This window comes from Tenrec ecaudatus, unplaced genomic scaffold (assembly GCF_050624435.1).
Source record: "Tenrec ecaudatus isolate mTenEca1 unplaced genomic scaffold, mTenEca1.hap1 Scaffold_170, whole genome shotgun sequence".
Classification (NCBI taxonomy): Eukaryota; Metazoa; Chordata; class Mammalia; order Afrosoricida; family Tenrecidae; genus Tenrec; species Tenrec ecaudatus.
Window position 1 is genome coordinate 122,316 of NW_027458068.1, and position 144,179 is coordinate 266,494.

Consider the following 144,179-nt stretch of genomic DNA (forward strand, 5'->3'; position numbering starts at 1 on the left):
ACATAGATTTTTTATAAAAATGCTTAATAAAATGGGAATAAAAGGGAAATCCCTCAACATAATGAAGTTCATATATATAATACCAATGGCTAGCACTTTATTCAACAGAGATAAACTGAAAGCATTTCCTCTCTGAACAGGAACCAGATAAGGGATTTACATTATTACGACCCTTATTTAATATAGTTCAGGAAGTCTTAGCCAGAGTTATTAGACATCAAGTACTATAAATACAATGCAATTCTGGTTCAAATCTCAATACTATCCTTCAAAGAAAAGGGAAAAACTAACCAGTAACTTTATATGGAAAGGAAAGAAAATCAGGATAAGCAAAACAATGTTTTTTTCTTTTCTTAAAAATTTAAACCATTTTATTGAGGGCTTGTAAAGGTCTTATCACAATGCATGTACACATCCATGGTGTCAAGCACATTTGTACATATGTTGCTGTCATCATTTTCAAAACATTTTCTTTCTACTTGAGTCTTTGCTATCAACTCATTTCCCCCCTCCATCCCCAACCTTCCTCATGAATCTTTGATAATTTATATATTTTTTTCATGTTTTACAGTGACCACTGTCTCCCATCACCCACTTTTATGTTGTCCATCCCCTTGAGAGGGGGTTATATGTCGATCATTGTGATTGGTTCCTCCTTTCTCCTCCCACCTTTCCCTCTCACTACACTCATTATTGGCCCTGAAGGGTTTATCTGTCCTGGATACCCTGTGTTTCCAGCTCTTATCTGTACCAGTGTACATGCTCTGATGTAGCTAGATTTGTATGGTAGAATTGGGGTCATGATAGTGGGCAGGGGGGTGGGGGGAGCATTAAAATACTAGAGGAAAGTTGTATGTTTCATCGTTGCTAAACTGCACCCTGACTGGCTCTCCTCTTCCCTGTGACCCTTCTGTAAGGGGATATCCAATGGTTTACAGGCATAAAAGACTCATTCACATTGATATGATTTTTTGTTCTGCGTCTTTGATGCCTGCTACTAATCCCATCAACACCTCATGATCACACAGGCTGATGTACTTCTTCCACGTAAGCTTTGTTGCTTCTCAGCTAGATGGTTGCTTGTTTATATTCAAGCTTTTAAGACCCCAGACGCTATCTCTTTTGATAGCTGGAAGCTATCAGCTTTCTTCACCACATTTGCTTATGCACCTGCTTTGTCTTCAGGGATCTTGTCAGGGAAGGTGAGCATCATAGAGTGGCAGGTTATTAGAACAAAGTGTTTTTGCATTGAGGGAGCACCCGAGTAGAGGCTCAATGTTCATCTGCTACCTACTTAACATATTAAATATGTACATAGATCTATTTCCCTAATGTTATATAAAATATATTTACATACATACATGTCTGTATTTAGACCTCTACAAATGTAATTTGCCTCCTAGTTCTTTCCTCTATTTCCATCTAGTTTCCTTTTGTCCCACTGTCATTTTCGGCCTTCATTCAGGTTTCAGTAATTCCTCTCAGCTACATTACCCATGCCCCACCAGGCATTCTATGCCCTCCTCATCGTTGATTGTAGGTCACTTGTTGTTCTCTTGTCCCAGGGTTTGTTGAAACCTCCTTCCTTTCCCCTTCCTCCCCGTCTCACGTGTCCCTCCGGAATCATTGCTTCTGTTGTTTTCTCCTCCGGATTATTTATCCCATTTATCTTATTTAGATAAAATGCAGAGCCAATAATAAGCACAAAAACAAGACAGAGAAAAACAAAACAAAAACAACCAAAAAACCAACTACAAGAAAAGAAGAGCCTATAAATTGTTTGTTGATCTGTTTGTGGATCCTGATGGGGTGCCACATCCTGGCCCCAAAGTCTATTTTTGACATTCTCTGGGGACTTCATTGCTTTTCTCCCCTTGATGTTCTGTTGCACACTCTTAGTGTTTTTGCCCTGGTGTGGTGGGGTAAGATGGGGTACAATTCTTGTACTATGTTTCCAGTGTTGTCCTCTGTAGTACTATGGGACAATGAGGGATATCAGGTCTCGTGATGGGGCCGGCCCTATGGTCTTCTCTATGCATTGGCTACTCTGAACAGGAATATTTTCCTCAGGGCTTGGGCCAGGATGTGTTTTACTCTCTCCTTCCATCTTTGTTTGCTCCTGTGTGCTCTCATCAGATGCCCCTCTCCCTGAGCTGTAGCTTCAGTGCTGTCTTGTGACGTGTATTTTCTTGCAGATGGGGTATCCACATAGTTGGGATTGGGGCCGGCCCTGCAGACCTCTTTATTGGTTCCTTTCTTCATGCTAGTATGTTTAAGGAAAACACTATTAAAAAACAAAATAGGAGACCCCTCACTTCCTGATTCTAAAACCTATTACATAGCCACGGATTTCAGAAGAGTAAAAAGAGAACCTATAGATTTGGGAGGCGGGGAAATTCAGATAAAGATATATCAAATAAGTACCCAATTTCTAAAATATGTAGAAAACTGCAGCATCTAAGAAAAACATGAACATTCCAATTCAAAAATAGGCAGAAGACATAAACAAACATTTCACCAAAGATAACATACAGACAGCCAACATGCTCAAGATCACTAGCTAGAAGGAAAATGCAAATGAAAACAAAACAATGAGATACCACCTCAATCTAGCATTAATAGGAATATTTTAAAACAAAAAAAACATAATAAATACTGGAGGGGATATGGAGAGATTGGAACTGTCATACATCGCTGGTGGCGTTGCAGAATTGTACAGTCACTATTTATAACAGTATGGCACTTCCTTAAACAAATGTGAATAGAAATACCATATGACCTAGCAATCTCTTACTTGGCATGTATCCTAGAAAATTAAAGAATCAAACACGAGCATCTATATGCACACCTATGTTTATTGCACACTATCCACAATAGCAAAAAATGATGGAAATAACCCAAATCCCTGTCTGTTGAAGAATGTATAAATAAACTCTAGTACATATATACTGATCAGAACCTGCCAGTGTCTTGGGAAACATTTGCCAGAGTAAATTATTTGAAATTGTTAACTACCATATGATGAGAACTGATGAACTAATATTAATACGAGGATTTACTGGTCAAATTTTAAAAATCGTTTATATCTTTCATTAAACAAAAACAAAACCCAAACCATAGTTACCCTATAGGACAGAATAGAACTGCCTCGCAGGGTTTCAAAGGCTAGAACCTTTATGGAAACTGACTGCCACATCCTCTTCTCTAGAAGCAAAGTAAGTAAAGTAGCTGGCGGGTGCAATCTGCCCATCCTTTGGTTAGCAGCTCAGCGCTTAACTACTGTGCTACTAGGATTCCTAATTCCTTGTATGACCTAAATCCTGTCTGTCCCTCTCCCCTCTCCCTCCTCCCCACCGCCCCCACTTTGTCATTGGAAGACACGGCTGATAGAAATAGGTTATGGTAAACTCATGAATAGCTACATCTTTAAGTATTTAAAAGTATGTATTTGCAAGGACTTTATAAAGAGCCGAGGTTATGTGTTTTAGCCCTAAAAATCAAATTGGCGGCAAGCCGCGACTCTTCCTTGCCTCAAACTACTGGAAACTACATCTCCCAGCATGCTCTGCAGGTGGTTTGACCTAATCACAAATAGCCCCGTTGGGCAACAAGGATGGTTGGCTTTGACTGGACTTATTTTTGCTGTAAATTTCTATCCCTTTGGACAACTATTTAGAATTTAAAAAATTTATAGCTACCAAACCTTCTTTTGAACTGGATGGTTTCCACGGAGGCAGGCGCATTGTTTTCTCTCAGTCGATGTGGGGCGGGGAAAGCGTTTCCGGAGAGCTCGGGAATAGGAGGGAATGTTGACCAGAGAGCACCTGCGACTGTTCACAGGAGCAGGAACTCGACTCGAACTGAGTCTGCGAGGAGCCGGATCTTAACGGAAGGATTGCCAGTGGAAGATGGAGGAGTCTGAGGATGGTGGGCAGTCGCTGGCCCCGGTTTACATCTACAGTCCTGAGTATGTCAGGATGTGCGACTCCTTGTCGAAAGTCCCCAAACGGGTGAGAAAGTTGGGGACGAAAAATCGTGGGCTTTTTGGTGGAGGCGGGCGGCAATGGAGGCAGTCGACCGGGCAGAGGGGGTGGGGGTGGGGCGGCTTTTGGAAGCGCCGAGGATTTTAGAGTTTGGGAAGATCTTCGTGACAAATTTGTGAAGTAATATTGGGTGGAGGAAGTGTTCTCCGAGAGCAGCGTTTATCGGCGGGGTGCCAAAGGACAGGTGGGGTGGGGGGCACAAGGGAGAGGTTGGCACAGAGAGGATGGTGTGGCTTTACTTGAGAATCTCCGAAGTCGTATGGAAGAAGTTGGAGGAGAAAAATTAATTAAGGTCTGGTGTTTTCGCTTTAGCCATTTAGGTAATACCTATATTGTCTAAAGTGTAGGTTCAAGAGGATGAGAACATAGGATTGTGCTCAATTACACTTTCAAGAGAAATTAAGCACAGATTATTTTCTGCCTTTTTTTTTGCATGCTGCTTTTTTTTTTAGGCCAGTATGGTACATTCTCTGATTGAAGCATACGCGCTGCATAAGCAAATGAGGTAAGTTATTTTCTTGAGCATAGTCTTTTTTCTCATATGTTTGAAATGAACTTGCTTATCACTAAAGACTCCTAAATGCAATTTTACTTTCCCTCCTTTTTTTAAGCCACTCAGACCAATAGTTAGATCTGAGGGGTAAGGAATCTGGAGTGTTTTTTTGTTTTGTTTTAAGGCTGTGACCCTTTGCTCTTGCTTTTATTTATTTACGTATATATTTATTTTGGCTTATAAGAAGCATGTTATATATAGTTGCTAATAAATGAAATCAATAATAAATATCCCGTTAAACCTTCCATGAATGTGACTTTCTCTTTTTCCCTTCTGTCTGTCCTCCCTTTATAATTTCCTTTCCCTCCTCTCTCCCTGCCCCTGCCCCCACCCCTATTCCTGGGGGAGGCACCGTCTTCGGAGTCTTATCTTTTAGGGTAAAGCTCACTCTTCCTGTAATAATGGTGTCATTAATTTTTTATCTGTTTTAAGAGTGGCTAACTTTGCTAAGCACAATGTTCTCTAGCGTTGCCCTTGGGTGTTCACAGGAGTCGTCTTTTTAAATTGTATGCGTGAAACAGTTTGTTTATTCACACCTCTGTAATTAGTGTTTTGGATTGTTTCCATGCTCTTTGCTATTGTGGAAATTGCTGCAGTAGACATAGTGCGTAGATGTCTGTTTGTGCTTTATTCTTTATTTTTTTACGGTGCATGCCCAGTAGAGAGATTGCAAGATCATCAGGTAATTGCATTTGCATTTGTTTCAGGAAGAACAATGCTCGTTTCCCTGGTGGTTGCATAATTCTACAGTCCCATCAGCAATGTATGAGGGTTCCAATCTCTCTGCATCCCTTCTTTATTATTTTGTGTTTTATTGATTGATAGAAGTGTCGGTGTGAGGTGTTTTCTCATTGTTTTAATCTGTATTTCTCTTATTGCTAATAAACATGAACATTTTTCAGAGGGTTGCTGTCTGCCTCTATGTCATCTTTGGTAAATTGTCAGGGTGGTCAATTTTTGTTTGGGTTATTTGTATTTTTCTTCTTAAGATGTTGTAGTTTTCTGTAAATTTTGGAGATTAGCCCTTTATTTGATGTGTCATTAGTAATTTTTCCCCCCAATACGTGGCTTCTTTTTTTTAACTCTTTCGATGTGCATAAATGTCATTGTTTTAGGAGGCCCCAGCCCTTTATTTTGTCTTCTGTAGTGTGGCTATTTTTCATTACGTTTGGTAGTGTGTTTATGCCTGGCATTAGGGCCCTTAAGCATGTCCCTATTTTTCATTGATGGTTTTTATGGTTGTGTGTTTTATATTTAGGTCTTTGATTCATCTTGAGTTTGTTTTTGTATATAATGTGAGGTGTGAGACCTGTTTCATTTTTTTCCCAAACCATTCTATTAGGAGCTAAGCCAGACATCACACCATTCTGTAGTTCAATCATATCACGCAGTGTTGTAAAATCGCTACCACAATCAGTTTCAAAACATTTTCTTCCTTGAACTCTTTGATATCAGCTCTGCTTTTGGAAGCGGCCATCTAGCTCAGAAGCAACAAAGCACACATGGAAGAATCACACCAGCCTGTGCGATCATGAGGTGTTGAAGGGATCAGGTATAAGGCATCATCAGAACAAAAAAGTGTTACCATAGTGAATGAGGGGAGAGTGCAGAGTGGAGACCCAAACCTCATTTGTCGGCCACTGGAGATCCCTTTGCAGCGGGGTCTAGGGGAGAAGACGAGCCAGTCAAGTTGCAATGTAGCACCGATGAAAAATACAACTTTTCTCTAGTTCCTAAATGCTTCTCCCCTCCCCACCACCCCGCACTATCATGATCCGAATTCTGGCTAGACCAGAGGATGTACACTAGTACAGGTAGGAACTGAAAACACAGGGAATCCAGGGCGGATGATCCCTTCAGGACCAATAGTGTGAGTGGCGATACCGGGAGGGTGGAGGGAGGGTGGGTTGGAAAGGGGGAACCAATTACAAGGGTCTACTTGTGACCTCCTCCCTGGGCAACGAACAACAGAAAAGTGGGTGAAGGGAGACGTTGAACAGGGCAAGATATGACAAAATAATAATTTATAAATTATCAAGGGTTCATGAGGGAAGGGGGAGAATAAAATGAGGAGCTGATGCCAGGGACTTAAGTGGCGAGCAAATGTTTTGAGAATGATGAGGGCAATGAATGTACAAATGTGCTTTACACAATTGATGTTTGTATGGATTGTGATAAAAGTTGTATGAGCCCCTAACAAAACAATTAAAAAAATATGTGCAGTGTGCATAGGAATTTGTTCATAGTTTTTTTTTTTAAAACTATAATCCAGCCCTTCAATGGGTCTGAGGGACAGTGAACTGGCCTCCTGTTTAGAAAGTTTGAGGACCTCTGCCCTAGACACTTATCTTTTAATAGCTGAGCACCATCCGCCTTCTTCACCACATTTGCTTATGCACCCATTTTGTCTTCAGGGATTGTACCAGGAGGGTGGGCATCACAGAATGACAGAACAAAGTGTTCTTGTATTGAGGAAGGGTATGAGCTGAGGCCTGAAGTCCATCCACTACTTCAGTGTATTATTTATAAAAATATGTACATAGGCCAATACTTCTATTTTTATAGATTAATGTATTTACATATGGACACATCTATGCTTATGCCTCTGTCCATAGCTTTTGCTTCCTAGATAATTCTTCTGTTTCTTTTTACCTTCCTTCTACCTCATCATGCTTGTCCTACTTCTGCCTCATAGTACTTCCTCTTAGCTAGATTGCTGCTGCTCTAACACCCCCAGGATCTCTATATCCTCCTGTTGTTGGTTTTAATTCCCTAGTTGTTCCTCTGTCTATGGCGTTGTTTGCTCACACTATCCTTCCCCCGCCCCCTTCCCCTGCCCCCTTCTCCCCCCAGGTCCCTCCGGGACTGTTGGTCCCATTGCTTTCTCCTCAAGCTTTCTCCTCAAGACAGGTCCCATGCCTGTCTTATGTAAGTGGGCATACCAACAATGGCATCGACCAAACAAAAAGATAACAAAAGATTGAAAAAAGAAAAGAAGAAAAACAGGAAAAACATACATACTTCCAGGTCTTTCCACTGACCTTTATGACTCCCCATTGGTCCTGGGGGAATTCCAGGATTTGCCACTCCTAGCCTGAAGTCTATTTTGGTAGCTCATTAGGGGCTTTGCTTCAGTTGCTGATCTGTTGTGTTCCTTTCTTGATTTGCCCCACTGTGGGGGGTTCAGACCGCACTACCTCCTTGCCACATGTCCCCAGTATTGTCCTCTATTGCAGTATGCTCCAGTAAGGGACAACATGTTATGAGCTGTTGTCGGCCCTACAGACATCTCTGTGTTTTAGCAGCTCCATGCAGGAACGTCATCCTCGGGGCTTGGTGTGCCGATAATGGGGTCTAGACCGACTATCCCTTTATCTTTTTCTTTTTCAGTTTGCTTCCATGTGGACGTGATGTGCCGGCCCCTCACCTCACCTGTAGGTTTAGTGTGGTCTGTTGCACATACATTTAGGGAGGGGGTCAGTTTGGCTCTGGTTGGGGCTGGCCCTGTAGCCCAATCTTTTCATGTATTCCTGCTTGCGGTTACATTGCTCTCATGGTTTGGTGTGTTCAGGCATTGTTTGAAGCCATCTATGTATTTGGCAAACATAAAAATTATATGCTTTCCATTAAAGTTATTTACCATTTCCCAAAACCTTTATGACAAACCAGAAAGCATAGCAAAGATGTCCTATTTCTTTACTGTTAAGTTGGGAGATATTTATTAATAGTGACTTTGATTTTTGATATTTATTAAATAAATAGAAAAGTAGTAGAAATTGGAGCTATTGGATCTGGGAACATGGTCCAAGAAACTAAAAAAAAAATCACCTCTGATGATATAGACATTTTTTTCTTGAAGTATGGATCTTATTTTTTTCAATAGTTTTATTGACATATAATTCACATACATTAATATTTATAGTTCACTAATATTAAAGAGTTGTATAATTATTGCTACAATCAGTTCTAGAACTTTGTTTCCTTTTTACACTCATTATTCTCCCCATTTCCCTCCAAACTCCTTTCCTATATCCTCAGTAAGCTATTAATCCCTTAACTCAGTTACTGTTCCCATAGATTTACCTACCCGGGGTTTCATAAACTGGAAATCATGCAAAATAAAAAAGGAGCTACAATAATAACAAAGTAAACTAGTGAAAAACTCCAGTAAAAAAGAAAGGAAGTATTAAAAACTATGACAACTTTCAAATGGGTCAAACAGTAGATCAAATGATGAGGTCTTACATCTTAAGTTTCCAGTGCTCTCTAAGAGCAAGGCTATTCACATCCCTGGACTCTGGTCAGAAGGGCTCACTGGAGACTCACTCCATGTGGGGGCCTTGCAGATGAATTTTGGGATCTCATTGTCATCCATAGCCTTCTGCAAATTGTGTATTCACAATTTAAGCCCTGATAACTTTCACTCCTTTAGATTTGGATTTTCTTGCTTAGTCTTTGAATCACACAGACTGCTGTGCTTCTTCCATGTAGACTTAGTTGATGCCTCACTTAGATGGCTGCTTGATTGAAGACTCCAGATGCTATTCTTTTTTTAAAGCTGGACACCATCTAGTTTCTTCACCACACTTTGCTATAGCAACTATACCTTCTGTGAGGGTGAGCATTCAGCAGGACCTCATTATAAGAACTAATTATCCTTAGATTGGGGGTAGAATTAAGTGTGAGACCAAATGGATTTTATTTTTGAGATTGAACTACAGTAATATACATTTGAGGTTGAATTACAGGATTTCTTCTGGCCTTCTTGATGCTAGTAGTAGGCTATAAACAACAGTATATCCCATGGCTGTCATGTATATTTTAAATTTTAGCTAGCCTGACCTTGTGGGTTTCTCAGAGTGTAAATCTTTTTTTTTCTTTTAAAAAATCATTGTATTGGGGGCTCGTACAACTCATCACAATACATACATGCATCCATTGTGTCAAGCATATATGTACATCTGTTGCCATCCACATTCTCAAAACAGTTGCTTTCTACTTGAGCCCTTGGTATCAGTTCCTCATTTTTCCCCTCTCCTCGCTCCCTCATGAACCCTTGATAAGTTATAAATCATTATTATTTTGTCACATCTTACACCATCTAAAGTCTCCCTTCACCCCTTCTCTACTGGGAGGAGGTTATATGTAGATCCTTGTAATCTGTTCCCCCTTTCTCCCTCACCTTTCCTGTACCCTCTGGGTATCACCACTCTCACCACTGGTCCTGAGGGGTCCATCTGTCCTGGATTCCCTGCATTTCTAGTTCCTATCTGTACCAGTGTACATCCTCCAGTCCAGCTGGATTTGTAAGGTAAAATGGGCATCATGATAATGGGGGGAGGGGGAAAGGAAGCGTACAAGAACTAGAGGAGTATTGAATGTTTCATCATTGCTGCACTGTGCCGTGACTGGCTCATCTCCTCCCCATGGCCCTTCTGCAAGGGGATGTCCAATTTCCCACAAATGGGTTCTGGGTCCCCACTCCGCACTCCCCCTCATTCACAATGCTACGATTATTATTATTATTTTTTTGGTCTTTGATGCCTGATACCTGATCCTTCGATGCCTTGTGATCTCACAAGCTGGTGTGCTTCTTCCATGTGGGCTTCTTTGTTTCTCAGTTAGATGCCCCTTGTTTATCTTCCAGCCTTAGGACCCCAGATTCTATATCTTTTGACAGCCGGGAACTATCAGCTTTCTTCACCACATTTGCTTATGCACCTGCTTTGTCCTCAGCGATCTAGTCGGGACAGGCTGGTGTGCTTCTTCCATGTGAGTTTTGTTGTTTCTCAGCTAGATGGCTGCCTTATTATCGTCAGGCCTTTAAGACCTCAGATGCTATATCTTTTGGTAGCCGGGAACCATCAGTTTTCTTCACCACATTTGCTTGTGCACCTGTTGTCTTCAGTGATTGTGCCAGGAAGGTGAGCATCTCATACTACTGAATTGTTAGAACAAAGTGTTCTTGTGTTGAGGGAGTACATAGGGGCCCACTGTCTATCTTTTTCCTTAATACTAAACCTATAAATTTATGTACATAGATTTATTCCCCCCTCATCGTATATAATTATATTTACATCTGCATATGCCTGTATTTAGATCTCTATAACTACCCTTTGCCTCCTAGTTCTTTCCTCTATTTCTTTGTATGTTCCTAGTGTCCCACTATCATGTTCAGCCTTCATTTGGGTTTCAGGAATTCCTTTTGGTTACATTGTCCGTTATCCAGCCCTGCCAGGCCTCCTACACCCTCCTTGCCACTGATTTTGGATCACTTGTTCCCTTGTCCCTGGGTTTGTTCACACCCACTTCCTTTCCCCCTCCTCCCCCTCTCCCACATCCCCCTGGAACTATCATCCCCTTGTTCTCTCCTCCGGCTTGTATATCCCGCCTATCCCTTTCAGGTAAACATGCAGCGACAATAATATGCACCATCACAAGACCGAGTACAATGAAGCAACAATAGAAAATAAAACAATAGCTACAACAACAACAACAATAACACAAAAACCCCTATAAACAGTTGAGGGTTTATTTGTTGTCCTTCATGAGTGCTTTCCAGTCGAGTCTGGTGCGGTGCCATGCCCTGGCCCCACATCTATCCCTGGGGACTTCATTGCTTTGCTCCCCCTGCTGCTCTGCTGCATGCCACCAGAGGCTGGCTTTGCTGTAGTGACTCAGGGCGGGCACAATTCCCGCCGTGTATCTCTAGTGTCCTCCCCATTGGTGCTATGGGTCAATGAAGATGCTGTGTCCTGTGATGAGGCTGGCCTGGTGGTCGTCTTTTTGCATTGCTGCTCTGAGCAGAAACATTGTCCTCAGGACTTGGTCAGCCAGGATGCGCTTCACTATTTTTTCCCCTGCCCCCCTCATTGGCTCCTGTGTGCTCTAATTAGACAGTTCCCTCTCCTTGAGCTTTAGCTTCAGTGCTGTCCTCTGAAGTTAATTCTTATGAGGGGGAAGGTGCTGTATACTCAGTTGGTAATGGGGCCGGCCCCTCAGGCCTCTCTATCGGTTCCCTGCTTCATGTCAGTGTGTTGTGTTCTTGTTTTGGAGCTCCGGGTTGAAGTCTGGTCCCTCTTTCCCTGTGGAGACACAATCAGCACCCTCCCCCTGTGTGGGTTAGTGCCCTGTTCCCCAGGCTACCCATGTCTTCCCCCCCCCTCCTTTTTAGTGGGTTACCATATGCTATCCATAGCATTACTAATACTACATTTCTGGAAGGCACGTTGTACCATGTCTTCTGGAATGTCTTTCCATGCATCTCAAACCCACTTTGCTATTAACTCTATGGCAGGCTTCATGAGATTTCCTCCTTTTGTTAGTCAGGCTTGACCAGATGACATCCATTCGTACCACTGACCCGTGTATAAGCCGAACATCAGTTTTTCAGCACATTTTTGTGCTGAAAACTTGGCTTACACACGAGTATATACGGTATGTAATCCCTGAGCCAAGATTCTCAAGTTTGTCCCAATGCCCTCATTAATGGCCCTAATAGTTGTACCTCAAGGTCTGTGATCCATCTTGAGTTTATTCTCGTGTATGGAGTGAGGTAAGGGTCTTGCTTCATTTTTCTGGAACTATGTATCAATTTTTCCAGCACCATGGAATGAAGAAGGCATCCACTTTCCATTTGATCTTTTGGGGGCCCCTTAATAAAGATTAGTTGTCCTTATGCTGATGATTTTATTTCTGGGTTTTCAATCCTTTTACATTGGTCTGAATATCTATCATTACACCAATACTATGGTGTTTTGACCACTGTGGCTGTATAGTCTATATTAATGTCGGTTAAAGCAAGCCCTCCCACTTTGTCCTTCTTGAACAGTTCTCTGCTAATTCGAGGTTTCTTCCTTCTCCATATGAAGTTGGTAATCTGTTTTTCCAACTCTTTGAAGAAACATGCTGCAATTTGGATTGGGATAACATTTAACTTATATAGTGCTTTAGGTAGAATTTACATCTTTACAATATTGAGTCTACTGATCCACGAGCATAGGATCTCCTTCCATTTGTTGAGGTCACGCTTATTGTTGAGGTTGGTTTGTTTTAATAGTGTTTTGTAGTTTTTGTCGAACACATCTTTTGTTTTTTGAGTTAGGTATATCCCTAGATATTTCAATGTGTGTTTGGCTATTGTGAAGGGTACCCCTTTTTTTGATCCCCTCTTCTGTGGCCTTGTCCGATGTGGACAGTATTGCAATAAACTTCTGTTTGTTGATCTTGTAACCTGATAGGCATATTCCTCTATTGCTTCCAGTACTCCTCTTGTGGAACTTTTAGGATTTTCCATATATAAAATCATATTATCTGTGAATAACGATGATTTCACTTCTTCCTTCCTCAGACAAATAACTTTGATGTCCTTTCTTTTCCTCCAGTACGATGTTAATGGGGACAAGGAACATCCTTGCCTAGTTCCCTTTTTCAGAAGAATTGATCTTGTCTTTTCTCCATTGACTACCACAGTGGCTGTTGGTTTTTATATATATATAGCTTCTATTATATTGAGGAATTTTCCTTCCATTCCTAGCTTATTGAGTGTCTTAAACATGATTTGGTGTTGGATGTTGGCGAATGCTATTTCTGCATCTATCGATATTATGTGGTTCTTATACTTTTTCATTTCAGTGTGGCTTATAATACTACTAATGGTCTTTCGTATACTGAACCATCCCTGCATCCCTGGTATGAATCCTGCTTGGTCATGGTGAATTATTTGTTGTATATATTTTTGTATTCTCTTGGCGAGTATTTTGTTGAGGATTTTGCATCAATATTCATTAGGGAAATTGGTCTGTAGTTCTCAGTTCTTGTGGGATCCTTGCCCAGTTTAGGTATCAGAGTTATACTAGCTTCATAGAAGAAATTTGGGAGTTTGCCATCTTTTTTTATGTTCTGGAAGAGTTTGTGTAGGATTGGTGTCAGTTCTTCCCTGTATGCTTGATAGAAGTCTCCTGTAAACCCATCTGGTCCAGGTGATTTTTGTTTGGTAATCCCTTGATAACCTTGTCTGTTTCTTCTATTGATAAGGGTCTGTTGAGGTTCTTGACGGCCAGTAGTGATAATCTAGGGAAGAATTGTTTTTCCAAGAATTTGTCCATGTTTTTGAATTCATTGGAGTACAGTCCTTCATAGTACTGTGTAAATATCCTTTGATTTCACTGTGTTCCATTGTAATATCTACTCTTTCACCCCTCATCCTTGCTGTTAAAATGTGTTCCTTTCTTTCTTTGGTCAAATTCGTGAGAGGTTTGTCTATTTGGTATATCCTTTCGAAGAACCAACTTTTAACAGCATTGATTCCCCCCCCCCCATAGTTTTCTTATTTTCTCTCTCCTGAATCTCAGATCTACTTTTTATGATTTATTTTCTTTTGCTATTAGTTGTATTATCTTGTTGACTCTGCTCTATTTGCTGTAAATGTTGTGCCAGTGTATCTGTCATAAGCCTCTCCTCCTTATGTGAGCATGTAACTATGAGACTTTCTCTGATGACTGCCTTTGCTGTGTCCCATAAGTTTTAGTATGTCATGTTTTCATTCTCATTGGTTTCTAGAAATTTCCTAATTTCATCTCTGATCTGAACCAGTGTATACTCCTTTTGCAATAGAGTTATTCATTCTTCAATTTTTTCCCTTGATTTCTTTATCTTCCTTTTGTTGATTTCCAATATTATCACACAGTGGTCAGAGAGAGAGGTCTGTGTGGTATCCATGTGCTTAAATTTATGTAGATTCGACTTACGCCCTAGCATGTGGTCCCTCTTGAATATATGCCATGTGGGCTTGAAAAGAATGTGATTGTTTTTGTATTTGGGTGGAGAGCTCTGTAAATATCTATCAGGTCAAATTGTCTTATTTTAGTGTTTAGATCTTTAGCCTCCTTGTTGAGCTTCTTTCCCAGTGATCTTTCTCAGAGAGCAGTGTATTGAAGTCACCTACCATAATTGTTGAGGCTGTAATTTCTTTTTTCATCTTTTGGAGCGTTTGATTGAAATATTCTGCTGAACACTTGTTTGGTGAGTAAATGTTTAGAATGCATAGTAGTTCTTTGTGTACTGTTACCTTGAGCATTATATAGTGTCCCTTGTCCTTTGAGGTCAATTTTATGTGAGATTAGAATCGCAACCCCTGCTTTTTTGAATTGTTGTTTGCGTGGTATGTTTTTCTCTAGCCTTTGATTCCCAGCCTATTTTTGTCTGTAATCTTGAGATGTGACTCCTGTAGGCAGCAGATGGAGGGATTGTGTTTTCTAAGCCAGTCTGTTAGTCTCTATCTCTTAAAGCCCGAGTTCAATCCATTGATATTCAGGGTTATTACATCTATTTGTGGACTCTGTAATATCATTTTATCCCTCTTATGTTGGGTGTTTTCTTACCTCCATTTCTTTTCCATGGGTTGTGCATATGTGTGTTAGTGGTTCATTTTTGCCTTCTTTCCATTGTTGAACCTGTGTTATCTAGGGAGCTGTTTTCCGTTTGGTGGTCTCTGGTTGGAGTTCTTCTGTGGGATGGTCTCTTGCATGTGCTTGGTGAGCGTTGTTCTTCTGCCCATACTGGGTTGGCGAGGATCTTTTGTAGTGCTGGGTTCCTTTTAGCATATTCTTTGAGACTTTCCTTGTCCAGGAAGACTCTCACTTCTCCATCAATTTTGATAGCTAATTTGGCAAGATAGAGTATTCTTGGGTTTGCGGTATTTTCCTGCAATTTTCTGAATATGCTGCTCCATTGTCTGCTCTTTTTATAGTGTCTGCTGATAGATCTGAGCATATTCTTATCTGCTTGCCTTTATATATGGTTGCCAGTTTTTCCCTAGCTGCTCTTAAAATTTTCCCCTTTTCCTCATAGTTAGTTTAACAACTTTATGTCGTGGTGCCTTCTTATTGGGATTCTGTCTAGCTGGTATTCTTTCGGCCACCTGGATAGTTGCCTGGTTTTCATTCTTTAAGCTAGGGAAAATTTCCTCCAAGCATTCCATCACTATTTTGGATGTTGGCTTCATTGATGTGCATTCCTCCGGCAAGCCAATAGTTCTGATGTTGTTCCTTCTCATAGCGTCAGACATAGCTCTGAGGTTTTCTTCAGCTTCTCTGATGGGCTTGTGAGACTTTTTCTCATGTTTATTAAATTCTTCTTGAGAATCCTCTAGGTCACTGGTGAGGTTCTCTGCCTCCTCCATATCTGGGCGAAGTCCGTGAGTTTGCTGTTAGTTTTTGTTATCTCGCCCTTTAACTCCTGTATTTCCCTTTGGTGCATGGCCTTTATTTTCTCTATCATTTTCTCCTTTTTCTATAATGCTTCCCTCATGTCCTGTATAGCTCCAAGCAGCATCCTGAAGATTTCTTTCTGTGGTAGGTCCAGGTGGTCTTCTGGCATTGGATTTTGTTTCTCTTTTCTTGTTGAAACTGTTGTAGCAGCTTGCTGGTGTTTGGTCGATTTATTGGAACTAGGTACCATTTTCCCAGGTGTCTCAGAGCCCTGGGCTCTCTCTTTGGGAGGTTGGTACTGGTGTTTCAGCAGGCTGCTTTTAGCCAACTTCCTTGTAAGGTTGTGTTTCACCTTTGTCCTGCTGGGGTTTCCCTCTCCCCTTGAACTACGGTTTGTGCTCCAGCCACCTTCAGGTCTCCTTAGGGGCTGTTGTTTGCAGCTATGCACACTGCGGTCTGATAAAAAGTGTTGACTCAAGTGAAGGGGAACATATTTTGGGGATGGGTTGGGGATTGGGTGATCTACTTCTGGCTAGGAGTACTTCCCACAGGTAGGCGGGTGGGAGGGGGGGCCGCTACTGGTGTGCTGATCCATTGCTTGGAGCACAGAGGGTGGGGTGGATTGAGCAGGGAGAAGGGAGAATGCAGTAGGCAAGTCCCAAAGGCCTGGGTCCCTATGCTACAACTGCAGAAAATGCTGCCAGACTTGTGTCCGCTCCCTGGCATGCCTGAAACGGTGTGGTAGGATGGGAACCTCTGTGTGTGCGTGTGCATTGCATGTATGTATGGTGGGGGGAAGAAAGCCAGGGAGGGAGCTGGATGGCCGATTTGTGAGGAGCGCAGAGATGGGGTGGGCACCTTTGGGTTGAGACCTCTGGGAGTGGAGGCAGTTTGATTGGCGGTTTGTGGGAGCACAAAGGCATGGCAGCATCATCTGCCATCTACCTGATTATGCTGTGGCGCCAGGGCACGAGCCTCCCAGGAGGAGGCGGGGATCGTCTGGCTGGCTGGTCAGCAAGGGGTGCCCAGATGGGGCATGAATCTCTGCAGGGGGGCGATATACCGGCTGGAGCACCCACATGGGACCCCGGGCATCATGGGCAGAGTAGGGGGTACTAGCTGGTGATTCTGCACAGAGCGCCGAGGCAGGGCAGCTGCCTCCGCAATGCTCCTGGCTGCCCTGTGGTGCCAGCAGAGTGGGCACTCTGAGCATCACGCAAGAGACCACGGGTGTCCGCTTCTGCTTCAGAGAAGTACTCTGAGTTGTCTTGGGAATCGACAGACAGACTTGATACCCCTACTAGGCCCCTAAATTTCGCCACTCACTGAGTTCTGGATGTGAGCTACCTGTATGGCAGCCGTCTTCCCCCGACTCTCTGTGAGTGTAAATCTTGAAGGGAGTAGAAAGCCTCATCTTTCTCCTGGTGGTTTTTCATTGCCAACCTTTCACTTAGCAACTTAGTATGTAACCCACTATGCCACCATGACTCTGGACCTAAATGGCAAGGGCTAGAGAACGTAATGACAGTAGTGAGGCCAGGAAGAGGAAATGTGGGACAGACAGGGGTAAAAAAATCCAAACTGCTGTAATAGAATTGATTCAGACTCTTAGTGATCCTGTAGGACAGAGTAGAACATCTATTTGGGATTTCTGAGATTTGGGGTATGAACTTGTTATCAGTTCAGTGCATAACCCACTATACAACCAGGGCTCCTAGTGGTAGGGAGTGGTAAATTTTGTTGTTAGGTGAACTCCCTTTATTCTCTCACTTAATCCTGTTTATTACTGCTTGTGAGTTTAACGGATTCTGAGTGAAGCCTGGTTATAATCTTTCTGTTCCTTCTCTTGGAAACAGACGTGAGAGAACAAGTAAAGGGACTTTTACATTTTATTTTGCCTATCTTTTATCCCTTAATATTAATAATGATAGGGATACATAAAGCATATTCATATGTTGTTGTATAATCTCCATATGCATCTCATAATGTATCCCCATTTTACAGATGAGTTAATTTGAGCTGCAGAGTGGTCAAATAGCTCACCTAAGGTTATTGAGCTAGTAAATATAGAGCTGGAACAAGAACCGAAGTGAAAAAATTATCAGAAAGCATTATAATGGCCACTTAGGAATGAAAGTATTTCAAATGAAAATGAAAGCATTTCCGCCTATGGGTTTGCCATTAAAGCTGTAACTTTCAGGATAGGGCAAGATATGACAAAATAAGGAGGTATAAATTACCAAGGGCATATGAGGGAGGGGGGAATAGGGAGGGAGGGGGGAAAAAAAGAGGACCTGATGCAAGGGGCTTAAGTGGAGAGCAAATGCCTTGAGAATGATTGGGGCAGGGAATGTATGGATGTGCTTTATACAATTGATGTATGTATATGTATGGATTGTGGTAAGAGTTGTTTGAGTCCCTAATAAAATGTAAAAGAAGAAAAGAGAAAAAAATGATTAGGGCAAAGACTGTACAGATGTGCTTTATACAATTGATGTATGTATATGTATGAACTGTGAAAAGAATTGTATCAGCCCCAATAAATTGTTAAAATAAATAAATAAATTAATTAATTAAAAAAAGCTGTAACTTGTGGAGCACAAGTTTTCTGATGCATATTTAAAATTTTTATTTTAAGTATGAATATTCTTTCGTTTTTACCTACCTATGAACTCAAAAGGAAAACCAATCCCCTTATTGTTCACATTGTGAGTACATTAACATGATGTGAGGAAGTATAGATTATATAGTGCGATAGAAAAACACATTGTGCGTATCACTTCAGCTTACTGAAATCAGAATCTGAGAGTTGTATTTTCTGCTCAGATTGCTGACTCCTTTACAACTTTTAACATAATCTGGGTCTGCCTCATTCACATTCCTTTGTTTTCTCTGTTGTTGTTAGGATTGTTAAGCCCAAAGTGGTGTCCATGGAGGAGATGGCCTCCTTTCATACAGATGCCTATCTGCAGCATCTCCAGATGGTCAGCCAAGATGGTGATGATGACCACCCCGACTCCATAGAATATGGGCTAGGTAAGGTTCTAATGAGACAATGACTAACAAGACAATGATGAGAGGTAGAACACTTTCATCTATAGATTGTAACTAGTTAATTATTTATAATTTGTATTGTGATTTTTAATAAATCTCCAGTTAAATAATGTGTTAATCATTAATCTCTTGGTTTAGCTACGTAACATCATTTGAGAAAACGGTATGGGTTTTGTGAAACTGAGTGATGGATTAGATGGGGGAAAGTCTTTCAATGGTTTAGGCCCTGATAAACCATAAAAAAAAAAATGAAACCCAAACTATACTGCCATTGAGTTCATTCTGATTCATAGCAACCCTATAGGACATAATAGAACTTCCCCTTTACGTTTCTGAAACTAAATCTCCATGGGAGTAGAAAGCCTCATCTTTTTCTTGTGGAGCCTCTGGTGGTTTCAAACTGCTGACCTTACTATTATGTTAGCAGCTCCAAACATAACCACCAGGACCCCTGTTAGGCTCTAATTGTGGTGTCTATATCTAGTCTGATTGTGTATGTGCTGACTTGGATGTCCTTGAATACAGGTTTATGGCCTAGCTAAATTTTCTACTGTATCCTTTATTAAACAACTACATTTTAAAAACTAAATGGCTATCACCATGGTTTAGTAGAAAGCACACTGGACTGAGAATCAAGAAACCTCAGTTGCAGACCTGACTCTCTGCTATGTAAGCAAGAGATACCATTTCTCAGGCCTCAATTTCTTCACCTATTGGTTATGACTAGTTAACGTGTAAGGTTTTTTTTCTCTCAAGCTCTAATATTTTAAAAATCCTTTTCCTATTATTAGAATGTTTCTGTCTCAGTTGCAGCTCATGCCAGCGCAGTCACTTTTCGGTAAATTGTCTCATCTCAAACACATTTTCCTTGTTGTAAAATTCATTTCTTACAAAGTAATCTGATTCTTGCCCTAAGGTTATGACTGCCCAGCCACTGAAGGGATATTTGACTGTGCAGCAGCTGTAGGAGGAGCTACAATCACAGCTGCCCAATGCCTGATTGATGGAAAGAGCAAAATAGCAATTAACTGGTCTGGAGGGTGGCATCATGCAAAGAAGTAAGAAAATTGCTTTCCTACTTTCTGACTGTACCTGAATCAATTTTCCTGTTATGTACAAGGGGGTACTCTCCCCCCAAAATGAAAACTTTTTACAAGCTATGTATTTAAATTTTTTACAAAACAACCTTATCACCTTCAAACTACCCTCCATTATACTTAATACATTTGTCAAATCTGCAATTCCATTCTTGGAAATATTTTTCAAACTCGTGTTTGGATGGCTGACTGTACCTCCCTTGTTTTTTTCTTCACTTTTTCTAACTTCATCAAATTGCTGTCCTTTCATGTCCCTCTTTATTCTTGGAAACAAAAAGAAGTCACATGGAGCAAGGCCACGTGAGAGTAAGGTGCGTGGGGCAAGAGAGGCATGCTAGTTTTTTTTTTTTTTTGACAAAAACTGGCCTATTGAGATGGCTGCATGAGCAGGTGCATTGTCGTGGTGGCAAAACCAGTCCCCTGTCTGCCACAAATCAGGCCTTTTTTTGGTCGCACACTGTTCTGCAATGTGAAAACTTGATTAACCTGGTGGAACAAACTCCCAAGTGCACTATGAGTTGACAGACACCCAGAACAAAGTTTGTCATCAATCAACATTGCACCTTTTTTTAAACGAGAAAACTACTCATCTTGAGTTTTTCCCACAGCACTCCTTTTGTTAGCTGTGTTCAACATCACAACAGTTTTTGCAGCAATTTTCCTGAGCAGAAAGCAAAATTTCACAGCTGTACACTGTTCTCTTAAATCGGCCATCCCCCCAAAATGAAAGATTCAAGCAAAACTGCTTTCACACACAAAAAATTCACTGTGACTAGAGAACGTTCCCAGGCAATGCCACTGGGTGTATTAAGTGCGAGTTGCTCCATGCTCACCTGGCGGGGGGTGGAGGGATGAGCACTATGAAAAAATGAGTACTACAAAAGCTCTTGGTTTTGGGGGGTACCTCCTCGTAAAAGCTTATGCTTATTTTATTGACATCTGCTGAGAGATTTGTATGTATTAGGCATCCTGAAGAGATACAAATGGAAATAGAAGGTGACTAATAACAGCATAGTAGAAAGAATACTATACTATTGAAAGTCAAGATAACCGGGTTCTAAGCCTAGTTTTACTCATAACAAGGTAACTTACTTTGTAGGCCTCAATTTTTCATCAGTGAAATGGGCAGTGTGAAGGATAACTGCACAATCTCTAAACTCCTCTTCACCTTTCTGAAAATTTCCTGGGGATATTTCACTTGAGGAACATTAGCAAGATAAGAATAAGTAGGGAACAACATCAATAATGGTATCAGTTGAATACCTGTGTGAACTGAAGAGATTTAGCAGTAGAAAAAAGTCTTATAAGTACTAGTTTTGAGATCGTTCATGAAAGAAGTTGCAAACATTTTCAAATAGAGAATTGATGAGAATAGTTCGAAATTGGAAGACTGAAGAATCAAGAAGCAAACGTACGCTTCCATCTCTAAAGAAAGTAGTAACCTAGAAATGAGCAATTCTCTAAGGAGAAAGCTATTCTTAGGTATTGCTTGGGATTAGAGGAAAAAGTCTTCATAGAGGTTTATATTAACATTTCAAGCAGTAATACTCTTGAGAAGGCCTTTTTAGTACTCAGCATCTTTTCTGATATGTCTGTAGTATTTAACGAATGTTGGAAGAAAAGGATTTTAAAAACAATTTATCAGTGTGCTGTCTGAATGAAATGATTCCAGACAAACTGAAACCCTTGATAATGTTCTTTTCTCCTTTTATCCTACTGTTGTTTATATGTCCAGTTCTGAGGATTTTGGTTTTCTTAAAATTGAATTGTAATCCGTACTTAAGTTCTTCTTTTTTAAAAAAATCATTTTATTGGGGGCTCATACAATTCTTTTTTTAAAAAACAATTTATTAGGGACTCATACAACTCTTATCACATCAATTGTATAAAGCACATCTGTACATTCTTTGCCCTAATCATTTTGATCTTAATCAGCAAGTGCTTTAAGTCCTCCTCATTTTCAGCAAGCCAGATTGTGTCATCTGCATACTGCAGGTTGTTGATAAATCTTCCTCGACTCCTGCTGCTGTGTACTTCTTCATATAGACCAGCTTCTCAAATTATTTGATCAGCTTACAGATTGAATAAGAATTGTGAAAGTATACTACCCTGACAGACCTCTTCTGATTTTAAACCTCTCAGTTCTTTTCAAACGACTTACCTTTTGGGATTCACATTCTTCTGAATATTAACCATAGTTTGTTAGGGTTCACATAGGTGAATGCCTTTGCATATTCAATAAAACACAAGAAACACTTTTCTTGTGGTCTCTGCTTTTAGCCTTGATCCATCTGACATCAGCAGTGATACTTCTTATGCCATGTCCTTCTGAATTTGGCTTGAATTTCTGGCAGTGTCCTATCGATGTACTATCAATGCAGCTGTTTTTGAATTATCAACATTTTACTTGCATGTGACATTAATATTGTTTGAAATTTTCTGTATGATTTCAAAAAGCAGCTCGAGAACCCAGGCATCAATGCAAAGAAGTAAGGAAACTGTGACTCTGTGGGGTCGCTGTTCTTCAAAATGGGCACAACACAAATACTGTAGTCAGTTGGCCAGGTAGCTATCTTTGAGTTTTCTTCAGTGCTTCATCACCTTGTTGAGACATTTCAATTTTTATTTTGTCAGTTACTATTCTGTCAAATACTGGAGCCTTGCTTTTTGGTAACACCCTCAGTACAGCTTGGACCATCAGTACCGTAGGTTCTTGATCATAGGTTACTACCTGATATGATTGAATGTCAACCAAATCTTTTTGGTACAGTGACTGTGTAATCCCTCCATCGTCTTTTGTTGTTTCCTGCATTATTCAATATTTTGTTCATGGAATCCTTCAATATTATAACTTGAGGCTTAAATGTTGTTTTCAGTTCTTTCAACTTCATATATGTTGAGTGTATTCTTTTTTGGTTTTCTAAATTCAAGTCTTTGCACATTTTTTCATAGTAATTTGTCTTCTCGGGCTGCCTTTTGAAATTTTCTGTTCATCTCTTTTACTTCATCTTTTCTTCCATGGGCTGTAGCTATTCTGTGTTCAAGAGAAAGTTTGAGTCTCTTTTGACATTCATTTTGACTTTTTCTTTCTTGTGTTTTTAATGACCTTTTGTGGTCTTCATAAATGATGTTCTTGATGTCCTACCACAGCTCATCAGACCTTCTGTCACTAGTGTTCAGTGCAGCAAATCTATTCTTCAGATGTTGAAATTCAGCTGAGATATATTCAAGGTTGTATTTTGACTCTCATGGACTTGTTTTAATTTTCTTCACCTTCAACCTGAATTTACAAATGAGCAATTTGTTTCAATTGGTTCCACAACTGGCCTCCTTTTGATAGCTGATAATGAGCTTTCTTCATACTTTTTTCCCACAGATGTAGTCAGTTTGATTCCTTTGTATTCTGTTGCTGAACTGTATACATACAGTTGCTGTTTAAGTTGTTGAAAAAGGGTATTTGCAATGAAGAAGCCATTGGCCTTATAAAATTCTATCATATGATTTCCAGCGTTATTTCTATCCTATGGCCATGTTTTATAACTACTGTTCCTTCTTCATTGTTTAAACTTCTGCATTCCAATCACCTATCATTTGCAATCTATTTTCATTGCATGGTTGATCAATTTCAGGCTGAAGAATTTAGTAGAATCCCCCAGTTTCATCAACACTATCTGTAGTTGTTGGTGTGTAAATTTTAATATTATTTGTATTGACTAGATTTCCTTGTAGGCATATAGATATTATCCTATGACATCAGCATTATGCTTTAAGATAGATCCTGCAATTTCCTCTTTGATGAAGATTATGATACTATTCTTTTTGCCCTTATTATTCCTGGTACAGTAAATTATGTGATTGTCAATCTCAAAATGGCCAATACCAGTACATTTCAGCTCACTAATGCTTAGGATATCAATTTTTTAGGATATCAATCTTTATGCATTCCATTTTCACTTTTGACATCTTATAGCTTTCCTAGATTCATACTTCATATATTCCAAGTTCTGATTATTAATAGCTATTTTCAGCTGTTTCTTTTGATTTTGAGCCATGCCTCAGCACATAAAGGTCCTGAAAGCTTTACTTCATCATCCACATCATTATGGTGGATTCTGTTTTGAGGAGGCAATACTTCAGTTGCATTTTAAGTGCCTTCCAACTAGAGGGGGTCATTTTCCATCACTATAAGCCACTGCTGTTCATAAGGTTTTCTGTAGCTAGCCCTCAGAATTGAACAGCCTCTTCCATTTTTGTGGTCTGTTCTTAGTCTGGAAGCTCTGCTGAAACATATTCATCTTGAGTGACCCTGTTGATATTTGAAATACCAGTGATGTGGTGCGTTTCAATTTGTGTTGTAAGAGTTTCAATTTCCACATATCCTTGCCAACATTTCATATTTTCTGTTTGATTTTGTTTTTATCTCACCATAGTTATCCCAATGGGAGTGAAAACACATCTCATGTAGTTTATATTTGCACCTCTCTGGTGGCTAATAATATTAAACATCTTTTCATGTGTGTGTTGGTCATTGGAATATCCTTTTTGGTAAAGTGTTTATTCAAGTCATTTACCTATTTTATTTGTTTTCCTGTTAAGTTGTTTAAGTTTTACATATATATATGTTATTAGATTCTTAGTGGATATATAGTTCCCCCAAATATTCTACCAGTTAGTAGCTTGTCTTTTCATATTTTTGGTAACAGTTTTTTGGTGGATAAAATTTTGAAATTTTTATGATATCACATTCATTTATTTTTTGCCTTTTGCTATTTGTACATTTGTTATTTTATTAGTGAGTCTACTTTAAAAAAATAAGCCTGATGTGGTTGTTTCTGAATTTTTCTAAGAATTTATGGTTTTAGAATGCACAGTTAGGTCCTTACTGCATTGTAAATTTATTTTTGTGTTTGGCTTGAGGCATATTAAGTATTAAAGTTATATAGCATCAGTCTTCTGATGTGTTCTTCTTTTTAGATACTGTGTTGGTTTTTCTAACTCTTTTGCTTTCCAGGACCTCTGGTGGCACTGTCAAGTAAGTGTCGCACTGCCACACTCAGGGAAAAGTTAAGGCTGGTCTGCTCTCATAAAAATTTAGAGCCCTGGAAATTCTATAAAGGGTTGTTGTGAGTTGGAATCAACTCAATGACAGCGGGTTTTGGTTCCCTCTCTATATAACTTTAGAATTAGTTTGTTGATACCCACAAAATAATTTACTGGGGATTTGTGATTGCTTTGAATCTATGATCATTCTGGGAAGAACTTCCATGTTAAAAATATTGTCTTATCCATGAACATGGAATGTTGTTATATGCCATCAAGCCAATTTCTGACATATAGCAACCCAATATGCCAAAGTAGAACTGCCTCCATAGTTTTCTAGGCTGTAACCTTTGGAGGAGCAGATCTTTGTGTTAGCAGCCCAGTGTTCAACTACTGAGCCACCAGGGCTCTTTACCAAGAATAGTGCATGAGAAGTGATGTCAGTTGCAATCAGCTTGAGGGCACCCGTTATTGCTCTTGTTGCATGTGGGAGGAGGTGAAAGAAGAGGAAGATGACCAGGTTTCTGTTTAGCTTGTTTGGGTATGGCCCATACAAGCAAGCAATTCTTAACAATAGCTAATATATTTTAAGCTAAGTGCTAGTGACTTGCATTTTGCTCTTCTGTCCTCACAAGAACATTAGGAGGTTTGGTATTGTTACCCATTTTTCCATGATACAGAAATACTGAAAAACAATTTGTTCAGGATTTTTAGGTGGCAAAGTTGAGACTCAACACACAAGCAATCTGATTATTAATTCTGTGTGATTAGCCATTGCATATTCTACTACAATAAAAAGGAGTGGATGATGGTATGCAATGGAAGTAATACTCAGGTGAATTGGATATTCGGAGTTGTATATGGAGGTAGAAGCGGAAATAGAAATAAAAGTGTTATGGATATAACAAATGGTGGTATAAATTCTGAAAGTGGATGAGATTACTGAGGTGAAATAAAAAGAGTGAGGAGAAAGACAAATAAGAGAGTACAAAAAGAAAGATAAGAGAACACAGAACCCAAGGAAGCATTGATTTCTAATGGGCAAGCAGATGAAAAGACTAGGGAATTCAACTGAAAAGCAACAATTAAGAGTAGCTAGAGAGGTCTTGGAATGTCAAGATATCAAAAGCTTTTTAAAATACAGAGTTCTCAGAGATCCCATGTACTATCTGGTCAGTCCAGCTAGTTACTAAAGGATCAGTCATATTTGGCAATTAAGGTTAATGGTCTTTATAAGAGAACTTTGGAGAAAGTAATGAGTAGAAAGTAAAGAAATACCTAGGAAAGGATGACTGTTTTCCAGAGGTTTGAATGAGAAAGGAAAGAAGAGAGGTGTGGCCAAGAGAAATTAAAGGCTAAAGCATAGTTGACCCAGACCTTCATTCCTGAGAGACAAACCAGAGAACCCTTTCTAACACAATAGTGTTTGTATTATCCATTTGAAAATATTTAAGTACATTTAAAGGTTGAAAGGAAAATATTGGAAATGCATATGAGATGGATGAACAGTGCAGAGAAGACGACAGGAAAGAAGCAAGTAAAATGGCTTTGGGAGGATGGGACCCACCTCTTCGGAAGCCAGAGAAAAAGAAAGATGTGACAGAGGAGATTGAGTTGTCTGCTGTTCAGTTTCTGCCATATGTCCTCTTGTTTCTCTGTGGACAACTCCTGTTCTCCTATATGAAAGTAAGCCAAAAATGACGGCTAAAACCATCATAGAAGCTTTATTAATAAAAAACATAGAAATGCAAAGTTGTTGTTTCTGGACACATCTTCCATCTATGTCTGTATGTATGGAGGCATTGTTTCTGCTTCCTTAAACTTTCCCCAAAGAATTCTATACTGTTTGATTTACATTGTGAAGGAACTGCAGCTTTGGCATCCTTGAGAGACTCAAATTGTGTTCCTTTTCAATGTTATTTGAGTGTGGGAAACAAAAACAAATCTGAAAGGGCAAGATTAGAACTGTCTGGTGATCTCTTTCAGAGGAGTTGGCAGTGGTAGCCAAGCAACAATGTAGCCAAGCAACAATCTTCTGGTCTCAGGGTTGTCGAGGCTCTTTAGTCCCTTGGATTAATTGTTCCCATGCATTTGGATTTTCTTCACTCTTCTTTGTTCCATAGAGGAGAAGCCAAAGTTGCACCTTAGATGTGTGTCAGTGTGCCTCCTATAGGATATTCCTTTTTTCTACTGACTCTCTACGAAGCATGATAGGGACTGGTCTCTCCAGATAACTTGTCCAGATTACAAGAGATAAAATCTTGCCATTCTTGATTCTCAAGAGTATTTGTTCTTGCTGTTCATGATATATATTTAGTATTCTTTGCCAATGCCATATTTCAAAGTTATCAATTATTCATCAGGATTCCTTATGTATTGCCCAGGTTTCACATGCATATGAATGTCCTGAAAATACCATGGCTTGAGTCAGACCCACCTTAGCTTTCAAGACATTTTTGAATTTTAACATTTTAAAGAGGTCTTTTGCAGCAGATTGGTCCAATGCAGTATGCTGTTTGCTTTCTTGACTACTGCTTCCATGAGAATTGATTGTGGATCTAAGAAAAATGAAACCCTTTACAATATCAGTATTTCCCCCATTTATGTTGATGTTGCATATTGGTTGAATTGTGCTCATTGGTCCAGAGTCACTGTACTAAAAAGAATTAGATGACATCCAATCATTTAAGGAGGTGTACATGATCAAGAACGAATGGTATTGAAGGAAGAAGTCCAAACTACATTGAACTCTTTGGTGAAAAGCAAGGTTTCAGGAGTTGACAGAATTCTAATTGAGATATTGTAGCAAATGGATATAGTACTGGAAGCATTCACTAATCTAAGCTAATTAGAAGAGAACCATACGCATCATACATTCTTAGTACCCCCCAAAAGATGATACAATGGAATGTAGAAATTATTGAACAATATCATTGACATTGCACACAAGTAAAATTAGGCTCAAGATGATATAGAAACATTTGCAGCAATACATTGGCAGAGAACTGCCAAAAGTTCAAGTTAGATTCAGAAGAGGATATTTTATAATAGATATCATAGCTGATATTAGATGGATCTTGGCTGAAAATAGAACATACAAAGAAAAGATTTTGTCTATGTTTTATTATGTAAAAGCATTAAACACTGTGGATCATAAGTGATTTGGATAATATCAATACAATGGCCTTTTCCCAGGGGGATGATTAACACTGTTTTTCTTGGTTTTTATTTGGAGGGAGCAGTTGTTTGGGTGATTTGTTTTTTGTATTTGTTATAATGTAACCGCCAAAGTAAAGCAGAGCCGTTTGTAACCCATGGACAAGCAGATGGATTCTGGCTTCCCCTGTGATTCTAGCCCCAATCTGGGAACAGTTCTTATAACATGGCCCTGTTCGATACTTGCCGTCATGAAAAGATCACTGAAGATAAGGGTGTTACAGCAAAGTGTGGTTAAAAAAAAGCAGATGGTGCTCAGCTATCAATTGGAATAGTGTCTGGGTTCTTAAAGGCTTGTATTCAAACAGCCCTTTAATTGAGACATCAATTAAGTCCACTGGTCTGTGTGATTCAAAGATGATGATAACAGCATCCAAATATGATGAAGAGAAAAGTATCCGAGCTTAAATTGTGAACACCCAATTTATAGAAGGCTGTGGAGGAAATGAGAGCCCAGAGTCCATCTGCAGAGTATCTGGTCAGATTAAGCCTCTGGCAGATCCCTTCTAGCCAAAGGTGAGGAACTCAAACTGCTTTGCTAGCAGGCAGTGACAGTTTCTAATTTAAGGCAGTGGATTGAACCATGGTGTGATATGATACTTGATCAGTTGACCTCCCTCTTGAACCATTCTGAATTTGCTGTAGGCTCAAGTATTTCTTGCTTGTTCCATGATAGAATTTTTTTTCTCTGGCTTTTAAAATATTGTCAGTAGTCTTTTCTTCCTTACTCTTTATTTTTGTTTTTATATTCTTATGATTTTCTTTCTGTTTCATTTTGTTTTATTGTTCTTGTTAGGTTCAGCACAGAAGGAGTGGATGCATAGAGACAATAACTGATAGAATGACTAATTGGGGATGGGGTGGGGTGGGGTGGACGAGGGTATTGAGGGAGCAAACAATGAATACAAGAGAGGGAAGGGAGCATTAGAACTGATTGTGATGATGTACATGTATATACAACTCTTTTAAAAAGTGATTTAATTATGGTGGTGTATGATTTGTGAATATTATATGAGGAAGACTTGAAAAATAAGAAAACAAACTTGAACAATGATTAGCAGAGATGAAGGAGGAAGAGTATTTTCTTAGCGGGCATTGAGTTTATGTTAATGGTGGTGGAATAATTTGGAAAAAAATCAGTATTGGTTGTACAACACAAAAAGTATAATTGATGACACTGAATTATACACATAGAAGTTGTTGAATTGGAGAATATTTAGTTGTGTATATTTTTACCACAATTAAAACAAATTAAACCATGAATAACAATGATTATAAGGAAGAAGAAAGTGCACTAAAATTGATTGTGGTACAACCAGAGGAAAGCTGAAGCAAAGGAAGGAGGAAGAACGGTACGGAGCACACCTGGGTCCACCAAGCTCAGAGGACGATAGCCCGGCTCGAAGGGCCCAATGTACAGAGAGGACCATATAGCTGGCCCCATGGCGAGATGCAACATCCTGCACTGACCCATGGCCCTACATGGGACAGCACCTGAGACACAGTGGGGGATGTGCGACTGAGCTGACCCCACCACACTGAGGCAAAACACTGGGGGCGTGCAATGGAGTGGCGGGGGAAGCAGAGCAAGGATGTCCCGAGGGAGTATAAAGAATGGACTTTGGGGCCAGGATGTGGCACCCCATCAGACTCATACAGAAAACACTCCTGAAGGTCAATAAACATACCTCGAACTACTAACAGGTGTTTTGGTTTTTTTGGCTTTTTTTTCTTTCTCTTCTTTTAAATTTTGTATGTTAGTGGCTTTTTTGTTTATCAGCGTGTTGGTGTTGCTGCTGTCGACGCCATGTTCTTATGTGCCACTTTGGTGCTTTCGAATGCCATCTGCATTTGTATGCACATATTACTATATCAGCAGGTCCACCTAGATAAGATAGGCTGGACAAACAATGTGAGAAGAAAATAGCGGGACCAACGGTCCCGGAAGAGGCACATGAAAGTGTGGGAGGTAGGGGAAGGGAGGAGGTGTTGGCCAACACAGGGACAGGGAACAACGAGTGGTTTAAAACTAGTGGACGGAGGGGATGGGAGGACTGGTAGGGAGTGACCAAGGGCAAGGTAACTGAAAGGAATTATTGAAACCAGAATGAAGGCTGAACATGGTAGTGGGACAGGAGGAAAGCGTAAGGAAATAGAGGAAAGGAGTAGGAGGCAAAGGACATACATAGAAGCCTAAATACAGACATGTACATATGTAAATATTTTTATAATTATGGGGAAAATAGACCTAGGTACATTATTTATAGGTTCAGTAGTAGGGTAGCAGATGGACATTGGGCCTCCTTGCGCATACTCCCTCAATACAATAGCACCTTGCTCAGGTCATTCCATGACACCCACCTTCCCGACATGATCGCTGAAGACAGATGTGTGCATTAGCAAATGTGGTGAAAAAAGCTGATGGTGCCCGGCTATCAAAAAGATATAGCATCTGGGGTCTTAAAGGTTTGAAGGCAAACAAGCGGCCATCTAACTGAGAAGCAAAAAAGCCCACAGAGAAGAAGCACAAAAGCCTGTGTGATCACGAGATGTTGAAGGGATCAGATAACAGACACCAAAGAACAAAACCATCATTGTGTGATCACCTTCTCCACATAAACGCTGAAGACGAATGTGTGCATAAGTAAGTGGTGAAGAAGGCTCATGGTGCCTGGCTATCGAGAGATATAGTGTCTGGGGTCTTAAAGGCTTGAAAGTAAACAAGCGGCCATCTATCCCAGAAGCAACAAAGCCCACATGGAAGCAGCATACCAACGGATCATGAAGGGCTGAGGGGACCAGGTTTCCAGCAACAAAGGCGGGGGAAAAATTTGAGGGGAGTGCGTGATGGGAACCCAATGCCCATCTGTAGACCACTGGACATCCCTTGCAGAGGAGTAGTGGGGAGGAGATGAGTCACCCAGGGTTCAATGTAGCAATAATGAAACTCACAACCTTCCTCTAGTTCTTAAATGCTTCCTCCCAACTATCATGATCCCAATTCTACCTTGCAAACCTGGTTAATCCAAAGGATACACAGCGGTACAGATGGGAACTAGAAACACAGGGAATCTAGGACAGATGAACCTCTCAGGACCAGTGGTGAGAGTGGCGATACCGGGAGGGAAGGAGCGGTAGAAAGGGGGAACCAATCACAAGGCTCTACATAAAACCTCCTCTCTGGGGGATGGGCAACAGAGAAGTGGGTGAAGGGAGATGCCGGGCAGTGTAGGATAAGATAAAATAATAATTAATAAATTATTAAGGGTTCATGCGGGAGGGGAGAGTGGGAAGGGAGCGGGAGGACAAAAAGGTAAATGAGCTGATTCCAGGAACACAAGTGGAAGGCAAATTTTGAGAATGATGAGGGCAACGAATGTATAAGAGTGCTTTACTCAACTGATGTATGTATGGATTGTGATAAGAGTTGTGAGCCCCAATAAAATGATTTAAAATAAATAAGTAAAATGGATTGTGGTAATGATTGTACAACTCTTCTTGATATGATTGAACTATTGAATCACATGGTATATGGATGTAGTGCCAATAAAACTGTTAGAACAAAAGTGGATAGCATTGTGAATGATTGAAATCCCAGAACACCTATTTGAGTTCTCCCAGAAACTACTCATAGACCAATAGACAATTCTTCAAACAAAACTAGGGGATACTGCATGATTTAAAATCAGGAATGGTGGTGTAGCCTGTCATCGTACTTAAACAATGTGTGTGCTGTGCAGATGATTAGAGAAACTGGACTATGTGAAGAATATGATATCAGGATTGGAGGAAGACTAACTATCTCTAATATGCAGATGATACAACCTTGCTTGCCGAAAGCAAAGAGAAACACAGCTGTTGAAGATCAATGGCTACAGTCTTCAGTGTAATTGCACCTTAAAATATAAAATGTAAAAGCACTGGTTTGACACAGTGATGTTGGTACATGGGATCTTGGGAAATCTTCAACTTATTAAAAATCTTTTATTCATTTTTATTTTTTTTAAAGATCATTTTACTGAGGGCTCATAACAAGCCATACATCAATTGTATCAAGCACATTTGTACATGTTATCATCATTATTTTCTAAACATTTACTTTCTATTTGAGCCCTTGATATCAGCTCTTTCCCCATACCCCCGTCCTCCCCTCCCACCATCATTACTCCTTGATAAATTATTATTATTTTCATATCTTACACGCACTGCTGTCTCCCTTCCCTGATGGTTTCTTTTTTGTTTGTGTTTATTTTTTAAACGTTTTATTAGGGGCTCATACAACTCTTATCACAATCCATACATACATCAATTGTGTAAAGCACATCTGTACATTCATTGCCCTCATCATTCTTTTTTAAACATTTTATTAGGGGTTCATACAACTCATCACAATCCATACATATACATACATCAATTGTATAAAGGACATCTGTACATTCTTTGCCATGATCATTTTCAAAGCATTTGCTCTCTACTTAAGCCCTTTACATCAGGTCCTCTTTTTTCCCCTCCCTTCCCGCTCTCCCCTCCCTCATGAGCCCTTGATAATTTATAGATTATTATTTTGTCATATCTTGCCCTATCCGGCATCTCCCTTCACCCCCTTTCCTGTTGTCCGTCCCCCAGGGAGGAGGTCACATGTAGATACTTGTAATCGGTTCCCCTTTCCAACCCACTCACCCTCTACTCTCCAAGTATCACCCCTCAAACCCCTGGTCCTCAAGGCATTATCCACCCTGGATTCCCTGTGCCTCCAGGTCCTATATGCACCAGTGTACAACCTCTGCTCTATCCAATTTTGCAAGGTAGAATTTGGATCATGGTAGTTGGTGGGGAGGAAGCATCCAGGATCTGGGGGAAAGCTATATTCTTCATCGGTGCTACATTGCACCCTGACTGACTCATCTCCTCCCCTAGACCCCTCTGTAAGGGGATCTCCAGTGGCCGACAAATGGGCTTTGGGTCTCCACTCTGCACTTCCCCCTTCATTCACTATGGTAATTTTTTTTTTGTGGATATTGCCTTATACCTGATCCCTTTGGCACGTCGTGATCGCACAGGCTGGTGTGCTTCTTCCATGTGGGCTTTGTTGCTTCTGAGCTAGATGGCCGCTTGTTCACCTTCAAGCCTTTAAGATCCCAGACAGTATCTCTTTTGATAGCCGGGCACCATCAGCTTTCCTCGCCACATTTCTTTGTGCACCCGTTTGTCCTCGGTGATTGTATCATGGATTGTATCATGCAGCCAATGATATGATATTTTGTTTTTTGATGCCTGATAACTGATCCCTTCGGGACCACGTGATCACACAGATTGGCGTGTTCTTCCATGTGGGCTTTGTTACTTCTGAGCTAGATGGCCACTTGTTTATCTTCAAGCCTTTAAGACCCCAGACACTATCTCTTTTGATAGCCGGGCACCATCAGCTTTCTTCACCACATTTACTTGTTCACCCACTTTGGCTTCAGCAGTTGTGTGGGGAGGGTGAGCATCATAGAGTGCCAATTTAATAGAAGAAAGTATTCATGCATTGAGGGAGTGGTTGAGTAGAGGCCCAAGGTCCTTTTGCCACCTTAATACTTAACCTATAAATATAGACACATAGATCTATTTCCCCATCCTCATATATGTATTTGCATGTACATGTCTTTGTCTAGACCTCTATAAATGCCCTTTGCCTCCCAGCTCTTTCCTCTATTTCCCTTGACTTTCCTCCTGTCCCACTATCATGCTCCGTCCCCACCTGGGTTTCAGCAATTCCTCTTGTTTACATTACCCCTTGATCATACCCTACCAGGCCTCCCACACCAAGCTCACCACCAATTTGGTTCACTTGTTTCCCTTGTCCCTGGGTTTGTTAACACCACTTCCATTCCCCCCACGTGCCCCTATCCCATGTCCTCCCGGAACTGTTGGTCCCGTTGTTCTTTCTAGATTGTTCATCCAGCCTATCTACCCAGTAGTTTTTAAGCAGTTTACTATTCATTTGCTTATGTTTTATTTATTTTTCTTGAGTTTCCTGTTGATTTCTAATAGTACAGCATTGTGATCTGAGATTGTGTTGTAGAAATATTCTGCATCTTTGTTGAGTATTTTTCTAGTTATTTTGTTCTTCATTGAAAGTTTATCAAATCCACCCAGTATTATTGTGGAGTTATCTATTTCTCTTTTCAGTTTTGTTAGAATTTGATTTATGTCTTTGGACTCTTTCATTGGGTGTGTAGATCCTTATCATGGTTATGTCTTATTGTTGGATTAACCATTTAATCATTAGATAATGCCCTTCCGTATTTTTTATGGTGTTTTCCTTGAAATCTATTTTACCAGAAATTAGCATTGTCACTTTGCTCCTATTTTGCTGCCATTTGCTCAGTATTTTTTTGTTCTTTCATCCCCCCAGCAATTTTATTAGTATATAATTCAAAAATCATGCAATTCAGTAGTTTTATCACATCAAGAAGAGTGTTACAATTATCGGCATAGTGTGTTTGGCATATTTTCTTCATTCTTGTACTAATCGCTATTAGCTCCCCAATTTTCCCCAACCTCTCCTGTCATATCATCAAGGAAGCAGTAATCTAGTTACTGTATCTATACATTTACCGATTCTGGGTATCATATATAGAAATGCACTATAAAACAAACCATCCTTTCATTTTTAGCTTATTTTCATTTTAAGATATGTCTTTTACAGATATCCTATTAATGGATCATGGTTGCTTATCCTTTGATTCTGTGTTTCTTGCCTGGGGCGTTTACTCCAGTTACAGTCAATGTAATTATTGATAGATATGTAGTTACAGCTTTCCTATTACTTATTTTAAAATGTTATATTTGAGATATAAAGAACATATCATAGAATTCAATAGTTTAATCATATTAAGAAGGGTAATATATTCTTCACCACAGTCAACATTGGAACATTTTCTTTCTTTTTGTACCCATTGCTGTTGACTGCCCATTTCCCCCACCTCCCCTTTTGTACCTCTCAATAATTATTAATAGTATTATTATCTTCATAGAGCCACCCTTCTTGACTTTCCTTTATTGAAAAACATAAAGCGTGGACAAAGAACAAAAAAATTGGCCAAATAAAACAGAGACAACCTCAATAGAACAGATAGCAGAAAATATTTTAAAACCAGAATAAATTCAGGTGGGAGATATAATGAAACGTTGTTACATTCTAGCCTAATGACAGCTGCCAATATCAGACAATACTCTTTTCCTGATAGTATGGCTATTGACATTCCTACATTATGGTCAGTGGGGTCTCACCAGATACTCAATCCATGTGTGGATCCTGCAAATGGATTTAGGGCTTCCACTATTATTCGTAACATTTTAGGATCTGGTCCAGTTCCTTCCTCTGGGTTTTATTCTTTATGATCTTTGGATCACTCAAGCTGTCGTGCTTCTTTGTGGAGTAGCTGATTGCTCACTTAAGTGGCTGCATGTTTGGAGACAAGCCTTTAAGACCTTAGATGCTATTTTTCTAATACCCGGGCACTGTCTAATTTCTTCACAACACTTTGCTGTAGTACGCTTATCTTCGGTGATCTCAGAGCAAGTACTGAGCATGGCCATCTCACAAGAACTAATTGTTCTTAAGGTCACAATTAAGTGGGAGCTCAAAATCCATTCATATATGTAATATATTTATATATCTCCCTGGTTTGCTTTGTAGATACCATTATCACTTTATTAGAGTGCATCATAAATCATCCCCTGAGGTATATAGTAATTCTATTGATAGTTACATTATTTTAGTCAGTGGTATAGAAAACACTGTTAAAAAAGGAGACTACATGTTTAGGACATCTTTTTAGACCCTATACTGTACAGCTTTGAAAATTAGGTGATTGGACACTAGTTACACAAACCATGAGGGTTAGAGATATGGCAATATTTTCAGTAACACTCATTTGCAAAGGAAGGACCATGCCTGGTTGGCTAACATGTCCCAAATAAGTAGAGAGAGCATTAAAAAGGCAAGTACATGTTGATCCTAGGTTGCCTTTTGTTGGACAACCTCTAAGCAATTGGTGTGAACCAATTTCCTAATCTTGGGATAGAAATCATCTGCTTCTTTCCCCATTAGATCATTTCACTTTTAAGTTCAAGAGAGTATTTCAGTCCTTTAGATCAGCTACAAGTGAGTTTAAGGTAAATCCAGTTCCCTTAGTGGAATTTCCCATTCAAATTCTGCTGTGGTGTGGTCTGTGAATGGGTATTGTGTATCTTGAAAGGACAGTCTAGTGTTACAGTTGTCTATAATATGTTGTGCGGGTCACGAGAGGTTGGATAGAAACTAGGTCAAAAGTGCCCACTTAGGAACATAATACTGGGTGTATTTGTGTCAGTGGTGGGTTGCCTCACCAGATTGACCCAACATCAGAAATGTAATCTTCTCTAATACAGACATGTCCCACCCTTCCTCTTGATCTGAGTTCCCAGTAAGGTTCACTAAATACTCTTTAAAAAAAACATTTTATTAGGGGCTCATACAACTCATCACAATCCATACATGCATCAATTGTATAAAGCACATCTGTACATTCATTGCCCTCATCCTTTTCAAAGCACTTGCTCTCCACTTAAGTCCTTTGCATCAGCTCCACTTTTTCCCCCTCCCTCCCCGCTCCCTCCTCCCTCATGAGCTCTTGGTAATTTACAAATTATTATTTTGTCATATCTTGCCCTATCCAATGTCTCCCTTCACCCTCTTTTCCATTGTCCGTCCCCCAGGGAGGAGGTCACATGTAGATCCTTGTAATCGGTTCCCTCTTTCCAACCCACTCTCCCACTACCCTCACAGTATCGCCACTCACATCACTAGTCCTGAAGGGATCATCTGCCCTGGATTCCCTGTGCTTCCAGCTCCTATCTGCACCAGTGTACATCCTCTGGGCTATCCAGACTTCCAGACTTGCAAGGTAGAATTCGGATCATAATAGTGGGGGTGGGGGTGGGTGAGAAGGAAGCATTTAGGAACAAGAGGAAAGCTGTATTCTTCATTGGTGCTATATCACACCCTGATAGACTCATGTCCTCCCCTAGACCCCTCTGTAAGCGGATCTCCAGTGGCAGACAGATGGGCTTTAGGTCTCCACTCTGCACTTCCCCCCCTTCATTCATTATGGTAAAAAATTTTTTTGTTCTGATGATGCCTTATACCTGATCCCTTCGATACCTCGTGATCATACAGGCTGGTATGCTTCTTCCATGTGGGCTTTATTGCTTCTGAGCTAGATGGCCGCTTGTTTACCTTCAAGCCTTTAAGACCCCAGATACTCTCTCTTTTGATAGCCGGGCACCATCAACTTTCTTCGCCACATTTACTTATGTACCCGTTTGTCCTCAGCGATCATATCATGGAGGTGTGCACCCAGTGATATGATTTTTTGTTTTTTGATGCCTGATAACTGATCCCTTTGGAACCTCGTGACCACACAGGCTGGTGTGTTCTTCCATGTGGGCTTTGCTGTTTCTCAGCTATATGGCCACTTGTTTATCCTCAAGCTTTTAAGACCCCAAACACTATATCTTTTGATAGCCAGGCACCATCAGCTTTCTTCACCACATTTGCTTGTTCACCCACTTTGTCTTCAGTGGTTGCATCGGGAAGGTGAGCATCACAGAATGCCAATTTAATAGAAGAAAATATTCTTTCATTGAGGAAGTACTTGAGTAGAGGCCCAATGTCCATCTGCCACCTTAATACTAAACCTATAAATATAGGCACATAGATCTATTTCCCCATTCTCATATATATATTTGCATATGTACACGTCTTTGTCTAGACCTCTATAAATGCCCTTTGCCTCCCAGCTCTTTCCTCTATTTCCCTTGACTTTCCTCCTGTCCCACTATCATGCTCCATCCCCACCTGGGTTTCAGCAATACCTCTTCGTTACATTACCCTTGATCATGCCCTACCAGGCCTGCCACACTCACCTCACCACCAATTTGGATCACTTGTTGTTCCCTTGTCCCTGGGGTGTTTTTTTGTTTGTTTGTTTTTTTTTAAATTTTTTTTTTAGTCCCTGGGTTTTTTAACACCACTTCCTTACCCCCCACGTTCCCCTATCCCATTTCCCCCTGGAACTGTCGGTCTCGTTGTTTTTCCTCCAGCCTATCTTATTTAGACAGGCCTGCGGAGATAATAACATGCACAAAAACAAGACAGAGCAAAACCAAGCAGCAATATACAACAAAACAACAACAACAAACCAATGACAAAAACAAAACACAACAAGAAAGAAAAGCTTGTAGTTAGTTCAAGGATCATTTGTTGGCCTTTAGGAGTGTTTTCCAGTCCAGTCTGTTGGGGCACCACACCCTGGCCCCAAAGTCCACCTACAGCATTCCCTGGGGACCTTGCCGCTCCATTCCCTTGCTTTTCCGCTGTACTCCTCCAGTGCTTTGCCTGAGTGTGGTGGGATCAGGTCAAGCGCAATTCCCACACTGTGTTTCTGGTGCTGGCCCCTGCAAGGCCATGGGTCAGTGAGGGACGTCAGGTCTCATAGTGGGGCTGTCCATGTGGTCCTCTCTGTGGACTGGCTGCTCTAATTGGGGTTATCATCCTCAGGGCCTGGTGGGCCAGAATGTGCTCCACTCTCTCCTCCCCCTTCATCTGCTCCCGTGTGTTCTGGTCAGATATGTCCCTCTCCTGGAGCTGCAGATTCAATGCTGTCCTTTGAAATAAATACTTCTGGGGGGAAGTTCAAGTATCCACTTAGTATTCGGTACTGGGGCCAACCCCCCAGACTACTCCACGCTGGAATGTTGTACATGGTAGACAACTGGGGAGGAGGTGGGGAAAGGAAAAAAAGGATGAAAATAAGGAAGAAATGGGTAGCGGGGGCAAAGGGGTGCTTACCCACTAAATACTCTTATAGGTGTGTCTGCTAATTTGTATGATCATAGTACACTTCTCCCATCCAAGTACTAACCAGGCCCGACCCTGCTTAGCTTTCAAGATCAGACGAGATCGGGCGCGTTCAGGGTAGTATGGCCGTGGACGATCATAGTACACTTCTATGGCAGGAATTGATTGATCTTCTCCCGCTCCCCCAAACATGGGAGATTGACCCCATCTGAGGTGAGGCTACCTTACTAGAGGTGCTTTTTAAGATACTGAAATATGTGGTTTATAGTAACTAGGCAGGCACACTACGTTGTTGTTTGGGGGCCGTATTAGAAGACTACATGACCTGAGAACAGTAGCTTGCCTTTGTCTTGTTTTTTATCCTTACAGTAGTAGACTCATACAAGATATGTCCTTTTCAACATAAACATTTCCAAGTCCATCCATGTGAAAAGATGTTTTGTTTTTTCATCACTGTTATGTACACTGTGCATGTACCAGTTTCTTTATCAACTGATGGGCATTTGGGCTATTTCCAGCTTCTTGCTAGTGTGAACTGTGCTGCAATGGACAAAGAATAGCATGTGTCTGTTCGTGTTTTGTCTCCTACTCTTTTGGGATATATGCTCAGCAGAGGTATTGCGGGATTGTGTGGTATTTTTATTCCCAGTTTCAGTAAGTGCCATATTGCTTTCCACAGTGGTACATGTTCACAGTCCTGCCAACACTGTATGAGAAATTCCAATCTCTTCATACCCTCTCCAGCATTATTCATTCTCTGTTTTGTTTGTTTTTCAATTAGGCTATTGTTATGGGTGTCAGATGATATCTCATTGATTTTAGTTGCACCTCCCTGAAGGCTAGTGATCCCTAAGCATTTCTTCATGTGGTTGTTAGCTATTCGATGAATTCTATGTTCATGCTATTTGTCAACCTTTTAATTGCATAATTTGTTTTTTTTTCTTATTGAAGTATTGCAGAGTTCTGTAGATTTTAATGATTAGCTCCTTATTTGTTGTATCATTGCGAAAAAAATTCCAGTCTGTGAGTTCTTATTTTACCTATTTTGTAAAGTCTTTTGATGTGTGTGTCTTGTTTTTATTAAGTCCCAGTTGTCTATTTTGTCTTATATGGATTGTGTTTCCTTTATTGTATTTGGTAGTGTATGTATGCCCCTGCTGCATGTGGACCCTTACATTTGTCCCAGTTCTCTTGTTGGTGATTCATCTAGCTCTGGAGTTTACATTTAGGTGGTCTCTAATGCACCTTGAGTTTGTTTTTGTACATGGGGCAAGTTATAGGTCCTGTTTCATTTTTCTGCAAATGCAGATTCAATTTTTTCCAGAACTACTTGTTGAAGAGGTTATCTCCCATTCAATTATTTTTGGTCCTTTGTCAAAAACCAAATGTCTGTTGGTGGATGCTTTTATTTTTGGGTTTTCTATTTTGTTAACATTGATTTATTTATCTATCATTGTATTAGTACCAGGCTGCTTTGACTACTGTGGCTGTATAATAAGTTTAGAGGTTAGGTCGTATAAAGCCTCCTACTTTGTTCTTTTTTGTGAAGTTCTTTGCTTATCCTGGGCCTCTTCCATACCATATGAAGTTGGTTATTAGTTTTCCATTTCTTTAAAGAATGAAGTTGGGATTTGGATTGGAATTATGTTGTATTTTTAGATTATTTTAGGTAGTATTGACATTTTTCATATTATTAAATCTTCCTATCTGTGAACACAGGATATTCTTCCATTTGTATAAATCTCTTTGGTTTCTTGTAATAATGTTCTGTAGATCTCTTTGTATAGGTTTTTTTTTTGGTGTGTGTTTGTTTAGGTTTATTTCTAGGTGTTTCATTTTTATGTGACTATTTTAAATGATTTTGTTTTCTTGATTTTTTTTCAGGGCTGTCATCGTTATATAGGAATGAAATTTATTTCTACTTGCTAATTTTATATCCTGCTACTTTACTAAATCTCTCAATGGGTTCCAACAGACTTTTTGTGGACTCCTTTGCCTTCTCTAAATATAAGATTATATAATCTGTAAATAGTGGGAGCTTTATTTCTTCTTTGCCCAATTGTATTCATTCCCTTGATTTCTTTGGTGATTCTGGTTAGGACTTCCAGCAAAATGTTAAGAGTGGTGATGAAGGCACCCTTGCTTAGTTCCCATTCTCAGGTAAAAATACACTTTCCCATTGAGTGTGATGTTGGCTATTGCTTTTAAAAAATATGATCATTATTATGTTGAGGAATTTCCTTTGATTCCTAGTTCATCGAGTGTTTTCTTTATCAGAAATGGGTGTTGGATATTGGCAAACACCTTTTCTGTATCTATCAATATTATCATGTGACTCTTTCTTTGCCTTGTTTATGTGGTGCGTTACATTAATTTCGATATTTTTCTAATGTTGAACTCTGTCCTTGCATCCCTGTTATAAATTGCAATAGGCCACAATGAGTTTTTTTTGGATATGTCATTTGTTACATCGATAAAAATTATGTTGAGAATTTTATATCTTTTCTTGAGGGATATAGGTTTTTAATTTCCTGTCTTTGTGGAGTTTTTGCTTGGCTTTGGTATCAGGGTTATGCTTGCTTTGTACAATAAGTTTGGGAATTTATTGTCTCTATATTCTGAATAGTTTTTGCTGAAATGGTGACAGTTCTTCACTGAAAGCTTGGTGAAGCCATCTGGTCTTGGACTTTTCTTGGTTAGGAGTTTTTTTCTTCTTTGGTTAATGGTCTGTTTAGATTTTCTACTTTGACTGTGTTCATTTGGGTAGATGTATATTTCCAGGTATTTTGTCCACTTGTTTTAGGCTATCAAATTTGTTGGACTACAGCTGTTTGTAGTAGTATGTTGTTGTTCTTTTTATTTCTTTTGAATCTCTTGTGATGTAGCCCTTTACAACTCTAATTCTAGATATTTACATCTTCCTTCTTTCCTTTGGTGTGTTTGCCAGTAGTGTGTCAATTTAGATGATCCTTTCAAAGAAGCATTGGAGCCCTGGTGGCATAGTGTTCATGTGCTATCTACAAGGTCAACATTTTGAAACTGCCAGCTACTCTGAGGGAGAAAACGGGGCTTTCTACTCCCATAAAGAGTTACAGTCTCAGAAACTCACAGGAGCAGTTCTACCCTGCCCTATTGGGTCACTGTGTGACTTGATGGCAGTGAGTTTGATTTGGCTTTGGTTTCAAAGAATCACCTTGTCTTGTTGATTTTTTTCCCCGTTGTTTCCCTGCTTTCCAGTTCATTATTTTTTGTACTAATCTTTGTGATTTCTTCTGATATTGGAGGGTTTATGCTGTTGCCCTTCTTCTATTGTTGGAGGCACTGTGTTAAGGTATTGATTTTGTTTCTTTCCTCTTTTCATGTGTGCCTTCATTGCTATAAATGGCCTTTTGATACCTGCATTTGTTATATCCTAAAATATTTGATATGCTATGTTATCATTCTAGTTTGTTTCAAGGAAATTCTTAATTTCATCCATCATCTGTTTTATTACCCTGTCATTTTTAAGGTGTGTCTGTTCAGTGCTTGTCTTTATGTTCCCGTTATTTCTTTTTTTAAAACAGCCTTATTAGCTCTTTATCCATGTCATAAAATTCAATAATTAAATCATATCAAAAAGAGTTGCATAATTATCTCCACATTCACTTCTAGAACATTTTCTTCTTACTTGTACTCATTGCTATTCATGTAAATTTTTTTCTAATTGTGGCCAAAATATCCACAACAAAACATTCTCCAATTCCATAACTTTACATGTATAGTTAACTGTGTTGATGCACTTCATGTTATATAACTTTATTGATATCTTTTTCCAAATTATGCCACCACCATTGACATAAACTCAATGTCCCCTAAGCAACAATTCCTTCTCCTTCACCCATGGTAACCCTAGGTCAAGTTTGGTTTCTTTCATTTTTTAAAGTAGTTTTCTTGATATAACAGTCACATATCATACATTTCCATGGTTAAATTGCTTTAAAATTGTATATACATCATTATAATGAGTTCTAATGCTCTCTCCCTCCTCCCGCATTCATTATTTGCTCCCCAAATTCCTCAACCTCTCCCCCTCTAAACACCCTCCATTGACATCACTGATAAACTATTTCATCAGTTATTATCTCTGAATCCATCCCTTCTGTGCTCCACAAACTGGGAAACCCAACAGAAACAAAAATAAAACAGCAAGAAGTAATAATAATAATAATATATAAGGAAAAATACAAAGAAAGAAGAAATTTCTGTCATGGAACAAGTGAGAAATACTTGAGCCTAGAGAACATTCAGGTTGGGTCAAGAGGGATTTCAACTGACCAAGTATCATTATTACTGTATACCATGGTTGGATCCACCATAATTAAGGTTACAATGATCTCTGTCTGATAGTAAAGCTGTTCCAGTCCCTCGCCTGTGGTAAGAGGGGATTTGCCAGAGGTGTAATCTGACTAGATACTCTATATATGGATTTTGGGCTCCCACTTCCTCCATTGCCTTCTATAAATTAGCTGTTCACAACTTAAGCTCTGATACCTTTTCCTTCATCATATTGGGATTTTGTTATCGTCATCTTTGGATCACACAGGCTGGTGTGTGCACTTAGTTGCCGCTTCACGTAGATGGCTGCTTGTTTGAATACAGCCTTTAAAACCCCAGACACTATTCCAGTTGATAGCCTGGCACCATCTGCTTTCTTCACCACACTTTGCTATCTTTGATGATATTTTCATGAAGGTAAGTATCCAGTAAATGTTCCTGAAATTTCTATAGTTGATATCTATTTTTGTAGCATTGTGATATGAGAAAAATGGATCATAGGATCTCAATGTATTTGACTTTTTTAAGGCTTTCTTTGTGGCCTAGCTTGTGTTTTTTACTTTGGAGTATGTACCGTGTGTGCTGCAGAACATACACTGTACAATTGTCAGATGGAGTGCTTTATGTATATCTAGGAGTGACCTGATTGTATTGTTTAGTTCTTCTGTTTCTTTATTGAATTTCTCTCCCAATGATTTGTATTTCCTTGAGAGCAGTATATTGAAATCTCCTATTATTGTGAAATGGTTGCTTTATCTCTTCAATTCTACAAGGATTTGGTTAATGTATTTTGAGGGTCTTTCATTGGGTGTGTATGTGTTTTTTATGGTTTTATGTTCCTGGTATATTATTTCTTTAATCATTATGTAATGTGTATTCTTTTCTCTCATTATGTTATTTGCCTTCATGTCTATTTTACTGGAAATTAAATTTTACTACTCTAGCCTTTTTATGGTTGCCATTGGCTTTGCAGCTCCCACCCCCCCCATCCTGTGGGTTTCTAAGACTGTAGCTGTTTATGGGAGTAGAAAGCCCTAACTTTTTTTCTGAGGAGGGGCTAATGGTAGACCTTGCAGATGACAGTCCAGTGCCTAACCATTATGCCACCAGAGGTTCCTGGGTTTAATCATTTGGCTTACTGGGGTGTTTGCCACCGGTTTCTAGGTTGATTTGGTATTGGGGAACTCACGAACTCCTTCTGGGTAAATTTGGTAGTGGGTGAGAGTGCTGGCACAAGTCTCTAATCATGCAGAGCAGCATAACACAGGCTGTGTGGTGTTGGCTGCCATCTGTTGTTGATCCAGTGGTGCCAAAATAGGTAGTGGCATTTGCCTAGCCACTGGTGCAGTAGATATGGTGTGTATGGCTGAGTAGGGTCTCTGGCTCCTAACTGTTAGGGAAAGAGAGGGGAGGAAAAAGAAAGTAATTATAAAAAGGGGGATGTGAAAGAAAGGAGACTTAATAAGAAAGGAAAAGAAGAAAGAATAAATCATCAAAAGCAGAATAATATTTGCATAAGTGCTAGCTGCCAAGTGGGAGTGGTGTCAGGGAGCAGTGTGCTTACTCGATGGATTGGAAAAAATGAAGAAGGGAAGAGATAGTGGAAAGAAACTAAATAAGAGAAGGTAAAGACAGAATAACTAAGACGAAAAGGAAAAAATGGCATCATACTTGTACAAGCCTTAGCCACCAAAAACAGCTGCAGCTGGATTGTGGAGTTTACTCTGCTTTCCATGGAGGGATGAGTGGGTGCTGCTGACCCTAGATGCAGGGGGCATGGGTATAGGCTCTCGCTTCCTGGCTCAAAAAAAGACTGGGGGAGGAAAACGAAAATGAAAAAGAGTAGAGGGAAGAACTAAGAAAGAGGAAAGAAGCATAGTACTGGTTAAAGTGCTAGCTGCCCCATCTAGGAGGGATGAGGGTTGGCACTACTAACAACAGAGTCAGTGGAGGGAGGAACATCTGCTCTATGAGAACAGAAAAGAGGAGGGGTAAAGGAAGAGGGAGAAAAGAAAAATAGAAACGAGGACAAGAGGGAAGAACTATGGAGAAAGTTAAAAGGAAAGAAAAAGTCGCTTAACATTGGCAGTATGTGTGGGGGGGTATAGTTGGGCTGGCTGCCAGGTGGGGAGACTGGTCTCTCCCTCTGGTTACTGGGAGGTTTTGCAAAGTAAGCAGAAAGATCACACCGCTCCTGTCACTGATCACTGATGTGGGTGCGGGTACAGTTGTAGGCGAGTAGAGCCCATTAATCTGGTTCCTGCTCAGATCAGATTCTACTTGCGATAATTCAGAATAGTATGCTCTACCAGTTGGCGGTTCACTGCTCCATTTGCCTATTTGCCATTTTTGTTTCAGTCTTCCTTGTCAATGTTTGATCTACTTCTTTATCCTCTCCTTTGAAGCTGTGGGTTCAAGGATTATCATCAGGATCCCTTGGACTTAGTTTCTTGAGCCTTTGTTTTAGAAAGTCTGTGTATCATATTTGCCTAGTCCACTATGTTTGGATCCTCCTGTAATGATAATATATTAATAGATATGAAATTCCCAGAAAGACACACAGCAATTCACTGCACATAACAGTCAGAGATTAGAGTGCTCACAGATTCAAATAAGCAGAGTTTCAGCATAGTGGATGTTAAAAACCAAAAATACCAAACTCAGTGCCATCGAGTCAATACTGACTCATGATGACCTTATGCCCCTATGAGTTTCTGAAGCTGTAACTGTTTATGGGAGTAGAAAGTCCTGTCTTTCTCTGTCAGAGGTGTTGGTGGTTTTGAACTGCTGACCTTGCATATCACAGCTTAACACTTAACCACTACATCATCAGGGTTCCATTCAAAGTAGACATTACCAAACTGTTATGTAAGCTTCACATTTTAACCGAGACCACTAGAGGGCATGTGATGTTAAATCAAGAATGTTTCCTATTTAACAAGATTTTATTAATGTGCTTCACATTTCTATTTATTGATTTGATGTTCCTCTAAACTATTTCATCAGTTCACAGTGTTCTCTTGAACTAATTTATTTTCATCAGCCTAATATCTGGCTCATTATAGATCTTCCATAAATATTTATAATTTGAACTAAGGGATTCATATTTTGAATCAGTAGATTCCAAATCATGACATGTGCTTTCTATTAATTAACTGTGGTCAGTAGTTTCAAGAAACTATCAGTTTTTATAACCTGGCTAATAATACAATATCCATGATTTTTATTACCTAAACACATCTACGAAAGAGGATGAAAAGATTCAAGCTTGGAATTTATATTCTTTATTTGTGCAAATGATAGTATCAGACAATGATATATGTTGTAATGTGTGAGTTAATAGTCATTAAAGCCCCATGAACGGACTCTGCTCTTGCACTAAATTCCTCTCTCCAGGGTTTGCCAGCTAATAGAGGATGTAGTTCAATTGGAGTTTTTGTCCCTGCCAGAATTGTTAACTCTGTTTCTCCAAATGGGGATTAAGCTGCTCATGAAACCTGATTTCCACGATGTGTTTTAGAGCTGGAGGGTTGTTTGGGATAAAGAAATTTATCAACAACAAGCTTCCCTGGCTGCCTTTTAATAATTAATTGCTTTCATTGAAATTCTCCACTGAAGGGATTTTGGATGTCTGGCCTGGTTCTTTTGGCACTGGTGGCTGAAGTCTTTGACTGTCCTTGATCTAGCCCCATGAGCTTAGGCCCTCAGTATTGCAGTACCGTGCAACCATTTCAAATAGCCTGAGAAATACAGCCCAATTTTTATGTTTTGATAGACTATTTTTTCAGAGTAGTTTTAGATTTACATCAACATTGAAGAGACAATAGAGTTCCTACCCATAGCTTAACGTCTTGCCTTAGTATGATATATTTATTACAATTGATAAACTAATGTTAGAACATTATTATTAAGTGAAATTCTAATTTATCCAGATTTCCTTAGTTGTCAGTTAGTGGCCCTTTATTGTTCCAGAACTTCACATTACATTTAATCACCATGTCTCCTCTTTGGCTGTGATAGTTGTTCGATATTCTTGCTTTTGATAACCTTGATAGTTTGGAAGAATGGTTGTAGTTCTCAATATTAGCAATTTTTCTATTTTACAAGGAGACTTCAAGAAGTTTTGTGGAAAATGGAATTAAATGATAGTGGAATTTTCCATGAACTTTTTTGAAGTCCGCCTTGTATATATTTAAAAATATTTCTCAATATGTTTAATGGGATCAATCCAAATAGCATGAGAAATGTAGCCATTTTTATTGTTCTTTCTAGCATCTGATTTTAAAATATGAACAGTTCTTGAAGCTGCTTCTTGCTAGAGAAGGGTAACTGTCCATGCAGTTGTTTCCCAACGTGGGTGATACTGCCCCCTGGGGTATGTGTGTGTGTGTGCTGCAATGATCCATCAAATCCAAACTTACTGCCATCCATTCAATGCTGACTCATAACCCCCCTGTGGGGTTCAGAGACAGTAACTGTTTATGGGAGTAGAAATCCCAGTCTCACTGAGTTGCTGGTGGTTTTGAACTTCCGACCATGTGGATCACAGCCCAATGTCTAACTACTACACCACCAGGGCTCCAGGGGTCTGCAAAAGCAGATACCTATATTTTATCCTGGATTATGGACTACAGGACATAAGTTTTTGATTGCCAGGGGGGTGCTGAATAATATTTTTCTGGAAAGGAGGCAGTAGATCAAATAAGTGTGGGAACCTATGGTTTATGGTTTATGGCATTGGCAAATGTTCTAATATAGAATGCCATAGGAGTAAACTTTTCTGTTTATTATTTATGGTCACCAAACCCACTGATGTGTTCATAATTTTTTTTAAAGAAAACAAAATGGAAATTATTGGTTGAAATTCAAAGCCAATATCTAGAACTATGGTGTTTTATTCCCTACCCCAACATCTGAACTATAGTGAGAGTCTTAATTTTTAGTGTCAGAATTTAAATATAAGAACTTAAAAGAAAAAAGTATCAACTAGATAAGTCACATATTGTTTCATAGCTTTACCTAAATTTAATTTTTTATCCCAACCTGTCTTTACTATGAGATAAAAATTCAGCTTTCTTTTTAAAGCATAGTTTCACATGTTTAAATCCAATACTGACACAGATTCTTATACAAGTGATACTACTTAATTTAGTTGGAATGCTAGTATGGTACATTAGCTTTCTAAATTCTTTGTTAGAGTTCAATGAATTTTTCTTCTGTGAATCTTTACTTTCCGTGCCATATATAATTTAGTCTAAAAAAAGATATGGTCTTTTGAATTTTAGTAAAAATGGCTCTTTAAACTCTTCTGGAGACTTGAAGCAAATCAGGGTAAGGTATAGATTGAGAAGAACTGAAATAACTAATCTTTTGACTTATGTGCTTTATAATAATAGTAATAACAAAACATACAGGATGAGTCAAGTGGTAGTTGTGGACTTTATTCCAGACAACTAACAAAATGTCTCTGAGGGATTATTACAGCTTCCTCTAGGAGTTAGCTTGAAGATTCTGAAGCTTTTATTAATGCCTTGGCCCAGGATTCCTTATCTGTAAAATTTCTATAAGAGGATGTACATTCATAAAGAACTTACTAAACACTTGTTAACTTTATAGACTTCTGTTTGCCCTTCCAGGTGTACTTCATTTTAAAGAATGGCAACATTTACTAAAATTTTCTTTAAAATGTCTATTACTTTTGTAGTAAATGTGGTGTGAATCTTTGGAATTTGCATCATTCAAATGAAATAAAATTGTTAGGAGGAATGATACAAATTGTGGAAAATTTAAAACTGTTCAGATAAGTCAGAAGTCTTTCTACCCTATTAGATTATAATTTTCCAAAAGGCTCAACATTGAATGCAGTTCATTCAGGTGGGATGATTTACCTCACATTACATGCTTGAATGGATTTTTGTTCCTGATGAAAGATTTGTTTGCTTTCTGGCAATATCTGTGGCTATTTAGCTCAGGCAGTTAGAATATAGTGCTAACAAACCCAAGATGGTGATTTTAGTTCCCGTTTTAGTAATCTTGTTTAGTAATCTGCTATAACAGAAACTATACAAGTAAAATTACTTTAACAAAAAAAATCCATTTTTTTCAGTTAAGGAGGCTAGAAATCTGAATTCAGGATGTCACCTAAGGAAAGGTCCTTGTCTCAACTGTGGGGCTAGTATTAAGTAGAGATCTGCAAGTGTCTTGCTTTCATTCTTTCCCATGGTGTCGTAATCCCCATGTTCTAGGGAAGTACTCAGCACACGGTCTGGATCTAAAGGTCACGTTCTTCCCTTAGCTGTTTTTTCTTGGCAGTGGTGAAGCCCATCTTTCTCAGTTTGCTTTTCTTTCCATGCATTTCTTGTAAGATAAAATGTGTGACTTTAATCAGAGTGGCGACTTGAGTCAACTGGTGATTTGAGTAATGGAGGGACCTGACTCACACCCTCTAGCAAGTCTGTGACTCTAGGTATACTTCACACTAATCATGCCTCATTAATGTATAGAGGTTATGATTTTAAATGACTAACAAAAGTGGAGGATAATTATATCAGATACAACCTGGAGAACAATGACACAAGACTAGGTATTGGGAACTGATTACAAGGATCCACATGTGACCTCTTCCCTGGGAGAGGGACAGCAGAGAAGGGGGGAAGGGAGACTCCGGATAGGGCAAGATAGGACAAAATAACGAGGTATAAATTACCAAGGGCACATGAGGGAGGGGGGAGCAGGGAGGGAGGGGAAAAAAAAGAGGACCTAATGCAAGGGGCTTAAGTGGAGAGCAAATGCCTTGAGAATGATTGGGGCAGGGAATGTATGGATGTGCTTTATACAATTGATGTATGTATAAAAGAAATGGAATCCTTAAGAAAACCTAAAAAAAAAAAAAAAAAGACTAGGTATCATGGCCTAGCTATGTTGAAACATATTTTGGGGGAACATAATTCAATTCATGAAATTTCCCTATATAAACTGGTTAGTTTTGGCTCATTTTCATGCTGCTAACTATAATTTACCTTAGCCAATCATTGCTTAAAAAATAAAGCATATCTATATTACAAGGGAGACCGAAGTTGAGATGTAGCTATTGTCATTATTGTTAGCTACTGTTGAGTCCACTCTATCTCATAGTGACCCTATGTGGAACAGAAGAAACCATCTCCTATTTCTACAGCATCCTCACAATTGTTCTTATGTTTGAGCCCATTGTTGCAGCCACTGTGCAAATTTCATCTCATCAAAAGTATTCTTCTTTTCCCCTACCTCTCTACTTTGCCAGGAACGATGTCCTTCTCCAGGGACTGGTCTCTCCTGATAATATATCTAAAGTATAATATGAAGTCTCACCATCCTTGCCTCTAAGGAGCATTCTGGTCGTACTTCTTCTTTTTTTTTTTTTAACATTTTATTAGGGGCTCATACAACTCTTATCACAATCCATACATATACATACATCAATTGTATAAAGCACATCTGTACATTCTTTGCCTTCATCATTCTCAAAGCATTTGCTCTCCACTTAAGCCCTCTGCATCAGGTCCTCTTTTTTTCCCCCTCCCTCCCCACTCCCCCCTCCCTCATGAGCCCTTGATAATTTATAGATTATTATTTTGTCATATCTTGCCCTATCCGGCGTCTCCCTTCACTGCTTCAAGACAGATCTGTTTGTTATTTTGGTAGTCCATGGTACTTTCAATATTCTTCACCAACACCATAGTTCAAATGCATTCAGTTTTCTTTGATCTTCTATGTTCATTGTCTGACTTTCACATGCATATGAGGTGATTGAAAATACCATGGCTTGGGTCAGCTGCACCTTAGTCCTCAAAGTAACATCCTTGCTTCTTAGCACTTTCAAGAGGTGTTGTGTAGCTAATTTACTTAATGCAGTGCAGCATTTGATTTCTTGACTGCTGTTTTCATAAGCATTGATTGTGCATCAAAGCAAAATGAAATCCTTGGTAGCCTGAACCTTTTCTTCATTTATCATGACGTTGCTTATTGGTTTGGTTGTGAAGATTTTGGTGTTCTCTTCATTGAGCTGTAATCCACAGTAACTACTTCAATCCATGAACTTCATCAGCAAGTGCTTGAAGTCCTCCTCACTTTCAGCAAGCCAGGCTGTATCATCTGCATATCACACGGTGTTAATTTAAGCCTTCCTTCAATCCTGATACCACATCCTTCTTCATATAGCCAGCTTCTTTGATGATTTGCTCAGCATACAGAATGATCAGCATACAGAATGAATAAGTATGGTGACAGGATGTAACCCTGATGCACACCTTTCCTGATTTTAAACCACGCAGTATTCCCTTGTCTTGTTTACACAACTGCCTCCTGATTCATGTACATAAGCATAATTCCCATTCTTCTCAGGGCTATCAATAGTTTGTTTTGAGCAACATAGTTGTATGCTTTCCATAGAGTTTTCACAGACTTTGGAAGCAGAGGACTGCAGAGTTTTGCTCCAAATCGTGAGGGTGTGCACTGGTTTAGAGCACATCCAGCTCCTGGGCTGTACTCAAAGCTGGTAGCTCTTCAACTCACTCGGTGTATCTAGGCGAGAGTAGCAAACCCAAATGAGGGACATGTTGCTTCCAAAATCCAAAGATGCCCACTAGGTGCTATGCCTCCCTCCTTTCCTTTCTTCCTTCCTTTAATAAAACCTGTTTTATTGACATATAATTTGTATAACATTCTATTCAATAGTTTAATCAGATTTAAAGAGTTGTACATTCGTAACTACGATCAATTTTCAAACATTTTTTCTTTATTGTAAACATTGTTATTAGCGCCACATTTCCTCCCATCCTCTCTTGCCATACTGCTAAGCAACTCTCTAAGGTGTTTATATAGCCCCGTTCTGCTTTAGTGGTAGTATTATCAGCTTTTTGAGAGATAATAAAGTAACTTCCATGGGGTCTGTCCTGTTCTTAATGGAATTATTTGGCTTTTATTTGTTTAGGTGATAATGGTTTCTTAAATATTTTCGAAATTAGTCCTTTGTCCAATGTGTCATTTCCATTTTCCACCCTGGTCTGGGTTCTCATTTTATTCTTTTAATTAAAATGTTTGCACACAAGTGCTTTATTTTTAGTAGATTCCAGTTACCTAGTTTGTCTTTCTTTATGGTTGGTAGTATGTTTCTGCAATAAATTAGGACTGACAAAAACACAGAGAAGAACGCTTGCGTTCATGTCTACAACAGCTGAAATGTAAATCTAAAATAAATAAGAAACTAGGGCAAAAGTCAGCTTTACAGTTTAGTACTAGAATTTTATCTTACATGGTTTCTGCCCTGTAAAATCACTGATTTTAAAATGGTAGTATTATGCAGATTTCTAAGAAAGGGTTACTATCCTGTGACTTATACAGGTACTATTCTTAGTCCATGATGACTTTCTGACACGAAATCAAAAACAGATAGAAAAATGAATGAGTACTGTCATTCAATGTAGTCTCAGAAAATACATAAACATGGGAGTGTCAAAATCCTCCTCATTCTTCCTGAAAAACATTAAATTAAGACATTAGATTTAGTTGTCTAGTTTTGCTTTAACAGAAATACTATGACTGACTGGTTCGAGGAAACGAGAATGTATTCTCTCCTAGTTTAGAAACTAAAAGTCCAAATTCAGGGTGTCAGCCCTAGGATGAAGTTCTTACCTCCCTTCAATATCTGTAGACATGGCATCTCCGGGAGATCTCCATGTGTCTTGGCATGAATGTTTCCCTGAGCACAGGTAGCATGTTTATCAGCGTAAAGCTCAGTAGACAGAAAGGGATAGTAAAGAAGGACAAATGGAAAGAGTAAACCTAAGAAGGGTGTGGAAAGGGTGTTGTTACACTGTACACATTGCAGTCAATGTCATGCACCAAAAGGTATATGAACTATGGAAGGAAAATCCAAATTTCTCTGTAAACTGGAAGCCAAATTACAATAAAGCATCTTAGTTTTTTCTCTAAAAATAAAAGATAGTAAATTCAAAATAAATAGTACTATGGTTCTAATAAAATCTTAAACATAAAGGCTTATTGATACTCCTGTTACCAACAGAGGCCAAATTGGCTTTACATATAAATCTAAAGACTCTAAACACTGTAACTAAATTGTCCTGGGCAACTGAGGTAAGTGATAGAATTCAATAGCCTCGTCGCAAATGCCGATAGAATAGAGAGAAACTGTTTTAGCATTTCAGCACAATATTCAGCAACTATGTCCCCATAAACAAGTTGTTCAGGCCTTGAAGATTCCATTTCCTCATCTATAAAACAAGGATGCTCAAAGCAGGGACATCATGTAGTGGCTTTGCCTCTTCCTGGCACCCGTTCAGTGCTCAATAAATTACCCCCTATTATAATAATTGAATGTGCTAAGGACTGCTAACAGTCCATCAATGTCTGTTCTCTTTTGTTACTGAGCCGTAGAACCCCTCATTTTTAGCTGGACATGTGACCTTCCTAACTACAATTTACATTTCCCAACATCCCTTGAACTTCGATATGACAGAGAAGTTCTAGACAATAAGAATTAAACAGAACTGCTCTTTGTGAATTGGGGGATAGTCCTTTGGTCACAATAGGTCACTGCAGACCAAGAGGCAGGGAAAAAAGACTGTAGATGCCTCTCAATCAGAGTGTGCTTCAGAGCTTTCTAACTCAAAGGAAGCTTCAAAAAGTTCAGTCCTAAAACTTCTGTTATCTTTTGAACCTTCTTAGTGAATTGAGTAGAAGGTTACTGGGCAGATCAGTCCTCTACTCCACAAACCATGCTGCAAACCTCACAATGCATCCTGCTTCTCCCGCTTCCTCCAGACTTCCCTGTGTCCTGCTTCTCTCACCCGCTGAGCCGTGTTCTTCGCACACACTGCCCCTGAGCCCTGAGTGTCGGGTCTTCTCCCTCTCTAGTGTGACTGCTCCCCCTATGGTTCTAGCTCAACATTAAGCGTGAGAGTGAATTCATGTCCACACCTGAGGGTTACCAAGGGTCATCGGCTCATACGTTCCATCAGTCGCTATCTGACTAGTAAGCCTGGTCATACTTTTCTTTTTAGTTTTGTTCCAAAAATAAAATTACGTTATTTTCATTACATTTCCCATGAATTTCTGGAGCCCCCTTGTATGCTGTCAAAGCATATGCTCTCCTGCATCTAAAGACTCCAACGCAGCAGGTTTGGAGCTGCATCTATACGTATGAATTTGAGAGAAAAATGTCCTCAGTTTATTCTGATATATATATATGACCACCACTGTAGGGCTACTAAAACATAAGGAGGACCGAAGGCTAATCAATCATGCATTAAAAACATTGTTAAATGCAAGTTCAGACTATTCCAAAATACACCAGCAACCCCCAGAAGCAAACCAGGGTACTCTGAAAATGACAAAAGCCAGATTCGTGTACGGTAGAAGCCTGTCAGAAAAGGGAAACTCAAATCTTTTCCATTAAAATAAGACAAAAGAAAAGCTTACAGGCGTGCAGTCGATGCTGACTCCTAGCAACCCTACAGGAGAGGGCAGAGCTGCCCCTGTGAGTTTCCAAGGCTGAGACTAACTCTTTCCTCCCCAGCAACTGGTTTCAAACTGCTGACCTTGCAGTTAGCTGAGTTTCTGAGACTGTAATTTTTTACAGGAGTAGAAAGCCCTGTCTTTCTGCCACAGAGCAACTGGTGGTTTCAAGCTGCTGACCTTGCGATTAGTGGCCCAATGCATAACCACTACAGTACCAGGGCTCCTTCCGCTCAAACAAGTGACAGAAAGGTCCTAAGATTTTTCCCTGTAAAAGGAAAATACTTGTGAGACTTGGAAAAAGCAAAGCAGTAGTGTTGAGTCCCAACTCTCACGGGTTTCGCTCATAAAATGTTTACTTCTCACTTCCTTTTACTTGTATTTTCTCTTCATTTAAAATAACTATCCAATGAAAATCTGAAAACCTTTCCCTTTTAATCACTCAATTGGTTACGCCAAGCCCTTAAGTCTCTCGCGCTGTAGTCCAGATGTCCTGCCTGCAGCGCCATTTGAGTTCAAGTTTTTCTGCAGACAAAGAAGATTACCAAGGAGTAAGGTGAGTCTCGCCAAGCCCTCTGTCACCTCCGAATATAGGCTGGCTGCACACCTCCACACTTTTGCAATTTAAATTCACCAAGAGCCAACGCATTTTTCTAGACTCGGGAGGGTCCTCCCGGCACATGTGGCCATCTCTGAATACACTGCTGATTATCACAGCTGCTGGCGCTGCTGGCATCTAGTGGGCAAGGAAATGCTGATCCACAGCCGGTAACGCGCCGGACAGGCCATCACAACAGCAACCACAGAATCAGTCAGGTCAACATGAGCATGGTCCTGAGATGGAGAAACTGTGTTCCAAAGAGTGCTTAAGGGTCCCTCCCCTCGACAGCTGGAGTTAGAATGCTCAGAGAATTTCATCTCTGCCTCGGAATTAACTCCATGCAGACAGACAGAAAGGGCTTGCCCTGCTTCCCGCTGCGCCTGCCTTGCAGACCTCCTACCGCAACCCGTGGGGGAGGGCAGAAGGAGCAGAAGGGACTCTGCAGACCATCCCAGCTGGAGTCTCAGCCCCACAAGTTAGAGTCACGTGGCAATGGGAACATCACTCCAATCTCCCGGAGCTTCTGTGCCCTCCTCCATAAAATATTGTAAAATAATGTGACAGAAATTTCTTCCTAATTGTTATGAAGATGAAATGAGATAACTGATGCATAATAATCAATAAAGCAAACACTAGGTATTATTTGATTAATGAAACATAAGTATTAGCCATTATTTGGTGAATAAATGATTTATTTTTGTACAGCCCCAACAGTGCAGACAATCTCTTTTCCAGCTTTCGAACTTGCTGTACAGCCCCCCACCCCCACCCCTTCTTTCAGGACAGCCGGACAACTAGCAGGATATCACTCTGCTTTACATACGGCTACTTGTCACAGGCACCTGTGCATGACTAATGCAATCATTTACCTGCTTTATTTTTGTTGTTGAAAATAAACACGGTAAAACAGCTAACTGTAAGTCAAAAAGTATTGATACTACCGTTTCCGTTCATTTGCGCATGGGTTTATTCCAAACAAAATGTATGTAAGCATGTCCTTGGATCCGTGGATGGGTACGGACAAACCCTGTCAGCAATGTCCTTGTGCTGGTCTGATCAGGGCGCCTTCATAAAGGAAAGGGAATAGAAGGTGGGGCACTGCAAGACAGCGGCGCCCCACAGGATCTGCCGGGCCAATTAAACTCCAGACAACAAAGCCAGCTCCGAAAGTTACAGCCACTGTTTGTAAGGATCCCAGTGGGATAATCTTCATAGGTTTTCTCAAAGAAAAATGCACAATTAATTAGAGTTTACTGGGGGGGGGGAGAAAAATGAAAACCGTATAGGTGAGAAAGGGCCAGGAAAGTTGTGCCAAGAATTTTCCCATCAAAATACACCTGCTCGGTCCTAAGAGCAGCTATTCGGGAAATCCTAGCCCATTCACCCCACAACCTCGGTCCTGGGCCTCACACTTCCCTTTGTCCTGAAAACTCACAGAACATTTGAAAGAAACCCAATTTGTATCCCTTGCGGATGCCAAAATTATCATTGACATGGTCTAAATCCAAGAGGGCAAAGGAATGCCCCTTCCTCAGGGCAGGCAAGATAGGTATAAACACTGCCTTTGGAAGTATAGATGTAGACAGAAGATATGTCAGGAAGCAATAGCTTCGCATTTTGTAAAGGTTTAATAGAGGTTTCTATGATTTTGTAGCATTACTTTTTTACGTATCCTTACATGCCACTTCCACAGTTAAAAATTACAATTCAGTGACACTGACTATATTCTTCAGGTTGCACAACCACGTTCAGCCTGCCTTTCACTGTTCCCGAAGCTTCCCATGCCACATCTCAAGGTGTGATGAGCTATTGGACCTGTCTACATAGTTCGCTGACAGAGTGCAGTGCTCACGGCAGTTATTCCACATTAATTAAGCTACACTGAGGCCTGGACTGAAGAAGGATTCAGAAACAATTCTTTTCATGTAAAGTTGAAATGTTATCCCAGGGCGCATTCCATTTCTTCCTCCTAATCCTGACTCTCCTTCTTCCTCTGTTGTTCTTCATGAACCCCATGGCCACCAAGTCAATTCCAACCCATAGCGAGTCTATATTGCAGAACAGAGTAGCCCCTGTGGGCCTCCGAGGCTGTAAGCCTTTGGGATGGGAAGAAAGCCTACTTTTCCTGTCTTGAAGTCACTAGTGGCTGTGAGCCCCACGCTGTGATTATCAGCCCAATTCTTAGCCTACTCCAGCATCAGAGTTCCCATGGTAGGTACGTCGAAACCAGTTATTGTCACTTAGATGCCTGCTTGCAAGCTGTTTAGCACCCTGTGACAAATCAGGGACAAAACAGAAGTACCAGAACCAATGATAAGCCAATTAATTGAATGTCCTATGAAATCGTGACCCCTAAACCTTCAAATCAAAAATCAAACCCCTTGAGGTGTCTGACTCTATATAAGCAGCCTTTACGACGATTCTCCTCTTTCTCTCCTTTCTGTTCCTTTACTGCTGCTGCTATTAAAAAACAGATATACATGCATGTATCACACAACATTTGCTAATTCAACTTCTTACAAATCTCCATCTCTTTAAATACTTCGTCTCTAGTATATTACTGAGAACAAAGTGCCTTGAACCTAAGAAGATCTGATCATCCAACATATGACAGAACTTAGCTCATTTGCTCCAATAACGAGGTTGATTATCATAGGAATAATAAGCACTATGCATTTTTACAGCATTATCCACAGATGCATTATGCTGGGTATATTGTCCTCTCAATCTATGCCTCCTTCCCTTTTGCAAACTCCATCTTTAAACCTGCTCCCACAAAGCTCCCCATTTGAGCCTCCTGTGCACTTTCTCCCCTATTCCATGCACAGCTCTACCCTGTTCACTCACAAGACACACACGCACTCTGGTCTGTATAGTTGCTACACATTGAGAAAGAGCCCTTACATATCAGGCACTTGGATGGGTGCTTCGCTTCCTTGGTCTCTCTTTAAGCCTCTCAGCTGCATTACAGAGTACTTATTGTTATCCTCATCTTCGTAAGAGAAGACTAAGGTTCTAGTCCTGGTTTGGGGCTGCAAATCACAAGGTCAGTCATTCAAAACTATCAGCTGTTCCAAGAGAGAAAGATGAGGCTTTCAACTCGCTAAAGATTTACAGTCTCAGAAACTGACACGGGCAGTCCTACTTTGTCCTCTAGTACCACTCTGAGTCAAAATATACTCAATGGCAGTGAGTGAGTTTCTGGTGTCTGAGACCCAATGCTGGTTCATGGTAGAATCTGAAGTCCAACCCCACTGTGCCAAAAGCCAACGCTATTTCCACGAGCCTCTCACCAATCTACACTGGAACCTCCATGGCCCCCAGAAACCCCACAGCACTGAACAGACTCACTGTATGCTCAGTTGATTCTTTTACAGAGGACTCTTTCAGAGCCACATACTGAGCCTGGACATTGCATCTTCTGTTTCTTTGTCTCCACCACACACTTCTCCTATGTTCATATAAAGGCCTTTCTGGTAGAATTTTTCATTGTCTAATGAACTACTGAATAAATATGTAAATAAAACTCACTCTGGAAAAATAATCTGATTTTGAACAGTTAGTGTGTGTTTGCGCGCGTATGTGTATATATATATTATATACATATATGAAATTCTGTGAGAGACTTCGGCATTAATTCTAGGCATGTGTGGAAATAACCTAACTTTCAGCCTGACTTGGCATTTGAAAGATTTACATTTGATCAGAGACACATATTATAAGTTTTCCATATTAAAGATAACCTGCCATACTTCTTCATTTTCTTTCACTGGCAATGACAGGATTGCGCTGTGTTAAATTGGAAGTGGAGAGAGAGAGAAAGGAGTATCGCATTCTGACCGGCCCTCTACCTGAGGCTTCACAGACAAGAGTAGTAAGAAAAAGTATGAGATAAGGGAGGCAGGGGAAGCAAAAGGGAAAAAAAATAAACCTAAAGTGCAGGGACAGTAATAATTTGCCATCCTCTCAGGAAAAATGGTCTAAAATCTTTAAGTTCTCTTTGATTCCCTTTTTACCCCTTTGTCACCGAAATCAAGGCACTCATCACGTCCACATGACTTCCCTTCAAATCGTACCTGGCCCCATTCCTAAGCGCTCTGGATGCCTCCTGAGAGACAGCGAGGGCATGGCACTGGGCTAGGGACCATGCGGTGAGTAGTAGCTAGTTTGTATACCATTTCTGGGACTGGGAATATTATCGCATGTAACAGCGCATATCTTCAAACTACAAAATGAATAAACCGGGATAACTATCCAATGAGAATCATTCCTGAAGAGAAAAATTATGAATAAAAAGAGAAGAATCAAAATGGGAAAAATCACAAGGCTTCAAGGAGGAAGTGAAACTGAAAATTTTCCCTCGAAGTTCTTGTGCCAGAATAATTCTTCCTTGTTAGACCATTTTTTTAAGAAGTCTCTGCCTCTTTAACACAGTGTTTCCTGGAACTGTGGGGCATCATGAGCTGAAGCCAACGTGACAGTAAACAGCAGTGACAGTGTGTTCTTGTGATTTTTTTAGAAGACTAATGGAACAAACTGGAGACGTCAGAAGTAAACACAACCACCTATGAACAGCTGATGTTTGGCAAAGGCTGAACTACATTCAGTGGGGAAGAGGTCATCTCTTCATTAAATGGTGCTGGCAAAGCTGGGTTTCTATTTTCAGAATAATGAAACAGGACCCGTATCTCATATCACACAGAAAACCAAAACTCAAGATAGAGCAAAGACCTAAATGTAATACCTACACACTATCATACATAAATAAAAATGCACAAACACCAGACTATAAACTAGAAAACTTTAACCTCCTAAAGATTAAATATTTATGCTCATCAATAACTTTCCCCAAAAGAATAAAAAGAGAATCTAAGGTCGGGTACTATTTTTTGGCAATAACGTATCTGAAAAAATGGTCTGATCGCTAATGTTTTCAATAGAACACTTCAATCCAAAAGAAGCAAAAAGACAACCCATTTTAAAGTGAACAAGACATGTCACCAAACAAGACATCCAGGTGGCTAGCAAACATCAGAAGATGCTCAGGATCACTGGCCAGAAGGAAGATGCAGATTGAAACTACAATGACATATCATCTCACTCCAGTCAGAATAGCACTGATAGAAAAGGAGAACAATAACAAAAACAGCAACACAGAACAACAAACGCTGGAGCGGTTTGGGGAGACGGGGACTTTCAGACACTGTCAGTATGACGGGGCACAAACCAGCACACCCACTGTGAAAAAGGGAATCCACACTTCTCCGAAAGCCAGGACGAGAAATGCCATAAGAGTTAGCAATCTAACTCCTAGATGTAGATCCTAAATAAGAGGCATTACATCAATAGACAAAAGCACATCCATGTTCCCTGCAGCATCAGTCACAATAACCAAAGATGGAAACAACAAAAGAGCCCACCGAGGACGAAACATAAATAAGCAGTGGCACATACATACAACGGAATATTCTGCAATGATAATGACGAATCCACAAAACACGGGTGAATCTTGAAGAGATAATGTGAGTGAAATAAGTCAAACTCCAAAGTACAAATATTGTATGAGACTGCCATGATAAAATGTCCAGAACAGATTTAGAAACATCATTTGATCATTACCAAGGAAAGAAGGGGAATCACTTACTAGACAGCAAACAGGATGATTCTGGTGAAGAAAAAGCAATATACAACATGGAGGAAGTCGGCGCAATGTGACCAAGGCAAAGGGAGACACTGAGAACATCGTAAGCAGAAAGGACAACGGTGGTAAATGCTATGGGGCTCTAGGGGCTTCATGGGTACAAGTCGGGCTGCTGCCCCAAGGTCAGCCGTAGGCTTTCTATGGGGCAATTCGATCCTGTCCAATAGGGTGCTCTGTGGCAGTTAATTTGGCTTGGGTATGTAAATGCTGTAACATATACAATTCTGGAAGAACAGTAATATTGACCAAACATCTGTGAGTGGTTACCTTCTTAACATGTATACTAGCTAAGTGTGGGAGGGCATCTGAGAGTACACATGCATGCACGTGTAGATATCATTAGGGAAATTGGGCGTATGTATACAAATAGGGGCACTTTTGGGGAAACGTCTTAGACCTATCCAAACACCTCAGAGGACTGAGCTATTGGGTTTGAATGTTAAGGACCGTCGTCTCGAGGGACATCTGGGTTAATTGGCATAACATACCTCATAAAGATAATTTTCTACATCCTCATTTGAAGAGAAGCTACTGGAGTCTGCAAAGCTTGAGACTGGCCATCACAGAAGCCTGGAGCACCAGATGGGTCACCCTGACGCAGGCTGCTGGCTGTATCCTGGGGACTCAGGCTGGGTGTCACGGGGCCTTGGGACACTGAATCCTGGACCTTTACGTCGTACGGCATGCCCCAGAGGCAGAATCAAAGAGATCCCTTGCAGGAATCCCACCTCAGACGCACCTAGAACTTGTGGACTTAAACCGGAAAATACATGTGTCCAAGGAAGCAGAAAACAGCTGTATCAATTTTGGAGAATTGTTGGCAGGTAGACAAATAAGGTCTTGCTACATCAATGCCTCATAGATTGTGCTAAGATCAAATATTGTTCTGGCAAATATGTGATGATCGTTCTGCTATATTTGGTTTTTGTTTGTTCATAGCAGGGCATACCTCAGGTGCTATGGAGTAGGGAATTAGCCTTCAGAAGAAGTGAAATAAGTTTTTCCTTTTTTTGGTAAATGAAACCCAGGAAAGTGGGGGAGGGGGATAGCAATAAAAGGGAGATAATGTCAGAGTACCCAGGAGAAATCCAATGTTTGGGAACTGATTATGGAAGCAATGGTAAAATTCTGCTTGATGAGATTAAGTGGTATGATATTTGGGTTAATTCCAAAGTAAGAATAAATTGAAAGACCACGTCAAACAAACATACATCCAGGACTGGTTTGGGCATACACTAAAGCCCAGTTCCAACTTAAAAATAATTAGTTCGTACATCATGGCCATGCTCAATACTCCAATACTCGTCTCCAGGAAAGGAACATGGAGGAGACGGGTGCTATCGCAAAATGTGGTAAAGAAATTAGATGGTGCCACCTATCAGATAAAATAGCATCTGGGGTCTTAAATCTTGTCTCCAAACAAGCAGCGATCTAAGTGAGATGTCAACCAAGTCCACATGGAAGAAGCACACCATCACCAGTCACCAAAGGATTGTGAAGCATATAATCCAAATTGAAGGGAGGGCTCAGTATCAGAGCCTAAAGCCCAAGAATCTGGTTTGCCAGACGCTACGGATGACATGGGAGCCCGAGATTCATTGGTGGAACTATGCAGGAAATAAGACTCTATCCAGAATCGAGGGACAGGAGGAAAGTGGTCACTAAACGGAGGGCATTGGTGAGTTGAGTATAGAAGGTCAAAGGCAGAAGCCTGCCTGAAAAAGTTAAAACTTGTCAACAGATTCCCCCTAGGATGCACGCTGGACCTGATCTGGTCTCCAAAATCGTATGCATTGGGGATTGTATTGTTTGGCTGGGTTTCTGACTGTGCATATTCAGGGGTATCTTGGGAGTGCAGTATCATTGCAGTCACCCTCTGGAAGCTGCAGTATATGTCTTTTTCATTTTTCAGGTTATGAAAACCAGGACAGATGAACCTATATCGTCAGCAGTAGGATATGAGTTTTGTGGGGGAGGGGGCCACAGATTAGGTAAAGGGAGGCTGTTATCAAGGGGGTCCATACAGAAAAAGATTGTGTGGAAAATGACCGTGGCAGCAAATGTACAATTCTGCTAGATGTGATTGAACTGTGGCCTGGTTTGATAGGTGTATTAATCACAATTAGTTTAGAAAGAAGACGAAAACTGAAGACTCAAGGAAGCAATTAGTAGTCCAGTCCAAAGGACGCACGGCCCACATGAGCCATAATGTGCGACCAGAGAACCAGGTGGTGCCCAGCCACCACAGTTGGCGCTGACTAGGAGCACGGAAGATGACCCTGATTAAAATGATTAAAAAGTAGGGCAAATTCAAAAACAAAAATAGAAAATACCAGCTTACTGCTCTGAAAGGTATTGGAAGACACCGCAAGGCTAGTTCCCTAAGACAGTGGTTCTCAACCTGTGGGTCCCGACCCCTTTGGGGGGTCTAACGACCCTTTCACAGGGGTTGTCCAATTCACGACAGTAGCAAAATTACAGCTATGGTTATAGTTATGAAGTAGCAATGAAAATAAGTTTTATGGTTGGGGTTCCCCACAACATGAGGAACTGTATTAAAGGGCCCCAGCATTAAGAAGGTTGAGAACCACTGCCCGAAGGCAATCTTCCAACTTGAAACTCAATACGGGGCTATAAAATAAATAACAGCCATGAAGAGCATGCTCTATATTGAGACTAATGGGGCAAAGAAGGATGGAACAGAAAAGCCAGATCAATGGAAAGGAGTACCCAAGGGGAAATTAGGAGATTTCAATTAATGTCACAGAACAATGTGTGTATGAATTAATGATTAGGAGATTATTTTGCTATGTTAATTTTCTTAGGGCTGCTAAGAACCAAAATCCCTGTCTGTTGAGGAATGTATAAATAAACTCTAGTACATATATACTGATCAGAACCTGCCAGTGTCTTGGGAAACATTTGCCAGAGTAAATTATTTGAAATTGTTAACTACCATATGATGAGAACTGATGAACTAATATTAATACGAGGATTTACTGGTCAAATTTTAAAAATCGTTTATATCTTTCATTAAACAAAAACAAAACCCAAACCATAGTTACCCTATAGGACAGAATAGAACTGCCTCGCAGGGTTTCAAAGGCTAGAACCTTTATGGAAACTGACTGCCACATCCTCTTCTCTAGAAGCAAAGTAAGTAAAGTAGCTGGCGGGTGCAATCTGCCCATCCTTTGGTTAGCAGCTCAGCGCTTAACTACTGTGCTACTAGGATTCCTAATTCCTTGTATGACCTAAATCCTGTCTGTCCCTCTCCCCTCTCCCTCCTCCCCACCGCCCCCACTTTGTCATTGGAAGACACGGCTGATAGAAATAGGTTATGGTAAACTCATGAATAGCTACATCTTTAAGTATTTAAAAGTATGTATTTGCAAGGACTTTATAAAGAGCCGAGGTTATGTGTTTTAGCCCTAAAAATCAAATTGGCGGCAAGCCGCGACTCTTCCTTGCCTCAAACTACTGGAAACTACATCTCCCAGCATGCTCTGCAGGTGGTTTGACCTAATCACAAATAGCCCCGTTGGGCAACAAGGATGGTTGGCTTTGACTGGACTTATTTTTGCTGTAAATTTCTATCCCTTTGGACAACTATTTAGAATTTAAAAAATTTATAGCTACCAAACCTTCTTTTGAACTGGATGGTTTCCACGGAGGCAGGCGCATTGTTTTCTCTCAGTCGATGTGGGGCGGGAAAGCGTTTCCGGAGAGCTCGGGAATAGGAGGGAATGTTGACCAGAGAGCACCTGCGACTGTTCACAGGAGCAGGAACTCGACTCGAACTGAGTCTGCGAGGAGCCGGATCTTAACGGAAAGATTGCCAGTGGAAGATGGAGGAGTCTGAGGATGGTGGGCAGTCGCTGGCCCCGGTTTACATCTACAGTCCTGAGTATGTCAGGATGTGCGACTCCTTGTCGAAAGTCCCCAAACGGGTGAGAAAGTTGGGGACGAAAAATCGTGGGCTTTTTGGTGGAGGCGGGCGGCAATGGAGGCAGTCGACCGGGCAGAGGGGGTGGGGGTGGGGCGGCTTTTGGAAGCGCCGAGGATTTTAGAGTTTGGGAAGATCTTCGTGACAAATTTGTGAAGTAATATTGGGTGGAGGAAGTGTTCTCCGAGAGCAGCGTTTATCGGCGGGGTGCCAAAGGACAGGTGGGGTGGGGGGCACAAGGGAGAGGTTGGCACAGAGAGGATGGTGTGGCTTTACTTGAGAATCTCCGAAGTCGTATGGAAGAAGTTGGAGGAGAAAAATTAATTAAGGTCTGGTGTTTTCGCTTTAGCCATTTAGGTAATACCTATATTGTCTAAAGTGTAGGTTCAAGAGGATGAGAACATAGGATTGTGCTCAATTACACTTTCAAGAGAAATTAAGCACAGATTATTTTCTGCCTTTTTTTTTGCATGCTGCTTTTTTTTTTAGGCCAGTATGGTACATTCTCTGATTGAAGCATACGCGCTGCATAAGCAAATGAGGTAAGTTATTTTCTTGAGCATAGTCTTTTTTCTCATATGTTTGAAATGAACTTGCTTATCACTAAAGACTCCTAAATGCAATTTTACTTTCCCTCCTTTTTTTAAGCCACTCAGACCAATAGTTAGATCTGAGGGGTAAGGAATCTGGAGTGTTTTTTTGTTTTGTTTTAAGGCTGTGACCCTTTGCTCTTGCTTTTATTTATTTACGTATATATTTATTTTGGCTTATAAGAAGCATGTTATATATAGTTGCTAATAAATGAAATCAATAATAAATATCCCGTTAAACCTTCCATGAATGTGACTTTCTCTTTTTCCCTTCTGTCTGTCCTCCCTTTATAATTTCCTTTCCCTCCTCTCTCCCTGCCCCTGCCCCCACCCCTATTCCTGGGGGAGGCACCGTCTTCGGAGTCTTATCTTTTAGGGTAAAGCTCACTCTTCCTGTAATAATGGTGTCATTAATTTTTTATCTGTTTTAAGAGTGGCTAACTTTGCTAAGCACAATGTTCTCTAGCGTTGCCCTTGGGTGTTCACAGGAGTCGTCTTTTTAAATTGTATGCGTGAAACAGTTTGTTTATTCACACCTCTGTAATTAGTGTTTTGGATTGTTTCCATGCTCTTTGCTATTGTGGAAATTGCTGCAGTAGACATAGTGCGTAGATGTCTGTTTGTGCTTTATTCTTTATTTTTTTACGGTGCATGCCCAGTAGAGAGATTGCAAGATCATCAGGTAATTGCATTTGCATTTGTTTCAGGAAGAACAATGCTCGTTTCCCTGGTGGTTGCATAATTCTACAGTCCCATCAGCAATGTATGAGGGTTCCAATCTCTCTGCATCCCTTCTTTATTATTTTGTGTTTTATTGATTGATAGAAGTGTCGGTGTGAGGTGTTTTCTCATTGTTTTAATCTGTGTTTCTCTTATTGCTAATAAACATGAACATTTTTCAGAGGGTTGCTGTCTGCCTCTATGTCATCTTTGGTAAATTGTCAGGGTGGTCAATTTTTGTTTGGGTTATTTGTATTTTTCTTCTTAAGATGTTGTAGTTTTCTGTAAATTTTGGAGATTAGCCCTTTATTTGATGTGTCATTAGTAATTTTTCCCCCCAATACGTGGCTTCTTTTTTTTAACTCTTTCGATGTGCATAAATGTCATTGTTTTAGGAGGCCCCAGCCCTTTATTTTGTCTTCTGTAGTGTGGCTATTTTTCATTACGTTTGGTAGTGTGTTTATGCCTGGCATTAGGGCCCTTAAGCATGTCCCTATTTTTCATTGATGGTTTTTATGGTTGTGTGTTTTATATTTAGGTCTTTGATTCATCTTGAGTTTGTTTTTGTATATAATGTGAGGTGTGAGACCTGTTTCATTTTTTTCCCAAACCATTCTATTAGGAGCTAAGCCAGACATCACACCATTCTGTAGTTCAATCATATCACGCAGTGTTGTAAAATCGCTACCACAATCAGTTTCAAAACATTTTCTTCCTTGAACTCTTTGATATCAGCTCTGCTTTTGGAAGCGGCCATCTAGCTCAGAAGCAACAAAGCACACATGGAAGAATCACACCAGCCTGTGCGATCATGAGGTGTTGAAGGGATCAGGTATAAGGCATCATCAGAACAAAAAAGTGTTACCATAGTGAATGAGGGGAGAGTGCAGAGTGGAGACCCAAACCTCATTTGTCGGCCACTGGAGATCCCTTTGCAGCGGGGTCTAGGGGAGAAGACGAGCCAGTCAAGTTGCAATGTAGCACCGATGAAAAATACAACTTTTCTCTAGTTCCTAAATGCTTCTCCCCTCCCCACCACCCCGCACTATCATGATCCGAATTCTGGCTAGACCAGAGGATGTACACTAGTACAGGTAGGAACTGAAAACACAGGGAATCCAGGGCGGATGATCCCTTCAGGACCAATAGTGTGAGTGGCGATACCGGGAGGGTGGAGGGAGGGTGGGTTGGAAAGGGGGAACCAATTACAAGGGTCTACTTGTGACCTCCTCCCTGGGCAACGAACAACAGAAAAGTGGGTGAAGGGAGACGTTGAACAGGGCAAGATATGACAAAATAATAATTTATAAATTATCAAGGGTTCATGAGGGAAGGGGGAGAATAAAATGAGGAGCTGATGCCAGGGGCTTAAGTGGCGAGCAAATGTTTTGAGAATGATGAGGGCAATGAATGTACAAATGTGCTTTACACAATTGATGTTTGTATGGATTGTGATAAAAGTTGTATGAGCCCCTAACAAAACAATTAAAAAAATATGTGCATAGGAATTTGTTCATAGTTTTTTTTTTTAAAACTATAATCCAGCCCTTCAATGGGTCTGAGGGACAGTGAACTGGCCTCCTGTTTAGAAAGTTTGAGGACCTCTGCCCTAGACACTTATCTTTTAATAGCTGAGCACCATCCGCCTTCTTCACCACATTTGCTTATGCACCCATTTTGTCTTCAGGGATTGTACCAGGAGGGTGGGCATCACAGAATGACAGAACAAAGTGTTCTTGTATTGAGGAAGGGTATGAGCTGAGGCCTGAAGTCCATCCACTACTTCAGTGTATTATTTATAAAAATATGTACATAGGCCAATACTTCTATTTTTATGGATTAATGTATTTACATATGGACACATCTATGCTTATGCCTCTGTCCATAGCTTTTGCTTCCTAGATAATTCTTCTGTTTCTTTTTACCTTCCTTCTGCCTCATCATGCTTGTCCTACTTCTGCCTCATAGTACTTCCTCTTAGCTAGATTGCTGCTGCTCTAACACCCCCAGGATCTCTATATCCTCCTGTTGTTGGTTTTAATTCCCTAGTTGTTCCTCTGTCTATGGCGTTGTTTGCTCACACTATCCTTCCCCCGCCCCCTTCCCCTGCCCCCTTCTCCCCCCAGGTCCCTCCGGGACTGTTGGTCCCATTGCTTTCTCCTCAAGCTTTCTCCTCAAGACAGGTCCCATGCCTGTCTTATGTAAGTGGGCATACCAACAATGGCATCGACCAAACAAAAAGATAACAAAAGATTGAAAAAAGAAAAGAAGAAAAACAGGAAAAACATACATACTTCCAGGTCTTTCCACTGACCTTTATGACTCCCCATTGGTCCTGGGGGAATTCCAGGATTTGCCACTCCTAGCCTGAAGTCTATTTTGGTAGCTCATTAGGGGCTTTGCTTCAGTTGCTGATCTGTTGTGTTCCTTTCTTGATTTGCCCCACTGTGGGGGGTTCAGACCGCACTACCTCCTTGCCACATGTCCCCAGTATTGTCCTCTATTGCAGTATGCTCCAGTAAGGGACAACATGTTATGAGCTGTTGTCGGCCCTACAGACATCTCTGTGTTTTAGCAGCTCCATGCAGGAACGTCATCCTCGGGGCTTGGTGTGCCGATAATGGAGTCTAGACCGACTATCCCTTTATCTTTTTCTTTTTCAGTTTGCTTCCATGTGGACGTGATGTGCCGGCCCCTCACCTCACCTGTAGGTTTAGTGTGGTCTGTTGCACATACATTTAGGGAGGGGGTCAGTTTGGCTCTGGTTGGGGCTGGCCCTGTAGCCCAATCTTCTCATGTATTCCTGCTTGCGGTTACATTGCTCTCATGGTTTGGTGTGTTCAGGCATTGTTTGAAGCCATCTATGTATTTGGCAAACATAAAAATTAATATGCTTTCCATTAAAGTTATTTACCATTTCCCAAAACCTTTATGACAAACCAGAAAGCATAGCAAAGATGTCCTATTTCTTTACTGTTAAGTTGGGAGATATTTATTAATAGTGACTTTGATTTTTGATATTTATTAAATAAATAGAAAAGTAGTAGAAATTGGAGCTATTGGATCTGGGAACATGGTCCAAGAAACTAAAAAAAAAAAATCACCTCTGATGATATAGACATTTTTTTCTTGAAGTATGGATCTTATTTTTTTCAATAGTTTTATTGACATATAATTCACATATCATACATTAATATTTATAGTTCACTAATATTAAAGAGTTGTATAATTATTGCTACAATCAGTTCTAGAACTTTGTTTCCTTTTTACACTCATTATTCTCCTCATTTCCCTCCAAACTCCTTTCCTATATCCTCAGTAAGCTATTAATCCCTTAACTCAGTTACTGTTCCCATAGATTTACCTACCCGGGGTTTCATAAACTGGAAAACATGCAAAATAAAAAAGGAGCTACAATAATAACAAAGTAAACTAGTGAAAAACTCCAGTAAAAAAGAAAGGAAGTATTAAAAACTATGACAACTTTCAAATGGGTCAAACAGTAGATCAAATGATGAGGTCTTACATCTTAAGTTTCCAGTGCTCTCTAAGAGCAAGGCTATTCACATCCCTGGACTCTGGTCAGAAGGGCTCACTGGAGACTCACTCCATGTGGGGGCCTTGCAGATGAATTTTGGGATCTCATTGTCATCCATAGTTCTGCAAATTGTGTATTCACAATTTAAGCCCTGATAACTTTCACTCCTTTAGATTTGGATTTTCTTGCTTAGTCTTTGAATCACACAGACTGCTGTGCTTCTTCCATGTAGACTTAGTTGATGCCTCACTTAGATGGCTGCTTGATTGAAGACTCCAGATGCTATTCTTTTTTTAAAGCTGGACACCATCTAGTTTCTTCACCACACTTTGCTATAGCAACTATACCTTCTGTGAGGGTGAGCATTCAGCAGGACCTCATTATAAGAACTAATTATCCTTAGATTGGGGGTAGAATTAAGTGTGAGACCAAATGGATTTTATTTTTGAGATTGAACTACAGTAATATACATTTGAGGTTGAATTACAGGATTTCTTCTGGCCTTCTTGATGCTAGTAGTAGGCTATAAACAACAGTATATCCCATGGCTGTCATGTATATTTTAAATTTTAGCTAGCCTGACCTTGTGGGTTTCTCAGAGTGTAAATCTTTTTTTTTCTTTTAAAAAATCATTGTATTGGGGGCTCGTACAACTCATCACAATACATACATGCATCCATTGTGTCAAGCATATATGTACATCTGTTGCCATCCACATTCTCAAAACAGTTGCTTTCTACTTGAGCCCTTGGTATCAGTTCCTCATTTTTCCCCTCTCCTCGCTCCCTCATGAACCCTTGATAAGTTATAAATCATTATTATTTTGTCACATCTTACACCATCTAAAGTCTCCCTTCACCCCTTCTCTACTGGGAGGAGGTTATATGTAGATCCTTGTAATCTGTTCCCCCTTTCTCCCTCACCTTTCCTGTACCCTCTGGGTATCACCACTCTCACCACTGGTCCTGAGGGGTCCATCTGTCCTGGATTCCCTGCATTTCTAGTTCCTATCTGTACCAGTGTACATCCTCCAGTCCAGCTGGATTTGTAAGGTAAAATGGGCATCATGATAATGGGGGGAGGGGGAAAGGAAGCGTACAAGAACTAGAGGAGTATTGAATGTTTCATCATTGCTGCACTGTGCCGTGACTGGCTCATCTCCTCCCCATGGCCCTTCTGCAAGGGGATGTCCAATTTCCCACAAATGGGTTCTGGGTCCCCACTCCGCACTCCCCCTCATTCACAATGCTACGATTATTATTATTATTTTTTTGGTCTTTGATGCCTGATACCTGATCCTTCGATGCCTTGTGATCTCACAAGCTGGTGTGCTTCTTCCATGTGGGCTTCTTTGTTTCTCAGTTAGATGCCCCTTGTTTATCTTCCAGCCTTAGGACCCCAGATTCTATATCTTTTGACAGCCGGGAACTACCAGCTTTCTTCACCACATTTGCTTATGCACCTGCTTTGTCCTCAGCGATCTAGTCGGGACAGGCTGGTGTGCTTCTTCCATGTGAGTTTTGTTGTTTCTCAGCTAGATGGCTGCCTTATTATCGTCAGGCCTTTAAGACCTCAGATGCTATATCTTTTGGTAGCCGGGAACCATCAGCTTTCTTCACCACATTTGCTTGTGCACCTGTTGTCTTCAGTGATTGTGCCAGGAAGGTGAGCATCTCATACTACTGAATTGTTAGAACAAAGTGTTCTTGTGTTGAGGGAGTACATAGGGGCCCACTGTCTATCTTTTTCCTTAATACTAAACCTATAAATTTATGTACATAGATTTATTTCCCCCTCATCGTATATAATTATATTTACATCTGCATATGCCTGTATTTAGATCTCTATAACTACCCTTTGCCTCCTAGTTCTTTCCTCTATTTCTTTGTATGTTCCTAGTGTCCCACTATCATGTTCAGCCTTCATTTGGGTTTCAGGAATTCCTTTTGGTTACATTGTCCGTTATCCAGCCCTGCCAGGCCTCCTACACCCTCCTTGCCACTGATTTTGGATCACTTGTTCCCTTGTCCCTGGGTTTGTTCACACCCACTTCCTTTCCCCCTCCTCCCCCTCTCCCACATCCCCCTGGAACTATCATCCCCTTGTTCTCTCCTCCGGCTTGTATATCCCGCCTATCCCTTTCAGGTAAACATGCAGCGACAATAATATGCACCATCACAAGACCGAGTACAATGAAGCAACAATAGAAAATAAAACAATAGCTACAACAACAACAACAACAATAACACAAAAACCCCTATAAACAGTTGAGGGTTTATTTGTTGTCCTTCATGAGTGCTTTCCAGTCGAGTCTGGTGCGGTGCCATGCCCTGGCCCCACATCTATCCCTGGGGACTTCATTGCTTTGCTCCCCCTGCTGCTCTGCTGCATGCCACCAGAGGCTGGCTTTGCTGTAGTGACTCAGGGCGGGCACAATTCCCGCCGTGTGTCTCTAGTGTCCTCCCCATTGGTGCTATGGGTCAATGAAGATGCTGTGTCCTGTGATGAGGCTGGCCTGGTGGTCGTCTTTTTGCATTGCTGCTCTGAGCAGAAACATTGTCCTCAGGACTTGGTCAGCCAGGATGCGCTTCACTATTTTTTCCCCTGCCCCCCTCATTGGCTCCTGTGTGCTCTAATTAGACAGTTCCCTCTCCTTGAGCTTTAGCTTCAGTGCTGTCCTCTGAAGTTAATTCTTATGAGGGGGAAGGTGCTGTATACTCAGTTGGTAATGGGGCCGGCCCCTCAGGCCTCTCTATCGGTTCCCTGCTTCATGTCAGTGTGTTGTGTTCTTGTTTTGGAGCTCCGGGTTGAAGTCTGGTCCCTCTTTCCCTGTGGAGACACAATCAGCACCCTCCCCCTGTGTGGGTTAGTGCCCTGTTCCCCAGGCTACCCATGTCTTCCCCCCCCTCCTTTTTAGTGGGTTACCATATGCTATCCATAGCATTACTAATACTACATTTCTGGAAGGCACGTTGTACCATGTCTTCTGGAATGTCTTTCCATGCATCTCAAAACCACTTTGCTATTAACTCTATGGCAGGCTTCATGAGATTTCCTCCTTTTGTTAGTCAGGCTTGACCAGATGACATCCATTCGTACCACTGACCCGTGTATAAGCCGAACATCAGTTTTTCAGCACATTTTTGTGCTGAAAACTTGGCTTACACACGAGTATATACGGTATGTAATCCCTGAGCCAAGATTCTCAAGTTTGTCCCAATGCCCTCATTAATGGCCCTAATAGTTGTACCTCAAGGTCTGTGATCCATCTTGAGTTTATTCTCGTGTATGGAGTGAGGTAAGGGTCTTGCTTCATTTTTCTGGAGCTATGTATCAATTTTTCCAGCACCATGGAATGAAGAAGGCATCCACTTTCCATTTGATCTTTTGGGGGCCCCTTAATAAAGATTAGTTGTCCTTATGCTGATGATTTTATTTCTGGGTTTTCAATCCTTTTACATTGGTCTGAATATCTATCATTACACCAATACTATGGTGTTTTGACCACTGTGGCTGTATAGTCTATATTAATGTCGGTTAAAGCAAGCCCTCCCACTTTGTCCTTCTTGAGCAGTTCTCTGCTAATTCGAGGTTTCTTCCTTCTCCATATGAAGTTGGTAATCTGTTTTTCCAACTCTTTGAAGAAACATGCTGCAATTTGGATTGGGATAACATTTAACTTATATAGTGCTTTAGGTAGAATTTACATCTTTACAATATTGAGTCTACTGATCCACGAGCATAGGATCTCCTTCCATTTGTTGAGGTCACGCTTATTGTTGAGGTTGGTTTGTTTTAATAGTGTTTTGTAGTTTTTGTCGAACACATCTTTTGTTTTTTGAGTTAGGTATTTCCCTAGATATTTCAATGTGTGTTTGGCTATTGTGAAGGGTACCCCTTTTTTTGATCCCCTCTTCTGTGGCCTTGTCCGATGTGGACAGTATTGCAATAAACTTCTGTTTGTTGATCTTGTAACCTGATAGGCATATTCCTCTATTGCTTCCAGTACTCCTCTTGTGGAACTTTTAGGATTTTCCATATATAAAATCATATTATCTGTGAATAACGATGATTCCACTTCTTCCTTCCTCAGACAAATAACTTTGATGTCCTTTCTTTTCCTCCAGTACGATGTTAATGGGGACAAGGAACATCCTTGCCTAGTTCCCTTTTTCAGAAGAATTGATCTTGTCTTTTCTCCATTGACTACCACAGTGGCTGTTGGTTTTTATATATATATAGCTTCTATTATATTGAGGAATTTTCCTTCCATTCCTAGCTTATTGAGTGTCTTAAACATGATTTGGTGTTGGATGTTGGCGAATGCTATTTCTGCATCTATCGATATTATGTGGTTCTTATACTTTTTCATTTCAGTGTGGCTTATAATACTACTAATGGTCTTTCGTATACTGAACCATCCCTGCATCCCTGGTATGAATCCTGCTTGGTCATGGTGAATTATTTGTTGTATATATTTTTGTATTCTCTTGGCGAGTATTTTGTTGAGGATTTTGCATCAATATTCATTAGGGAAATTGGTCTGTAGTTCTCAGTTCTTGTGGGATCCTTGCCCAGTTTAGGTATCAGAGTTATACTAGCTTCATAGAAGAAATTTGGGAGTTTGCCATCTTTTTTTATGTTCTGGAAGAGTTTGTGTAGGATTGGTGTCAGTTCTTCCCTGTATGCTTGATAGAAGTCTCCTGTAAACCCATCTGGTCCAGGTGATTTTTGTTTGGTAATCCCTTGATAACCTTGTCTGTTTCTTCTATTGATAAGGGTCTGTTGAGGTTCTTGACGGCCAGTAGTGATAATCTAGGGAAGAATTGTTTTTCCAAGAATTTGTCCATGTTTTTGAATTCATTGGAGTACAGTCCTTCATAGTACTGTGTAAATATCCTTTGATTTCACTGTGTTCCATTGTAATATCTACTCTTTCACCCCTCATCCTTGCTGTTAAAATGTGTTCCTTTCTTTCTTTGGTCAAATTCGTGAGAGGTTTGTCTATTTGGTATATCCTTTCGAAGAACCAACTTTTAACAGCATTGATTCCCCCCCCCCATAGTTTTCTTATTTTCTCTCTCCTGAATCTCAGATCTACTTTTTATGATTTATTTTCTTTTGCTATTAGTTGTATTATCTTGTTGACTCTGCTCTATTTGCTGTAAATGTTGTGCCAGTGTATCTGTCATAAGCCTCTCCTCCTTATGTGAGCATGTAACTATGAGACTTTCTCTGATGACTGCCTTTGCTGTGTCCCATAAGTTTTAGTATGTCATGTTTTCATTCTCATTGGTTTCTAGAAATTTCCTAATTTCATCTCTGATCTGAACCAGTGTATACTCCTTTTGCAATAGAGTTATTCATTCTTCAATTTTTTCCCTTGATTTCTTTATCTTCCTTTTGTTGATTTCCAATATTATCACACAGTGGTCAGAGAGAGAGGTCTGTGTGGTATCCATGTGCTTAAATTTATGTAGATTCGACTTACGCCCTAGCATGTGGTCCTCTTGAATATATGCCATGTGGGCTTGAAAAGAATGTGATTGTTTTTGTATTTGGGTGGAGAGCTCTGTAAATATCTATCAGGTCAAATTGTCTTATTTTAGTGTTTAGATCTTTAGCCTCCTTGTTGAGCTTCTTTCCCAGTGATCTTTCTCAGAGAGCAGTGTATTGAAGTCACCTACCATAATTGTTGAGGCTGTAATTTCTTTTTTCATCTTTTGGAGCGTTTGATTGAAATATTCTGCTGAACACTTGTTTGGTGAGTAAATGTTTAGAATGCATAGTAGTTCTTTGTGTACTGTTACCTTGAGCATTATATAGTGTCCCTTGTCCTTTGAGGTCAATTTTATGTGAGATTAGGATCGCAACCCCTGCTTTTTTGAATTGTTGTTTGCGTGGTATGTTTTTCTCTAGCCTTTGATTCCCAGCCTATTTTTGTCTGTAATCTTGAGATGTGACTCCTGTAGGCAGCAGATGGAGGGATTGTGTTTTCTAAGCCAGTCTGTTAGTCTCTATCTCTTAAAGCCCGAGTTCAATCCATTGATATTCAGGGTTATTACATCTATTTGTGGACTCTGTAATATCATTTTATCCCTCTTATGTTGGGTGTTTTCTTACCTCCCTTTCTTTTCCATGGGTTGTGCATATGTGTGTTAGTGGTTCATTTTTGCCTTCTTTCCATTGTTGAACCTGTGTTATCTAGGGAGCTGTTTTCCGTTTGGTGGTCTCTGGTTGGAGTTCTTCTGTGGGATGGTCTCTTGCATGTGCTTGGTGAGCGTTGTTCTTCTGCCCATACTGGGTTGGCGAGGATCTTTTGTAGTGCTGGGTTCCTTTTAGCATATTCTTTGAGACTTTCCTTGTCCAGGAAGACTCTCACTTCTCCATCAATTTTGATAGCTAATTTGGCAAGATAGAGTATTCTTGGGTTTGCAGTATTTTCCTGCAATTTTCTGAATATGCTGCTCCATTGTCTGCTCTTTTTATAGTGTCTGCTGATAGATCTGAGCATATTCTTATCTGCTTGCCTTTATATATGGTTGCCAGTTTTTCCCTAGCTGCTCTTACAATTTTCCCCTTTTCCTCATAGTTAGTTTAACAACTTTATGTCGTGGTGCCTTCTTATTGGGATTCTGTCTAGCTGGTATTCTTTCGGCCACCTGGATAGTTGCCTGGTTTTCATTCTTTAAGCTAGGGAAAATTTCCTCCAAGCATTCCATCACTATTTTGGATGTTGGCTTCATTGATGTGCATTCCTCCGGCAAGCCAATAGTTCTGATGTTGTTCCTTCTCATAGCGTCAGACATAGCTCTGAGGTTTTCTTCAGCTTCTCTGATGGGCTTGTGAGACTTTTTCTCATGTTTATTAAATTCTTCTTGAGAATCCTCTAGGTCACTGGTGAGGTTCTCTGCCTCCTCCATATCTGGGCGAAGTCCGTGAGTTTGCTGTTAGTTTTTGTTATCTCGCCCTTTAACTCCTGTATTTCCCTTTGGTGCATGGCCTTTATTTTCTCTATCATTTTCTCCTTTTTCTATAATGCTTCCCTCATGTCCTGTATAGCTCCAAGCAGCATCCTGAAGATTTCTTTCTGTGGTAGGTCCAGGTGGTCTTCTGGCATTGGATTTTGTTTCTCTTTTCTTGTTGAAACTGTTGTAGCAGCTTGCTGGTGTTTGGTCGATTTATTGGAACTAGGTACCATTTTCCCAGGTGTCTCAGAGCCCTGGGCTCTCTCTTTGGGAGGTTGGTACTGGTGTTTCAGCAGGCTGCTTTTAGCCAACTTCCTTGTAAGGTTGTGTTTCACCTTTGTCCTGCTGGGGTTTCCCTCTCCCCTTGAACTACGGTTTGTGCTCCAGCCACCTTCAGGTCTCCTTAGGGGCTGTTGTTTGCAGCTATGCACACTGCGGTCTGATAAAAAGTGTTGACTCAAGTGAAGGGGAACATATTTTGGGGATGGGTTGGGGATTGGGTGATCTACTTCTGGCTAGGAGTACTTCCCACAGGTAGGCGGGTGGGAGGGGGGGCCGCTACTGGTGTGCTGATCCATTGCTTGGAGCACAGAGGGTGGGGTGGATTGAGCAGGGAGAAGGGAGAATGCAGTAGGCAAGTCCCAAAGGCCTGGGTCCCTATGCTACAACTGCAGAAAATGCTGCCAGACTTGTGTCCGCTCCCTGGCATGCCTGAAACGGTGTGGCAGGATGGGAACCTCTGTGTGTGCGTGTGCATTGCATGTATGTATGGTGGGGGGAAGAAAGCCAGGGAGGGAGCTGGATGGCCGATTTGTGAGGAGCGCAGAGATGGGGTGGGCACCTTTGGGTTGAGACCTCTGGGAGTGGAGGCAGTTTGATTGGCGGTTTGTGGGAGCACAAAGGCATGGCAGCATCATCTGCCATCTACCTGATTATGCTGTGGCGCCAGGGCACGAGCCTCCCAGGAGGAGGCGGGGATCGTCTGGCTGGCTGGTCAGCAAGGGGTGCCCAGATGGGGCATGAATCTCTGCAGGGGGGCGATATACCGGCTGGAGCACCCACATGGGACCCCGGGCATCATGGGCAGAGTAGGGGGTACTAGCTGGTGATTCTGCACAGAGCGCCGAGGCAGGGCAGCTGCCTCCGCAATGCTCCTGGCTGCCCTGTGGTGCCAGCAGAGTGGGCACTCTGAGCATCACGCAAGAGACCACGGGTGTCCGCTTCTGCTTCAGAGAAGTACTCTGAGTTGTCTTGGGAATCGACAGACAGACTTGATACCCCTACTAGGCCCCTAAATTTCGCCACTCACTGAGTTCTGGATGTGAGCTACCTGTATGGCAGCCGTCTTCCCCCGACTCTCTGTGAGTGTAAATCTTGAAGGGAGTAGAAAGCCTCATCTTTCTCCTGGTGGTTTTTCATTGCCAACCTTTCACTTAGCAACTTAGTATGTAACCCACTATGCCACCATGACTCTGGACCTAAATGGCAAGGGCTAGAGAACGTAATGACAGTAGTGAGGCCAGGAAGAGGAAATGTGGGACAGACAGGGGTAAAAAAATCCAAACTGCTGTAATAGAATTGATTCAGACTCTTAGTGATCCTGTAGGACAGAGTAGAACATCTATTTGGGATTTCTGAGATTTGGGGTATGAACTTGTTATCAGTTCAGTGCATAACCCACTATACAACCAGGGCTCCTAGTGGTAGGGAGTGGTAAATTTTGTTGTTAGGTGAACTCCCTTTATTCTCTCACTTAATCCTGTTTATTACTGCTTGTGAGTTTAACGGATTCTGAGTGAAGCCTGGTTATAATCTTTCTGTTCCTTCTCTTGGAAACAGACGTGAGAGAACAAGTAAAGGGACTTTTACATTTTATTTTGCCTATCTTTTATCCCTTAATATTAATAATGATAGGGATACATAAAGCATATTCATATGTTGTTGTATAATCTCCATATGCATCTCATAATGTATCCCCATTTTACAGATGAGTTAATTTGAGCTGCAGAGTGGTCAAATAGCTCACCTAAGGTTATTGAGCTAGTAAATATAGAGCTGGAACAAGAACCGAAGTGAAAAATTATCAGAAAGCATTATAATGGCCACTTAGGAATGAAAGTATTTCAAATGAAAATGAAAGCATTTCCGCCTATGGGTTTGCCATTAAAGCTGTAACTTTCAGGATAGGGCAAGATATGACAAAATAACGAGGTATAAATTACCAAGGGCATATGAGGGAGGGGGGAATGGGGAGGGAGGGGGGGGGAAAAAAGAGGACCTGATGCAAGGGGCTTAAGTGGAGAGCAAATGCCTTGAGAATGATTGGGGCAGGGAATGTATGGATGTGCTTTATACAATTGATGTATGTATATGTATGGATTGTGGTAAGAGTTGTTTGAGTCCCTAATAAAATGTAAAAGAAGAAAAGAGAAAAAAATGATTAGGGCAAAGACTGTACAGATGTGCTTTATACAATTGATGTATGTATATGTATGAACTGTGAAAAGAATTGTATCAGCCCCAATAAATTGTTAAAATAAATAAATAAATTAATTAATTAAAAAAAGCTGTAACTTGTGGAGCACAAGTTTTCTGATGCATATTTAAAATTTTTATTTTAAGTATGAATATTCTTTCGTTTTTACCTACCTATGAACTCAAAAGGAAAACCAATCCCCTTATTGTTCACATTGTGAGTACATTAACATGATGTGAGGAAGTATAGATTATATAGTGCGATAGAAAAACACATTGTGCGTATCACTTCAGCTTACTGAAATCAGAATCTGAGAGTTGTATTTTCTGCTCAGATTGCTGACTCCTTTACAACTTTTAACATAATCTGGGTCTGCCTCATTCACATTCCTTTGTTTTCTCTGTTGTTGTTAGGATTGTTAAGCCCAAAGTGGCGTCCATGGAGGAGATGGCCTCCTTTCATACAGATGCCTATCTGCAGCATCTCCAGATGGTCAGCCAAGATGGTGATGATGACCACCCCGACTCCATAGAATATGGGCTAGGTAAGGTTCTAATGAGACAATGACTAACAAGACAATGATGAGAGGTAGAACACTTTCATCTATAGATTGTAACTAGTTAATTATTTATAATTTGTATTGTGATTTTTAATAAATCTCCAGTTAAATAATGTGTTAATCATTAATCTCTTGGTTTAGCTACGTAACATCATTTGAGAAAACGGTATGGGTTTTGTGAAACTGAGTGATGGATTAGATGGGGGAAAGTCTTTCAATGGTTTAGGCCCTGATAAACCATAAAAAAAAAAAATGAAACCCAAACTATACTGCCATTGAGTTCATTCTGATTCATAGCAACCCTATAGGACATAATAGAACTTCCCCTTTACGTTTCTGAAACTAAATCTCCATGGGAGTAGAAAGCCTCATCTTTTTCTTGTGGAGCCTCTGGTGGTTTCAAACTGCTGACCTTACTATTATGTTAGCAGCTCCAAACATAACCACCAGGACCCCTGTTAGGCTCTAATTGTGGTGTCTATATCTAGTCTGATTGTGTATGTGCTGACTTGGATGTCCTTGAATACAGGTTTATGGCCTAGCTAAATTTTCTACTGTATCCTTTATTAAACAACTACATTTTAAAAACTAAATGGCTATCACCATGGTTTAGTAGAAAGCACACTGGACTGAGAATCAAGAAACCTCAGTTGCAGACCTGACTCTCTGCTATGTAAGCAAGAGATACCATTTCTCAGGCCTCAATTTCTTCACCTATTGGTTATGACTAGTTAACGTGTAAGGTTTTTTTTCTCTCAAGCTCTAATATTTTAAAAATCCTTTTCCTATTATTAGAATGTTTCTGTCTCAGTTGCAGCTCATGCCAGCGCAGTCACTTTTCGGTAAATTGTCTCATCTCAAACACATTTTCCTTGTTGTAAAATTCATTTCTTACAAAGTAATCTGATTCTTGCCCTAAGGTTATGACTGCCCAGCCACTGAAGGGATATTTGACTGTGCAGCAGCTGTAGGAGGAGCTACAATCACAGCTGCCCAATGCCTGATTGATGGAAAGAGCAAAATAGCAATTAACTGGTCTGGAGGGTGGCATCATGCAAAGAAGTAAGAAAATTGCTTTCCTACTTTCTGACTGTACCTGAATCAATTTTCCTGTTATGTACAAGGGGGTACTCTCCCCCCAAAATGAAAACTTTTTTCAAGCTATGTATTTAAATTTTTTACAAAACAACCTTATCACCTTCAAACTACCCTCCATTATACTTAATACATTTGTCAAATCTGCAATTCCATTCTTGGAAATATTTTTCAAACTCGTGTTTGGATGGCTGACTGTACCTCCCTTGTTTTTTTCTTCACTTTTTCTAACTTCATCAAATTGCTGTCCTTTCATGTCCCTCTTTATTCTTGGAAACAAAAAGAAGTCACATGGAGCAAGGCCACGTGAGAGTAAGGTGCGTGGGGCAAGAGAGGCATGCTAGTTTTTTTTTTTTTTTTGACAAAAACTGGCCTATTGAGATGGCTGCATGAGCAGGTGCATTGTCGTGGTGGCAAAACCAGTCCCCTGTCTGCCACAAATCAGGCCTTTTTTTGGTCGCACACTGTTCTGCAATGTGAAAACTTGATTAACCTGGTGGAACAAACTCCCAAGTGCACTATGAGTTGACAGACACCCAGAACAAAGTTTGTCATCAATCAACATTGCACCTTTTTTTAAACGAGAAAACTACTCATCTTGAGTTTTTCCCACAGCACTCCTTTTGTTAGCTGTGTTCAACATCACAACAGTTTTTGCAGCAATTTTCCTGAGCAGAAAGCAAAATTTCACAGCTGTACACTGTTCTCTTAAATCGGCCATCCCCCCAAAATGAAAGATTCAAGCAAAACTGCTTTCACACACAAAAAATTCACTGTGACTAGAGAACGTTCCCAGGCAATGCCACTGGGTGTATTAAGTGCGAGTTGCTCCATGCTCACCTGGCGGGGGGTGGAGGGATGAGCACTATGAAAAAATGAGTACTACAAAAGCTCTTGGTTTTGGGGGGTACCTCCTCGTAAAAGCTTATGCTTATTTTATTGACATCTGCTGAGAGATTTGTATGTATTAGGCATCCTGAAGAGATACAAATGGAAATAGAAGGTGACTAATAACAGCATAGTAGAAAGAATACTATACTATTGAAAGTCAAGATAACCGGGTTCTAAGCCTAGTTTTACTCATAACAAGGTAACTTACTTTGTAGGCCTCAATTTTTCATCAGTGAAATGGGCAGTGTGAAGGATAACTGCACAATCTCTAAACTCCTCTTCACCTTTCTGAAAATTTCCTGGGGATATTTCACTTGAGGAACATTAGCAAGATAAGAATAAGTAGGGAACAACATCAATAATGGTATCAGTTGAATACCTGTGTGAACTGAAGAGATTTAGCAGTAGAAAAAAGTCTTATAAGTACTAGTTTTGAGATCGTTCATGAAAGAAGTTGCAAACATTTTCAAATAGAGAATTGATGAGAATAGTTCGAAATTGGAAGACTGAAGAATCAAGAAGCAAACGTACGCTTCCATCTCTAAAGAAAGTAGTAACCTAGAAATGAGCAATTCTCTAAGGAGAAAGCTATTCTTAGGTATTGCTTGGGATTAGAGGAAAAAGTCTTCATAGAGGTTTATATTAACATTTCAAGCAGTAATACTCTTGAGAAGGCCTTTTTAGTACTCAGCATCTTTTCTGATATGTCTGTAGTATTTAACGAATGTTGGAAGAAAAGGATTTTAAAAACAATTTATCAGTGTGCTGTCTGAATGAAATGATTCCAGACAAACTGAAACCCTTGATAATGTTCTTTTCTCCTTTTATCCTACTGTTGTTTATATGTCCAGTTCTGAGGATTTTGGTTTTCTTAAAATTGAATTGTAATCCGTACTTAAGTTCTTCTTTTTTAAAAAAATCATTTTATTGGGGGCTCATACAATTCTTTTTTTAAAAAACAATTTATTAGGGACTCATACAACTCTTATCACATCAATTGTATAAAGCACATCTGTACATTCTTTGCCCTAATCATTTTGATCTTAATCAGCAAGTGCTTTAAGTCCTCCTCATTTTCAGCAAGCCAGATTGTGTCATCTGCATACTGCAGGTTGTTGATAAATCTTCCTCGACTCCTGCTGCTGTGTACTTCTTCATATAGACCAGCTTCTCAAATTATTTGGTCAGCTTACAGATTGAATAAGAATTGTGAAAGTATACTACCCTGACAGACCTCTTCTGATTTTAAACCTCTCAGTTCTTTTCAAACGACTTACCTTTTGGGATTCACATTCTTCTGAATATTAACCATAGTTTGTTAGGGTTCACATAGGTGAATGCCTTTGCATATTCAATAAAACACAAGAAACACTTTTCTTGTGGTCTCTGCTTTTAGCCTTGATCCATCTGACATCAGCAGTGATACTTCTTATGCCATGTCCTTCTGAATTTGGCTTGAATTTCTGGCAGTGTCCTATCGATGTACTATCAATGCAGCTGTTTTTGAATTATCAACATTTTACTTGCATGTGACATTAATATTGTTTGAAATTTTCTGTATGATTTCAAAAAGCAGCTCGAGAACCCAGGCATCAATGCAAAGAAGTAAGGAAACTGTGACTCTGTGGGTTCGCTGTTCTTCAAAATGGGCACAACACAAATACTGTAGTCAGTTGGCCAGGTAGCTATCTTTGAGTTTTCTTCAGTGCTTCATCACCTTGTTGAGACATTTCAATTTTTATTTTGTCAGTTACTATTCTGTCAAATACTGGAGCCTTGCTTTTTGGTAACACCCTCAGTACAGCTTGGACCATCAGTACCGTAGGTTCTTGATCATAGGTTACTACCTGATATGATTGAATGTCAACCAAATCTTTTTGGTACAGTGACTGTGTAATCCCTCCATCGTCTTTTGTTGTTTCCTGCATTATTCAATATTTTGTTCATGGAATCCTTCAATATTATAACTTGAGGCTTAAATGTTGTTTTCAGTTCTTTCAACTTCATATATGTTGAGTGTATTCTTTTTTGGTTTTCTAAATTCAAGTCTTTGCACATTTTTTCATAGTAATTTGTCTTCTCGGGCTGCCTTTTGAAATTTTCTGTTCATCTCTTTTACTTCATCTTTTCTTCCATGGGCTGTAGCTATTCTGTGTTCAAGAGAAAGTTTGAGTCTCTTTTGACATTCATTTTGACTTTTTCTTTCTTGTGTTTTTAATGACCTTTTGTGGTCTTCATAAATGATGTTCTTGATGTCCTACCACAGCTCATCAGACCTTCTGTCACTAGTGTTCAGTGCAGCAAATCTATTCTTCAGATGTTGAAATTCAGCTGAGATATATTCAAGGTTGTATTTTGACTCTCATGGACTTGTTTTAATTTTCTTCACCTTCAACCTGAATTTACAAATGAGCAATTTGTTTCAATTGGTTCCACAACTGGCCTCCTTTTGATAGCTGATAATGAGCTTTCTTCATACTTTTTTCCCACAGATGTAGTCAGTTTGATTCCTTTGTATTCTGTTGCTGAACTGTATACATACAGTTGCTGTTTAAGTTGTTGAAAAAGGGTATTTGCAATGAAGAAGCCATTGGCCTTATAAAATTCTATCATATGATTTCCAGCGTTATTTCTATCCTATGGCCATGTTTTATAACTACTGTTCCTTCTTCATTGTTTAAACTTCTGCATTCCAATCACCTATCATTTGCAATCTATTTTCATTGCATGGTTGATCAATTTCAGGCTGAAGAATTTAGTAGAATCCCCCAGTTTCATCAACACTATCTGTAGTTGTTGGTGTGTAAATTTTAATATTATTTGTATTGACTAGATTTCCTTGTAGGCATATAGATATTATCCTATGACATCAGCATTATGCTTTAAGATAGATCCTGCAATTTCCTCTTTGATGAAGATTATGATACTATTCTTTTTGCCCTTATTATTCCTGGTACAGTAAATTATGTGATTGTCAATCTCAAAATGGCCAATACCAGTACATTTCAGCTCACTAATGCTTAGGATATCAATTTTTTAGGATATCAATCTTTATGCATTCCATTTTCACTTTTGACATCTTATAGCTTTCCTAGATTCATACTTCATATATTCCAAGTTCTGATTATTAATAGCTATTTTCAGCTGTTTCTTTTGATTTTGAGCCATGCCTCAGCACATAAAGGTCCTGAAAGCTTTACTTCATCATCCACATCATTATGGTGGATTCTGTTTTGAGGAGGCAATACTTCAGTTGCATTTTAAGTGCCTTCCAACTAGAGGGGGTCATTTTCCATCACTATAAGCCACTGCTGTTCATAAGGTTTTCTGTAGCTAGCCCTCAGAATTGAACAGCCTCTTCCATTTTTGTGGTCTGTTCTTAGTCTGGAAGCTCTGCTGAAACATATTCATCTTGAGTGACCCTGTTGATATTTGAAATACCAGTGATGTGGTGCGTTTCAATTTGTGTTGTAAGAGTTTCAATTTCCACATATCCTTGCCAACATTTCATATTTTCTGTTTGATTTTGTTTTTATCTCACCATAGTTATCCCAATGGGAGTGAAAACACATCTCATGTAGTTTATATTTGCACCTCTCTGGTGGCTAATAATATTAAACATCTTTTCATGTGTGTGTTGGTCATTGGAATATCCTTTTTGGTAAAGTGTTTATTCAAGTCATTTACCTATTTTATTTGTTTTCCTGTTAAGTTGTTTAAGTTTTACATATATATATGTTATTAGATTCTTAGTGGATATATAGTTCCCCCAAATATTCTACCAGTTAGTAGCTTGTCTTTTCATATTTTTGGTAACAGTTTTTTGGTGGATAAAATTTTGAAATTTTTATGATATCACATTCATTTATTTTTTGCCTTTTGCTATTTGTACATTTGTTATTTTATTAGTGAGTCTACTTTAAAAAAATAAGCCTGATGTGGTTGTTTCTGAATTTTTCTAAGAATTTATGGTTTTAGAATGCACAGTTAGGTCCTTACTGCATTGTAAATTTATTTTTGTGTTTGGCTTGAGGCATATTAAGTATTAAAGTTATATAGCATCAGTCTTCTGATGTGTTCTTCTTTTTAGATACTGTGTTGGTTTTTCTAACTCTTTTGCTTTCCAGGACCTCTGGTGGCACTGTCAAGTAAGTGTCGCACTGCCACACTCAGGGAAAAGTTAAGGCTGGTCTGCTCTCATAAAAATTTAGAGCCCTGGAAATTCTATAAAGGGTTGTTGTGAGTTGGAATCAACTCAATGACAGCGGGTTTTGGTTCCCTCTCTATATAACTTTAGAATTAGTTTGTTGATACCCACAAAATAATTTACTGGGGATTTGTGATTGCTTTGAATCTATGATCATTCTGGGAAGAACTTCCATGTTAAAAATATTGTCTTATCCATGAACATGGAATGTTGTTATATGCCATCAAGCCAATTTCTGACATATAGCAACCCAATATGCCAAAGTAGAACTGCCTCCATAGTTTTCTAGGCTGTAACCTTTGGAGGAGCAGATCTTTGTGTTAGCAGCCCAGTGTTCAACTACTGAGCCACCAGGGCTCTTTACCAAGAATAGTGCATGAGAAGTGATGTCAGTTGCAATCAGCTTGAGGGCACCCGTTATTGCTCTTGTTGCATGTGGGAGGAGGTGAAAGAAGAGGAAGATGACCAGGTTTCTGTTTAGCTTGTTTGGGTATGGCCCATACAAGCAAGCAATTCTTAACAATAGCTAATATATTTTAAGCTAAGTGCTAGTGACTTGCATTTTGCTCTTCTGTCCTCACAAGAACATTAGGAGGTTTGGTATTGTTACCCATTTTTCCATGATACAGAAATACTGAAAAACAATTTGTTCAGGATTTTTAGGTGGCAAAGTTGAGACTCAACACACAAGCAATCTGATTATTAATTCTGTGTGATTAGCCATTGCATATTCTACTACAATAAAAAGGAGTGGATGATGGTATGCAATGGAAGTAATACTCAGGTGAATTGGATATTCGGAGTTGTATATGGAGGTAGAAGCGGAAATAGAAATAAAAGTGTTATGGATATAACAAATGGTGGTATAAATTCTGAAAGTGGATGAGATTACTGAGGTGAAATAAAAAGAGTGAGGAGAAAGACAAATAAGAGAGTACAAAAAGAAAGATAAGAGAACACAGAACCCAAGGAAGCATTGATTTCTAATGGGCAAGCAGATGAAAAGACTAGGGAATTCAACTGAAAAGCAACAATTAAGAGTAGCTAGAGAGGTCTTGGAATGTCAAGATATCAAAAGCTTTTTAAAATACAGAGTTCTCAGAGATCCCATGTACTATCTGGTCAGTCCAGCTAGTTACTAAAGGATCAGTCATATTTGGCAATTAAGGTTAATGGTCTTTATAAGAGAACTTTGGAGAAAGTAATGAGTAGAAAGTAAAGAAATACCTAGGAAAGGATGACTGTTTTCCAGAGGTTTGAATGAGAAAGGAAAGAAGAGAGGTGTGGCCAAGAGAAATTAAAGGCTAAAGCATAGTTGACCCAGACCTTCATTCCTGAGAGACAAACCAGAGAACCCTTTCTAACACAATAGTGTTTGTATTATCCATTTGAAAATATTTAAGTACATTTAAAGGTTGAAAGGAAAATATTGGAAATGCATATGAGATGGATGAACAGTGCAGAGAAGACGACAGGAAAGAAGCAAGTAAAATGGCTTTGGGAGGATGGGACCCACCTCTTCGGAAGCCAGAGAAAAAGAAAGATGTGACAGAGGAGATTGAGTTGTCTGCTGTTCAGTTTCTGCCATATGTCCTCTTGTTTCTCTGTGGACAACTCCTGTTCTCCTATATGAAAGTAAGCCAAAAATGACGGCTAAAACCATCATAGAAGCTTTATTAATAAAAAACATAGAAATGCAAAGTTGTTGTTTCTGGACACATCTTCCATCTATGTCTGTATGTATGGAGGCATTGTTTCTGCTTCCTTAAACTTTCCCCAAAGAATTCTATACTGTTTGATTTACATTGTGAAGGAACTGCAGCTTTGGCATCCTTGAGAGACTCAAATTGTGTTCCTTTTCAATGTTATTTGAGTGTGGGAAACAAAAACAAATCTGAAAGGGCAAGATTAGAACTGTCTGGTGATCTCTTTCAGAGGAGTTGGCAGTGGTAGCCAAGCAACAATGTAGCCAAGCAACAATCTTCTGGTCTCAGGGTTGTCGAGGCTCTTTAGTCCCTTGGATTAATTGTTCCCATGCATTTGGATTTTCTTCACTCTTCTTTGTTCCATAGAGGAGAAGCCAAAGTTGCACCTTAGATGTGTGTCAGTGTGCCTCCTATAGGATATTCCTTTTTTCTACTGACTCTCTACGAAGCATGATAGGGACTGGTCTCTCCAGATAACTTGTCCAGATTACAAGAGATAAAATCTTGCCATTCTTGATTCTCAAGAGTATTTGTTCTTGCTGTTCATGATATATATTTAGTATTCTTTGCCAATGCCATATTTCAAAGTTATCAATTATTCATCAGGATTCCTTATGTATTGCCCAGGTTTCACATGCATATGAATGTCCTGAAAATACCATGGCTTGAGTCAGACCCACCTTAGCTTTCAAGACATTTTTGAATTTTAACATTTTAAAGAGGTCTTTTGCAGCAGATTGGTCCAATGCAGTATGCTGTTTGCTTTCTTGACTACTGCTTCCATGAGAATTGATTGTGGATCTAAGAAAAATGAAACCCTTTACAATATCAGTATTTCCCCCATTTATGTTGATGTTGCATATTGGTTGAATTGTGCTCATTGGTCCAGAGTCACTGTACTAAAAAGAATTAGATGACATCCAATCATTTAAGGAGGTGTACATGATCAAGAACGAATGGTATTGAAGGAAGAAGTCCAAACTACATTGAACTCTTTGGTGAAAAGCAAGGTTTCAGGAGTTGACAGAATTCTAATTGAGATATTGTAGCAAATGGATATAGTACTGGAAGCATTCACTAATCTAAGCTAATTAGAAGAGAACCATACGCATCATACATTCTTAGTACCCCCCAAAAGATGATACAATGGAATGTAGAAATTATTGAACAATATCATTGACATTGCACACAAGTAAAATTAGGCTCAAGATGATATAGAAACATTTGCAGCAATACATTGGCAGAGAACTGCCAAAAGTTCAAGTTAGATTCAGAAGAGGATATTTTATAATAGATATCATAGCTGATATTAGATGGATCTTGGCTGAAAATAGAACATACAAAGAAAAGATTTTGTCTATGTTTTATTATGTAAAAGCATTAAACACTGTGGATCATAAGTGATTTGGATAATATCAATACAATGGCCTTTTCCCAGGGGGATGATTAACACTGTTTTTCTTGGTTTTTATTTGGAGGGAGCAGTTGTTTGGGTGATTTGTTTTTTGTATTTGTTATAATGTAACCGCCAAAGTAAAGCAGAGCCGTTTGTAACCCATGGACAAGCAGATGGATTCTGGCTTCCCCTGTGATTCTAGCCCCAATCTGGGAACAGTTCTTATAACATGGCCCTGTTCGATACTTGCCGTCATGAAAAGATCACTGAAGATAAGGGTGTTACAGCAAAGTGTGGTTAAAAAAAAGCAGATGGTGCTCAGCTATCAATTGGAATAGTGTCTGGGTTCTTAAAGGCTTGTATTCAAACAGCCCTTTAATTGAGACATCAATTAAGTCCACTGGTCTGTGTGATTCAAAGATGATGATAACAGCATCCAAATATGATGAAGAGAAAAGTATCCGAGCTTAAATTGTGAACACCCAATTTATAGAAGGCTGTGGAGGAAATGAGAGCCCAGAGTCCATCTGCAGAGTATCTGGTCAGATTAAGCCTCTGGCAGATCCCTTCTAGCCAAAGGTGAGGAACTCAAACTGCTTTGCTAGCAGGCAGTGACAGTTTCTAATTTAAGGCAGTGGATTGAACCATGGTGTGATATGATACTTGATCAGTTGACCTCCCTCTTGAACCATTCTGAATTTGCTGTAGGCTCAAGTATTTCTTGCTTGTTCCATGATAGAATTTTTTTTCTCTGGCTTTTAAAATATTGTCAGTAGTCTTTTCTTCCTTACTCTTTATTTTTGTTTTTATATTCTTATGATTTTCTTTCTGTTTCATTTTGTTTTATTGTTCTTGTTAGGTTCAGCACAGAAGGAGTGGATGCATAGAGACAATAACTGATAGAATGACTAATTGGGGATGGGGTGGGGTGGGGTGGACGAGGGTATTGAGGGAGCAAACAATGAATACAAGAGAGGGAAGGGAGCATTAGAACTGATTGTGATGATGTACATGTATATACAACTCTTTTAAAAAGTGATTTAATTATGGTGGTGTATGATTTGTGAATATTATATGAGGAAGACTTGAAAAATAAGAAAACAAACTTGAACAATGATTAGCAGAGATGAAGGAGGAAGAGTATTTTCTTAGCGGGCATTGAGTTTATGTTAATGGTGGTGGAATAATTTGGAAAAAAATCAGTATTGGTTGTACAACACAAAAAGTATAATTGATGACACTGAATTATACACATAGAAGTTGTTGAATTGGAGAATATTTAGTTGTGTATATTTTTACCACAATTAAAACAAATTAAACCATGAATAACAATGATTATAAGGAAGAAGAAAGTGCACTAAAATTGATTGTGGTACAACCAGAGGAAAGCTGAAGCAAAGGAAGGAGGAAGAACGGTACGGAGCACACCTGGGTCCACCAAGCTCAGAGGACGATAGCCCGGCTCGAAGGGCCCAATGTACAGAGAGGACCATATAGCTGGCCCCATGGCGAGATGCAACATCCTGCACTGACCCATGGCCCTACATGGGACAGCACCTGAGACACAGTGGGGGATGTGCGACTGAGCTGACCCCACCACACTGAGGCAAAACACTGGGGGCGTGCAATGGAGTGGCGGGGGAAGCAGAGCAAGGATGTCCCGAGGGAGTATAAAGAATGGACTTTGGGGCCAGGATGTGGCACCCCATCAGACTCATACAGAAAACACTCCTGAAGGTCAATAAACATACCTCGAACTACTAACAGGTGTTTTGGTTTTTTTGGCTTTTTTTTCTTTCTCTTCTTTTAAATTTTGTATGTTAGTGGCTTTTTTGTTTATCAGCGTGTTGGTGTTGCTGCTGTCGACGCCATGTTCTTATGTGCCACTTTGGTGCTTTCGAATGCCATCTGCATTTGTATGCACATATTACTATATCAGCAGGTCCACCTAGATAAGATAGGCTGGACAAACAATGTGAGAAGAAAATAGCGGGACCAACGGTCCCGGAAGAGGCACATGAAAGTGTGGGAGGTAGGGGAAGGGAGGAGGTGTTGGCCAACACAGGGACAGGGAACAACGAGTGGTTTAAAACTAGTGGACGGAGGGGATGGGAGGACTGGTAGGGAGTGACCAAGGGCAAGGTAACTGAAAGGAATTATTGAAACCAGAATGAAGGCTGAACATGGTAGTGGGACAGGAGGAAAGCGTAAGGAAATAGAGGAAAGGAGTAGGAGGCAAAGGACATACATAGAAGCCTAAATACAGACATGTACATATGTAAATATTTTTATAATTATGGGGAAAATAGACCTAGGTACATTATTTATAGGTTCAGTAGTAGGGTAGCAGATGGACATTGGGCCTCCTTGCGCATACTCCCTCAATACAATAGCACCTTGCTCAGGTCATTCCATGACACCCACCTTCCCGACATGATCGCTGAAGACAGATGTGTGCATTAGCAAATGTGGTGAAAAAAGCTGATGGTGCCCGGCTATCAAAAAGATATAGCATCTGGGGTCTTAAAGGTTTGAAGGCAAACAAGCGGCCATCTAACTGAGAAGCAAAAAAGCCCACAGAGAAGAAGCACAAAAGCCTGTGTGATCACGAGATGTTGAAGGGATCAGATAACAGACACCAAAGAACAAAACCATCATTGTGTGATCACCTTCTCCACATAAACGCTGAAGACGAATGTGTGCATAAGTAAGTGGTGAAGAAGGCTCATGGTGCCTGGCTATCGAGAGATATAGTGTCTGGGGTCTTAAAGGCTTGAAAGTAAACAAGCGGCCATCTATCCCAGAAGCAACAAAGCCCACATGGAAGCAGCATACCAACGGATCATGAAGGGCTGAGGGGACCAGGTTTCCAGCAACAAAGGCGGGGGAAAAATTTGAGGGGAGTGCGTGATGGGAACCCAATGCCCATCTGTAGACCACTGGACATCCCTTGCAGAGGAGTAGTGGGGAGGAGATGAGTCACCCAGGGTTCAATGTAGCAATAATGAAACTCACAACCTTCCTCTAGTTCTTAAATGCTTCCTCCCAACTATCATGATCCCAATTCTACCTTGCAAACCTGGTTAATCCAAAGGATACACAGCGGTACAGATGGGAACTAGAAACACAGGGAATCTAGGACAGATGAACCTCTCAGGACCAGTGGTGAGAGTGGCGATACCGGGAGGGAAGGAGCGGTAGAAAGGGGGAACCAATCACAAGGCTCTACATAAAACCTCCTCTCTGGGGGATGGGCAACAGAGAAGTGGGTGAAGGGAGATGCCGGGCAGTGTAGGATAAGATAAAATAATAATTAATAAATTATTAAGGGTTCATGCGGGAGGGGAGAGTGGGAAGGGAGCGGGAGGACAAAAAGGTAAATGAGCTGATTCCAGGAACACAAGTGGAAGGCAAATTTTGAGAATGATGAGGGCAACGAATGTATAAGAGTGCTTTACTCAACTGATGTATGTATGGATTGTGATAAGAGTTGTGAGCCCCAATAAAATGATTTAAAATAAATAAGTAAAATGGATTGTGGTAATGATTGTACAACTCTTCTTGATATGATTGAACTATTGAATCACATGGTATATGGATGTAGTGCCAATAAAACTGTTAGAACAAAAGTGGATAGCATTGTGAATGATTGAAATCCCAGAACACCTATTTGAGTTCTCCCAGAAACTACTCATAGACCAATAGACAATTCTTCAAACAAAACTAGGGGATACTGCATGATTTAAAATCAGGAATGGTGGTGTAGCCTGTCATCGTACTTAAACAATGTGTGTGCTGTGCAGATGATTAGAGAAACTGGACTATGTGAAGAATATGATATCAGGATTGGAGGAAGACTAACTATCTCTAATATGCAGATGATACAACCTTGCTTGCCGAAAGCAAAGAGAAACACAGCTGTTGAAGATCAATGGCTACAGTCTTCAGTGTAATTGCACCTTAAAATATAAAATGTAAAAGCACTGGTTTGACACAGTGATGTTGGTACATGGGATCTTGGGAAATCTTCAACTTATTAAAAATCTTTTATTCATTTTTATTTTTTTTAAAGATCATTTTACTGAGGGCTCATAACAAGCCATACATCAATTGTATCAAGCACATTTGTACATGTTATCATCATTATTTTCTAAACATTTACTTTCTATTTGAGCCCTTGATATCAGCTCTTTCCCCATACCCCCGTCCTCCCCTCCCACCATCATTACTCCTTGATAAATTATTATTATTTTCATATCTTACACGCACTGCTGTCTCCCTTCCCTGATGGTTTCTTTTTTGTTTGTGTTTATTTTTTAAACGTTTTATTAGGGGCTCATACAACTCTTATCACAATCCATACATACATCAATTGTGTAAAGCACATCTGTACATTCATTGCCCTCATCATTCTTTTTTAAACATTTTATTAGGGGTTCATACAACTCATCACAATCCATACATATACATACATCAATTGTATAAAGGACATCTGTACATTCTTTGCCATGATCATTTTCAAAGCATTTGCTCTCTACTTAAGCCCTTTACATCAGGTCCTCTTTTTTCCCCTCCCTTCCCGCTCTCCCCTCCCTCATGAGCCCTTGATAATTTATAGATTATTATTTTGTCATATCTTGCCCTATCCGGCATCTCCCTTCACCCCCTTTCCTGTTGTCCGTCCCCCAGGGAGGAGGTCACATGTAGATACTTGTAATCGGTTCCCCTTTCCAACCCACTCACCCTCTACTCTCCAAGTATCACCCCTCAAACCCCTGGTCCTCAAGGCATTATCCACCCTGGATTCCCTGTGCCTCCAGGTCCTATATGCACCAGTGTACAACCTCTGCTCTATCCAATTTTGCAAGGTAGAATTTGGATCATGGTAGTTGGTGGGGAGGAAGCATCCAGGATCTGGGGGAAAGCTATATTCTTCATCGGTGCTACATTGCACCCTGACTGACTCATCTCCTCCCCTAGACCCCTCTGTAAGGGGATCTCCAGTGGCCGACAAATGGGCTTTGGGTCTCCACTCTGCACTTCCCCCTTCATTCACTATGGTAATTTTTTTTTTGTGGATATTGCCTTATACCTGATCCCTTTGGCACGTCGTGATCGCACAGGCTGGTGTGCTTCTTCCATGTGGGCTTTGTTGCTTCTGAGCTAGATGGCCGCTTGTTCACCTTCAAGCCTTTAAGATCCCAGACAGTATCTCTTTTGATAGCCGGGCACCATCAGCTTTCCTCGCCACATTTCTTTGTGCACCCGTTTGTCCTCGGTGATTGTATCATGGATTGTATCATGCAGCCAATGATATGATATTTTGTTTTTTGATGCCTGATAACTGATCCCTTCGGGACCACGTGATCACACAGATTGGCGTGTTCTTCCATGTGGGCTTTGTTACTTCTGAGCTAGATGGCCACTTGTTTATCTTCAAGCCTTTAAGACCCCAGACACTATCTCTTTTGATAGCCGGGCACCATCAGCTTTCTTCACCACATTTACTTGTTCACCCACTTTGGCTTCAGCAGTTGTGTGGGGAGGGTGAGCATCATAGAGTGCCAATTTAATAGAAGAAAGTATTCATGCATTGAGGGAGTGGTTGAGTAGAGGCCCAAGGTCCTTTTGCCACCTTAATACTTAACCTATAAATATAGACACATAGATCTATTTCCCCATCCTCATATATGTATTTGCATGTACATGTCTTTGTCTAGACCTCTATAAATGCCCTTTGCCTCCCAGCTCTTTCCTCTATTTCCCTTGACTTTCCTCCTGTCCCACTATCATGCTCCGTCCCCACCTGGGTTTCAGCAATTCCTCTTGTTTACATTACCCCTTGATCATACCCTACCAGGCCTCCCACACCAAGCTCACCACCAATTTGGTTCACTTGTTTCCCTTGTCCCTGGGTTTGTTAACACCACTTCCATTCCCCCCACGTGCCCCTATCCCATGTCCTCCCGGAACTGTTGGTCCCGTTGTTCTTTCTAGATTGTTCATCCAGCCTATCTACCCAGTAGTTTTTAAGCAGTTTACTATTCATTTGCTTATGTTTTATTTATTTTTCTTGAGTTTCCTGTTGATTTCTAATAGTACAGCATTGTGATCTGAGATTGTGTTGTAGAAATATTCTGCATCTTTGTTGAGTATTTTTCTAGTTATTTTGTTCTTCATTGAAAGTTTATCAAATCCACCCAGTATTATTGTGGAGTTATCTATTTCTCTTTTCAGTTTTGTTAGAATTTGATTTATGTCTTTGGACTCTTTCATTGGGTGTGTAGATCCTTATCATGGTTATGTCTTATTGTTGGATTAACCATTTAATCATTAGATAATGCCCTTCCGTATTTTTTATGGTGTTTTCCTTGAAATCTATTTTACCAGAAATTAGCATTGTCACTTTGCTCCTATTTTGCTGCCATTTGCTCAGTATTTTTTTGTTCTTTCATCCCCCCAGCAATTTTATTAGTATATAATTCAAAAATCATGCAATTCAGTAGTTTTATCACATCAAGAAGAGTGTTACAATTATCGGCATAGTGTGTTTGGCATATTTTCTTCATTCTTGTACTAATCGCTATTAGCTCCCCAATTTTCCCCAACCTCTCCTGTCATATCATCAAGGAAGCAGTAATCTAGTTACTGTATCTATACATTTACCGATTCTGGGTATCATATATAGAAATGCACTATAAAACAAACCATCCTTTCATTTTTAGCTTATTTTCATTTTAAGATATGTCTTTTACAGATATCCTATTAATGGATCATGGTTGCTTATCCTTTGATTCTGTGTTTCTTGCCTGGGGCGTTTACTCCAGTTACAGTCAATGTAATTATTGATAGATATGTAGTTACAGCTTTCCTATTACTTATTTTAAAATGTTATATTTGAGATATAAAGAACATATCATAGAATTCAATAGTTTAATCATATTAAGAAGGGTAATATATTCTTCACCACAGTCAACATTGGAACATTTTCTTTCTTTTTGTACCCATTGCTGTTGACTGCCCATTTCCCCCACCTCCCCTTTTGTACCTCTCAATAATTATTAATAGTATTATTATCTTCATAGAGCCACCCTTCTTGACTTTCCTTTATTGAAAAACATAAAGCGTGGACAAAGAACAAAAAAATTGGCCAAATAAAACAGAGACAACCTCAATAGAACAGATAGCAGAAAATATTTTAAAACCAGAATAAATTCAGGTGGGAGATATAATGAAACGTTGTTACATTCTAGCCTAATGACAGCTGCCAATATCAGACAATACTCTTTTCCTGATAGTATGGCTATTGACATTCCTACATTATGGTCAGTGGGGTCTCACCAGATACTCAATCCATGTGTGGATCCTGCAAATGGATTTAGGGCTTCCACTATTATTCGTAACATTTTAGGATCTGGTCCAGTTCCTTCCTCTGGGTTTTATTCTTTATGATCTTTGGATCACTCAAGCTGTCGTGCTTCTTTGTGGAGTAGCTGATTGCTCACTTAAGTGGCTGCATGTTTGGAGACAAGCCTTTAAGACCTTAGATGCTATTTTTCTAATACCCGGGCACTGTCTAATTTCTTCACAACACTTTGCTGTAGTACGCTTATCTTCGGTGATCTCAGAGCAAGTACTGAGCATGGCCATCTCACAAGAACTAATTGTTCTTAAGGTCACAATTAAGTGGGAGCTCAAAATCCATTCATATATGTAATATATTTATATATCTCCCTGGTTTGCTTTGTAGATACCATTATCACTTTATTAGAGTGCATCATAAATCATCCCCTGAGGCATATAGTAATTCTATTGATAGTTACATTATTTTAGTCAGTGGTATAGAAAACACTGTTAAAAAAGGAGACTACATGTTTAGGACATCTTTTTAGACCCTATACTGTACAGCTTTGAAAATTAGGTGATTGGACACTAGTTACACAAACCATGAGGGTTAGAGATATGGCAATATTTTCAGTAACACTCATTTGCAAAGGAAGGACCATGCCTGGTTGGCTAACATGTCCCAAATAAGTAGAGAGAGCATTAAAAAGGCAAGTACATGTTGATCCTAGGTTGCCTTTTGTTGGACAACCTCTAAGCAATTGGTGTGAACCAATTTCCTAATCTTGGGATAGAAATCATCTGCTTCTTTCCCCATTAGATCATTTCACTTTTAAGTTCAAGAGAGTATTTCAGTCCTTTAGATCAGCTACAAGTGAGTTTAAGGTAAATCCAGTTCCCTTAGTGGAATTTCCCATTCAAATTCTGCTGTGGTGTGGTCTGTGAATGGGTATTGTGTATCTTGAAAGGACAGTCTAGTGTTACAGTTGTCTATAATATGTTGTGCGGGTCACGAGAGGTTGGATAGAAACTAGGTCAAAAGTGCCCACTTAGGAACATAATACTGGGTGTATTTGTGTCAGTGGTGGGTTGCCTCACCAGATTGACCCAACATCAGAAATGTAATCTTCTCTAATACAGACATGTCCCACCCTTCCTCTTGATCTGAGTTCCCAGTAAGGTTCACTAAATACTCTTTAAAAAAAACATTTTATTAGGGGCTCATACAACTCATCACAATCCATACATGCATCAATTGTATAAAGCACATCTGTACATTCATTGCCCTCATCCTTTTCAAAGCACTTGCTCTCCACTTAAGTCCTTTGCATCAGCTCCACTTTTTTCCCCCTCCCTCCCCGCTCCCTCCTCCCTCATGAGCTCTTGGTAATTTACAAATTATTATTTTGTCATATCTTGCCCTATCCAATGTCTCCCTTCACCCTCTTTTCCATTGTCCGTCCCCCAGGGAGGAGGTCACATGTAGATCCTTGTAATCGGTTCCCTCTTTCCAACCCACTCTCCCACTACCCTCACAGTATCGCCACTCACATCACTAGTCCTGAAGGGATCATCTGCCCTGGATTCCCTGTGCTTCCAGCTCCTATCTGCACCAGTGTACATCCTCTGGGCTATCCAGACTTCCAGACTTGCAAGGTAGAATTCGGATCATAATAGTGGGGGTGGGGGTGGGTGAGAAGGAAGCATTTAGGAACAAGAGGAAAGCTGTATTCTTCATTGGTGCTATATCACACCCTGATAGACTCATGTCCTCCCCTAGACCCCTCTGTAAGCGGATCTCCAGTGGCAGACAGATGGGCTTTAGGTCTCCACTCTGCACTTCCCCCCCTTCATTCATTATGGTAAAAAATTTTTTTGTTCTGATGATGCCTTATACCTGATCCCTTCGATACCTCGTGATCATACAGGCTGGTATGCTTCTTCCATGTGGGCTTTATTGCTTCTGAGCTAGATGGCCGCTTGTTTACCTTCAAGCCTTTAAGACCCCAGATACTCTCTCTTTTGATAGCCGGGCACCATCAACTTTCTTCGCCACATTTACTTATGTACCCGTTTGTCCTCAGCGATCATATCATGGAGGTGTGCACCCAGTGATATGATTTTTTGTTTTTTGATGCCTGATAACTGATCCCTTTGGAACCTCGTGACCACACAGGCTGGTGTGTTCTTCCATGTGGGCTTTGCTGTTTCTCAGCTATATGGCCACTTGTTTATCCTCAAGCTTTTAAGACCCCAAACACTATATCTTTTGATAGCCAGGCACCATCAGCTTTCTTCACCACATTTGCTTGTTCACCCACTTTGTCTTCAGTGGTTGCATCGGGAAGGTGAGCATCACAGAATGCCAATTTAATAGAAGAAAATATTCTTTCATTGAGGAAGTACTTGAGTAGAGGCCCAATGTCCATCTGCCACCTTAATACTAAACCTATAAATATAGGCACATAGATCTATTTCCCCATTCTCATATATATATTTGCATATGTACACGTCTTTGTCTAGACCTCTATAAATGCCCTTTGCCTCCCAGCTCTTTCCTCTATTTCCCTTGACTTTCCTCCTGTCCCACTATCATGCTCCATCCCCACCTGGGTTTCAGCAATACCTCTTCATTACATTACCCTTGATCATGCCCTACCAGGCCTGCCACACTCACCTCACCACCAATTTGGATCACTTGTTGTTCCCTTGTCCCTGGGGTTTTTTTGTTTGTTTGTTTGTTTTTAAATTTTTTTTTTAGTCCCTGGGTTTTTTAACACCACTTCCTTACCCCCCACGTTCCCCTATCCCATTTCCCCCTGGAACTGTCGGTCTCGTTGTTTTTCCTCCAGCCTATCTTATTTAGACAGGCCTGCGGAGATAACATGCACAAAAACAAGACAGAGCAAAACCAAGCAGCAATATACAACAAAACAACAACAACAAACCAATGACAAAAACAAAACACAACAAGAAAGAAAAGCTTGTAGTTAGTTCAAGGATCATTTGTTGGCCTTTAGGAGTGTTTTCCAGTCCAGTCTGTTGGGGCACCACACCCTGGCCCCAAAGTCCACCTACAGCATTCCCTGGGGACCTTGCCGCTCCATTCCCTTGCTTTTCCGCTGTACTCCTCCAGTGCTTTGCCTGAGTGTGGTGGGATCAGGTCGAGCGCAATTCCCACACTGTGTTTCTGGTGCTGGCCCCTGCAAGGCCATGGGTCAGTGAGGGACGTCAGGTCTCATAGTGGGGCTGTCCATGTGGTCCTCTCTGTGGACTGGCTGCTCTAATTGGGGTTATCATCCTCAGGGCCTGGTGGGCCAGAATGTGCTCCACTCTCTCCTCCCCCTTCATCTGCTCCCGTGTGTTCTGGTCAGATATGTCCCTCTCCTGGAGCTGCAGATTCAATGCTGTCCTTTGAAATAAATACTTCTGGGGGGAAGTTCAAGTATCCACTTAGTATTCGGTACTGGGGCCAACCCCCCAGACTACTCCACGCTGGAATGTTGTACATGGTAGACAACTGGGGAGGAGGTGGGGAAAGGAAAAAAAGGATGAAAATAAGGAAGAAATGGGTAGCGGGGGCAAAGGGGTGCTTACCCACTAAATACTCTTATAGGTGTGTCTGCTAATTTGTATGATCATAGTACACTTCTCCCATCCAAGTACTAACCAGGCCCGACCCTGCTTAGCTTTCAAGATCAGACGAGATCGGGCGCGTTCAGGGTAGTATGGCCGTGGACGATCATAGTACACTTCTATGGCAGGAATTGATTGATCTTCTCCCGCTCCCCCAAACATGGGAGATTGACCCCATCTGAGGTGAGGCTACCTTACTAGAGGTGCTTTTTAAGATACTGAAATATGTGGTTTATAGTAACTAGGCAGGCACACTACGTTGTTGTTTGGGGGCCGTATTAGAAGACTACATGACCTGAGAACAGTAGCTTGCCTTTGTCTTGTTTTTTATCCTTACAGTAGTAGACTCATACAAGATATGTCCTTTTCAACATAAACATTTCCAAGTCCATCCATGTGAAAAGATGTTTTGTTTTTTCATCACTGTTATGTACACTGTGCATGTACCAGTTTCTTTATCAACTGATGGGCATTTGGGCTATTTCCAGCTTCTTGCTAGTGTGAACTGTGCTGCAATGGACAAAGAATAGCATGTGTCTGTTCGTGTTTTGTCTCCTACTCTTTTGGGATATATGCTCAGCAGAGGTATTGCGGGATTGTGTGGTATTTTTATTCCCAGTTTCAGTAAGTGCCATATTGCTTTCCACAGTGGTACATGTTCACAGTCCTGCCAACACTGTATGAGAAATTCCAATCTCTTCATACCCTCTCCAGCATTATTCATTCTCTGTTTTGTTTGTTTTTCAATTAGGCTATTGTTATGGGTGTCAGATGGTATCTCATTGATTTTAGTTGCACCTCCCTGAAGGCTAGTGATCCCTAAGCATTTCTTCATGTGGTTGTTAGCTATTCGATGAATTCTATGTTCATGCTATTTGTCAACCTTTTAATTGCATAATTTGTTTTTTTTTCTTATTGAAGTATTGCAGAGTTCTGTAGATTTTAATGATTAGCTCCTTATTTGTTGTATCATTGCGAAAAAAATTCCAGTCTGTGAGTTCTTATTTTACCTATTTTGTAAAGTCTTTTGATGTGTGTGTCTTGTTTTTATTAAGTCCCAGTTGTCTATTTTGTCTTATATGGATTGTGTTTCCTTTATTGTATTTGGTAGTGTATGTATGCCCCTGCTGCATGTGGACCCTTACATTTGTCCCAGTTCTCTTGTTGGTGATTCATCTAGCTCTGGAGTTTACATTTAGGTGGTCTCTAATGCACCTTGAGTTTGTTTTTGTACATGGGGCAAGTTATAGGTCCTGTTTCATTTTTCTGCAAATGCAGATTCAATTTTTTCCAGAACTACTTGTTGAAGAGGTTATCTCCCATTCAATTATTTTTGGTCCTTTGTCAAAAACCAAATGTCTGTTGGTGGATGCTTTTATTTTTGGGTTTTCTATTTTGTTAACATTGATTTATTTATCTATCATTGTATTAGTACCAGGCTGCTTTGACTACTGTGGCTGTATAATAAGTTTAGAGGTTAGGTCGTATAAAGCCTCCTACTTTGTTCTTTTTTGTGAAGTTCTTTGCTTATCCTGGGCCTCTTCCATACCATATGAAGTTGGTTATTAGTTTTCCATTTCTTTAAAGAATGAAGTTGGGATTTGGATTGGAATTATGTTGTATTTTTAGATTATTTTAGGTAGTATTGACATTTTTCATATTATTAAATCTTCCTATCTGTGAACACAGGATATTCTTCCATTTGTATAAATCTCTTTGGTTTCTTGTAATAATGTTCTGTAGATCTCTTTGTATAGGTTTTTTTTTTGGTGTGTGTTTGTTTAGGTTTATTTCTAGGTGTTTCATTTTTATGTGACTATTTTAAATGATTTTGTTTTCTTGATTTTTTTTCAGGGCTGTCATCATTATATAGGAATGAAATTTATTTCTACTTGCTAATTTTATATCCTGCTACTTTACTAAATCTCTCAATGGTTTCCAACAGACTTTTTGTGGACTCCTTTGCCTTCTCTAAATATAAGATTATATAATCTGTAAATAGTGGGAGCTTTATTTCTTCTTTGCCCAATTGTATTCATTCCCTTGATTTCTTTGGTGATTCTGGTTAGGACTTCCAGCAAAATGTTAAGAGTGGTGATGAAGGCACCCTTGCTTAGTTCCCATTCTCAGGTAAAAATACACTTTCCCATTGAGTGTGATGTTGGCTATTGCTTTTAAAAAATATGATCATTATTATGTTGAGGAATTTCCTTTGATTCCTAGTTCATCGAGTGTTTTCTTTATCAGAAATGGGTGTTGGATATTGGCAAACACCTTTTCTGTATCTATCAATATTATCATGTGACTCTTTCTTTGCCTTGTTTATGTGGTGCGTTACATTAATTTCGATATTTTTCTAATGTTGAACTCTGTCCTTGCATCCCTGTTATAAATTGCAATAGGCCACAATGAGTTTTTTTTGGATATGTCATTTGTTACATCGATAAAAATTATGTTGAGAATTTTATATCTTTTCTTGAGGGATATAGGTTTTTAATTTCCTGTCTTTGTGGAGTTTTTGCTTGGCTTTGGTATCAGGGTTATGCTTGCTTTGTACAATAAGTTTGGGAATTTATTGTCTCTATATTCTGAATAGTTTTTGCTGAAATGGTGACAGTTCTTCACTGAAAGCTTGGTGAAGCCATCTGGTCTTGGACTTTTCTTGGTTAGGAGTTTTTTTCTTCTTTGGTTAATGGTCTGTTTAGATTTTCTACTTTGACTGTGTTCATTTGGGTAGATGTATATTTCCAGGTATTTTGTCCACTTGTTTTAGGCTATCAAATTTGTTGGACTACAGCTGTTTGTAGTAGTATGTTGTTGTTCTTTTTATTTCTTTTGAATCTCTTGTGATGTAGCCCTTTACAACTCTAATTCTAGATATTTACATCTTCCTTCTTTCCTTTGGTGTGTTTGCCAGTAGTGTGTCAATTTAGATGATCCTTTCAAAGAAGCATTGGAGCCCTGGTGGCATAGTGTTCATGTGCTATCTACAAGGTCAACATTTTGAAACTGCCAGCTACTCTGAGGGAGAAAACGGGGCTTTCTACTCCCATAAAGAGTTACAGTCTCAGAAACTCACAGGAGCAGTTCTACCCTGCCCTATTGGGTCACTGTGTGACTTGATGGCAGTGAGTTTGATTTGGCTTTGGTTTCAAAGAATCACCTTGTCTTGTTGATTTTTTTCCCCGTTGTTTCCCTGCTTTCCAGTTCATTATTTTTTGTACTAATCTTTGTGATTTCTTCTGATATTGGAGGGTTTATGCTGTTGCCCTTCTTCTATTGTTGGAGGCACTGTGTTAAGGTATTGATTTTGTTTCTTTCCTCTTTTCATGTGTGCCTTCATTGCTATAAATGGCCTTTTGATACCTGCATTTGTTATATCCTAAAATATTTGATATGCTATGTTATCATTCTAGTTTGTTTCAAGGAAATTCTTAATTTCATCCATCATCTGTTTTATTACCCTGTCATTTTTAAGGTGTGTCTGTTCAGTGCTTGTCTTTATGTTCCCGTTATTTCTTTTTTTAAAACAGCCTTATTAGCTCTTTATCCATGTCATAAAATTCAATAATTAAATCATATCAAAAAGAGTTGCATAATTATCTCCACATTCACTTCTAGAACATTTTCTTCTTACTTGTACTCATTGCTATTCATGTAAATTTTTTTCTAATTGTGGCCAAAATATCCACAACAAAACATTCTCCAATTCCATAACTTTACATGTATAGTTAACTGTGTTGATGCACTTCATGTTATATAACTTTATTGATATCTTTTTCCAAATTATGCCACCACCATTGACATAAACTCAATGTCCCCTAAGCAACAATTCCTTCTCCTTCACCCATGGTAACCCTAGGTCAAGTTTGGTTTCTTTCATTTTTTAAAGTAGTTTTCTTGATATAACAGTCACATATCATACATTTCCATGGTTAAATTGCTTTAAAATTGTATATACATCATTATAATGAGTTCTAATGCTCTCTCCCTCCTCCCGCATTCATTATTTGCTCCCCAAATTCCTCAACCTCTCCCCCTCTAAACACCCTCCATTGACATCACTGATAAACTATTTCATCAGTTATTATCTCTATGAATCCATCCCTTCTGTGCTCCACAAACTGGGAAACCCAACAGAAACAAAAATAAAACAGCAAGAAGTAATAATAATAATAATATATAAGGAAAAATACAAAGAAAGAAGAAATTTCTGTCATGGAACAAGTGAGAAATACTTGAGCCTAGAGAACATTCAGGTTGGGTCAAGAGGGATTTCAACTGACCAAGTATCATTATTACTGTATACCATGGTTGGATCCACCATAATTAAGGTTACAATGATCTCTGTCTGATAGTAAAGCTGTTCCAGTCCCTCGCCTGTGGTAAGAGGGGATTTGCCAGAGGTGTAATCTGACTAGATACTCTATATATGGATTTTGGGCTCCCACTTCCTCCATTGCCTTCTATAAATTAGCTGTTCACAACTTAAGCTCTGATACCTTTTCCTTCATCATATTGGGATTTTGTTATCGTCATCTTTGGATCACACAGGCTGGTGTGTGCACTTAGTTGCCGCTTCACGTAGATGGCTGCTTGTTTGAATACAGCCTTTAAAACCCCAGACACTATTCCAGTTGATAGCCTGGCACCATCTGCTTTCTTCACCACACTTTGCTATCTTTGATGATATTTTCATGAAGGTAAGTATCCAGTAAATGTTCCTGAAATTTCTATAGTTGATATCTATTTTTGTAGCATTGTGATATGAGAAAAATGGATCATAGGATCTCAATGTATTTGACTTTTTTAAGGCTTTCTTTGTGGCCTAGCTTGTGTTTTTTACTTTGGAGTATGTACCGTGTGTGCTGCAGAACATACACTGTACAATTGTCAGATGGAGTGCTTTATGTATATCTAGGAGTGACCTGATTGTATTGTTTAGTTCTTCTGTTTCTTTATTGAATTTCTCTCCCAATGATTTGTATTTCCTTGAGAGCAGTATATTGAAATCTCCTATTATTGTGAAATGGTTGCTTTATCTCTTCAATTCTACAAGGATTTGGTTAATGTATTTTGAGGGTCTTTCATTGGGTGTGTATGTGTTTTTTATGGTTTTATGTTCCTGGTATATTATTTCTTTAATCATTATGTAATGTGTATTCTTTTCTCTCATTATGTTATTTGCCTTCATGTCTATTTTACTGGAAATTAAATTTTACTACTCTAGCCTTTTTATGGTTGCCATTGGCTTTGCAGCTCCCCCCCCCCCATCCTGTGGGTTTCTAAGACTGTAGCTGTTTATGGGAGTAGAAAGCCCTAACTTTTTTTCTGAGGAGGGGCTAATGGTAGACCTTGCAGATGACAGTCCAGTGCCTAACCATTATGCCACCAGAGGTTCCTGGGTTTAATCATTTGGCTTACTGGGGTGTTTGCCACCGGTTTCTAGGTTGATTTGGTATTGGGGAACTCACGAACTCCTTCTGGGTAAATTTGGTAGTGGGTGAGAGTGCTGGCACAAGTCTCTAATCATGCAGAGCAGCATAACACAGGCTGTGTGGTGTTGGCTGCCATCTGTTGTTGATCCAGTGGTGCCAAAATAGGTAGTGGCATTTGCCTAGCCACTGGTGCAGTAGATATGGTGTGTATGGCTGAGTAGGGTCTCTGGCTCCTAACTGTTAGGGAAAGAGAGGGGAGGAAAAAGAAAGTAATTATAAAAAGGGGGATGTGAAAGAAAGGAGACTTAATAAGAAAGGAAAAGAAGAAAGAATAAATCATCAAAAGCAGAATAATATTTGCATAAGTGCTAGCTGCCAAGTGGGAGTGGTGTCAGGGAGCAGTGTGCTTACTCGATGGATTGGAAAAAATGAAGAAGGGAAGAGATAGTGGAAAGAAACTAAATAAGAGAAGGTAAAGACAGAATAACTAAGACGAAAAGGAAAAAATGGCATCATACTTGTACAAGCCTTAGCCACCAAAAACAGCTGCAGCTGGATTGTGGAGTTTACTCTGCTTTCCATGGAGGGATGAGTGGGTGCTGCTGACCCTAGATGCAGGGGGCATGGGTATAGGCTCTTGCTTCCTGGCTCAAAAAAAGACTGGGGGAGGAAAACGAAAATGAAAAAGAGTAGAGGGAAGAACTAAGAAAGAGGAAAGAAGCATAGTACTGGTTAAAGTGCTAGCTGCCCCATCTAGGAGGGATGAGGGTTGGCACTACTAACAACAGAGTCAGTGGAGGGAGGAACATCTGCTCTATGAGAACAGAAAAGAGGAGGGGTAAAGGAAGAGGGAGAAAAGAAAAATAGAAACGAGGACAAGAGGGAAGAACTACGGAGAAAGTTAAAAGGAAAGAAAAAGTCGCTTAACATTGGCAGTATGTGTGGGGGGGTATAGTTGGGCTGGCTGCCAGGTGGGGAGACTGGTCTCTCCCTCTGGTCACTGGGAGGTTTTGCAAAGTAAGCAGAAAGATCACACCACTCCTGTCACTGATCACTGATGTGGGTGCGGGTACAGTTGTAGGCGAGTAGAGCCCATTAATCTGGTTCCTGCTCAGATCAGATTCTACTTGCGATAATTCAGAATAGTATGCTCTACCAGTTGGCGGTTCACTGCTCCATTTGCCTATTTGCCATTTTTGTTTCAGTCTTCCTTGTCAATGTTTGATCTACTTCTTTATCCTCTCCTTTGAAGCTGTGGGTTCAAGGATTATCATCAGGATCCCTTGGACTTAGTTTCTTGAGCCTTTGTTTTAGAAAGTCTGTGTATCATATTTGCCTAGTCCACTATGTTTGGATCCTCCTGTAATGATAATATATTAATAGATATGAAATTCCCAGAAAGACACACAGCAATTCACTGCACATAACAGTCAGAGATTAGAGTGCTCACAGATTCAAATAAGCAGAGTTTCAGCATAGTGGATGTTAAAAACCAAAAATACCAAACTCAGTGCCATCGAGTCAATACTGACTCATGATGACCTTATGCCCCTATGAGTTTCTGAAGCTGTAACTGTTTATGGGAGTAGAAAGTCCTGTCTTTCTCTGTCAGAGGTGTTGGTGGTTTTGAACTGCTGACCTTGCATATCACAGCTTAACACTTAACCACTACATCATCAGGGTTCCATTCAAAGTAGACATTACCAAACTGTTATGTAAGCTTCACATTTTAACCGAGACCACTAGAGGGCATGTGATGTTAAATCAAGAATGTTTCCTATTTAACAAGATTTTATTAATGTGCTTCACATTTCTATTTATTGATTTGATGTTCCTCTAAACTATTTCATCAGTTCACAGTGTTCTCTTGAACTAATTTATTTTCATCAGCCTAATATCTGGCTCATTATAGATCTTCCATAAATATTTATAATTTGAACTAAGGGATTCATATTTTGAATCAGTAGATTCCAAATCATGACATGTGCTTTTTATTAATTAACTGTGGTCAGTAGTTTCAAGAAACTATCAGTTTTTATAACCTGGCTAATAATACAATATCCATGATTTTTATTACCTAAACACATCTACGAAAGAGGATGAAAAGATTCAAGCTTGGAATTTATATTCTTTATTTGTGCAAATGATAGTATCAGACAATGATATATGTTGTAATGTGTGAGTTAATAGTCATTAAAGCCCCATGAACGGACTCTGCTCTTGCACTAAATTCCTCTCTCCAGGGTTTGCCAGCTAATAGAGGATGTAGTTCAATTGGAGTTTTTGTCCCTGCCAGAATTGTTAACTCTGTTTCTCCAAATGGGGATTAAGCTGCTCATGAAACCTGATTTCCACGATGTGTTTTAGAGCTGGAGGGTTGTTTGGGATAAAGAAATTTATCAACAACAAGCTTCCCTGGCTGCCTTTTAATAATTAATTGCTTTCATTGAAATTCTCCACTGAAGGGATTTTGGATGTCTGGCCTGGTTCTTTTGGCACTGGTGGCTGAAGTCTTTGACTGTCCTTGATCTAGCCCCATGAGCTTAGGCCCTCAGTATTGCAGTACCGTGCAACCATTTCAAATAGCCTGAGAAATACAGCCCAATTTTTATGTTTTGATAGACTATTTTTTCAGAGTAGTTTTAGATTTACATCAACATTGAAGAGACAATAGAGTTCCTACCCATAGCTTAACGTCTTGCCTTAGTATGATATATTTATTATAATTGATAAACTAATGTTAGAACATTATTATTAAGTGAAATTCTAATTTATCCAGATTTCCTTAGTTGTCAGTTAGTGGCCCTTTATTGTTCCAGAACTTCACATTACATTTAATCACCATGTCTCCTCTTTGGCTGTGATAGTTGTTCGATATTCTTGCTTTTGATAACCTTCATAGTTTGGAAGAATGGTTATAGTTCTCAATATTAGCAATTTTTCTATTTTACAAGGAGACTTCAAGAAGTTTTGTGGAAAATGGAATTAAATGATAGTGGAATTTTCCATGAACTTTTTTGAAGTCCGCCTTGTATATATTTAAAAATATTTCTCAATATGTTTAATGGGATCAATCCAAATAGCATGAGAAATGTAGCCATTTTTATTGTTCTTTCTAGCATCTGATTTTAAAATATGAACAGTTCTTGAAGCTGCTTCTTGCTAGAGAAGGGTAACTGTCCATGCAGTTGTTTCCCAACGTGGGTGATACTGCCCCCTGGGGTATGTGTGTGTGTGTGCTGCAATGATCCATCAAATCCAAACTTACTGCCATCCATTCAATGCTGACTCATAACCCCCCTGTGGGGTTCAGAGACAGTAACTGTTTATGGGAGTAGAAATCCCAGTCTCACTGAGTTGCTGGTGGTTTTGAACTTCCGACCATGTGGATCACAGCCCAATGTCTAACTACTACACCACCAGGGCTCCAGGGGTCTGCAAAAGCAGATACCTATATTTTACCCTGGATTATGGACTACAGGACATAAGTTTTTGATTGCCAGGGGGGTGCTGAATAATATTTTTCTGGAAAGGAGGCAGTAGATCAAATAAGTGTGGGAACCTATGGTTTATGGTTTATGGCATTGGCAAATGTTCTAATATAGAATGCCATAGGAGTAAACTTTTCTGTTTATTATTTATGGTCACCAAACCCACTGATGTGTTCATAATTTTTTTAAAGAAAACAAAATGGAAATTATTGGTTGAAGTTCAAAGCCAATATCTAGAACTATGGTGTTTTATTCCCTACCCCAACATCTGAACTATAGTGAGAGTCTTAATTTTTAGTGTCAGAATTTAAATATAAGAACTTAAAAGAAAAAAGTATCAACTAGATAAGTCACATATTGTTTCATAGCTTTACCTAAATTTAATTTTTTATCCCAACCTGTCTTTACTATGAGATAAAAATTCAGCTTTCTTTTTAAAGCATAGTTTCACATGTTTAAATCCAATACTGACACAGATTCTTATACAAGTGATACTACTTAATTTAGTTGGAATGCTAGTATGGTACATTAGCTTTCTAAATTCTTTGTTAGAGTTCAATGAATTTTTCTTCTGTGAATCTTTACTTTCCGTGCCATATATAATTTAGTCTAAAAAAAGATATGGTCTTTTGAATTTTAGTAAAAATGGCTCTTTAAACTCTTCTGGAGACTTGAAGCAAATCAGGGTAAGGTATAGATTGAGAAGAACTGAAATAACTAATCTTTTGACTTATGTGCTTTATAATAATAGTAATAACAAAACATACAGGATGAGTCAAGTGGTAGTTGTGGACTTTATTCCAGACAACTAACAAAATGTCTCTGAGGGATTATTACAGCTTCCTCTAGGAGTTAGCTTGAAGATTCTGAAGCTTTTATTAATGCCTTGGCCCAGGATTCCTTATCTGTAAAATTTCTATAAGAGGATGTACATTCATAAAGAACTTACTAAACACTTGTTAACTTTATAGACTTCTGTTTGCCCTTCCAGGTGTACTTCATTTTAAAGAATGGCAACATTTACTAAAATTTTCTTTAAAATGTATATTACTTTTGTAGTAAATGTGGTGTGAATCTTTGGAATTTGCATCATTCAAATGAAATAAAATTGTTAGGAGGAATGATACAAATTGTGGAAAATTTAAAACTGTTCAGATAAGTCAGAAGTCTTTCTACCCTATTAGATTATAATTTTCCAAAAGGCTCAACATTGAATGCAGTTCATTCAGGTGGGATGATTTACCTCACATTACATGCTTGAATGGATTTTTGTTCCTGATGAAAGATTTGTTTGCTTTCTGGCAATATCTGTGGCTATTTAGCTCAGGCAGTTAGAATATAGTGCTAACAAACCCAAGATGGTGATTTTAGTTCCCGTTTTAGTAATCTTGTTTAGTAATCTGCTATAACAGAAACTATACAAGTAAAATTACTTTAACAAAAAAAATCCATTTTTTTCAGTTAAGGAGGCTAGAAATCTGAATTCAGGATGTCACCTAAGGAAAGGTCCTTGTCTCAACTGTGGGGCTAGTATTAAGTAGAGATCTGCAAGTGTCTTGCTTTCATTCTTTCCCATGGTGTCGTAATCCCCATGTTCTAGGGAAGTACTCAGCACACGGTCTGGATCTAAAGGTCACGTTCTTCCCTTAGCTGTTTTTTCTTGGCAGTGGTGAAGCCCATCTTTCTCAGTTTGCTTTTCTTTCCATGCATTTCTTGTAAGATAAAATGTGTGACTTTAATCAGAGTGGCGACTTGAGTCAACTGGTGATTTGAGTAATGGAGGGACCTGACTCACACCCTCTAGCAAGTCTGTGACTCTAGGTATACTTCACACTAATCATGCCTCATTAATGTATAGAGGTTATGATTTTAAATGACTAACAAAAGTGGAGGATAATTATATCAGATACAACCTGGAGAACAATGACACAAGACTAGGTATTGGGAACTGATTACAAGGATCCACATGTGACCTCTTCCCTGGGAGAGGGACAGCAGAGAAGGGGGGAAGGGAGACTCCGGATAGGGCAAGATAGGACAAAATAACGAGGTATAAATTACCAAGGGCACATGAGGGAGGGGGGAGCAGGGAGGGAGGGGAAAAAAAAGAGGACCTAATGCAAGGGGCTTAAGTGGAGAGCAAATGCCTTGAGAATGATTGGGGCAGGGAATGTATGGATGTGCTTTATACAATTGATGTATGTATAAAAGAAATGGAATCCTTAAGAAAACCTAAAAAAAAAAAAAAAAGACTAGGTATCATGGCCTAGCTATGTTGAAACATATTTTGGGGGAACATAATTCAATTCATGAAATTTCCCTATATAAACTGGTTAGTTTTGGCTCATTTTCATGCTGCTAACTATAATTTACCTTAGCCAATCATTGCTTAAAAAATAAAGCATATCTATATTACAAGGGAGACCGAAGTTGAGATGTAGCTATTGTCATTATTGTTAGCTACTGTTGAGTCCACTCTATCTCATAGTGACCCTATGTGGAACAGAAGAAACCATCTCCTATTTCTACAGCATCCTCACAATTGTTCTTATGTTTGAGCCCATTGTTGCAGCCACTGTGCAAATTTCATCTCATCAAAAGTATTCTTCTTTTCCCCTACCTCTCTACTTTGCCAGGAACGATGTCCTTCTCCAGGGACTGGTCTCTCCTGATAATATATCTAAAGTATAAGATGAAGTCTCACCATCCTTGCCTCTAAGGAGCATTCTGGTCGTACTTCTTCTTTTTTTTTTTTTTAACATTTTATTAGGGGCTCATACAAATCTTATCACAATCCATACATATACATACATCAATTGTATAAAGCACATCTGTACATTCTTTGCCTTCATCATTCTCAAAGCATTTGCTCTCCACTTAAGCCCTCTGCATCAGGTCCTCTTTTTTTCCCCCTCCCTCCCCACTCCCCCCTCCCTCATGAGCCCTTGATAATTTATAGATTATTATTTTGTCATATCTTGCCCTATCCGGCGTCTCCCTTCACTGCTTCAAGACAGATCTGTTTGTTATTTTGGTAGTCCATGGTACTTTCAATATTCTTCACCAACACCATAGTTCAAATGCATTCAGTTTTCTTTGATCTTCTATGTTCATTGTCTGACTTTCACATGCATATGAGGTGATTGAAAATACCATGGCTTGGGTCAGCTGCACCTTAGTCCTCAAAGTAACATCCTTGCTTCTTAGCACTTTCAAGAGGTGTTGTGTAGCTAATTTACTTAATGCAGTGCAGCATTTGATTTCTTGACTGCTGTTTTCATAAGCATTGATTGTGCATCAAAGCAAAATGAAATCCTTGGTAGCCTGAACCTTTTCTTCATTTATCATGACGTTGCTTATTGGTTTGGTTGTGAAGATTTTGGTGTTCTCTTCATTGAGCTGTAATCCACAGTAACTACTTCAATCCATGAACTTCATCAGCAAGTGCTTGAAGTCCTCCTCACTTTCAGCAAGCCAGGCTGTATCATCTGCATATCACACGGTGTTAATTTAAGCCTTCCTTCAATCCTGATACCACATCCTTCTTCATATAGCCAGCTTCTTTGATGATTTGCTCAGCATACAGAATGATCAGCATACAGAATGAATAAGTATGGTGACAGGATGTAACCCTGATGCACACCTTTCCTGATTTTAAACCACGCAGTATTCCCTTGTCTTGTTTACACAACTGCCTCCTGATTCATGTACATAAGCATAATTCCCATTCTTCTCAGGGCTATCAATAGTTTGTTTTGAGCAACATAGTTGTATGCTTTCCATAGAGTTTTCACAGACTTTGGAAGCAGAGGACTGCAGAGTTTTGCTCCAAATCGTGAGGGTGTGCACTGGTTTAGAGCACATCCAGCTCCTGGGCTGTACTCAAAGCTGGTAGCTCTTCAACTCACTCGGTGTATCTAGGCGAGAGTAGCAAACCCAAATGAGGGACATGTTGCTTCCAAAATCCAAAGATGCCCACTAGGTGCTATGCCTCCCTCCTTTCCTTTCTTCCTTCCTTTAATAAAACCTGTTTTATTGACATATAATTTGTATAACATTCTATTCAATAGTTTAATCAGATTTAAAGAATTGTACATTCGTAACTACGATCAATTTTCAAACATTTTTTCTTTATTGTAAACATTGTTATTAGCGCCACATTTCCTCCCATCCTCTCTTGCCATACTGCTAAGCAACTCTCTAAGGTGTTTATATAGCCCCGTTCTGCTTTAGTGGTAGTATTATCAGCTTTTTGAGAGATAATAAAGTAACTTCCATGGGGTCTGTCCTGTTCTTAATGGAATTATTTGGCTTTTATTTGTTTAGGTGATAATGGTTTCTTAAATATTTTCGAAATTAGTCCTTTGTCCAATGTGTCATTTCCATTTTCCACCCTGGTCTCTGGGTTCTCATTTTATTCTTTTAATTAAAATGTTTGCACACAAGTGCTTTATTTTTAGTAGATTCCAGTTACCTAGTTTGTCTTTCTTTATGGTTGGTAGTATGTTTCTGCAATAAATTAGGACCCTTACATGTGTCCTTATTTTCTCATCGATGATCTATATAATTCTTGGATTTACATTTAGGTCTTCAATACATCTTGAGTTTATTTTGTATATTGCATGAGTTATAGGTCCATTTTTGTACAGGTAGAAATACAATTTTGCCAGCACCAGTTGCTGAAGAGACCATCTCTTACCCATTGAATGTTTTTAGTAGCCCTTTCTCAGTGATCAGTTAGGTAGAAGGTTCCATATAATTTACTTGAATATGGAAGACCAAAGGAAATTCAGTACCTTTGAACTATAGCATTGGTGAAATTATACCATGGACTGCCAAAATTATAAACAGATCTGTCTTGGAAGAAGTACAACCAAAATGCTCTTTAGAGGCAAGGATAGTGAGACTTTGTCTCATGTATTTTGAACATGTTATCAAGAGAGACCAGCCTCTGGAGAAGGACATCATGACTGGTAAAATGAAGGGGCTGGGAAAAGGATAAAACTTTTGATGAGATGAATTGAACAATGGTCTCAACAAGGGTCTCAAACTTAAGAACAATTATAAGGATGGTACAGGAATGGGAAGTGTTTCCTTCTGGATACCATGCACCTTATTTACATTATTGGCAAGCTATGGAATCCCCTTGGTGGGCCACAAACACTACGAATTTGCATACTGTTACTCAGTGATTTAGTTGCAATTAGAAAGATTCCAAGTGGAAGAGCCATATTTTGTATTTCATTGCTTACATTTCTTAAAAGCTTGTGATCAGTCATCGAAGATTTAGCTATTTATCTCTACTCATCTAGAACAAAAGGGAAAGAAGGAAACCTAAGAATCAGAGAAGGGACCAAACTGTAGGACTAATTGTCTCCATAAACCACAGCCTCTTTTCCCCTGACGCCAAAAGAACTAGATGGTGCCTAATAACCACTACCAAAGGTTCTATTCAGGGTTACAATAGATGGATCCTGAAAGAGAGGGAGAGAAATGTGGATCAGAACTTTAAATTAAAAAAAAAAAATCCAGATATACTAGACCCATTGAGGCTGGAGTAATCGCTGAGCATATTGCCCTGAAATACAACTTAAACCTTGACCCAAAACTAACTCCTGAAACAATCTTTTAACCAAATAACAGGTTATCCTAAAAAGTCAAAAATGTTACTCTCGAGTACTATACTCTTTTAAATAAATTAGCTGTATGAGGCCAAATGAACACAGTTAATTTAAAGCGAAGATGAGAATGGTGGGGCAGTGTGACTAAGCTAATGGCAGTGGAACCCCTAGAATGGAAAATTAAGACTATTGATACAATGTGCAGAATTGAACCAATGTTAATGAATATTATGCGGGGAAATTGACAATGGGAACCTGTTTTGCTATATAAGCTATGAAAAATACTATTAAATATATTTTAAATATTATGCTAAAAAGAATCTAGTCACAAAGGACCATAAACTGAATGATTCCAAATGTATGAAATGTCCAGATTAGGTACATTTACAAAGACAAAAATTAGTGGTATTCAGGGGCTGGGTGTGGTTGTAGAAAATAGTGACTGCTGATGCATTTGGGATTTCTATTTAGGGTGATGAAAATGTTGTAAAATTGATTTTGCTGATGAATGTCTGCATGACTCAGTGAATATACTTAGAGGCACTGAATTGTGTACTTTAAATGGGTGAATAGTGTAGTATGTGAATTACATCTCAGGCTATTTTTAGAAAAGAAATATCAGATCTTTTAGATATTGTAGTATACTCATGTATTTTAACGATCCCAGATTTTTTCCCCCCTGAACTATTAGCATTCTGTTTTTCTCTTCAGTATAAGAATGGGTAGAGGAAAATGAGGACTTGGGAATTCTTCAGATCTACACTTTTCAAAAAACTGAGTCTGTTCATTATTTTGTTTACAATATAGGGTTTTATAAAGTAATTCCCCAGTTGAGACACACTCTTTGCAGTATAACATTTTAATTAAGAGATGGCTTTTGCATAAGGGAGAATTCAGGTTTATTGGTAATGCAATAATACAAAATATGAAGGTGCTTCAAACATTCTTGGAAAATGAAATTAGAAGATAAAGAGAAAGTATAATGTTTATTTCACAACATAGGATCCATCAAGATCAAAGCACCTTTGTAAATGATAATACCAGCCAATTAGTACATATCTGAACAACTGAGGATGTTGGGAATTTAACTATGTCAGTGCTGTCTGATTTACATTTTAATTGAAGAAAAATGGATGTCCTTTAAAATATTTTTAAGAATAGGAAACAAAATGAAGTTAGAAGAAGCCAAACCAGGACTATAAAGTAGCTTCCTGTCAGAAAATTGCCCTTGTTTGATGAGAGGAACAATCAGGAACATTATGATGACGGAGACTGGTGAAGTCTTGCTGGGCATGTTTTTCTGCCAAAGCTTTGGCTAATGTTCTCAACACCCTCTGGTTTTTCAGAAAGTCAACAAGCAAAACGTCTTGAGCATCCTCAAAAAACTGTTGCCATCACCTTTAATTTATGACTGGTCCACTTTTGCTTTGACAAGAGCACTTCCATCTCATGATAGTCATTGCTTTGAGTGTACATTGTTTTCAGAATTATACTAGTAAAATCATGTTTCATCTCTGATTAGAATTCTTCAAAGAAATGCTTTAGGTTCTTAACTGGTTAAAATTTCCACAGAAAGCGTTCCTCTTTCTATGATCAGGACACATAGTTTTGGCACCCATTGAACAGAGCATGTGCTCCATTTTAATTTTTCAGTCAGAATTGTGTCAACTGAAACAATCTGCGGTGTTGGCTATGGTTTCTACTGTTAATCTTTGTCTTCTCAACTCTCAATTAGAGTACCAACAAGATTGTTTTTTCGAAACTTGATATGGATGGTCTACTTCAGTGGGCTTCATCCTCAGCATCATCTTATTTTTCTTAAAACAAGTTATCCATTTGTAAATTGCTGATTTCTTCATAGCATTGTCCCTGTAAACTTCTTGTGAAATAGCAGTGATTTCACCATTCTTCCATTCAGACTTTACCATAAATTTGGTGTTTGTTCTTGCTTCAATTTTAGTAGAATTCATGTTGCTCTGATAGGGGCTCTATTCAAACTGATGTTTTAACCTACTTAGTGCCTCAATCTAGATCCTGTTCATACGTGGTATAAAAACTTAGTTCATATATGTGATAAAAACAGCATATTTTGCTGTAAACTTTTTTTAAACCAGTGTAGTTTTTTTCATAATAACAAATTTTTCATGAATTTTTGAAGACCACTTGTATGCAACTTTAAATAACGCTCACTAAGGCAGAACTATGCCTGCTGGGATATATGTCATAATAAAGAGTATGAAACAAGCAATTATGTGGTAGTTTTAGGTTGCAGATTTTTGTGCAAGAGATTTTAACCGAAGTCCAATAATTTTCAATTCCCTAACCTTAGGATAGTACTCATGTACTTATTCTCACACTAAGGAATTTCAGCCTTAATTCCAAAGGATTATTTCAGTTCCTTTAATTTGTTGCAGGTGAATTAAAGATAAAGTCCAGTTTGCTTAGTGGGATTTCCAAATCTGATTCTTCTGGCGTAACCTATGAAACACCTTGAAAGAACAAAGTCTAAAGTCCAGGCTGTCTATAGCATGCAGCCTGGGTCACCAAGGGCTGGATAGAAATTTGATCAAAAGTACCCAATTAAGAACATAATCAATAAATACCAGGTGTATTCTCCTGTTGGAGTAATATTAAGCATTTTTCCCAATTGAGGACTAGTTTATCCATCAGCCAATGTGAAGTCACCTCCTCTGAGACAAAGATCACTGTCCCCCCCACCCCCCGCCACCCCATCAGCATCACCTCTGCACTTGAATTTCTATTGGGGTTCATTGAGCACCCTTGTAGAAGTGTCTGTTGATTTGGGGTAACCGTAGACATGTTATATAGCAGGGACTGATTGTTCCACTCTCTCTATTCCAGAAACTGACCCGAGCTGAGGTGAGGCCTCCTTTGTTGAATTGGTTATTAAGATATACAAACAGGAGGGGAGAAGTGGATCATGAGGGGGAGACCAAATAAGAAATTACATGACCTGAGAACAGGTGCTTGCCTTTGTCTTAGTATTTGTCCTTTTGTGATTGACTAAGTATAATAGTTTCTAGACCCATCCTTGTCATGTAGTGTTTCGTGGTTTCACCAGTTTTGTGTATGTACCAGAGTTTATTTATCCATTCTACTGATGGATGTTTGGGCTGCTTTTCCTATCTTGTTATATGTGAACAGTGTTGTGACGAACATGGGGGCATACATTTGTTTGTATTTTGTCTCTTCTTTAGGTACAACAGAGGTATTGCTGGGTCTTAAGGGATTTCTCTTTCCAATTGTTTTAAGTAGCTATTGCTTTCCACAATGGTTGTACATATTTATAAGCCCACCAACAGTGTATTTTCAATCACTCCACACACTCTCCGGCATTTGTTGTTTTGTTTCTATTTAAAATTTTTTAATTGGGCTATGGTTGTGGGTGTAAGGTGGTGTCTCGGTTTGATTTGCATCATCTGGATGGCTAGTGTTTGTGAGCATTTCTTCATGTGTTTGTTAGCTATCCACGTGTAGCGTGTTGTCTCCCGTGAATGCCTATTCATGTCCTTTGCCCACCTTTTAATTGGATTATTTGATTCTTTCTTATTGAGATATTACAGAATTCTGTAGATTTTGTAATTAATTCCTAGTCTGTTGTTTCATTGCTAAAGAATTTTTCCCAATCTGTGGGCTCTTATTTTATTCTTTTGATGAAGTCATTTGATGTGCTTAAGTGTTTTATTTTTAATAGATCTTTATTTCTATTATATTCTATTTTGTTTTCTATTATGTGTGCCTCCCTTATGATATTTGGTAGTCTGTGTATGTCCTGCAATAGGGCCCTTAAGTTTGTCCCAATTTTCTCATTGATCATCCTTACAGCTTTGAGATTTACATTTAGGTCTCTGTTTCATCTCCAGTTAATTTTTGTACATGGACTAAGATATGGGTCTTGTTTCATTTTTCTGCAGATGGAGAGCCAACATATCAAGTACCATTCATTGAAGAGAGTATCCCTTTGACATTTAATATTCTTTGGTTATTTGTTGAAAATCAGTTGCCTGTAGGTAGATACTTTTATTTCTGGGCTTTCTATACATACATTGGTCTATGTATCTATCAGTATACCTGTACCAGGCTGTTTTGACTACAGTCACTGTGTAGTAAGTTTTGAGGTCAGGTAGTGCAAGACTTCCTACTTTGTTCCTCATTTTCAAGAATTCTTTGCTTACCCTGGGCTTCTTCCTTCTTCATATGAAGTTGGTAACTAATTTTTCCATTTCTTTAAATGAATGAAGTTAGGAATTGGATCGGAATTGTATTTTATTTGTAGATTGTGTTGTGCAATCAGCAGTACATTTTCACAACATTACGTCTTCCTAACCATGAACATGGCATTGTCTTCCATTTGTGTAGATCTCTTTTGGTGTCTTGTAATAACGTTCAGTATTTTTTTTTGGATAGGTCCTTTGTTTCTTTGCTTAGATTTATTCCTAGGGATTTTATCTTTTGTGTGGCTATTGTAAATGGTATTGTTTTCTTCATGTCTTTTTTGAAGCTTTCACTGGTATATAAGAATCCGGTTAATTTCTGCTTGTTATTCTTGTATCCTGCTACTTTACCAAATCTCTCAATTGTTTCCAAGAGTCTTTTTGTGGAGTCCTTAGCGTTTTCTCTCTATAAAATCATATCGTCTGAAAATAGCGAGAGCTTTACTTCTGTGTCCAGTTGTACTCTCCTAATTTCTTTTTGTTTGCTAAGACTTTCACATGATTCAATGTGTATTTTGGACCGACACAGTTCTATCGATAATACTTGCCTTTCTAACATTCCTACCTACCTACCACTCCTTGCTCGAGGATTATACTAATCCTCTGTGTCTTCTGACTTTTTCCCTACCTGCCTCTTTTCTTTCTGGGCAGCTGATTTTCTTTCACAGTACAACTTACTTGTCACCTTTGTATTGGTTCCTGTCTTTCATAGACAGAGTTAATTGCTTTCATTTCGTTTAGGAGTGTCTGGCTTTACCAATAGTATATCATGTTATATTTTAGTGTGTTAATTAATCAGCCTTTGTCATTCAAGCCTTCAGTAATAGAGACCAAATTTTATTTGTTTTACTTGTGTATACATTGACTGTATAAAATATAGGCCTAGCCCATATTAGAGATAGCAATTCATGTTTGATTGCTGAGTAAAGTTGGTCATCTAGTTAGTTATGGCCTAAAAATAGAAACACAAAATAGCACTCCTCTACTCCCTGTACCCAGCTTCTTGATTATTAGCAATAAATAAATATTTAGTGAGCACCTCTGGAATAACTAGTATTATGAAAGATACCAAACTACACTCACCACCCTCGAGTCAATTGCAGCTGATTGTGACCCTATAGGGTAGAGGGTAGAACTACCCCTGTGGCTTCCAAGACTGTAACTCTTTACAGGAGCAGCAAACCTCAGCTTTCTCCCCAGAGCAGCTGATGATTTCACACTGCTTACCTTTCGGATAGTGTCCCAATGCATATATACTGCGCCACCAGGACTCCTCTGTGGAAGGTACAGATATATATAAATCCCGGTCCTTGTCTGTAAGGCTCTTATGTTTTCAACATGTTTGAGAAAACTTGAAAACAACATAAAATACTATACGAGTGGGTACTTTACAAAAAAGAGGTTGTGATATGAGGGGTGATAATGCATTTGGAGTTTGTTCCACCAGGTCAGACTGTTAATCAGCCTTTCTATTTACAGGCTCTGAAAAGATTGCATAACAAAAAAAGGCCTAATTTGTGGCAGATGGAACTGGTTTTGCCACCACAACAATGCACCTGCTCACGCAGCCATCTCAGTGCGCCAGTTTTGGGCAAAAACCAGCATTCCTCTTGCCCCACGTACCTTACTCACCTGACCTCTCTCCATGTAACTTTTGTTTCCGCAAATGAAAGGACAGCGATTTGATGACGTTAGAAGAGGTGAAGAAAAAAACAAGAGAGGTTCTGTCAACCATCCAGATGAGTTTGAAACATATTTCCAAGAATGGAATTTCAGATTTGACAAATGTATTAAGAGTAATGGAGAGTGCTTTGAAGGTGATACGGTTATGTTGTAAATGCATACATACATACATACATACATACATACATAGCTTTGGGGAGAGAATCCGGGTTTGGGGGACTACCCCTCATATAATAAAGCATTAAACAGTTTAAAGCAAATAGGTATTGCAACTCAGTAAAAAAAGAAATTCGCTGGCACAGCATTCAGGCAACTGAGAGTCCTAGAACTAACACTAAGTAGATTTCCAAAGTGGCAACAGGAGGCTAACAGTTTTCAGGAATATTATTGGCAAGCTGCTGTTGCTAGCTGCCATCCGGTCAGCCCATGTACAACAGAATGTGCACTCATTGTGATCCATATAGTAGGTTTGGCTGGCGAATTTTCCACTCAGACAGTTCTGTGCCGTAGCAGCACCACCTACACTGGCTGCGCTCACTCCCCTTGGGCAAACTATGAAGTCCACTATAATCCCCTAGCTGACTTGATTAAGGGGAAAACTAGTTGTATGGACTGGGAACATTTTTGAGGCTTTTAGGCTCTCGCCTACTGTGTAGGGAACCTCGTATCTTTACTTGTTTTATAGAACTTTTAAAAATCCCATTTCTTCAAAAATATTTATTGAGTGTCATATTAATTTCCTATTGCTGCTATAATAAATAACTTAAAACAACATAAATATATTCTCTTACAATTCTGGAAGCTAGAAGTTTAAAATGTGTCTGGCAGGGCTAAAATCAAGATGCCTACAAGGCTGTGCTACCTTCAGAGACTAGAGAATTTGTTTTCTTGTCTATCCCAGGTTTTAAAAGCTGTGTTCCTTGCAGCCCTTGGCTTGCTCCTTTCTCCAATTGCAAAACCAGCAATGGAGCATCTTCTCTGACTTTGCTTCCACCTTCTCCTCTGTGTCAAATCTCCCTCTTATAGGATACTTTACAATTAGGTCTCACCCAGGTCATCTGAAATAATATCTAAACCTCATGATCCTTAATTTAAGCACACTTGCAAAACCCCTTTTGCCATATAAAGTAACATTCACCGGCTCTGGAAATGAAGACATGGAGGCCAGTATTCAGCCTCCCGCAAGTAGCTAGTACATTGCGCGCACGGTGCTAAGGACTTTCTACCTTGTGCTATACTTATTGTGGCCATAGGTTTTCTCTGGTGCAACAATACGAAACCCTGGGGGATAGAATCTCTTGTTTCTTTCTCACAAAACCTAGTAGGTGGCCTTGCTTATAGTATGTACTCAGTATTGAATAATAATTAATGACGTGAGTCAAACTTTGTTCCATAAATATAATTTTCATTAACTTCATTCCACAGGCATTTGTCGAGGTAGAAAGAGAAGTGTCTTTGATATCTGGATAATCATATACAATTCAGCCAATCGTTGCTGAGCTTTACTATATACTAGCTAGTAATGACAGTGCTAAGGAGGATGGTTAACATACTCCTGCCCTCAAGGAGAAATGGTGAGTAGCCCCAGGTGCCCCGGGTGACTAATAATGGTCTAGTTTGTGGAGAAGCAGTTCTCCAAACCAGGGCTGTTCTGAGAGAAACCGTTTAATAAAGAAGCCCTGAGCATCACTTATCACCATCACTTTCCTTTCTACTATTGAAATTTCCTCCCCCAAATCACTGCCAAGAATTCTCCACGGGGTGATTGAACACCTCTTTATTACAGGGATCTCACTTCTACCCAGTGCTTCCAATTTGATCCTAATACATTAAGAAAATTAGCAAAATCCTTTCTTCCACTGAGCTAAAAATTATTCCTCCCTTTGACTTTCACCACTACTCTTATGAGCTCTTCTTCCTTCCGCAGCCACATACCTACTTTGCCCAGTCTTATGGCAGTCATTCAAGTATTTCTAGGGATTCATTTCTAGGACTTATTTATTCATTCTGTATTTTTCTGCGCATTTCTTATATGCTTGATACGGTGCTAGGGGCTCGAGATATAAAGATGAATAAGATGAAATTCCTCTTTAAGGACAGCCTAGCAAAGAGACAAACATGGGAATAGTTCACTTTCACAGGTATTCTATGAGAAGGAAATACAAATGCTCTAGGAGCTGGAGTTGGAGACCAGCCAGCTAACCCTAGGGCTGCAATGTCAATGATATTGTTCAATAATTTCTACATTCCATTGTATCATCTTTTGGGGGGTACTAAGAATGTATGATGCGTATGGTTCTCTTCTAATTAGCTTAGATTAGTGAATGCTTCCAGTACTATATCCATTTGCTACAATATCTCAATTAGAATTCTGTCAACTCCTGAAACCTTGCTTTTCACCAAAGAGTTCAATGTAGTTTGGACTTCTTCCTTCAATACCATTCGTTCTTGATCATGTACACCTCCTTAAATGATTGGATGTCATCTAATTCTTTTTAGTACAGTGACTCTGGACCAATGAGCACAATTCAACCAATATGCAACATCAACATAAATGGGGGAAATACTGATATTGTAAAGGGTTTCATTTTTCTTAGATCCACAATCAATTCTCATGGAAGCAGTAGTCAAGAAAGCAAACAGCATACTGCATTGGACCAATCTGCTGCAAAAGACCTCTTTAAAATGTTAAAATTCAAAAATGTCTTGAAAGCTAAGGTGGGTCTGACTCAAGCCATGGTATTTTCAGGACATTCATATGCATGTGAAACCTGGGCAATACATAAGGAATCCTGATGAATAATTGATAACTTTGAAATATGGCATTGGCAAAGAATACTAAATATATATCATGAACAGCAAGAACAAATACTCTTGAGAATCAAGAATGGCAAGATTTTATCTCTTGTAATCTGGACAAGTTATCTGGAGAGACCAGTCCCTATCATGCTTCGTAGAGAGTCAGTAGAAAAAAGGAATATCCTATAGGAGGCACACTGACACACATCTAAGGTGCAACTTTGGCTTCTCCTCTATGGAACAAAGAAGAGTGAAGAAAATCCAAATGCATGGGAACAATTAATCCAAGGGACTAAAGAGCCTCGACAACCCCTGAGACCAGAAGATTGTTGCTTGGCTACATTGTTGCTTGGCTACCACTGCCAACTCCTCTGAAAGAGATCACCAGACAGTTCTAATCTTGCCCTTTCAGATTTGTTTTTGTTTCCCACACTCAAATAACATTGAAAAGGAACACAATTTGAGTCTCTCAAGGATGCCAAAGCTGCAGTTCCTTCACAATGTAAATCAAACAGTATAGAATTCTTTGGGGAAAGTTTAAGGAAGCAGAAACAATGCCTCCATACATACAGACATAGATGGAAGATGTGTCCAGAAACAACAACTTTGCATTTCTATGTTTTTTATTAATAAAGCTTCTATGATGGTTTTAGCCGTCATTTTTGGCTTACTTTCATATAGGAGAACAGGAGTTGTCCACAGAGAAACAAGAGGACATATGGCAGAAACTGAACAGCAGACAACTCAATCTCCTCTGTCACATCTTTCTTTTTCTCTGGCTTCCGAAGAGGTGGGTCCCATCCTCCCAAAGCCATTTTACTTGCTTCTTTCCTGTCGTCTTCTCTGCACTGTTCATCCATCTCATATGCATTTCCAATATTTTCCTTTCAACCTTTAAATGTACTTAAATATTTTCAAATGGATAATACAAACACTATTGTGTTAGAAAGGGTTCTCTGGTTTGTCTCTCAGGAATGAAGGTCTGGGTCAACTATGCTTTAGCCTTTAATTTCTCTTGGCCACACCTCTCTTCTTTCCTTTCTCATTCAAACCTCTGGAAAACAGTCATCCTTTCCTAGGTATTTCTTTACTTTCTACTCATTACTTTCTCCAAAGTTCTCTTATAAAGACCATTAACCTTAATTGCCAAATATGACTGATCCTTTAGTAACTAGCTGGACTGACCAGATAGTACATGGGATCTCTGAGAACTCTGTATTTTAAAAAGCTTTTGATATCTTGACATTCCAAGACCTCTCTAGCTACTCTTAATTGTTGCTTTTCAGTTGAATTCCCTAGTCTTTTCATCTGCTTGCCCATTAGAAATCAATGCTTCCTTGGGTTCTGTGTTCTCTTATCTTTCTTTTTGTACTCTCTTATTTGTCTTTCTCCTCACTCTTTTTATTTCACCTCAGTAATCTCATCCACTTTCAGAATTTATACCACCATTTGTTATATCCATAACACTTTTATTTCTATTTCCGCTTCTACCTCCATATACAACTCCGAATATCCAATTCACCTGAGTATTACTTCCATTGCATACCATCATCCACTCCTTTTTATTGTAGTAGAATATGCAATGGCTAATCACACAGAATTAATAATCAGATTGCTTGTGTGTTGAGTCTCAACTTTGCCACCTAAAAATCCTGAACAAATTGTTTTTCAGTATTTCTGTATCATGGAAAAATGGGTAACAATACCAAACCTCCTAATGTTCTTGTGAGGACAGAAGAGCAAAATGCAAGTCACTAGCACTTAGCTTAAAATATATTAGCTATTGTTAAGAATTGCTTGCTTGTATGGGCCATACCCAAACAAGCTAAACAGAAACCTGGTCATCTTCCTCTTCTTTCACCTCCTCCCACATGCAACAAGAGCAATAACGGGTGCCCTCAAGCTGATTGCAACTGACATCACTTCTCATGCACTATTCTTGGTAAAGAGCCCTGGTGGCTCAGTAGTTGAACACTGGGCTGCTAACACAAAGATCTGCTCCTCCAAAGGTTACAGCCTAGAAAACTATGGAGGCAGTTCTACTTTGGCATATTGGGTTGCTATATGTCAGAAATTGGCTTGATGGCATATAACAACATTCCATGTTCATGGATAAGACAATATTTTTAACATGGAAGTTCTTCCCAGAATGATCATAGATTCAAAGCAATCACAAATCCCCAGTAAATTATTTTGTGGGTATCAACAAACTAATTCTAAAGTTATATAGAGAGGGAACCAAAACCCGCTGTCATTGAGTTGATTCCAACTCACAACAACCCTTTATAGAATTTCCAGGGCTCTAAATTTTTATGAGAGCAGACCAGCCTTAACTTTTCCCTGAGTGTGGCAGTGCGACACTTACTCGACAGTGCCACCAGAGGTCCTGGAAAGCAAAAGAGTTAGAAAAACCAACACAGTATCTAAAAAGAAGAACACATCAGAAGACTGATGCTATATAACTTTAATACTTAATATGCCTCAAGCCAAACACAAAAATAAATTTACAATGCAGTAAGGACCTAACTGTGCATTCTAAAACCATAAATTCTTAGAAAAATTCAGAAACAACCACATCAGGCTTATTTTTTTAAAGTAGACTCACTAATAAAATAACAAATGTACAAATAGCAAAAGGCAAAAAATAAATGAATGTGATATCATAAAAATTTCAAAATTTTATCCACCAAAAAACTGTTACCAAAAATATGAAAAGACAAGCTACTAACTGGTAGAATATTTGGGGGAACTATATATCCACTAAGAATCTAATAACATATATATATGTAAAACTTAAACAACTTAACAGGAAAACAAATAAAATAGGTAAATGACTTGAATAAACACTTTACCAAAAAGGATATTCCAATGACCAACACACACATGAAAAGATGTTTAATATTATTAGCCACCAGAGAGGTGCAAATATAAACTACATGAGATGTGTTTTCACTCCCATTGGGATAACTATGGTGAGATAAAAACAAAATCAAACAGAAAATATGAAATGTTGGCAAGGATATGTGGAAATTGAAACTCTTACAACACAAATTGAAACGCACCACATCACTGGTATTTCAAATATCAACAGGGTCACTCAAGATGAATATGTTTCAGCAGAGCTTCCAGACTAAGAACAGACCACAAAAATGGAAGAGGCTGTTCAATTCTGAGGGCTAGCTACAGAAAACCTTATGAACAGCAGTGGCTTATAGTGATGGAAAATGACCCCCTCTAGTTGGAAGGCACTTAAAATGCAACTGAAGTATTGCCTCCTCAAAACAGAATCCACCATAATGATGTGGATGATGAAGTAAAGCTTTCAGGACCTTTATGTGCTGAGGCATGGCTCAAAATCAAAAGAAACAGCTGAAAATAGCTATTAATAATCAGAACTTGGAATATATGAAGTATGAATCTAGGAAAGCTATAAGATGTCAAAAGTGAAAATGGAATGCATAAAGATTGATATCCTAAAAAATTGATATCCTAAGCATTAGTGAGCTGAAATGTACTGGTATTGGCCATTTTGAGATTGACAATCACATAATTTACTGTACCAGGAATAATAAGGGCAAAAAGAATAGTATCATAATCTTCATCAAAGAGGAAATTGCAGGATCTATCTTAAAGCATAATGCTGATGTCATAGGATAATATCTATATGCCTACAAGGAAATCTAGTCAATACAAATAATATTAAAATTTACACACCAACAACTACAGATAGTGTTGATGAAACTGGGGGATTCTACTAAATTCTTCAGCCTGAAATTGATCAACCATGCAATGAAAATAGATTGCAAATGATAGGTGATTGGAATGCAGAAGTTTAAACAATGAAGAAGGAACAGTAGTTATAAAACATGGCCATAGGATAGAAATAACGCTGGAAATCATATGATAGAATTTTATAAGGCCAATGGCTTCTTCATTGCAAATACCCTTTTTCAACAACTTAAACAGCAACTGTATGTATACAGTTCAGCAACAGAATACAAAGGAATCAAACTGACTACATCTGTGGGAAAAAAGTATGAAGAAAGCTCATTATCAGCTATCAAAAGGAGGCCAGTTGTGGAACCAATTGAAACAAATTGCTCATTTGTAAATTCAGGTTGAAGGTGAAGAAAATTAAAACAAGTCCATGAGAGTCAAAATACAACCTTGAATATATCTCAGCTGAATTTCAACATCTGAAGAATAGATTTGCTGCACTGAACACTAGTGACAGAAGGTCTGATGAGCTGTGGTAGGACATCAAGAACATCATTTATGAAGACCACAAAAGGTCATTAAAAACACAAGAAAGAAAAAGTCAAAATGAATGTCAAAAGAGACTCAAACTTTCTCTTGAACACAGAATAGCTACAGCCCATGGAAGAAAAGATGAAGTAAAAGAGATGAACAGAAAATTTCAAAAGGCAGCCCGAGAAGACAAATTACTATGAAAAAATGTGCAAAGACTTGAATTTAGAAAACCAAAAAAGAATACACTCAACATATATGAAGTTGAAAGAACTGAAAACAACATTTAAGCCTCAAGTTATAATATTGAAGGATTCCATGAACAAAATATTGAATAATGCAGGAAACAACAAAAGACGATGGAGGGATTACACAGTCACTGTACCAAAAAGATTTGGTTGACATTCAATCATATCAGGTAGTAACCTATGATCAAGAACCTACGGTACTGATGGTCCAAGCTGTACTGAGGGTGTTACCAAAAAGCAAGGCTCCAGTATTTGACAGAATAGTAACTGACAAAATAAAAATTGAAATGTCTCAACAAGGTGATGAAGCACTGAAGAAAACTCAAAGATAGCTACCTGGCCAACTGACTACAGTATTTGTGTTGTGCCCATTTTGAAGAACAGCGAACCCACAGAGTCACAGTTTCCTTACTTCTTTGCATTGATGCCTGGGTTCTCGAGCTGCTTTTTGAAATCATACAGAAAATTTCAAACAATATTAATGTCACATGCAAGTAAAATGTTGATAATTCAAAAACAGCTGCATTGATAGTACATCGATAGGACACTGCCAGAAATTCAAGCCAAATTCAGAAGGACATGGCATAAGAAGTATCACTGCTGATGTCAGATGGATCAAGGCTAAAAGCAGAGACCACAAGAAAAGTGTTTCTTGTGTTTTATTGAATATGCAAAGGCATTCACCTATGTGAACCCTAACAAACTATGGTTAATATTCAGAAGAATGTGAATCCCAAAAGGTAAGTCGTTTGAAAAGAACTGAGAGGTTTAAAATCAGAAGAGGTCTGTCAGGGTAGTATACTTTCACAATTCTTATTCAATCTGTAAGCTGACCAAATAATTTGAGAAGCTGGTCTATATGAAGAAGTACACAGCAGCAGGAGTCGAGGAAGATTTATCAACAACCTGCAGTATGCAGATGACACAATCTGGCTTGCTGAAAATGAGGAGGACTTAAAGCACTTGCTGATTAAGATCAAAATGATTAGGGCAAAGAATGTACAGATGTGCTTTATACAATTGATGTGATAAGAGTTGTATGAGTCCCTAATAAATTGTTTTTTAAAAAAAGAATTGTATGAGCCCCCAATAAAATGATTTTTTTAAAAAAGAAGAACTTAAGTACGGATTACAATTCAATTTTAAGAAAACCAAAATCCTCAGAACTGGACATATAAACAACAGTAGGATAAAAGGAGAAAAGAACATTATCAAGGGTTTCAGTTTGTCTGGAATCATTTCATTCAGACAGCACACTGATAAATTGTTTTTAAAATCCTTTTCTTCCAACATTCGTTAAATACTACAGACATATCAGAAAAGATGCTGAGTACTAAAAAGGCCTTCTCAAGAGTATTACTGCTTGAAATGTTAATATAAACCTCTATGAAGACTTTTTCCTCTAATCCCAAGCAATACCTAAGAATAGCTTTCTCCTTAGAGAATTGCTCATTTCTAGGTTACTACTTTCTTTAGAGATGGAAGCGTACGTTTGCTTCTTGATTCTTCAGTCTTCCAATTTCGAACTATTCTCATCAATTCTCTATTTGAAAATGTTTGCAACTTCTTTCATGAACGATCTCAAAACTAGTACTTATAAGACTTTTTTCTACTGCTAAATCTCTTCAGTTCACACAGGTATTCAACTGATACCATTATTGATGTTGTTCCCTACTTATTCTTATCTTGCTAATGTTCCTCAAGTGAAATATCCCCAGGAAATTTTCAGAAAGGTGAAGAGGAGTTTAGAGATTGTGCAGTTATCCTTCACACTGCCCATTTCACTGATGAAAAATTGAGGCCTACAAAGTAAGTTACCTTGTTATGAGTAAAACTAGGCTTAGAACCCGGTTATCTTGACTTTCAATAGTATAGTATTCTTTCTACTATGCTGTTATTAGTCACCTTCTATTTCCATTTGTATCTCTTCAGGATGCCTAATACATACAAATCTCTCAGCAGATGTCAATAAAATAAGCATAAGCTTTTACGAGGAGGTACCCCCCAAAACCAAGAGCTTTTGTAGTACTCATTTTTTCATAGTGCTCATCCCTCCACCCCCCGCCAGGTGAGCATGGAGCAACTCGCACTTAATACACCCAGTGGCATTGCCTGGGAACGTTCTCTAGTCACAGTGAATTTTTTGTGTGTGAAAGCAGTTTTGCTTGAATCTTTCATTTTGGGGGGATGGCCGATTTAAGAGAACAGTGTACAGCTGTGAAATTTTGCTTTCTGCTCAGGAAAATTGCTGCAAAAACTGTTGTGATGTTGAACACAGCTAACAAAAGGAGTGCTGTGGGAAAAACTCAAGATGAGTAGTTTTCTCGTTTAAAAAAAGGTGCAATGTTGATTGATGACAAACTTTGTTCTGGGTGTCTGTCAACTCATAGTGCACTTGGGAGTTTGTTCCACCAGGTTAATCAAGTTTTCACATTGCAGAACAGTGTGCGACCAAAAAAAGGCCTGATTTGTGGCAGACAGGGGACTGGTTTTGCCACCACGACAATGCACCTGCTCATGCAGCCATCTCAATAGGCCAGTTTTTGTCAAAAAAAAACAAAAAACTAGCATGCCTCTCTTGCCCCACGCACCTTACTCTCACGTGGCCTTGCTCCATGTGACTTCTTTTTGTTTCCAAGAATAAAGAGGGACATGAAAGGACAGCAATTTGATGAAGTTAGAAAAAGTGAAGAAAAAAACAAGGGAGGTACAGTCAGCCATCCAAACACGAGTTTGAAAAATATTTCCAAGAATGGAATTGCAGATTTGACAAATGTATTAAGTATAATGGAGGGTAGTTTGAAGGTGATAAGGTTGTTTTGTAAAAAATTTAAATACATAGCTTGAAAAAAGTTTTCATTTTGGGGGGAGAGTACCCCCTTGTACATAACAGGAAAATTGATTCAGGTACAGTCAGAAAGTAGGAAAGCAATTTTCTTACTTCTTTGCATGATGCCACCCTCCAGACCAGTTAATTGCTATTTTGCTCTTTCCATCAATCAGGCATTGGGCAGCTGTGATTGTAGCTCCTCCTACAGCTGCTGCACAGTCAAATATCCCTTCAGTGGCTGGGCAGTCATAACCTTAGGGCAAGAATCAGATTACTTTGTAAGAAATGAATTTTACAACAAGGAAAATGTGTTTGAGATGAGACAATTTACCGAAAAGTGACTGCGCTGGCATGAGCTGCAACTGAGACAGAAACATTCTAATAATAGGAAAAGGATTTTTAAAATATTAGAGCTTGAGAGAAAAAAAACCTTACACGTTAACTAGTCATAACCAATAGGTGAAGAAATTGAGGCCTGAGAAATGGTATCTCTTGCTTACATAGCAGAGAGTCAGGTCTGCAACTGAGGTTTCTTGATTCTCAGTCCAGTGTGCTTTCTACTAAACCATGGTGATAGCCATTTAGTTTTTAAAATGTAGTTGTTTAATAAAGGATACAGTAGAAAATTTAGCTAGGCCATAAACCTGTATTCAAGGACATCCAAGTCAGCACATACACAATCAGACTAGATATAGACACCACAATTAGAGCCTAACAGGGGTCCTGGTGGTTATGTTTGGAGCTGCTAACATAATAGTAAGGTCAGCAGTTTGAAACCACCAGAGGCTCCACAAGAAAAAGATGAGGCTTTCTACTCCCATGGAGATTTAGTTTCAGAAACGTAAAGGGGAAGTTCTATTATGTCCTATAGGGTTGCTATGAATCAGAATGAACTCAATGGCAGTATAGTTTGGGTTTCATTTTTTTTTTTATGGTTTATCAGGGCCTAAACCATTGAAAGACTTTCCCCCATCTAATCCATCACTCAGTTTCACAAAACCCATACCGTTTTCTCAAATGATGTTACGTAGCTAAACCAAGAGATTAATGATTAACACATTATTTAACTGGAGATTTATTAAAAATCACAATACAAATTATAAATAATTAACTAGTTACAATCTATAGATGAAAGTGTTCTACCTCTCATCATTGTCTTGTTAGTCATTGTCTCATTAGAACCTTACCTAGCCCATATTCTATGGAGTCGGGGTGGTCATCATCACCATCTTGGCTGACCATCTGGAGATGCTGCAGATAGGCATCTGTATGAAAGGAGGCCATCTCCTCCATGGACACCACTTTGGGCTTAACAATCCTAACAACAACAGAGAAAACAAAGGAATGTGAATGAGGCAGACCCAGATTATGTTAAAAGTTGTAAAGGAGTCAGCAATCTGAGCAGAAAATACAACTCTCAGATTCTGATTTCAGTAAGCTGAAGTGATACGCACAATGTGTTTTTCTATCGCACTATATAATCTATACTTCCTCACATCATGTTAATGTACTCACAATGTGAACAATAAGGGGATTGGTTTTCCTTTTGAGTTCATAGGTAGGTAAAAACGAAAGAATATTCATACTTAAAATAAAAATTTTAAATATGCATCAGAAAACTTGTGCTCCACAAGTTACAGCTTTTTTTAATTAATTAATTTATTTATTTTAACAATTTATTGGGGCTGATACAATTCTTTTCACAGTTCATACATATACATACATCAATTGTATAAAGCACATCTGTACAGTCTTTGCCCTAATCATTTTTTTCTCTTTTCTTCTTTTACATTTTATTAGGGACTCAAACAACTCTTACCACAATCCATACATATACATACATCAATTGTATAAAGCACATCCATACATTCCCTGCCCCAATCATTCTCAAGGCATTTGCTCTCCACTTAAGCCCCTTGCATCAGGTCCTCTTTTTTCCCCCCCCTCCCTCCCCATTCCCCCCTCCCTCATATGCCCTTGGTAATTTATACCTCCTTATTTTGTCATATCTTGCCCTATCCTGAAAGTTACAGCTTTAATGGCAAACCCATAGGCGGAAATGCTTTCATTTTCATTTGAAATACTTTCATTCCTAAGTGGCCATTATAATGCTTTCTGATAATTTTTCACTTCGGTTCTTGTTCCAGCTCTATATTTACTAGCTCAATAACCTTAGGTGAGCTATTTGACCACTCTGCAGCTCAAATTAACTCATCTGTAAAATGGGGATACATTATGAGATGCATATGGAGATTATACAACATATGAATATGCTTTATGTATCCCTATCATTATTAATATTAAGGGATAAAAGATAGGCAAAATAAAATGTAAAAGTCCCTTTACTTGTTCTCTCACGTCTGTTTCCAAGAGAAGGAACAGAAAGATTATAACCAGGCTTCACTCAGAATCCGTTAAACTCACAAGCAGTAATAAACAGGATTAAGTGAGAGAATAAAGGGAGTTCACCTAACAACAAAATTTACCACTCCCTACCACTAGGAGCCCTGGTTGTATAGTGGGTTATGCACTGAACTGATAACAAGTTCATACCCCAAATCTCAGAAATCCCAAATAGATGTTCTACTCTGTCCTACAGGATCACTAAGAGTCTGAATCAATTCTATTACAGCAGTTTGGATTTTTTTACCCCTGTCTGTCCCACATTTCCTCTTCCTGGCCTCACTACTGTCATTACGTTCTCTAGCCCTTGCCATTTAGGTCCAGAGTCATGGTGGCATAGTGGGTTACATACTAAGTTGCTAAGTGAAAGGTTGGCAATGAAAAACCACCAGGAGAAAGATGAGGCTTTCTACTCCCTTCAAGATTTACACTCACAGAGAGTCGGGGGAAGACGGCTGCCATACAGGTAGCTCACATCCAGAACTCAGTGAGTGGCGAAATTTAGGGGCCTAGTAGGGGTATCAAGTCTGTCTGTCGATTCCCAAGACAACTCAGAGTACTTCTCTGAAGCAGAAGCGGACACCCGTGGTCTCTTGCGTGATGCTCAGAGTGCCCACTCTGCTGGCACCACAGGGCAGCCAGGAGCATTGCGGAGGCAGCTGCCCTGCCTCGGCGCTCTGTGCAGAATCACCAGCTAGTACCCCCTACTCTGCCCATGATGCCCGGGGTCCCATGTGGGTGCTCCAGCCGGTATATCGCCCCCCTGCAGAGATTCATGCCCCATCTGGGCACCCCTTGCTGACCAGCCAGCCAGACGATCCCCGCCTCCTCCTGGGAGGCTCGTGCCCTGGCGCCACAGCATAATCAGGTAGATGGCAGATGATGCTGCCATGCCTTTGTGCTCCCACAAACCGCCAATCAAACTGCCTCCACTCCCAGAGGTCTCAACCCAAAGGTGCCCACCCCATCTCTGCGCTCCTCACAAATCGGCCATCCAGCTCCCTCCCTGGCTTTCTTCCCCCCACCATACATACATGCAATGCACACGCACACACAGAGGTTCCCATCCTGCCACACCGTTTCAGGCATGCCAGGGAGCGGACACAAGTCTGGCAGCATTTTCTGCAGTTGTAGCATAGGGACCCAGGCCTTTGGGACTTGCCTACTGCATTCTCCCTTCTCCCTGCTCAATCCACCCCACCCTCTGTGCTCCAAGCAATGGATCAGCACACCAGTAGCGGCCCCCCCTCCCACCCGCCTACCTGTGGGAAGTACTCCTAGCCAGAAGTAGATCACCCAATCCCCAACCCATCCCCAAAATATGTTCCCCTTCACTTGAGTCAACACTTTTTATCAGACCGCAGTGTGCATAGCTGCAAACAACAGCCCCTAAGGAGACCTGAAGGTGGCTGGAGCACAAACCGTAGTTCAAGGGGAGAGGGAAACCCCAGCAGGACAAAGGTGAAACACAACCTTACAAGGAAGTTGGCTAAAAGCAGCCTGCTGAAACACCAGTACCAACCTCCCAAAGAGAGAGCCCAGGGCTCTGAGACACCTGGGAAAATGGTACCTAGTTCCAATAAATCGACCAAACACCAGCAAGCTGCTACAACAGTTTCAACAAGAAAAGAGAAACAAAATCCAATGCCAGAAGACCACCTGGACCTACCACAGAAAGAAATCTTCAGGATGCTGCTTGTAGCTATACAGGACATGAGGGAAGCATTATAGAAAAAGGAGAAAATGATAGAGAAAATAAAGGCCATGCACCAAAGGGAAATACAGGAGTTAAAGGGCGAGATAACAAAAACTAACAGCAAACTCACGGACTTCGCCCAGATATGGAGGAGGCAGAGAACCTCACCAGTGACCTAGAGGATTCTCAAGAAGAATTTAATAAACATGAGAAAAAGTCTCACAAGCCCATCAGAGAAGCTGAAGAAAACCTCAGAGCTATGTCTGACGCTATGAGAAGGAACAACATCAGAACTATTGGCTTGCCGGAGGAATGCACATCAATGAAGCCAACATCCAAAATAGTGATGGAATGCTTGGAGGAAATTTTCCCTAGCTTAAAGAATGAAAACCAGGCAACTATCCAGGTGGCCGAAAGAATACCAGCTAGACAGAATCCCAATAAGAAGGCACCACGACATAAAGTTGTTAAACTAACTATGAGGAAAAGGGGAAAATTTTAAGAGCAGCTAGGGAAAAACTGGCAACCATATATAAAGGCAAGCAGATAAGAATATGCTCAGATCTATCAGCAGACACTATAAAAAGAGCAGACAATGGAGCAGCATATTCAGAAAATTGCAGGAAAATACCGCAAACCCAAGAATACTCTATCTTGCCAAATTAGCTATCAAAATTGATGGAGAAGTGAGAGTCTTCCTGGACAAGGAAAGTCTCAAAGAATATGCTAAAAGGAACCCAGCACTACAAAAGATCCTCGCCAACCCAGTATGGGCAGAAGAACAACGCTCACCAAGCACATGCAAGAGACCATCCCACAGAAGAACTCCAACCAGAGACCACCAAACGGAAAACAGCTCCCTAGATAACACAGGTTCAACAATGGAAAGAAGGCAAGAATGAACCACTAACACACATATGCACAACCCATGGAAAAGAAATGGTGGTAAGAAAACACCCAACATAAGAGGGATAAAATGATATTACAGAGTCCACAAATAGATGTAATAACCCTGAATATCAATGGATTGAATTCAGGCTTTAAGAGATAGAGACTAACAGACTGGCTTAGAAAACACAATCCCTCCATCTGCTGCCTACAGGAGTCACATCTCAAGATTACAGACAAAAATAGGCTGGGAATCAAAGGCTAGAGAAAAACATACCACGCAAACAACAATTCAAAAAAGCAGGGGTTGCGATCCTAATCTCACATAAAATTGACCTCAAAGGACAAGGGACACTATATAATGCTCAAGGTAACAGTACACAAAGAACTACTATGCATTCTAAACATTTACTCACCAAACAAGTGTTCAGCAGAATATTTCAATCAAACGCTCCAAAAGATGAAAAAAGAAATTACAGCCTCAACAATTATGGTAGGTGACTTCAATACACTGCTCTCTGAGAAAGATCACTGGGAAAGAAGCTCAACAAGGAGGCTAAAGATCTAAACACTAAAATAAGACAATTTGACCTGATAGATATTTACAGAGCTCTCCACCCAAATACAAAAACAATCACATTCTTTTCAAGCCCACATGGCATATATTCAAGAGGGACCACATGCTAGGGCGTAAGTCGAATCTACATAAATTTAAGCACATGGATACCACACAGACCTCTCTCTCTGACCACTGTGTGATAATATTGGAAATCAACAAAAGGAAGATAAAGAAATCAAGGGAAAAAATTGAAGAATGAATAACTCTATTGCAAAAGGAGTATACACTGGTTCAGATCAGAGATGAAATTAGGAAATTTCTAGAAACCAATGAGAATGAAAACATGACATACTAAAACTTATGGGACACAGCAAAGGCAGTCATCAGAGAAAGTCTCATAGTTACATGCTCACATAAGGAGGAGAGGCTTATGACAGATACACTGGCACAACATTTACAGCAAATAGAGCAGAGTCAACAAGATAATACAACTAATAGCAAAAGAAAATAAATCATAAAAAGTAGATCTGAGATTCAGGAGAGAGAAAATAAGAAAACTATGGGGGGGGGGAATCAATGCTGTTAAAAGTTGGTTCTTCGAAAGGATATACCAAATAGACAAACCTCTCACGAATTTGACCAAAGAAAGAAAGGAACACATTTTAACAGCAAGGATGAGGGGTGAAAGAGTAGATATTACAATGGAACACAGTGAAATCAAAGGATATTTACACAGTACTATGAAGGACTGTACTCCAATGAATTCAAAAACATGGACAAATTCTTGGAAAAACAATTCTTCCCTAGATTATCACTACTGGCCGTCAAGAACCTCAACAGACCCTTATCAATAGAAGAAACAGACAAGGTTATCAAGGGATTACCAAACAAAAATCACCTGGACCAGATGGGTTTACAGGAGACTTCTATCAAGCATACAGGGAAGAACTGACACCAATCCTACACAAACTCTTCCAGAACATAAAAAAAGATGGCAAACTCCCAAATTTCTTCTATGAAGCTAGTATAACTCTGATACCTAAACTGGGCAAGGATCCCACAAGAACTGAGAACTACAGACCAATTTCCCTAATGAATATTGATGCAAAATCCTCAACAAAATACTCGCCAAGAGAATACAAAAATATATACAACAAATAATTCACCATGACCAAGCAGGATTCATACCAGGGATGCAGGGATGGTTCAGTATACGAAAGACCATTAGTAGTATTATAAGCCACACTGAAATGAAAAAGTATAAGAACCACATAATATCGATAGATGCAGAAATAGCATTCGCCAACATCCAACACCAAATCATGTTTAAGACACTCAATAAGCTAGGAATGGAAGGAAAATTCCTCAATATAATAGAAGCTATATATATATAAAAACCAACAGCCACTGTGGTAGTCAATGGAGAAAAGACAAGATCAATTCTTCTGAAAAAGGGAACTAGGCAAGGATGTTCCTTGTCCCCATTAACATCGTACTGGAGGAAAAGAAAGGACATCAAAGTTATTTGTCTGAGGAAGGAAGAAGTGGAATCATCGTTATTCACAGATAATATGATTTTATATATGGAAAATCCTAAAAGTTCCACAAGAGGAGTACTGGAAGCAATAGAGGAATATGCCTATCAGGTTACAAGATCAACAAACAGAAGTTTATTGCAATACTGTCCACATCGGACAAGGCCACAGAAGAGGGGATCAAAAAAAGGGGTACCCTTCACAATAGCCAAACACACATTGAAATATCTAGGGATATACCTAACTCAAAAAACAAAAGATGTGTTCGACAAAAACTACAAAACACTATTAAAACAAACCAACCTCAACAATAAGCGTGACCTCAACAAATGGAAGGAGATCCTATGCTCGTGGATCAGTAGACTCAATATTGTAAAGATGTAAATTCTACCTAAAGCACTATATAAGTTAAATGTTATCCCAATCCAAATTGCAGCATGTTTCTTCAAAGAGTTGGAAAAACAGATTACCAACTTCATATGGAGAAGGAAGAAACCTCGAATTAGCAGAGAACTGCTCAAGAAGGACAAAGGGGGAGGGCTTGCTTTAACCAACATTAATATAGACTATACAGCCACAGTGGTCAAAACACCATAGTATTGGTGTAATGATAGATATTCAGACCAATGTAAAAGGATTGAAAACCCAGAAATAAAATCATCAGCATAAGGACAACTAATCTTTATTAAGGGGCCCCCAAAAGATCAAATGGAAAGTGGATGCCTTCTTCATTCCATGGTGCTGGAAAAATTGATACATAGCTCCAGAAAAATGAAGCAAGACCCTTACCTCACTCCATACACGAGAATAAACTCAAGATGGATCACAGACCTTGAGGTACAACTATTAGGGCCATTAATGAGGGCATTGGGACAAACTTGAGAATCTTGGCTCAGGGATTACATACCGTATATACTCGTGTGTAAGCCAAGTTTTCAGCACAAAAATGTGCTGAAAAACTGATGTTCGGCTTATACACGGGTCAGTGGTACGAATGGATGTCATCTGGTCAAGCCTGACTAACAAAAGGAGGAAATCTCATGAAGCCTGCCATAGAGTTAATAGCAAAGTGGTTTTGAGATGCATGGAAAGACATTCCAGAAGACATGGTACAACGTGCCTTCCAGAAATGTAGTATTAGTAATGCTATGGATAGCATATGGTAACCCACTAAAAAGGAGGGGGGGGAAGACATGGGTAGCCTGGGGAACAGGGCACTAACCCACACAGGGGGAGGGTGCTGATTGTGTCTCCACAGGGAAAGAGGGACCAGACTTCAACCCGGAGCTCCAAAACAAGAACACAACACACTGACATGAAGCAGGGAACCGATAGAGAGGCCTGAGGGGCCGGCCCCATTACCAACTGAGTATACAGCACCTTCCCCCTCATAAGAATTAACTTCAGAGGACAGCACTGAAGCTAAAGCTCAAGGAGAGGGAACTGTCTAATTAGAGCACACAGGAGCCAATGAGGGGGGCAGGGGAAAAAATAGTGAAGCGCATCCTGGCTGACCAAGTCCTGAGGACAATGTTTCTGCTCAGAGCAGCAATGCAAAAAGACGACCACCAGGCCAGCCTCATCACAGGACACAGCATCTTCATTGACCCATAGCACCAATGGGGAGGACACTAGAGACACACGGCGGGAATTGTGCCCGCCCTGAGTCACTACAGCAAAGCCAGCCTCTGGTGGCATGCAGCAGAGCAGCAGGGGGAGCAAAGCAATGAAGTCCCCAGGGATAGATGTGGGGCCAGGGCATGGCACCGCACCAGACTCGACTGGAAAGCACTCATGAAGGACAACAAATAAACCCTCAACTGTTTATAGGGGTTTTTGTGTTATTGTTGTTGTTGTTGTTGTAGCTATTGTTTTATTTTCTATTGTTGCTTCATTGTACTCGGTCTTGTGATGGTGCATATTATTGTCGCTGCATGTTTACCTGAAAGGGATAGGCGGGATATACAAGCCGGAGGAGAGAACAAGGGGATGATAGTTCCAGGGGGATGTGGGAGAGGGGGAGGAGGGGGAAAGGAAGTGGGTGTGAACAAACCCAGGGACAAGGGAACAAGTGATCCAAAATCAGTGGCAAGGAGGGTGTAGGAGGCCTGGCAGGGCTGGATAACGGACAATGTAACCAAAAGGAATTCCTGAAACCCAAATGAAGGCTGAACATGATAGTGGGACACTAGGAACATACAAAGAAATAGAGGAAAGAACTAGGAGGCAAAGGGTAGTTATAGAGATCTAAATACAGGCATATGCAGATGTAAATATAATTATATACGATGAGGGGGAAATAAATCTATGTACATAAATTTATAGGTTTAGTATTAAGGAAAAAGATAGACAGTGGGCCCCTATGTACTCCCTCAACACAAGAACACTTTGTTCTAACAATTCAGTAGTATGAGATGCTCACCTTCCTGGCACAATCACTGAAGACAACAGGTGCACAAGCAAATGTGGTGAAGAAAGCTGATGGTTCCCGGCTACCAAAAGATATAGCATCTGAGGTCTTAAAGGCCTGACGATAATAAGGCAGCCATCTAGCTGAGAAACAACAAAACTCACATGGAAGAAGCACACCAGCCTGTCCCGACTAGATCGCTGAGGACAAAGCAGGTGCATAAGCAAATGTGGTGAAGAAAGCTGATAGTTCCCGGCTGTCAAAAGATATAGAATCTGGGGTCCTAAGGCTGGAAGATAAACAAGGGGCATCTAACTGAGAAACAAAGAAGCCCACATGGAAGAAGCACACCAGCTTGTGAGATCACAAGGCATCGAAGGATCAGGTATCAGGCATCAAAGACCAAAAAAATAATAATAATAATCGTAGCATTGTGAATGAGGGGGAGTGCGGAGTGGGGACCCAGAACCCATTTGTGGGAAATTGGACATCCCCTTGCAGAAGGGCCATGGGGAGGAGATGAGCCAGTCACGGCACAGTGCAGCAATGATGAAACATTCAATACTCCTCTAGTTCTTGTACGCTTCCTTTCCCCCTCCCCCCATTATCATGATGCCCATTTTACCTTACAAATCCAGCTGGACTGGAGGATGTACACTGGTACAGATAGGAACTAGAAATGCAGGGAATCCAGGACAGATGGACCCCTCAGGACCAGTGGTGAGAGTGGTGATACCCAGAGGGTACAGGAAAGGTGAGGGAGAAAGGGGGAACAGATTACAAGGATCTACATATAACCTCCTCCCAGTAGAGAAGGGGTGAAGGGAGACTTTAGATGGTGTAAGATGTGACAAAATAATAATGATTTATAACTTATCAAGGGTTCATGAGGGAGCGAGGAGAGGGGAAAAATGAGGAACTGATACCAAGGGCTCAAGTAGAAAGCAACTGTTTTGAGAATGTGGATGGCAACAGATGTACATATATGCTTGACACAATGGATGCATGTATGTATTGTGATGAGTTGTACGAGCCCCCAATACAATGATTTTTTAAAAGAAAAAAAAAGATTTACACTCTGAGAAACCCACAAGGTCAGGCTAGCTAAAATTTAAAATATACATGACAGCCATGGGATATACTGTTGTTTATAGCCTACTACTAGCATCAAGAAGGCCAGAAGAAATCCTGTAATTCAACCTCAAATGTATATTACTGTAGTTCAATCTCAAAAATAAAATCCATTTGGTCTCACACTTAATTCTACCCCCAATCTAAGGATAATTAGTTCTTATAATGAGGTCCTGCTGAATGCTCACCCTCACAGAAGGTATAGTTGCTATAGCAAAGTGTGGTGAAGAAACTAGATGGTGTCCAGCTTTAAAAAAAGAATAGCATCTGGAGTCTTCAATCAAGCAGCCATCTAAGTGAGGCATCAACTAAGTCTACATGGAAGAAGCACAGCAGTCTGTGTGATTCAAAGACTAAGCAAGAAAATCCAAATCTAAAGGAGTGAAAGTTATCAGGGCTTAAATTGTGAATACACAATTTGCAGAACTATGGATGACAATGAGATCCCAAAATTCATCTGCAAGGCCCCCACATGGAGTGAGTCTCCAGTGAGCCCTTCTGACCAGAGTCCAGGGATGTGAATAGCCTTGCTCTTAGAGAGCACTGAAAACTTAAGATGTAAGACCTCATCATTTGATCTACTGTTTGACCCATTTGAAAGTTGTCATAGTTTTTAATACTTCCTTTCTTTTTTACTGGAGTTTTTCACTAGTTTACTTTGTTATTATTGTAGCTCCTTTTTTATTTTGCATGTTTTCCAGTTTATGAAACCCCGGGTAGGTAAATCTATGGGAACAGTAACTGAGTTAAGGGATTAATAGCTTACTGAGGATATAGGAAAGGAGTTTGGAGGGAAATGAGGAGAATAATGAGTGTAAAAAGGAAACAAAGTTCTAGAACTGATTGTAGCAATAATTATACAACTCTTTAATATTAGTGAACTATAAATATTAATGTATGATATGTGAATTATATGTCAATAAAACTATTGAAAAAAATAAGATCCATACTTCAAGAAAAAAATGTCTATATCATCAGAGGTGATTTTTTTTTTTTAGTTTCTTGGACCATGTTCCCAGATCCAATAGCTCCAATTTCTACTACTTTTCTATTTATTTAATAAATATCAAAAATCAAAGTCACTATTAATAAATATCTCCCAACTTAACAGTAAAGAAATAGGACATCTTTGCTATGCTTTCTGGTTTGTCATAAAGGTTTTGGGAAATGGTAAATAACTTTAATGGAAAGCATATTAATTTTTATGTTTGCCAAATACATAGATGGCTTCAAACAATGCCTGAACACACCAAACCATGAGAGCAATGTAACCGCAAGCAGGAATACATGAGAAGATTGGGCTACAGGGCCAGCCCCAACCAGAGCCAAACTGACCCCCTCCCTAAATGTATGTGCAACAGACCACACTAAACCTACAGGTGAGGTGAGGGGCCGGCACATCACGTCCACATGGAAGCAAACTGAAAAAGAAAAAGATAAAGGGATAGTCGGTCTAGACTCCATTATCGGCACACCAAGCCCCGAGGATGACGTTCCTGCATGGAGCTGCTAAAACACAGAGATGTCTGTAGGGCCGACAACAGCTCATAACATGTTGTCCCTTACTGGAGCATACTGCAATAGAGGACAATACTGGGGACATGTGGCAAGGAGGTAGTGCGGTCTGAACCCCCCACAGTGGGGCAAATCAAGAAAGGAACACAACAGATCAGCAACTGAAGCAAAGCCCCTAATGAGCTACCAAAATAGACTTCAGGCTAGGAGTGGCAAATCCTGGAATTCCCCCAGGACCAATGGGGAGTCATAAAGGTCAGTGGAAAGACCTGGAAGTATGTATGTTTTTCCTGTTTTTCTTCTTTTCTTTTTTCAATCTTTTGTTATCTTTTTGTTTGGTCGATGCCATTGTTGGTATGCCCACTTACATAAGACAGGCATGGGACCTGTCTTGAGGAGAAAGCTTGAGGAGAAAGCAATGGGACCAACAGTCCCGGAGGGACCTGGGGGGAGAAGGGGGCAGGGGAAGGGGGCGGGGGAAGGATAGTGTGAGCAAACAACGCCATAGACAGAGGAACAACTAGGGAATTAAAACCAACAACAGGAGGATATAGAGATCCTGGGGGTGTTAGAGCAGCAGCAATCTAGCTAAGAGGAAGTACTATGAGGCAGAAGTAGGACAAGCATGATGAGGCAGAAGGAAGGTAAAAAGAAACAGAAGAATTATCTAGGAAGCAAAAGCTATGGACAGAGGCATAAGCATAGATGTGTCCATATGTAAATACATTAATCCATAAAAATAGAAGTATTGGCCTATGTACATATTTTTATAAATAATACACTGAAGTAGTGGATGGACTTCAGGCCTCAGCTCATACCCTTCCTCAATACAAGAACACTTTGTTCTGTCATTCTGTGATGCCCACCCTCCTGGTACAATCCCTGAAGACAAAATGGGTGCATAAGCAAATGTGGTGAAGAAGGCGGATGGTGCTCAGCTATTAAAAGATAAGTGTCTAGGGCAGAGGTCCTCAAACTTTCTAAACAGGAGGCCAGTTCACTGTCCCTCAGACCCATTGAAGGGCTGGATTATAGTTTTAAAAAAAAAAACTATGAACAAATTCCTATGCACATATTTTTTTAATTGTTTTGTTAGGGGCTCATACAACTTTTATCACAATCCATACAAACATCAATTGTGTA

The 144,179-nt window shown here is 39.7% G+C and overlaps 2 protein-coding genes across 10 annotated transcripts in view; one reads left to right on the forward strand and one right to left on the reverse strand.

Moving 5' to 3' along the window:
* Positions 1 to 3,610: 3,610 nt before the first annotated feature.
* Positions 3,611 to 86,081, forward strand: LOC142436136 (histone deacetylase 8-like). 5 transcript variants are annotated; one of them, XM_075540013.1, is made up of 6 exons: positions 3,615 to 4,010; positions 4,496 to 4,548; positions 18,712 to 18,842; positions 19,777 to 19,918; positions 79,886 to 80,016; positions 80,952 to 86,081. In XM_075540013.1, exons 1-6 carry the CDS (start codon positions 3,909 to 3,911, stop codon positions 81,095 to 81,097), a joined length of 705 nt encoding a protein of 234 aa, XP_075396128.1. In that variant the 5' UTR covers positions 3,615 to 3,908; the 3' UTR covers positions 81,098 to 86,081. The 5 variants fall into 5 exon arrangements, with proteins under 5 accessions (XP_075396129.1, XP_075396128.1, XP_075396130.1 ...); XM_075540014.1 differs by lacking the exons at positions 79,886 to 80,016; positions 80,952 to 86,081 and adding an exon at positions 29,533 to 32,210 and having other exon boundaries at positions 3,611 to 4,010; XM_075540015.1 differs by lacking the exons at positions 79,886 to 80,016; positions 80,952 to 86,081 and adding an exon at positions 29,010 to 29,052.
* An 11,779-nt stretch (positions 86,082 to 97,860) lies between these two features.
* The window catches only part of LOC142436137 (histone deacetylase 8-like), a 49,441-nt gene continuing 3,122 nt past the window's right edge, over positions 97,861 to 144,179 (reverse strand). Inside the window, exons 3-6 of one of the 5 annotated variants that reach the window (XM_075540018.1) lie at positions 132,087 to 132,217; positions 131,011 to 131,152; positions 120,319 to 120,366; positions 97,861 to 100,190 (exon numbers count right to left, since the gene is read on the reverse strand). In XM_075540018.1, coding sequence (XP_075396133.1) covers positions 100,124 to 100,190; positions 120,319 to 120,366; positions 131,011 to 131,152; positions 132,087 to 132,217 — 388 coding nt within the window. In that variant the 3' untranslated portion in view covers positions 97,861 to 100,123. Of the gene's footprint in view, positions 100,191 to 112,177; positions 113,153 to 113,221; positions 114,710 to 120,318; positions 120,367 to 120,636; positions 120,743 to 131,010; positions 131,153 to 132,086; positions 132,218 to 144,179 lie in introns of those variants that run through there. The other 4 variants (XM_075540023.1, XM_075540021.1, XM_075540020.1 and 1 more) reach the window with 4 other exon arrangements.

Bases quoted from the DNA above. Each gene is read 5' to 3' on its own strand.
- LOC142436136 (XM_075540013.1), top strand. From the start codon at position 3,909: ATGGAGGAGTCTGAGGATGGTGGGCAGTCGCTGGCCCCGGTTTACATC. The intron at 18,843-19,776 runs GTAAGGTTCTAA...TCTTGCCCTAAG, and splicing joins CTCCATAGAATATGGGCTAG to GTTATGACTGCCCAGCCACT. The intron at 80,017-80,951 runs GTAAGGTTCTAA...TCTTGCCCTAAG, and splicing joins CTCCATAGAATATGGGCTAG to GTTATGACTGCCCAGCCACT.